Genomic DNA, 144179 nt, shown 5'->3' with positions numbered 1-144179 from the left:
GTCCTTAACAAGGAACTTTATCACCTCTGGAGTTGTAGCCACACCCCAGAGGCACAGGAATGCATCCTTTCACAGATACATGCTGTTGCTTGCCTGATATGAAAGAACAGATCACTGATGGGGCTTGATATGAAAATGATGCTAAGGAGACCCTTGGCTGGCAAAGTAGTGACTGCAAGGGAGCAGAGTTCAGAGAGGACAGGGTCTCTCTTGCCACTTGAAAGCAAAGCAGGTCTCCGTCCCATTATAGCAAATGAATTCAGTCACAATATTTAATTTATTTTGAACTGCAAATTATAGGAAAGCAGCACATGAGATTTTTGTCAGAAAGAGACACAGTGTTACAAAGGCTGAGAAACCACACACAAACCCTGCCACACAGCCTGCTATCTTTCTGGGTTTCTTTCCACTCAAGATTTTTAACATCAGTGGTTCTTCACAGAACACACGCATGCACATGTGCCCGTGCACGCACGCGCGCGCACACACACACGCACACAGAGTACAATAATGCCATTTATTTAGGTAGTGTTTGCCCTGTATAATATAAGACAGTCTATCCTCCTTTAATCTATATGGGATAACCACTCTCCTACATCCTATGAACTTAAGATAAAACAGAGTGTTTATGCAACAGAGTTGAGGGAAATTAAACAGAGCAAGCAGGGCTAGTAAAGAGTTAACAAAGTTCTAGCCAAGGTCGGCTTTGCTGGTTAGTGGTAGACCTGGAAATAAAAGTCAGGATTCCCCCCCTTCGTTTTTCCTGTCCTGTGCCCATTGGACCAAACTGCTCTCAATCAATAGGCAGCCAGTTATGACAGATTCACATTCTACCCAGTGTCAATAAAAACAAAAATCAAGTTTTAATCAAAACACATAACCAAGATCTACATTTCTCCTAGCCACAATAAATCTTCCCCAAAGGAAGCGGGCTAAAATTCTTTACATTTAAAAAATGAGCTCCGCTGGGACTCCAAATTCCAGTTCGATTTTTGAGCCATGGCATTTTTTTTCTTTATCATGCACTAGGTGCTGTACTGTGATAAGGGCCCCATACAGACCATAAAACTAATTTATCATCTGTAAGGTGTACAAAGAAAATGGTAGCTGCCTACTTGTCTGCTTGACATATGAGGTCATTTTTGCCGCTAGCTTTCTAATACTGAGCAATTTTATCAGCTATTTATATACATTAATTGTGGGTACCCATATGCTCAATGTTGTATTTAATAATGCATTGCATTGAATATGCATTCCTTAAGTTTTAGCATGCAGCAAGCATCTTGCATTTAACTATTTGGTTTGCCTATTAAAGCCCATAATTCAGCTATGCCATGTTACCTACTCTCTCAACTGAACTTATGTTTCTTTAAATCTGGCTCACCCTGCTGAAACCCACTGAGCTGGACAAGGCCACCTCACATGTCCCAAGGGCTCCAAGCAAAAACAAGCAGAGGAAGTGCCATGGTCCACTTAATAATACTCAAGCAAAAGGATTATTTGATGAATCCCTTTCCCCAAAGGACAGTAGCATATTCACGCTTCACAGTGTAAATATAAATATAGTTCTCAGGCAACAGAGACACAGGATGCTAGATAAAGTGTGAAAAATACCACGGCAAACTGCTATGCTAGAGTGATTCCTTAACTATCAAGAGGGAATCAGTTCAAACATCCTAAGCAATCCCAACCCCCTACTCCCCAAGGCTTCCCCAATTTATCCCTCAGAAAAGAAAACAAAGTTAGTTTAGCTGGTTCTTTGACCAACTGATTACTCTAGCCATTTCTCCATGCTAGAAAACTCACTTCCTGATAAGAAGCCCAGCTCACCAAGACCCTAGGCTATATCTCCCCACAAGCTCACATACCTCAAGTGTTAACATTTGTATCAAAAAATTAACTGCTGTAGGACAAAAACTTAAATGGCCCTGATCAAAGACAAACAATATCTATGGGTATAATAATCTATAAAGTATTATTCCTTGAATGCCTTGGCTCAGAATACATTTTCAGAGGAGCTTTTGTTACCCAGCAGAAAAAAAGAATGGCAGATTTTTTATCCCGGGGGAGGGGTTGTCGGGGGCGGGGGGGTGGGGAGGTGGGATGAAGGCAGCCAGGCCCAAGTAAAACACAGCAAATGGTGGATCAGTATACTGATCCACTATAGGAAAAGCCAGCCTAATGGCCCAGGTGGTGACGTGGGCAGATGACCAAAGAGAAAGGAAGGCACTGAGCTTTAGTCTAGGCAGGAAGACAATCACATTTCTTTTCTTGTTGGAGTCCATTACCTATGTGGTTTGGGTCACATAATCTGGCATTTAAATGTGTTCACAAGTCTTGGTACAACTGGATAACTTGAAACCATACAGAAAATAAATAACGTGGTACCCCCTCCCCCAAATTCCTCACTCTGGTTCAAGGTTATGTGTACTGACTATTTGCCTGATACAACTGCTGTCGCTATGAATGGAAAAATCCACATATAAATGCTGACATTCCCTTGGTTTTTCTGTAGAACTCTGAACCTCTAGCTTCCATGTAGGGTAAGCAGGATATTAAAAAGTAAGCTGTGATGAATACGCCCGTGAATCCTTCTAGTCATCAAGCCACTAAGCAGGGCTATCTGAGTTTGCTCAGCCCTACCAGACATTTCAATGCTAAATCTTTTTATTTGATTTGATAATTAGCTAAAGCTCCTTTGGCCTAGGCCCTATAACATTAGTCAAGGCAGCCTGGGTCAAAAGATACTCTGTGTCATTGCACCTGATCCTTTCAATGTCCCCTCATCGCATCTCTAAGCTCTTATATCACACAGCCTTCTACCGTAATTGTTTCTTTTTCTTCAAGAGAACCACTTAGAGCCATTAGTCCCATGTCTGCCCAGTCCTTTGCTTGCTTTCTCCTTATAAAATTTCCCTGAAAACCCAGATACGCCTGGATTAGCACTAATAACAGATGAGGCCCCACTATGAAAATATCCTCTAGTATTGACATTTAACAATGTTCTATTAGAAAATCATCTCCTCAATCAATCTGAAATGGCTCCATGCTAAGGATGAGGAACCTAACCACACAATCATGTATAGTTTGGAACTCCTATCCTAGCCCCCTACCCGGTATGTTAGAATCATTGCCAAATTTATCAGGAGCAAAAAAATGTTTGATGTCATAGGAGTTTATTTAATGCATTTAAAATTAATGCAAGGCAGGGCCCCTGGGTGGCTCAGCTGTTAAGCGTCAGCCTTTGGCTCAGGTTGTGATCCCAGGATCCTGGGATCAAGTCCCACATCAGGCTCCCTGCTCCGTGGGAAGCCTGCTTCTCCCTCTCCCACTCCCCCTGCTTGTGTTCCTGCTCTCGCTCTCTCTCTGTCAAATAAATAAATAAAATCTTAAAAAAATAATAAATAAAAAATAATAAAATAAAATTAATGCAAGGCAATCCCACAGACTTTGGTTAAAATACATAATCAAGCAGGTAACTATTCCAGAAAGAAAATTCCTCAATAATTTCAGGAGCTCTCTCTGGTAACTCAAAAAATAAAAGTAAAAATTAAAAAACTATTAAATATAAGAAAATATTTTCTTAGACCTAACATAAACTCTCTTTTGCCCAAGTTATGCCTGTTTAGCTTTGATACTTTTATGAGCTTTTACAATTTTAAACCTTCGCTTCATTTTTCATAATTTTTAAACTACAGGATGCCAAATTTGGTAATTAAGTTCATGAAATCATTGAGGTTAGGAAAATGCATTAGATTACTTACAAGCAACTGCTAAGTAGAAGAGAAAGGACTGCAGAACATGGTTAGAGGAGCCTAAGAAGGAGATTGGGAAGGAGCAGCTAAAGATAACAGGAAGAAATCTGAGAATGCAGTTTCTAAGGAGCCAAAGAAAGAATATTTTAAGACTTGAGAAGTGGTTAACGTTCTCAAATGCTGCTAATAAGACAGGCAAGGTAAGTATCCCCAAAATATAGAAACAGAAAGATCTTTTTTTTTCCAGTTTTATTGAAAAATAATTGATACACATCACTGTGTAAGGTTAAGGTATACAGCATCATGATTTGATTTACATATGTTGTGAAATGACTATCACAATAGGTTCAGCTAACATCCATCTTCTCATATAGAGACAGTAGAAAAAGCAGGGGGCAAAAAGAAAAAAATATTCTCCTTGTGGTGAGAACTCATAGAGGAAAGTTAAGAAAGCAAATCCTATATCATGTGGCAGCATTAGCTATAGTCATCATGTTGTACATCACATCCCTAGTACTTATTTATCTTATAACTGAAAGTTTCTACCTTTGACAAGATTAGCTGTACTGTGTGATAAGGGTGAGAGCCAGGGGGGAATGGGTTAAGAAGGGGAAAACTGGGAAATACAGTGAATGAGGAGAAAAACTCTGTCAAGATGTTGATTGTAATGGGCATAAGGCAAATAAAAAACTGGAAGTTTGGATTTTGTTGTTGTTGTTTTTGTTGTTGTTTTAAGATAAGGCAGAATATGTAATCCCAAGGAACCCTGAAGACCCAAAACAATCTTGAAAAAGAACAAATTTGGAAGTCTCTCCATTCCTGACTTCAAAACTTACAACAAAGCTATAATAATCAAAACAGTGTGGTACTACCATACAGACACATAGACTAATGAAACAAAACAGAAAGCCCACAATTAAACCCATGCATATATGGTCAAATAATTTTCAACAAGTTTGCCAAGACATTTCAATGGGAAAAGGACAGTCTTTTTGATAATGGTGCTGGGAAAACTAGATATCCATATGCAAAATATTTAAACTGAACCCTTCCCTACACTACATACCAAAATTAGCTCAAAATAGATTAAAATTAAGAGAGAAAATTATGAAACTCTTAGAAAAAAACACAGGGAGAAATCTTCATAACACTGGATTTGGCAATGATTTCTGGGATAGGACACCAAAAGCATAAGCAACAACAACAAAAAAAAATAGAAAAATTGGATGTCAACAAAATTTTAAAACTGTCTGCAAAAGGACATTATCAATAGAGAGAAAAGGCAACTGACAGAATGGGAGAAAATATGTGCAAATCAAATATGTAATAAGGCATTAATATTAAGAATTTATAAAGAACTCCTACAACTCAGTAACAACAGAAAATAACCCGATTTAAAAATGGGCAAAGGAGGGTCACCTGGGTGGCTCAGCTGTTAAGCATCTGCCTTCGGCTCAGTCATGATCCCAAGGTCCTGGGATCGAGCTCTGCATCAGGCTCTCTGCTCAGCGGGAGCCTGCTTCTCCCTCTCCCACTTCTGCTTGTGTTCCCTCTCTCACTGTCTCTCTCTGTCAAATAAATAAAATCTTTAAAAAAAAATGTGCAAAGGATTTAGAAGACATACAGATGTATAAGAGACACAAGAAAAGATGCTCAACATCACTAATTATCAGGGAAATGCAAATCAAAACCAGAACGAGATAACGCCTTATGCTGTCAGATGGATAGAATCAAAAAGACAAGAAATAAGAAGTGTTCCTGTACTGTTGGTAGGAATGTAAAATGGTGCAGCATCTGTGGAAAACAGTATGACAATTCCTCAAGCATAGAATAACTGTATGATCCAGCAATTCTTCTACTGGGTATATGCCCAAAAGAACTGAAAGCACAGACTCAAAGAGACTTTTGTACATCCAAGTTCATTGCAGCATTATTCACAATAACAAAAAGGTGAAAGCAACCCAGTGTCTAACAACAAATGCAAAGATAAACAAAATGTGATATATTCATATCACGGAGTATTATTCCAGTCTCAAAAGGAAGGAAATCTGACACAAGCTACAACATGGATGAACCAGAAGACATTATGCTAGGTGAAATAAGTCAAACACACACACACACACACACACACACACACACACAATACTGTATGATTCCACTTATATGAGGTGCCTAGAGTAGTCAAATCCATAGAGACAGAAAAAAGAATGGTGGTTGCCAGGAGATAGGGAGAGAACAAAATGGGGAGTTAGTGTTTAATGAATACATTTCAGTTTGGAAAGATAAAAAATTTCTGAAGATGGATGGTGGTGATGATTGCAGAACAATGTGAGTGTACTTAATACCACGGAACTGTACATTAATAAGTGGTTAAAATGGTAAATTTCATATTATGTTTATTTTACCACAGAAACAACAAAAAAATAACAGGGAGGGTGCCTGGGTGGCTCAGTTGGTTAAGTGTCTGCCTTCAGCTCAGGTCATGATCCCAGCGTCCTGGGCCCACACTGGGCTCTGTGCTCAGCGGGAAGCCTGCTTCTCCCTCTGCCCTCTGCCTGCCTCTCTGCCTACTTGTGATTTCTGTGTAAAATAAATAAATAAAATCTTAAAAAAAAATGAGGGAGATTATTTAGGAAGGAGACTCACAGAAGACCCTAGCTATGAATCAATTCCTGTATCTCAATAGGACGTGTGAAGATAAAAATAATAATCAGGGGCACCTGGGTGGCTCAGTTCATTAGGCATTGGACTCTTGACTTCAGCTCAGGGTCGTGGGATCAAGCCCCACATCAGGCTCTGCACTGACTGTAGAGCCTGCTTGAAATTCTTTCTCCCTCTACCCCTCCCCCCGCAGCCCCCTTCTCTCTCTAAAAGAAAAAATTTTTCAAATAAATAATAATAATTTACCATGTGAATAGTGTGCATCATTTCCTTATGATTGGCAAATACTATCATTCCCATTTTTCAGATAAAAATACTGAATCGCAGACAGGATAAGTAACGTGTCTAAGGTTTTCCGTAGTTTGCAAATTCTTATGCCAGCACCTTTCTCAAGAAACCTACAGAACCACTGCCAATGATACAGTGCACACCCTGCAGTTTTCCTTGTGTGTCTTACCATGAAACCTTCCACAATGGCCTGATCCCTTCCTAATTCCAACTTCCAATTCCTTACTCCCTTCCCTCTTTTCTACTGAGCAAAACCACTCAGATGTATAATCCCCTATCTAATTGGCTTGCCTTTGCCCCATAGCTCTCTTTAGACTTAATTGGAGAACTGCGCCTTCAGGGCTGTTTTCTATGATTATGGTATCTAAGGGCTGAGGAGAATTGTTGCTCTGTGAATGCCTGTGATTGAGTTGATTCTGATCCATGGTGCCCTCAGCCAATGTGCTCCTGGAAGGGATGGAGAAATAGATGTGCACTTGCCTCAGAAATGCTACCCAATTCTCCAGCTTGTTGCCTTTACATCCATCCAGTGCCACGCAGAGCTCTAAGTGGAGCCTGAGGTAAAACTAAGAATCAGTAATACTAATCCTGTCTTATTTTAAAATTTTGATATGTTGCTCATCATGGATTTTTGCACTGATTTTAATTTTTTTAACATTACATTAAAATATTACTTATCTTGATTACTGGGTTCTTTAGTGCCCCCTTAAATGTGTCTGAGACAAATGTCCCTCACTCATCTCACCCTAGTTCTGACCCAAACCTATCTATCCCCATGACTAAGAAGGAAAGAAGAAAAAAAGGAAAAACAGAAAACAGCCTTCCCTATATCACTTACTACAACAAAATAGTGAAGTCAGGTGCCAGTCAAGTGTTCTGGGGATAAGAGACGTGAGGAGGATCATCTATAACCCTAAGTAGAAAAGAGCCCAGCGTAAATGTCTTTCATGTACCTTTTTGACAAGATCGTTTCAACCTAAAATCAAAAGCTTATATTTAAACACCATAAATTGCATATCTATGAAAAATGAAGTCCCTACAGGCTAACTTTCTGCATTTTTGTTCTCTTTAAAGAAGGTATTAGAGCAATTTGGACTGTCTTCTTAAAAGATTTTTCTTGTTTTGTGATAGGGAGCAGGAAGCTATCAACTGAATATGTAGCCAACAGGTCAGAAAGAAAGCAATGTGGCTTGACTGCTAAGTATGTCAATTCTGTCTTCAACTGACCGCAGGCCCTTGTGTGTATGTGTGTGCGCACACACATGTTTTGCATTTCTCACCCCAGGCCTTGTTTATCAGCTCACAGCCAAGCAACCTGAAAGAGCTTTGTTTTCTAAGCACTACAGACCTTTTCTCTTTGACTAAGAAATCTGTCAGGAGACCTGGCAGAACGTTCTCCCACTCAGTGACAATGGGGATGAGCGAGTCTGCTCTCCCCTTTCCAGGGAATGCATTTGGAATCAGCTTGAGAATGCTCTGGTCAGATCTCAAAATGCAGGATTGTTGAGAGAGGAAAAACTGTCTCTTCATTCCTCAGGCAAGGCAAATGCCATCACATTGAAGGCTCTGTGGGAGAGTGGAGATAATGAGGTATTTTGAAACAGCGGACATTGTCAGAAAGACAGAAATTGGGAAAAGGGCTGAAGTAGTGAGTGATTATTTCTCAAAGGAGCAATGGAACACAAAATGGGTCTCAGATTGGGTTAAGCAAGGGAGATGAGAAAAGGAAGTGTGTTATGAATTATTTACCACTGGATATAGTTTAGCTTTGATCTTAGTCCTAATTGTGCTTTGTCTTGGTGTGGATGAACTAAAATGAGTTGCCAACTCTTCTGACTGTGTATTCCCATGGACACACACATACCCTAATGTTCCTTAAAGGATATTCAAAGGCCAAGTTTAAATTCACTTGTGAAGTGTACAATTCAACAGGTAATGGGAATATGATCTACCAATATATATCTTCCTCATCATGGGCTTGAGTGTCTAAAATCCTATCATTAGAGATGCATTAATATGGGTTAATTGCTATTTTTCTCACTTGATCTTTTTAAGTAAAAAGTGCCTAAAGCAAGAGGCGGCATTTATTAGGTCACAATGAAGTGTCTCCAAAAACCTAATACAGAAAGTCTTTAACACTTAAGATGACTATACATCCTCCTCTGCCCAAGACAGTCTTGGGTTATGCCTATTATGCCTATTATCCTGAAATAATAATTAGCAACCTCTTTCATATTAAAAGTCACATTAAATAATAAATTATACACTTACCCTATAGACACCATACTTTCTGTCAGTCTTAGTTTGCTGTCCTCAGAAAAAAACCCTAGAGAAACATGATAATAATGGGTCTTTGGTTACACAGCTGTGCTAGTAAGAGAGAAGTATTGAGCACTGAAGATAAATGTCACCTATTTCATAATTTTGCTTCAGCCCTGGACTCATCTGGGATTTTTATTCTATCCATACCTTGTTTCCAGCACTTCCCTCATGACATGTGAAATGTAATACAGGACCTCTCATACTTGGTTATAACCACTCTATCAATTAAAATCAAACAAGAAGGGGTGCCTGGGTGGATCAGTCGTTAAGCATCAGCTTTCGACTCAGGTCATGATCCCGGGGTCCTGGGATCGAGGCCCACATCAGGTTCCCTGCTCCGCGGGAAGCCTGCTTCTCCCTCTCCCACTCCCCCTGCTTGTGTTCCCTCTCTTGCTATATCTCTCTGTGTCAAATAAATAAATAAAATCTTTAAAAATAAATAAATAAATAAATAAATAAAATAAAATAAAATCAACCAAGAAAAGCATACAACAACTAAATAATACATTTGCAGGAGACCGTGCATATCATCTGCTAAGCAGAAACATCAGAAGGGTACAAAAGGCCAAAATGGCCACCACTGCTGCTAGCAGAAGAAGAATTAGAGAGGAAAATGGGGAAACCTGAATAACTCAAAAACTGAGTAATAGTCTCACAAGAAATGGAATGTTGCTTGGGTGTTCATTCAGCCAGCATTAATTGAGTAGATCTCAGACCAAACTTGGCTTCCTCCAGACACTTCCCCTTCCCTTTGGACTAGGCCAGATACCTCTGTGGGATTCTCCATAAATACTCCAGATTTCCTTTCTCATAACCCTTGCCCCACTTTCCTGTTATTATTTTTAAATCATCCATCCTTCAACTAGAATATAAACCCCATAATCATAAAAATAATTAACATGTGTCAGGCAGTTGTCAAAGAACTTTCTATTAACTCAGTGAATCCTCAAGGTCTCCCCACCAATGAGATTCCTCTTACTTCTGATTCAAAAATAAATGAAACTGAGGCACAAGCAGATTTCTCCAGGTCATGCATTTTCTAAGAGGTGTAACTAGTATAATATTCAAATTCAGATTGTACGCTATGTTGCCTGCCTTAGAATTAGGGTGTTGTGTTCTTTATTACTGTTTGCCCAAGCCTGCCACAACGCCTGCACCATAATTAAGGCCCAAAAATATTTATAAAATAGATGAATAATAAATACCTTTTGTATGCTGGCCACCATGGAAAGTACTATTCCAAAGAGTCAAATAAGTCACAGCTCCTGCCTTTGAGGACCTCACACTCCATCAATTCCCAATGAAACAGACAAAACCTAGTCAATAAGATGAAGACAGGGTGGATGCTTAAAGTTTTGACCTTGTTCCACATATTTTAAATTCAACAGCCTTGTTGTTAACTTTAAAATATGTTGTTATGATTGAGCTTAAATTTAAAGAGGTGTTTTGCAAAAGTAACACATTAGAGGGAAATAAAGGAGAATCTCAAGAAATGCGGTAAATTTACAAGTCAGGTACTATCTCATTGGTGTCACAACAGAAACACTGAGGAACTGTAATGCTGTTTTTCCTTTCCTCTTGAAGGTGCTGCATTGTCCTTCAGCAGCAGGTCAGTGAACAGAGAGAGTTGTGGACAACAATGGCTGGGGACAGCCCTGGGGAGAACTTAAGAATGCTAGATAGCTAGGAATGAATGATATACTATGATAGGACATGCTGTGATACTTTTACTTTTTATACCATGATTTAAAACACATGGTATAGTTTGTTTTGTTTGTTTGTTTTTAATTCTAAATTGTAATGAATAACCAGAAGGGAATTGTAAGAACATTTCAAAAACCAAAGAAACTACATTTAAGGACAAAATAGCCATCAGTCTAGAGAACTTTGAAAAGGCTGGCTATAGTCAATAGTAAAGAGTTGTGGGGGACACAACGAAAGGGTAGGACAATAACTCTGGATTAAATGAATTAGAAATAAGAAGCCTCAATTAGAGTTTGTCTGTGGGAAAGTGTTTGCTATCATGGTAAACAACGTTAATGTAGGATCTTTTCCAGCCATATACGTGCCTAGAATTATGTACTATGCCTAAAATCCTCTCTTGCTTGCCAGCCCTCTAAGATGAATTCTCAACATTTAAAGAGACCTTTCAGTTCCCCCAGTCTACAGCTACATGTCAACTCCATCTCCACCACACTGACACCATGATGACTGACGTTGGTTTTGATTTGACATTTCAACCGTTGAAATACACAGGCACACTCACTCACACTCACATACACAGAGCCTTCAACTTGAGACTTGATTGGCATCAGTCATTTCATAACCTGTCTCCTGGGGATTGGACCAATGGACCTTTTTAAAGCTTGCCTTATTGAACTAACCCTTCTGATCTGGACGCATGATTCATACTTGCTAATCTTCTTGGGAGCCTTCCTTGCTCTTAACAAGCCTGTCACTTCTTCCTTCCCTGAAATATTTTTCTCTAGGTACAAGGTGATTTAAAATGTTATTTTTTATGTCTCTTCTTGACTTTTGTGGAGAAAAAAATAATATAAATGCATAAAGAAGCAGCTATTCCACCTGATTAGTGAATTTCCCCAAAGGAATATAGACATCACCATAGCTGTGGATTACATTTTAAAGCCACACAAGCTTCACTTCAACTCAACAAATACAACACCGTGAAATGTTAGATCTGGAATGTTCCTTAGAGTTTTTGGTACAACCTTCAACCCAGTAAAAGAATCTCTATGTCACCTCTCTCAGATAATTAGCCTCTGTTTGAACATTTTCTGTTAATAAGTTATTTTGAAAACAAATCTCATCTGGTGTTCTTCTACCTCTTGAAAGTTCTTACTTAATATTGAAATCAACCTCCTTTAACTCCATTCTAAGTGCTAGTTTTGTCATCTGGAGCCACATAAAGTAAGTCTCATCTCCCCTCCACAAGACAACTCAGAGCTGAACTAAGCTGTATGTCTACATTTCTAAAGATTTATATCTTTCTTATACTCAACCTCAGGACAATCTCTCCCCACTGTCATTCTTTATTGCCTCTCACATTCTCTGCAGGCACCCAAAGATCCACACTGTGAGAGGTTCTGTGATCATGCTTATAGATTCTCTTAGAATATAGTTCACCTCTTGCTATCTTCCTATCTCACCTCCCCTTAATCACAATGTGGTCTTCTTTTTCCAGTTTGAAAACCAAAACATTCTCTGGACAGAAAAGAGAACTGTCATTCTTTAAGGGCTAGATATGTGTCAGGCACTGAACTAAATGCAAAGATGGGAAAGACACAAATACGGGATAAATACAATACTCTCAATTTTATAGTCTATTGGAGGAAAGAGACAGTTAAATATATAGATGAATATAGTGAAAATTAATGTGATAGGTGCTATTCCTTTTTTTCCTCATTTTTAAGTTTTTTATTTTAATTCTAGTGTTACATTAGCTTCAGGTGCACAATATAGTGATTTAACAATTCTATATGTTACTCAGTGCTCATCATGGTAAGTTCTATTCTTTCAAATGACTCAAGCAATTTATAATCATATAGGAGAACTATATGATTTCTGTCTGATGGAGGAGTGAAGGGGAGGGAGATATCCTCTACCATGGGAAACAAAAACAGGCAACATATAAAAAGCCACAACATGAGGAAATAAAAATCACATTTTATATAATAGCTATACTATCTATACATCTTTGATGTAGTAGTGATCTCCTCCTCTATGGTTTCAAACCTCTACCTTTCTCAGGATATAATTTATCCCATAAAACTCTCACAGGCTATTTTCTGCACACAATACTCCCAATTCTCATTATCTAAGACCTAAATTAAAATAATATTAATTTCCATACTATCTTTACCCTTAATTGATACTATTTCTCTACTTATGTCCTTCATTTCAGTATATTCAAGAAGATTATAATTTCAAAAGGTTCTAATTTTGGCTTTCATCCTTTTAATCTGGGTGTGCTAATATTTCCAAATTACTGCCTCTCCTACCACACCTCCTTCTCATGGAGGTTGCCATACCCTCAGAGCCTGGAAAGGGTGCTCACAGTTGAATCTCCACTCCACACTACGCAGTAAGACATCTTGTCAGGATTTAGACAACAGTCAACTGGAAGATTATTAGCTCTTATACTGTGTTGTCAGAGGTAGAGTAACCAGCAAGGCAAATGGAAGGTAAGGGCAGAGAAAAGTTAAGATGAATAAGTATGCCATGAGTTAGCAGTATAAGCCAACTGAGAGAAAGGAAGAATGGCTCAAGCATGCAAGTCATAGAAGCCAAAGCTCAATGTGCCTCAGGAGCAGTTGACGGAGGAGCCTCTGTTCAAAACTTGCCCATTCCAGTCCTTTCATGGGTGTCTGAGCAGGATTTAGTTTTATGAACTTTTCTAACTGCAATAGCACCTGTTATGTTCTTTCAATAAAATTCCTTTCTACTTGAGCCAGAGTTAGTGGGCTTCTGTTCTTTGCAGCAAAGCAATCCTTAACTAAGACATACCTACAAGCTCTACTCAGATTTCTCTTAGAGCCCAACTTGTTCGTGGCCACTCTATACCAGCACAGCTTCCAACACTCTGTGCAGGAAAATAATATATGGGACTATGATTAAACAAATGGTAATATGTTTTTAAATTTTTTATTCCATATTAAAGTTAAATGAACAAGGGAAGGATGTTTCATGTTATTTCCTTTGTATAATAAGAAAATGGAAGTATTTAAAACTAGAGCTTGATGAAAGGGGGTGAAAATGAAGTCGAAGGATTTGTGTACTATCTCTGAAGTAAAAAACACAAAATAATGTTTGAATGTTTTGATATGGGGTAGCATAAAGATGAGTCCAGAGCTACAAAAAGAAGTCCTATGGTACACCATAGCTAATTGAAAAAATAACTAATCCAAATGGACAAAAAAAGTACTTAATATTTATATATTTTAAATAGTAAAATAATATACAAGAGTCCTAAGCAGTCAATTCTTTTTCTTGTTGACTGTGCTATTCTCTTACTGCAAACTTCCCATTAGATTGCCAAGTTTAGAGTTGTCATGAACCAGACAACAGGACACAAGTGGAACAAATGGAGAAAAAATAGGACTCTCCCCCCAACACCAGAAAATATAAACTTATTAAGATCCTCTGATTAATTTGTCCACATGTCTGTCTTTTCAAGTAAAATTCCATATACTTACATATACTCATCAGGGAGGAAATATAGTCTAACTAAAAGTAGACAGCAGTAAGAGTCAGAGTTCATAGTAGTAGTCCCATTCCCCACCTGTTAGAACTGAGAAAAACACCTACATGGCTCTACTCAGGGGCTGAAATGAGAATCAAATGTGAATATGAATGTATCTTGCAAAATTAAAAAAAGCTCTATGAATGTAAGGTACTGTTAAATGTTGGTTACACATTTCCCTTTTTTGCAAACCTGGAAGGAATAGGGAATAAAATAATATGCTTCTCTTATCCTCTCCCTCCTCCACTTCCTTTAAAAGTTTGAAAAGTAGTTATTAAAACTTCAGATAAATACAAAGTTTTCTCATCCATAATGTCTTCATTGTTTCCTGGCTCTTTGAATGTCAATGAGTATATAGCTCAAAATTACTCCTGTCAATTATGAAGGTCCTTATCTTTGCATTGATTTTTACATGCACAGATCAATAGCAGGATATGGCCCAATAATTAATATTGGGAAACTGAATTGCTTTTTTTCCCAGGCATTTAGCTTTAGCCACAGAAGTATTTCTCTTTTACTAATACTGTGTTTTTATATTTATCCCATTTTGTTTATGTTTCTAAGACAAATTCTCCAAAATAACAATACTAATTATTTTTAACTCATCAAACAGAACTTTGTACCTGCTACATATTTTTAAATAAGGCCAATAACTAAGTAGTTATATACAAAATATTCCACGCACAAATATTTTAAATACAAATTCTTTAGCCCCTACTAGAGGTGCTCTTTCAACATGTGATGTAGCTGGCTCTTACTGACTTGAGATACCCTTTCCCAGCCCCAGACAGTCTTTTGTTAAATGTTTACACACACCATTGTCTTTAACCCTTCCTGGGAGATTACGGAATGGTGAGGGCTGAACCAGAGAAGCTGACCTTCAAATCCCTTTATTATCCTATGCAACATAACACAAGTGAAAGAAGGCTTTTATAAACTGTACTTGTGTTTTTACATAATCATTTAACAATTGCAGTATAAGGTCAATTGTTTGGAAGAATGGAACTGTGTTAACTTTTAATTCTTTGGACAGTTGATCAAAATGGCCAAGAATTAGTGTGAACTGGCCATTTAAGTGAACAAATAAATACAAAAAGTATGTAACAGCAAGGTAATTTTTGTCACTGATTTAATTTGTATTACAGCATTTTCAAAAGATGAGAATAATGTCTCCTAGTGCTTTTAAGGTTTTATGCTATCATAGAAGTTTAAAATGTATAGGGAATTTTCACAAAATAAACCTTACTGATATTACTTTGTCTTTGAATAGGCATGGTCAGGTAGTTAAATAACTGACTGAATGTTCAAATTCAGATGAAGTACCCATTAGGATAGAAAATCAAATACAGGTCAATATAGGATAAACCTCTGAGTTCACTATAGGTCAAAAGTCACTATTTTAGGTCATCCTAACAACCTGAATGAAAAGATTTATCATGGAGATCTTGTTCTCTCTCCTCAGGGAGCTTCAGCCTGTGAAGTTATCCATGCCACCACGTTCTTCTTATTTTTTTTTTTTATTATTATAGAATAAAGTGTCAGTAGAGAAAATCTCAAAAAGACAGGTCAAAGAAGTAAATAAAAGTATAAGCCTGTCATTCACAGATAATCCCTATTCAAGTTAAAATGTACTTCCATTCATGTGTATATTTATATACACATACGTATACCCATTTATATTTTATAGACAGAGACAAGAGAGTTAGATTTGAAATCTCTTTGGTAAATTGAATATATATTTCTGTATTATTACATATCATTATTACACAATTTAAATGCCAACAATGTAGTTCTTTATATAGATTCATCACTATCTAGTTAAAAAATTCCTTATATGTTAAGTTGTTTCCAGTTTTTTTCCTATAAATTATACAGTGATGACCATCCATGAAGTTAATCCTCACATATGCATTTATAATTAATTCCTTAGAATAAATCCTTTAAAATGGTAGTTTGGGATCAAAGGATAAAACAATTCTAAGAGTTCTGAAAAGTTGTTCTTCCACAGAAGTTGTACCAATTTTTACTTTTACCACAATGTATTAAAGTAACATTTCTCTATATCTTCACCAAAACCACATTTTTATTTTTTTCCCAGTGATGATTAAAAATTCCTTTCTTTAATGTATAGTCCTTTGAGTATAAATAAGTTAAACAAGCTTTTATAAGTTCATAAATTCCTAAATTTATCAGTCACTTGAACTTCTTTGTGAATTTCCCATCCATATCCTTTGTCCAATTTTTTTTTTTTTTTTTTTAGAAAATAGAAGCTTTTTATGTAGTAAGTACAGGAATTATTTTGTCTGTATGTTATAAATATTTCCTCAGAGTCACATGCTAATGAATTCCAGGGTCAATATTGCTTCAATGTTACTTTCCTTATGACATTTACCTATTGTAAAACAAATCCATTTGCTCTATCACCTACAGAATAAATCACCTCCTCAACTTACAAATGTCATTAACCATAATGATAATGGTGATGATTATTAAATAACTTATATTTGTACAACACATAGTTTTTAGTACATTTATAAAGTGCATTTATGAAGTACAAGTATAAAGCATGTAGCAGTGTTGTGTTCCCTATGTAAATTGCTATATATTATAGGAGTTACCTAAACCAAATTTTATTATACTTAAGAAAAAATTAAAATTATCTTACAATACTAATGCATGTTACAGATGAAGAAACTGAGAAACAGAAAAACTACATGACTTGGTCTAATCACAGAAAATTATTAAAAATAATTTCTTCTCACTCCAATTCAACAATATTTTATCCAAATAACAGTCCAAATAGACAAAATAGTCCACCAACTGTGGTCCAATCTGTGTTTCCAGTATTATTCTAATTTCTTCCAATAAACAAGCCTGATCTTCCATCAGCATACCTAACATTCAAAAGCCACTTTCATTTCTAACAACCTGAACTTGCACAGGCAACAGCCAACATGGCAGCCACGCCCTTTCACTACCTCTCCACACATACACAGCATTTTCCAAGACCAACTCAAGTTCAACTGCTTTCATAAAATCTTCCCCTACTTCTTAGCTCCAGAATGACCTAGAACATTTTTTATTTCTATTTCATACATAGTTAATAACAATAATAGCGAATACACATTGACCATTTTCAAGTAAAAAAACTGAAGCACACCACATATCATATGGTTATTTTAGTCTCTGTATGTTCACCGGTGTAAATTTGTCTTCCCCATTAGCTTGCAGGGACATATCTTAACTCATTTATATTTCTCTCAGCAACAAGCACAGTATTGTACAGACACCTTATAAACGCTCAGTGAGCAAACACTGTCTACACTGTTACCAGATTACTCACTTAGCAGCTCTTTTACCTGCATAATACATACATTATATGAATCAATTAATGATTATAATGCATCTTAGGTAATAATAGTTAAAAATCCTTTGTTAACCACTATTATCTTATTACCAAAGATTAGATTTAACTATGTTTAATACTGGGGCAATTTAGTTATATGATCAACATAAATTCTGTTCACCCCTGTCTTTGCTAGAACTACACTATGAAAATTGATCACTATAAGGAATTGTTTGCTCATATTTGTTTTTGTGACTCAGGAGCAAGATATTTCCCTTAGCTGATGATAACACATCATAACTGCCCCAGATATGTTGTTCAAAGAAAGTTATATCAGTTTAAGTTTCCACAGAGGATACGCTAATCATATAAATAAATTATACATGGGTACAGGAAATTGCATTAGAGCAAATTGGACAAATTGAGTTTAAGAGAAGAAAACATAATTGTGTAATTTTAGTAAGGAATAAATATTGACCAAAATGCACATTTTTACAAGGAATGTTATCTCTGATCAGCAACAAACATGTTTCTTGATCAATATTTGTAGTGTGATTCATTTCCTGCCATACAGAACTTGATGGGCTCGTCAATATACACAAAGGTTAAAAAAAAAAAGAGGGAAGGTTGTTTTTAAAATAAGCTTTTCTAAAAGTTCTTTTTTTCTCTTTCTTTTTCTTTCTTTCTTTCTTTCTTTCTTTCTTTCTTTCTTTTTCTTTCATAAGTTTCTTAAATGTCTGCAGGAACAACAGTGCAGCAGAAAGTGAGATCTGCTACAAGAAAGGAATTTGGTGATGAACCTGGTAAATTACTGATCCAAGAGGTATAGCGGGAAGTGATACTGGAGGAGCGGTCATGATTTGAGAGTCTTGAATGCAATACTCTGGCGATAAAACCCAATTTTTTACGAATTAGAGAGAAAAAAACAAAAAATAGTGAGCAGAGGATCACTGACATCACAACAACCTGTGTGGTATATAGATTTGTCTTTGTCTGCAAATGTGGAAAGTGCAGTAGGGGCAGGCACAAGCTAAAGGACAGCAAAAGAATGAAAATTACAGGCATCTGGATCAGTACCTTTCCTAAGCACAATGATTTTTAGTGATCTTTTCAGAATCCAGAATTTCAGTGTTGAGGATGAACGTGATGACAAAATACAAGCCTAATTAAGAAGCAATTACTTTCAGAAGCTGTCTTCAAGCATTGAACCAACATCCACTGAAGGGACTATCATCTCTACCTATGAGTCAAGATTAGAGTTGCTTTGGTAGTAGAGATTCCTTGATCAATACAATGTCTCTTCAAGAATGGGCCTCAGGGCCAACTAATTGGGATTCAAGGAGAGACTGACCACTATTGCCATCAACAGTCATGTGCTGACCTCTGGATCCCACAAGTGCAGATATTTCTGCTCACAACAAGGGACAGGAGTAGGGACACACTTAGAGTCAGACTGTAAAAAACCGTATCAATTCCTAGAGGGATACACAAGTCAACATCAGCAGAGACTATACAAAGAAGAAAACAGAATTATATAGGAATATTTTTTAAAAATAGTCTCAATACATCAAATTCAAGTGAAGTGGTCTCTGAGCACAGGCGATGAACTCTGGAGGCAGAGATGGTTCAGTAAGTGAGCAGTGGATTGAAGACTGACAAAGCCATGAGAGAAAATTCTATAACCAGTCTGTATCCAACTGAGTATGAACCCAAACCTGATTTGAGCAGCTGAAGAACTGCTCGCTAGATAGGACACTATTTTCTGCAGCAACATGTCTCTCATGATAGGATTATTGAAAATATCAGATATTTAGGTGCCCAATAGGGCAGCCTTGAGAGACAGATGTAAGAGGAAAGAATGAGAGGAAAAAGAAGAGCTGCCAGGCATTTACTTGAGGATTCTTGGCACATAAATATTTTCAAAATGAATGTTCTTTCTGTTGAGATGTGTTAGCTTTTCAGATTGTAAAAGCAATTACGTGAATAAAAAATTTGCAAGACACAAAATATTATGAAGATAACTGAGAAAATGGCTTATGATTTCATCACCTAGAAATAATCAGGGTTAATATTTTGAGATGTTTTCTTCCGTTCTTTCAGTGATACAAATATCTACAATTTCTAGAAGATTTGGAAACATGACTGTTCTATGTTCATTTCTGTTCATTTAAAAATATTATATTTTCCTACATCATTACATAAATCTCAAAATGTGAAAATAATAATATAGCTACATCTAGGTTCATCCCTTGCAACAAATGTACCCCTTTGGTGGGGACACTGACAGTGGGGAAGCCATGCAAGTGTTGTAGGGATAGGGGTATATGGAAAATCTGTGTACTTTCCCTCACTTTTGCTGTTATCCTAAAGCTACTCTAAAAAAAAAAGTTTTGGGGCACCTGGGTGGCTCAGTCGTTAAGCGTCTGCCTTCTGCTAGGGTCGTGATCCCAGGGTCCTGGGATCAAGCCCCACGTTGGGCTCCCTGCTCAGCAGAAAGCCTGCTTCTCCCTCTCCCACTCCCCCCGCTTATGTTCCCTCTCTCGCTGTCTCTCTATCAAATAAAGAAATAAAATCTTAAAAAAAAGTTTTATTTTTAAAAAATTAACACAAAAATGGGAAGAAATTCGCCCTATCAAATATGAAGACATAGTCTCTACAGTAATTAAAACATTGTGATAGTATCAAATATATACAACAGTTGAAAAAAATAGACCCATACCTATTTGGAAACTTGATTTATCACAAAGTAGACATTATAAATCAATGGGAAAGGATGAACTATTAAATGCCTTTTCTAGGAATATTGGTTATCCAAGTGAGATCAAATCTTTACCTTATAGCGTACACAAAAATGAATTTCAGATGTGTTAAAAATGTATACATAAGTGGCAAAACTATAAATCTTAGAAGATGATATAGGAAATTAGCTGCATTACTTCCAGGTAAGGAAGAATTTCTTAAAGAAGATGCCAAAAGCAAAGCCAAAAAAAAAAACAAGATTATAAATTTGACTATATTAAAATCATGCATTAACAGATTTTTATTTTTATTTTTTTAAGATTTTATTTATTTATTTGACAGAGAGAGAGACACAGTGAGAGAGGAACACAAGCAGGGGGAGTGGGAGAGGGAGAAGCAGTTCTCCTGCCAAGCAGGGAGCCCGATGCAGAGCTCGATCCCAGGACCCTAGGATCATGACCTGAGCCAAAGGCAGACACTTAACGGCTGAGACACCCAGGTGCCCCACATTAACAGATTTTTAAAAAAACAAAAAATAAATAGTTGAGCTCGCTTTAGCACACCAGAACTGCTCTACCTCAAATGTCTTTTCCTCAAGTTAGTCTGATAAATTCCTGTAGTACCTTTAATACACCGTGAACCTTTTAATTCTCAGGACACTTGCCTGACAGCCACTCTCCACCTCACTTGGCTAAGCAGTCATTCATCTATCCTTTGTGCCATTTCTGTACCTTGCACATTCCAACAATTAGAGCAGCTCCTTCATGAGTCAGGTACTGTGAGAAGAGCTTTCTTACCATCTGCTATCTCATTTCTTCCTCACCACAGTATTTGTGTTGTGACGCATTAGTCTCTCAATTTTATAGATGGAGACAATGAAAATCAGTACATTTAACTTAATAAAGCCTCACACATCCAAGAGGCAGAGCTATAATCTGATCTCCAGTCTGATTGCTGCTAAGGCTCTATCATTCAGGGTTGCTATGCAATAGTGTACATATTAAACTGCATTGCTTAAATCAGTTTTTTTTTAAGCTATCTGGTTATCTATTGCACATAAAAAATTACCCTGAAATTTAATGGTTTAAAAAAACCTATTTTATTATATTTCATGATTTTGTGGGTCTGGAATCAGGAAGGCCTCAGCTGGATTATTCTCCTATTCCACATTGTGTTGACTGAACCCACTTGGTAGCACCCAACAGAGTACTCAGCCAAGACAGCATCACTAAAACATCTGGTGCCTAGGCGGAGATGACTGGTAGGCTGGGCTCCCATGAGATCACTGACCAGAGCACCTCTCTAGCTTATGCGTCTCTGCTTGGCAGTTTCAGAGTGATCAGACTTCTTACACAGAGACTCAGGACTCCTAGAGAGAGTGCTCCAAGAGACAGAAATTAGAAACTGACAGTTTATTACGTCTTTCACCCAGAAACTGGCACAGTATCACTTCTACCCTATTCTATTGGTCAAAAGAGTCCCAGATCAAGGGGAGGAAACATAGATTATATGTCTCATTAAGAGAAGTATGAAAGAATGTACAACTATCTTTAATCTGCCATATCACAGAAAACGTTGATGACAGATTTGAAGAAAATATTATTCATACCTAAAACCAACAAGAAACTAGAACAGCTCTCTCCTAAACAACTTTCTGGGATAATGGAAATATTCTCTGCATAATCCAATATGGGAGCCATATGGTAGAAACATGTGGTTATCCAGCATTTGAATTGCAGCTAGTGTGACCAAGGCACTGAATTTTAATTTTATTTACTTTTCAATTAATTTAAATTCAAATATTCATAAGTGGTTATTTGCTACCGTACTGGACAGCATAGCTCTACAATATAAAAGATATTCCTACAAATCAAGAAGAAAACGTCAGGAAACCAAAATAAAAATGGCCAAAAGGTACAAACAGATAACTCATGGAGCAAAAACTGACTCTCAAGTACATGGAAAGGTATTCAAGGTCAATAATAATCAGAGTAATAGAAATTAAAATGATGATATACTTTACATCTATCTGAATAACACAAATTAGAACACAGGAAATGTAAAATCTTGCTGGGAATATAGAAAAAGAATCAGCTTCTTCCCACTGCTAGTAGGAAGAGAGACTGGAATAGCTATTTCTGAAACAATCTAGGGACACTTGGTCCAATTAAGTAACCATATACTCTATCATTGAGAGCAAGCTCTACAAGACTTGTACAAGAATATTCACTGTAGCAGGGAGGGGGAGATAAGTTAGGCATCCATAACTGGAGGAAGGGTAAAAGTAAAATGTGGTCAATGAATACTGTGAAATATTACAGTCACTAGAAGCAATGGTTACAACAAAAGTACATATAGCAAAATGGATGGATCCTAAACATACAACACTGAGTTTCAAAATTAAGAAACATTATCAGTCTCATAGCACGTTTTTGAAAACTAAAACTGCGTATGCATACAAAGCAACAATACATATTCTTCAAGGATATATATATATATATAAGTTTAGGGACACTTAAACACATTGTTGGTTTGCAAACTTAGGAGCTTCAAGGGTCAAAGCTGAAACTGGTGCCCATACACAGAGTGCAATGAGACTGAAGAGTCAGGCCACTCCAGGTTGGTAGGTGATAATTTTAATAAGCAGGGGAACTTATCTACGAGGCTTGTCTTGGGCAGCAGCAAGATGAGTGGATCTCCCTACCCGCTCACCTGAATCTTAAAGAGTTGACAGAAAGGCCTTAACTGGGCTCAGTGACATATATTATCCAGATGATCTCAATAACACATTGCTCTCCTGAGGTTGGCACTCTAGAAATGGCTTTAACTATGGGAACAGTAGCCAGACAGGGGAGAGGGTGAGGAGCCTCCCAACTGTCTGGGGCCAGCTCTTGCATCAACCTGCAGTCAAACCCTCTCAATGACCTTCTCCAAGGAGGGAGGAGAATATTATGTATGGACGCCTGGCTTCCAGAATTGTGAAAAAAAATAAATTTTTATTGTGTCAGCCACCAAGTTTGGGCTAATCTTTGACAGCAGCCACAGGAAACTAATAACTAACGACTAAAGGGGAAGTGAAAGACACTGAGAGATTAATGGATTTGCTGAAGTCCAAATACACCTACCGCAGACTGGCCTAAGCCTTAATTTTATAAGGTAGGGTGGCATTCCCCAGTAAGTAGGAACAGTGAAGAGATATCACCCAGTGACCAGATTAGAAATCTGAGATGTCCAGTGTTCTGATATCCAGGACATTGTTAGATATCTTCACCCATCCCACTCTGGACCAAGAGAAACAGAGTCCCCTCTCCCATTTCTACAGTTCCCTCCCTTCCCAGTTCCTGATTACAGTCACAAGTATGACTCTTTCCCCAGCCTGAAGTACAAGAACTACACCACCTTTTAATGACTCTGCAGCCTCTCCACACAATTCCCTTTATCCCTCATAGACATCCAAAAGCCGGACATTAAGTGCAAAATAATCACACTATCACAGAGAGTTACAGGAGAGTTGTTCTTTCCCAAACTCTGCTTTTCTCTCTGCTCCAAAGTCCTCAACGTTGGCTCATCAGAATGGCCTGGGGTTTTCTAAAGTTTACTGATGTGTTAGTCCCATCATCCAAGATTCTAATTCAATGGGCCTGGGATGCAGCCTGGGAACAAGGAGTTTTAAACACCTCCTAGGTGATTCTCACTTGCAGCCAAGGCTGAGGACTTGCTGGTCTAGTCTGTCTTTTCTTTCTAACCTGCTCTGGGGAAAAGAAGGAATACGATCTCAAGTCAACACACCTAAAAGTAGACACAAATCGTCGTATTTATTTTTCTGTAAATGTTGATGATTTAATCTAACTCTTACTTGTGAAGTGAATATCGTTGAGTATTACCAAAGGATATACAAGCATTGTGTAGATACAGGGAGACAGGGCTGTCCTCAAGCTTCCTGGCCATGCCGTGACTGGAAAGAACCTAGGCTTCACCCAGTTATACCTTTACCCGCAAAACACATCAATGATGCTGAAAGCCTAAAACCCAACTGCTGCATCCAGCTGAGGTCACTTACTCAACAGGAAGCCAAGCTCCCTTTCTCTCCCAAGCCAGTCCCAGTCTTGGCACTGCAGCCTGAAATTTCTGAAAACAGCTTGCTACTCAGTTTGCAGCACCGATGACTTAAGTACATTTATAAGTGTTGTGGAGCTTAACATCCACATATTTCCTCCTATGTTCTAATTTCCTGCTTCTCCACACTATTTATGTTCACCTGTTACCCAATTAGCACCCCAGTAGCTGAACTCCTGTAGTCGTTTTACGCTAGCAATTAACCCTCTCTAGCACCCCCTCTGCAAAGAGCTTCTGATTAAAATAAACTGCTCGATTATTCACCTAACGACAGGAAGCATGCCACAGTAGACAAGAAGAACAATTTATTTTTTTTTCCTAGATCTCTAAATGTGTCCAGTATTGGCAGAGAAGAAAGATTTTCCTGAAATAATCTAGAGGACTTGGTCGAGGTTTATGGTGAGGGCACAAATTTATAAAATGTCAGCGCACCTGTCTAGTAGTTTTAAGATGGTCAGCACCTCCAGTCTGAAGAAAATGCTAAGATGAAGAAGGAAATTCAGTCGCTTTTTTTTTTATTCTATAAACTGCTGACATGAATTTCTCATTAACGAACCACAGTGACGTACAGGAAAGATGTAAAGGGAGGGAGGAAGTGAAAGAGGAAAATAGAAGGAAAGGAATACTTAAATATGAAGTTACCCAACGCCTTGAAGGGATGTTCTGTTTAAGCAGTATTTCTTTATGACTGAAAACTATTGTGCACACGACACATTGCTTTCCTATTATTAAGAATGTAACATAACATATTTGGGGCGCCTGGGTGGCTCAGTCGTTAAGCGTCTGTCTTCGGCTCAGGTCATGCCCAGGGTCCTGGAATGGAGCCACGCATAGGGCTCCCTGCTCCACAGGAAGCCTGCTTCTCCCTCTCCCACTCCCCCTGCTTGTGTTCCCTCTCTCCCTGTCTCTTTCTCTGTCGAAAAATAAATAAAATCTTAAAAAAAAAAAAGAATATAACATAACATATTTAACAAAGAAACTCCAATTAAACATAACTTTTTCTGGAAAAAATTTCTGAAAATTTTGGAAGAACCTCAGAATTTTGAGTGTGTAAGATAATCTCCATGTACCACAACTTTGCAAGGCAATAAAGTAGGGATAATATCAAGTTGATAATACCTACATATGTCTGTGGTTCACATTGTAAAATTTACAATTAATGGTGACTCAGAGATGTGACAACAAAATTTTCCAGGAGGGTACACAGTATTATGTAAATATCAAAGTGGGTCATAACTGTATTTGTACATGGTATACAGAATTACATATAATTGCCTATGTATCTTATTTGTAATATTTTAAAGGAAAATCCCTTTTTAATCTAGACTGCAATTTATTGATCACCTTCTGTTCTATTTTTCTTTACCCACACATTATTCATAAGGCAATTACCCTACAGTCAAAAAGGAAGAAGGCATAGACAACCAACAGAAGCCCATGTGTGTAACTGGCCAGAAACAATCAAGAAAATGACTTTAGTTTTATCTGTAAAGAAAGATATTAAAAGTTACAATTTTTAATACAAGATTGCCTGCTAGGCAACTGAGGCAGACGGTATTTCCAAGAACCTAACTCTGAAAATGCAAACAGTCTTGGTCCTCTGCTTTTCTGTGAGTTTCCTGAAATCTTTCCACTGCAGACAACTGCAAAAGCCAGGCATTTTAAGGCTACTGGGGTCTGTTTTCTCTACCTTGGATAGATTCTCCTTTTTCCAGAAGCCTTTCATTAACTGAAATACTAATTCTACCTAAATTTGGAAGGAAAGAAAAAAAACCCTCTTGCATACTAACCTATGTAAACCCATGAACACTGTTTGTAAACAAGAAGTGGCCTTCTCATAGCTGTGACTTGCCTGCTCCAAAGGGAAGCAGCTTACCAGCTGCGGTGTCCAGAAGCAGAGAAGAGCACAGTCACCACTCCCTGTGAAATTTTAACAATTCATTAACAGGAAAAGGCTGCATGAAGGGATGCAGGATCAGAGGCAGCCTGGCAGCATCAAATTCTGAGAGAATGAAGGATGGAGAAAGGGGAGATGTGGAAATTCAGGCTGAGAAGGAAAGGAAAAAGAGGAGGGAGATTTGATAGAAATACGAACAAAGAGAGACAGGAAGCTAAAAGAGTAGAAGAGATTAGAGGATGCGGGAGAGGAGAGGGAAGAAGGGATTTGAATAAAATTCAAATCTCTAATCTGATTCTACTTTTAATCTTCTTGGGGGGTGGGGGCAGGTTGAATGTATGATGCTGATTGTTCTGCATTTTTTCTGAGCCACCCCTAACTGACCAAACCATGTGTTAAAAACAGTTTCCCTCCTGGAAGGGATTATGCCCTTTGACTTTCAAAGACATCTCTCCCCTTCCCAACATCAATAAGGCTAGATGTGATGTGTGCGCTGGTGTGGAGCACAGCGGGGCATCTGCAGAGCGAGGAAATTTCACAGAAGTCAGACAGCCTGGCGCAGGGGATGCATTGTTTCTTAAAAACCCTTACACCTCGGACAGTGTAGGCATATCTGTTTGTAAATATACACGTTCTGGATGTTCCCATGTAAATAAATAAGTTTAAATATAATTTCCAAACGAACAACACGAGAAAAATTGTCAATTTTTGAGTGTGTCAAATAATGACTGCACACAAAGTATTTTGCAGCCGCCGGCAGCCCAGCCCATCCCTGAGGCCACCCTGCCATCTAGTGGGACTCGGCCAGAACTCCTCCTGCAGCCACAGGCGGCCTCATTTACCCTCACAGCTGGAGACAGGGAAGTGTATTCTCCTAAATGTGTTAACTTAGCAGTGCTATACACTAGAAACAAATTAATATATAATTCTTCTGTGTCTTAAGGTCATTACTGTCGAGGCATAAATTAATAGAGCTATTCCAGTTAATTCATTTTGGCATTTGCTTCTGCATGTCTGAGCGCATATGTGAAAATAGGCCTCCCCTCAGTGCCATGGGGGGGGGTGGGGGGGTAGAAGAAAGGAGGCCTAAAAGTAGCTTAGCCAGATGAGCAGACTCTCTGACCTAAAAGCACGGCAAGGGCGATACCTTCCAGATGCAGCTGCTTTACCTTTCTCACTACTCTGAGCCCCATTTAATAAAATTATTACAAGGGCCAAGCTGAAATAAGGGATGGTGGATGGGTTTTGGGGGCAGGGTCCGGGGGGGTGCCGTCATCGGAAGGCAGCATTGCAAACATATCTGGTTCAGCTTTCTATGAGGCAGAACATCCTGTCACAGGCAAACCTGGGCTCCTCCTTAAGAATAGGAAGGAAGTGGCATGTCCATGTACAGTCTGACCACCCTGGCTACTGAAGAGGCTATAAGGATGGTCACCTGCCCTTACCCCAGAGGTGGCTATATCTTTATCTTATCGGTGAGTTTCCAGATCATATATAGTCTATAGCATGGCTCTCCTACTGTGGAAAAAACCTACAGCAACAGAAAGGGAAGACCAATGTGGGAGGGAGATGAAATTTTCCCCACCTGATTTCAACTCTTCCCAGGATGCATTAGGGCACAGGCATTTGAGGAATGGGCTACACAGACTTCTTTTTGCTTTGTTTTGTCTGTTTGGAGATTCTGATGAGATACTGGAGCTCTACCTTCTTCTCAAGTGAATTCCATAATAACCAGGGTAAATGCATACTGGAACATCAGATCATCACCATTTTCATTTTCATCGGGGCTACTGTCATTCACATAAATTCTGCACTCTAAAACAAAAATATCTAAAAATGCCTTCAGGCTTCTGTTCCTGGAAAAATAAACAGTGTTCTCTTGAAATGTGTTTGTCCTGTGAAGCCTCCCTGAGGCAGAGGAGGGGGGTCTTTGCATGTCGATCGTGACCAGAATTGTTTAATAACTGCCCTGGACAAGCAGGTCTGGAATCAGAACCACGTCTTCTCCCAACATCTCTGCAAAGTAAATTAACCAAAGCAATATACTATACTCTGGCAATGCAAATGCTGTAAGATAAAATACTCCAAAGAAATTTCAGCACCTAATAATTTAGTTATAAAGAAAAGATAAACTCAAAACAAAAACAGGTGATGCAAAACTACTGAATCGAAATTTCTGAACTTTAGCTATGCCTCTGAATCACCTGCAGGACTTTATACAAATGCAGAGGATCAGGCTATCCAAAGTCCCAATCTCTGGGTGCAGCCTTTTTGTCTTTGCAAATTTCCATAGATAATCCTGATGCAGAGCCAAGTTGAAAGCCAATGATTCAATATTAAAAAAGAAAGTAATCCTTGCATGGGTGATTCTGTTGAGCAACCAGAAATGAGAACAAGCATATGAAATGCAATTCCAGATGGTACAGCATGGACTTTAGCCACTGTGGGTGTTTAAAAGGTGAAATGAATGTGAGTGAGGGTTAGTTATAAACACAGAAGTGTCCTGGAGAGGGCAGATCTTCAAGAATGGGCAGAAGATAAACAGAGCAAGAACAAAAGAGCAAGTACTCCAGGTGAGTACATCAGCACTTCTACAGGAAAACAGACTGCAAGTTCTAAGGATCACGGAGAGCTGCCGAGGGGAAACAGCATGTTTGAGAGCAGCGAGCCCAGTCCACTTCTGGGGCAGAAAATGGCCAGAGTACAGCCATCAGAGTAAAAAGAAGAAAGTACTGAACAGTCCAAAATATGGTCTATGCCCTATCCTAAGGGCATACATCTCACTTTTATCAAAGGCCTCCCTGACTGCCTCACTTTGGGGTATTTTGAATCCCTTAGAAGTAAATGGTTGGTTTCTCCCATTATGCTGCTACGTGGGAGCTAAAGATTTCCACTTCTGGTGAGATAATGCACTCAGCTGCATTAAGCAGACAATTAATTTATCCCGTTGGCTGCCCACTACCCATCCTTAATGTACTTAAAAAAAAGAAATAATGCTTACCTAGCTTTAACTTGCTGTGTCTGGAAGTAAGACGGAATGCAGAACATGATGCTAAAATTGCTGCACTGAGAACCACCCTGATCCTCACTGGATCAGCATGTCATACATAACTTCATAATATTGTTACAGAGACATTAGAACAGATGGGTAAGAAGGATCTTCATGTGGGGGAGTGGAATATTATTACTTCATTTCATTTTTACATATCACAATTATAAAAGTGCTGAAATTCAGCAGGGTGACCAGTATATCACCTTCTGACAAATGCCAGGCTGTCAAATATCTGAGATAATCAAGATATCCCATAAATGTGTCTGAGATGAACAAGACTAGGCCCTGATTTGTGAAAATCTGGTTTGTCTGAGTTGGACAGCAAAAAGAGCCAACATCTTAACTGAAAGAACATAGTGATCTACTGGACTAGGGAGTCAGAATGTTCCAGAAGTACTTCCTGACCGGGTTGGTGTAATACTTTGTTATATGAGAACATGGGCTAGAAGTTGATCTCACAAGATGCCTGCCAACTCTCAGATACGTAATTCTGAAGCATTTGATTTTACTTTACTCAAAAAACTTTCAGCGGACTCCTATGGCCTTTATGGCTTAAATTCCTTTACAGGCTACTCAAACTTCACCAAACCCAGTCAAAGCTTTCTCACCTTGTCTTCCCATATACATTCTGTCCTAGTCACGTTGATCCGAACAATGCCTGTTGGATATGCCTTCCTCAAACTTGTCCCCACACACTGCACCTCATTGTTCCCCACTTGTCAGCCACTATAAACCTCTCTCCACCAATCAAAATCTCCCCTTGAATTCCAGTCAGTCCCTTCCTCTATCCAGGAGTCTTCCTTCAAAGTCTCAATGTGAAATATCTTTGTCTGAGTATTGGTAGTGCTTGAAATATCTCCACCACCTTTATCACAAATTACATCATATGGTTAATTACCTATTTACATATATAAGCCTAATCTCCCTTTCTAAATGTAAATTCCTTGAGATCAAGATCTATTTTAAATATTCTAACCTCTTTCAGTTTGTATAGTACCTGCTCTAGACTTTGTGTACAGTGGGTCCAGAATCAGTCATTTGTTCACCTCTATATAACTAGAATTTAGCAAAGAGCCTGGGGAGCTACCCAACGGATAGTGACACTTTTCTTTTTGGGTTTCTCAAAAAACAAATACCCCTGGCTCTTTTTTTACCCTGTAGAATTACAGACCACATTAGACAAATGTCAGAAAAATTGAAGTGTCTACAAGATATTTTCAGTATGTTAAAAAAGAAAACCTCATTCATCCTTTAAAGAGAAAAAAAACAAACATTATACACTCTTTTAAAGTGAATTCCTATTTGGTCAATAATCTCCAGTGCAATAATGGAAATGAAAATGATATAGAAGAACAGAATAAAAATTAGTTCACTTTATGGGATTCATTAATTGTTCTTGATCTTTGGATGATTATTTAAAAAATAAAAAGAAACAGTAGTTCATGCCCATTAAAAATTACTTCATTGACAAGCATTTGCTCTGCCCAGGGCTGATAAAAAACAATCCTATTCTTTGTAGGATACACTGAGAACAGCCTCAGGAAAAAAAATAGGAGACAAAGATTTTCTAGGAAAAAGCTGAAAAAAAACACTATGAAACTGGATTCAGTCTTGGCCCAGTTATCAGTCATGATGGATACCTATACATTTTTTATAAAGCATATCATCATGGATTTAGTTGCATCATTAGTAACTATGTAAATGGAAAATTTTATGTAACCCACAATAAAAACAAAGCCATGGCATGGTAATGTGCTTTCTATGGAATCCATCAAGACCTTTCATTCCTAGAAATTTCACAAAGAAGACATACATGTGATCAGCAGGTCTATAAACTAAGGGCAGCAAAGCATTACAGGTGCAAACAATGCTAAAATCTGAAGTTGAGAGGTTCCCAATATATTTTGGATTTCCAAAACCAAAAGAGAACACCTGCCTTTTATCCCCTCTTCCTACCACTCTCTCCCAGCCTCTACACATGGATAAAGAATTTGTAATGTTGCCAACCTTACCACTTAATGATCTGGATGCATCTACATAATGGCCTCCCGACACCGGCCATTATGGATGAGATTCACGTTATTTATAAATTAGCTCTCTTGTTCCTGCATATTCCTGAGTTTATCATCATTAAGGAGAAGAAATGTTTCTCAACAAAAGGCCCAGGCACTATGGTAATAGACACAATAGTAACTGTTAGATACACAGATAGGCATGTTTCCATTTTGGTCTTTTGTATCCATCTTCACTTGTCCCAGATATGCCATTTTCTGATTCTCAGGGTGAAGAATGTTTTGAAATACATTTGCGTATTCATGGATTGTTGGCTGTGTTCACATTTTTATATTCAGCTAATATTTAAATGTATTTAGGAAACAGGCCTCAATTTAGATTTGCAATGTGGTATGAAATATCATAAAGGGAAATCACTTTCAGGCTGTTAGATGTGGTGCAGCTGGAGAGACAGAGAGGTTCAAAACATCTGTCAGCCCACAACGCTTTCACAAACCCTTTCCATACTCAACAATACTGAGTGATGTGGCTGCTAACCCAGAAAATGTAAATACCTGTAGAAACATGAGAACAAGGGAATGAACCTAATTTTCAAAATATTTTATTTAGATTCTTACCAGTTCACAGGCTGAATTCCTTTGGGCAGACTAATATCTTCCAGATGTGGGCCTGTGTCTATGCCAATTTTAAGACTGGTTTAGTGTATGGCTGGAAAAGACAAGGAAGGACTTCCCATTAGGAGAAAAAAATATGAAAAAAAGGTTTTGAGGGAAGCAGCTATTTTGAGAAGACATCAGTGCCTTCATCAGCACCTGAAACAATAACTCTCAGTTCCATATTTGCCTGTAGGCAATTAGCCCTGTGGATTCTGTACAGAGCATCGTGAGATCTAACCCATATATAAAAGTATAGGTCCTAACTTTACACATGTTATATCCTGTGGCCTCAGGCTAAGCTCCACATCCCCGTTAGTCATCTTACAAAGTTACCTGGGCAAGAGCACAATTTGATTCTACTGCCTGACAGAACAGTTCATTGATATGGACATAACAGTGGCATCTCTTGTCCATAAAGGATTCTAAATGCATCTCTTTCATGGCGAACAAAATAGCCAACAGAACCCAACTCACAGACAATACTTTGTAAAGTTTTGATGATGAGATCTGACAATGTTGTCATGATGACAGGGGTGAGGATGGCAATGTTGACAAAGACAAAGATCTTCTCCAAGATTTCTACCAGCAAAGAGAAATTTTCTTGTGCCTCACCCCGGAATAAAAAAATAAATAAAGCAAGCAAAACACAAATCAAAAACAAAAACAAAACTCATTTTATGCTGTCTATATTATCGATTGTGTGTGTGTGCGCGCGCATGCGCGCGCACACACACACGTGCACACGCCTAACCGACAAGGAAATAAGCCAGAATTAATAGCTGAGGCTGGTGCAAACATCCAGATTCCAATTGTGGCCTGAGATAAATGACACCCTATGGTGGTATGTCCTTCTTTCCAGATGTAGCAATGGCTCAAAGTCAGACAATGAAGAAGTCGAGGCCTGTCTCTGGCAAAATTTACACTGACTAGAGAAAAGATCACTCAGCAAACATCCCTGGCCCACTCACATGATCCTGGAGACACATAATCTATATTCATAAAGCATTTTAGGATAATTAAATATCAGGTTCTAGGACAGTGCAAGATACAATTAATCACTGAGACAAAGAATCTCCATTCAGCTAAATGCACTTCACAGCTGGGGGGAGGAGGGGGCTTAGGAAGATTTTCTTTACAAATCTGCTCAGGGTAGTGGGTTTGCAGCACTCAAATTTGCTATGTAATTTCCCTTCTACAAGCAGCAGTTTAGAACCAACTAACAGATTACAAACTGAGAACAATGAGACAACCTTGTAACAATTTCAACATGGAAGATTCCAGGTTATGCTCAGTGGAAACCAGAATAGTGTTACAAGTATCACTATTTATCCAATATGACTGTAAAATAACTCAATAATTAGTCATCTTTCTTTGAACATGTCATTTATTTCCTTACTCAGAGTGCAAAACCTTTGGATCAAGGATCATGTGATATATTTCTTTTGCATTCTCATCAACATTTGGCATAGTACCTAACTGTTGATTGATAACTGAATTAATATTTCTGACACACAATTCTGGCTATAACATTACCATCATAGACAAAAAATTGTGACTGGCTCCTTGTTGGCCGTGGAATAAAGTATGAGACTTACAGCTTTTAAGTCATTCTGTACTTTATAACCGAGCCCAGAATGACCTTTCCAACTTTAATTTCCCCCTATCGCCCTCACAAAGCTCACTGTTTCCTATTTATGCGCCTCATTTTCCTTCAATTTCCTGGTTCAATTTGTTTCTTTCATAGGAAACATTCATTTTCTCATCATCTCATAACTTTCCTGGTCAAACCTTACTTCCTCATGTGCCCTTCCTAATTCTCCCTGAGATTCTCAACTGAAGTGATCATTGCTTTCTTTGAACTCCCACAGATTATTAGACATAGCTTTTTCATGGCTTCTCACGTTCTGCAGTCATTCTTGTGTATGTCACATTTGCTCTGTCAGTCTGTAAATTCCCCGAAGGCAATATATGTCCCAAGACTTTGATTCATCTTGAAAAAACCCCAAATCTTATCTCTGAACCCCAAAGCTCCTACACAGAGAAATTCCCAGTATTTGTTGATTTAACTTGCTATTGATTAACCTATTTATGGAAGAGATAAAAATCTGGGTAGAAACTCAGATAAAGTAACTGAAAATGTTTTCCTTTTGGTAAAGATATTAGACTCAGATTCTGAGTTCTTCTGAATGGTGTGATTTGGCTCAGGAAGCATTTACTAAACATCATGTTTGGTGTCTTTTAAGAGTCACCACAGCTATAGCAGATTCATCCATATCCTAACACATGCTCCTCTCCCTGATTTCCTAAACTCCCTGCCTCACCTGCTACTGTAGGATTTTTCCTTCCTCACTCCATTCACCCATATCCCTTCCTGGCCGACTTTATACTTATTCCATCCTTGCATTCTTGCTTTGCCCATGTAATTAGGTTGCTCCTAACCTGGCTAGCTTTCTGGCAACAGTTTTGTCTCTCCAGTCTGGCCCAACACAGTGGCTGTTCGACTTCCAAAGACAGTAAGAAAAACCATGGGTTCACTCCCTACGTGAATGAATTCTCAGTATTTTGCTTCCATGAGAGAAAGAGGCAATAAATACAAAACTTACTCCCAACATATACAGTCACTTTTACATTTGGTGAGGGAAAGTCTATTCCTCCAAAACAACACACATACTCTGCTTAGAAGATACCTACATAGTCTAGCAAATTTCTGGACTTTTAGAAAATATACGAATTTTTCCAGGAAGACCTCCAAGAAAGTACTAGACTGTGACATTCTCAAGAGTATGACTATGCATTATTCATTGCCACATCCTAAGTGTCTAGTGCAGTGCCTGTGATACAGTGGACCCTCTGCAAATACATGATGAATGATTAAGTTCATATATTAATAAGTGAATGGATTTCCTCTTTCCTCTTTACTCAAAGAAGGTGGTCCAAATTGTCCTCTCATTTTCTTCTCCCGATGAGCATGCCATGTGTAAGAGCTCTGCTATCTATCTGCCAAACACTGACTCCTCAAATCAGATAACCATAGTCCTTAGATAAAGGGATAAAATACAGAAAGCAGAAGAGAGGGCATAGGACTAATGCACTTAGAAGAGAGTCCAAGAATGAAAAGGGAATTTATAAAATTATAAAAATGCCTTTATTTGCACAGCAGTTTACTGTATTTTCAAATGTGCTTTTGAATGTATTTTCTCTATTTAGTCTCATGATGATTGCAAGGCAGCCAGACAGGTATCATTCCTTTCGCACAGCTGTAGCTCTACACACACATTACACATGACATTACAGATGGGAAAGCTGACATCTCCAAAGTAACCCCAGCTAGGGGGTTACAGAGCTCCTAATTCCAGAACGCAAACTCAGTGTTTGTAATGACTATTTTTTAGCTGTTAATCTGACCTCAATTCATTGTGCTAAACAGACACTATGAAGAATGCTCATGGTTTGTTCCTTGCCAGCTTCCCTTCCTTCCATCTCCCCAATCACTGGTCTCTTCCTTATTTTTCACTTTAGATAGAATAAGGGATCCAAAACAAGGACCACTCATCATTCCCTGAAAAACTCTTGTTTTTCCTTATATTCAAGAAGGCTTTCATGCTATTTTCTTGCCTGTCAGAGCTGAGGCGATGACCCCCCATTTCTACCCCATGTACTCCCAGTTACTCGGCTCATTTATTGGGAACGAATAATTGATTCCAATTACTACATCCATGGCTAAGCAAGTTCTGAGGAATCCCAGGGAAGCGAGTCAAGTGCTGTCTTTAGCACGGTGTGGCTGAAAAGTGTTTGGTTAAATCAGGCACAGAAAATGCCTGCTCTCCACAAGATTGCTATATTCTTCTCTAAAAGAAATTTCTGAGGTTGTCCTCTCAAACCATTTTGAAAAGAAAAGCTTACGACTTCATTTTTTTTTTTGCATTTCATCCTTTTTGCAATTATAATACACAGTGCTATCCAGTGGACAGCAGCAGGTGGAAGAAACACAGGAAGTCAGTCCAAATATCAAGGATCCCAATTCCTGGTCTTGGGCCCACTTTTACATACTAGGGAACCCTAACTGTCAAGTAAGTTACCTGAGTTCAAGGTGCAATGTCTGATTAGGTAAGCCTAAATGACCTTTCTGCTAAGACAAAAGGCCCTTCTCCCTCTATAACTATAGCCCACCTTGGAGAGCTGAGAGTGGCTTGAGCTCAGCCTTATTCAGCCCCTTGTCAAGCATCTGTTCAGGACACACATGATCCCACCCCAGGAGGTGGTCTGTGGTCTTGCATGGTTGTCCTTTGCTAATCTGCCCCCTTACATATTCAGGCACACAGGAGGCTCTAGGAGCCTCCAGCATTGTGACATTAATATGAGAAAATTCCTCCTGACCTCTTCTTTCTCCTCCTGCCCGCCCCCCTTCCTTGAGCAGCATGTTCCAAACACCCTCAGCTTTGCCCTCCGTCAACTCATTTCGCCCCATTTGGATTTGGCATCCAAAAGGACACTATTCCAGATTGCTGATGTTTACCCTAGTTCCCAGGCTCTGCAATATATAGCACTGCTCTCCTAACAGCTGAAGATTCATCCTACCAATGCTTAGACCACTGACCTAATCTGGGAAATGGGCATATAGTACATAGAGAGGTCACTGTGACGATAAATGGTCAGATTGTAGCTATGAAGTTATTTCGGCAAATACATAAAAAAGTGTTATACCACTGCAGTGGCTGGTATTCCAGGCAGATAGATGTCTAGAAAGGACTTTTGGAAAACAGATGCCTAATTGCAGTTAGATGCTCCTATGCTGGGGAGGTAGGAACACCCAGATAACTGCTGACCTCCTCACCCCCATTTCTCACCTGGATAGTAAAACAGGCAAAGTTCATGTTCTTTCTATTTGTTTCTGTAAAATTCCCAAGGAAAGTGCTTGGCAGAGAAAGAAAGAGAAATGAAATTAAACCTCATTTTTTTTTCCCTCTTTCCTTTCAGATGGCTGATTTATTCACTCCACAAGATGAGTGGCATCTGGAATTAAAACCTCCAAACCCAGAGGAATAAAGACTCAGAAGATGAGAAGATAAGCTAACCAAAACAGAGTAAGTTAGAAAAGGCAAAAGAGGGGGAAGCAAGGGCAGAAAGAGAACAGAAAATGAATGAGGTGAAAGAAGGAGGGGTGGAGAGGTGGACAGGAATAGGGAGGGAGCTCAGGGAGGAGTTAGGATCTAGGGCAAGAGAAAGGGGAAGGGAAAGGGGAATGAAGGAAAGAGAAGAAAGGAAGAAAGGAAGAAAAGAAGAGAAAGCAGGAGGGTCAAATGGCAAGAGGGAAGAAGGGAGAAAGAGAAAATATAGGTTGGGTGATTAATGTTTAATTTTGATACAAAGGTAAATTGTCATTTAAAGCACCAGATGTCTTCATTTGCCACAGCTAAGATTTAGAAGACAGAAACTCAATTCAGTTGCTCTTTTCTCTGATAGAAAATATGTTTTATCCCAATGGAAAAACGTGTTTCTTTCTGCCAATAAATGTCAGCAGCTAATCTGAAGCTTTCAATGAAACAATGCCATTAAATAATTTAACCTGGAAAAAAGCCACTGATGTTTGTGAAATAATGTATAGATTTCAGATGGATCAAACTTGAAAACGGGGGAAAAAAAGTGTAAGAAATGGGCTTTGGGAAACAAAGGGGCATCTGCCACTAAACAGAAAGGAAATACATTAGGCCCAGGGAATCAAAAATAGCCATGGCAAACATCTACGCTGACACAGTGTTGTGTTTAAGTACATAACAGGCTTCTCTCACTGCTGTAAGAAAATTGTTCAGAACAGAGCTCCTGCAAAATGAAATTTGGGGACCAAATCAGATCAATTTTCTTCCCCCCAGAATACAAATCTGTGCATTCCACGAAATCTCCTAGGGGTGTTCATAAAGAGTGATTCCACCAGTGGGGAGTTCTCCAAGATCTCCAGAAAAAGAAAAATCTGGACTAAGTCTTAGCAGATTAAAAATTCTAACTAAAGTTTTCCCACACACTAAAACTATAGTCTCTTTAATTTATTTATCCTAAAAGATCTTAGGTTTTTCACTGGTAAATCTGATGATGATGGTGATATTAAAAAACTATAAAAGCATCATGGAAACACACAATGAAGTTACCCTCTACATATAACTTCTCTCTCGTTAGTCATTTACTTATCCTTTCACTTATTGGTATCTCATCAAAAGCCAGGCAATTATCTCTACTAATTCTAAAGAGACCCATTTCTTACAACACCCCCATAAAATGGTCCACGGACCAAAAGGTTTGAGGACCACTCACTCTGGGGCTTTCTCTTCCCTCTCCTCCATTAGTACCTCTATTAATCATCTAGGTCAGTGGTGTCTTCCTCAAGCTGAGCATTAGAATCATCTGTGGAACTAAAAACAAAACAAAACACAACACAACAACAAATATCATAATAAATACTGATGCCTGGACTTCACACCATTTAAATCAGAATCTCTGGAGGATGGTGCAGGCCCTTATATGTTTTCAGGTTCCCCAGGTAATTCTAACATGTGTGTTGACCACTGTTCCAGACACATCATGGAACCTCACTGACAGAAATATTTGACCAGTCCCTTTCAAGCAAGACCCAAATCCAAAGCTCTTGATGGAGACTCTCATCAAGAAGAAAACTGTACCTTCAAAATGTAGCAGTTAGAAACAGGACAGGGAGAGATTAATGTTATTAAAAACCTAATCATTATCTTCTAATAATTGAAGCAAGACTTATCTCTACAATAGCTGATTTTTGCAACTCTTGGAGTTGGTCCTTTATATTCTGACTCCAGGTAATCAGTACCCAAGGTCGAGTTCGTGTAAGAAAAATTATCCCTGAATTCATAATTATAGTTTTAACCCAGATGGGATCTGGGAAACAGATAACCGCAAACTCCCTCAAATGGAACAGGGAAGTCAGCACAACCTTCTGAAAGCAAACATACCAAAACAAAAAAACAAAATGAAACAGGTTTTGGAATGGAAAGAATTAGCTTTCAATTCATTCTGCCACCTTCCAATCATTTGCCCTTGAGTAACTCACTTTACTTTTATCTAAGCTTCACTTTCCATATTTTTATATAAAATAGGAATAACAACTACTTTGAAGTATCATGAAAATGAGAATTACAAATAAAAAGACCTTGCATGCAATGGCACAATAAATGTTGACAAGGAGGAAGATGACCATGATCGTGACTTAAAGCAGAAACCTGTTGGACAGTATGGTACTGGCACAAAAACAGACACATCGATCAATGGAACAGAATCGAGAGCCCAGAAATGGACCCTCAACTCTATGGTCAACTTATCTTTGACAAAGCAGGAAAGAATGTCCAATGGAAAAGAGAGTCTCTTCAACAAATGGTGTTGGGAAAATTGGACAGCCACATGCAGAAGAATGAAACTGGACCATTTCCTTACACCACACACAAAAATAGACTCCAAATGGTTGAAAGACCTAAACGTGAGACAGGAGTCCATCAAAATCCTAAAGGAGAACACAGGTAGCAACCTTTTCGACCTTAGCCGCAGCAACTTCTTCCTAGAAACATCGCCAAAGGCACGGGAAGCCAGGGCAAAAATGAACTATTGGGATTTCATCAAGATCAAAAGCTTTTGCACAGCAAAAGAAACAGTCCACAAAACCAAAAGACAACCGACAGAATGGGAGAAAATATTTGCAAATGACATATCAGATAAAGGGCTAGTATCCAAAATCTATAAAGAACTTATCAAACTCAAAACCCAAAGAACAAATAATCCAATCAAGAAATGGGCAGAAGACATGAACAGACATTTTTCCAAAGAAGACATCCAAATGGCCAACAGGCACATGAAAAAGTGCTCAACATCGCTCGGCATCAGGGAAATCCAAATCAAAACCTCAATGAGATACCACCTCACACCCGTCAGAATAGCTAAAATTAACAAGTCAGGGAACGACAGATGTTGGCGGGGATGTGGAGAAAGGGGAACCCTCCTACACTGTTGGTGGGAATGCACGCTGGTGCAACCCCTCTGGAAAACAGTATGGAGGTTCCTCAAACAGTTGAAATTAGAGCTACCGTTCGATCCAGCAATTGCACTACTGGGTATTTACCACAAAGATACAAATGTAGGGACCCGAAGGGGTACGTGTACCCCAATGTTTATAGCAGCAATGTCCACCATAGCCAAACTGTGGAAAGAGCCAAGATGCCCATCGACAGATGAATGGATAAAGAAGATGTGGTATATATACACAATGGAATATTATGCAGCCATCAAAAGGAATGAGATCTTGCCATTTGCAACGACGTGGATGGAACTGGAGGGTGTTATGCTGAGTGAAATAAGTCAATCAGAGAAAGACATGTATCACATGACCTCACTGATATGAGGAATTCTTAATCTCAGGAAAGAAACTGAGTGTTACTGGAGTGGTTGGGGGTGGGAGGGATGGGGTGGCTGGGTGATAGACATTGGGGAGCGTATGTGCTACGGTGAGTGCTGTGAATTGTGCAAGACTGTTGAATCACAGTTCTGTACTTCTGAAACAAATAACGCAACATATTTTAAGAAAAAAGAAAAAGAAGAAGATAACAGGAGAGGAAGAAAAGGGGAGTATGTCAGAGGGGGAGATGAACCATGAGAGATGATGGACTCTGAAAAACAAACTGAGGGTTCTAGAGGGGAGGGGGGTAGGGGGATGGGTTAGCCTGGTGATGGGTATTGAGGAGGGCACGTTCTGCATGGACCACTGGGTGTTATGAACAAACAATGAATCATGGAACACTGCACCAAAAACTAATGATGTAATATATGGTGATTAACATAACAATAAAAAAATTAAAAAAAAAAAAAGAAACCTGTTGGAAAACTGGTTAGCATTTTGGAAGAAATCTTACATTTGGCATGGAAATTGTTTACCAGAAAATAGGGAGAAACGTGAATAATATTTATAAAGCTATTAGAAATGATGACTCTTATATGAAAGTTGAAAAATCCAGTTGTTTGCTACACAATATTAATATCTGTGCATGGGGGCATGATTTCACTCATATGTGGAATTTCAGAAACAAAACTGATGAACATAAGGGAAGGGAGAAAAAAACAGAAGCAAATCGTAAGAGACTCTTCACTACAGAGAACAGACTTGAGGGTTGTTGGAGGGGAGGTGGACAGGGGACGGGCTAAATGGGTGATGGGTATTAAGGAGGGCAGTCATGATGAGCACAAGGTGTTAAAAAATGAAACACTAAATTCTACTTCTGAAGCCAATATGACACCATATGTTAACTAACCAGAATTTAAATAAAAACCTGAAACAAACAAAAAATATCTGAACATTGAGAGCCACCATAGGCTTTTTTGTGCAGGTGTTTTCATATTCAAAAGATACAACAAAACATTTAATCACTAGATAAATACCCAGATGGTCATGGTAGGTGTTTGTGGCAATGAAAAAACTATCCCAATCTCTCTTCTTCATTTCTGCACCTCACTGAGTTGTCTGCAAAGCCAAGAACCACCTTTCTCAGCTTTCTCTTTGACTAAGAGAGTTTGTGTGATCCAATTTAGGCCTTCTGTTTTCTCTTTTCTTCCTGACCTGATTGTGCATGTAATGGCTAGAACCATCTTCAGACAATAAGAGAAAAGCCAGAAGACTCAGAGAATTGAGCCGTGACATCACCAAACCACAGACCCAATCAAGTAACTGCTGACCTTGAGATCCTTTGTTATGCGAGAAAAAATATAACTGTTTGCATAGTAAGAATTTGTAATCAGGGGTACCTGGGTGGCTCAGCTGGTTGAGCATCTGACCATGATTTCCACTCAGGTCAGGTCATGATCTACCGGTGGGGAGATGAAGCCCCACACCTAGCCCTACATAGGGCTCCACACTCAGTGGGGAGTCTGTTTCTCCTTTCCCTCTGCCCCTCACCCTGCGCACACTCTCTCTCTGAAATAAATAAATCTCAAAAAAAAAAAAAAAAAAGAATCTGTAATCAGGTTTGTATTACTTGCAGGTGAATACAATCCTCACTGATACAATATAATTAACTGAATCATAAAAATTCACAACAATTTGGAGTCTGAGTTGCCATCACCTACAGATCTCAAAATCAATATAATGGTAATCTGTACATCCAAAAAATGGACTTTTTTCTATACCCAGAAATGAATTAAAAACTGTGTAAAATGCAAAGCAAACTGTACTAAGAGAGAAAATACAGGCTCTATAGCTTTTAACCTACTGTCAAATCAAAGGCTGCTTTTATCCTGTTTGCTTAGGATGCCACATATTATCCTGATATTTAAGTTCTTTCCTCATGAGAACCTATTTACTCTATTTTGATATAAGCAGGGTTTCTTAATTGTCATCTGTACATGCCATGTCTTTGGGGGTGTCCTCATCTTTCTCACCAAGAGGAATGCTCCACCTCATGCCTCTCCCTTTATTCCAAATTGTCCATATTCTTCTCATGTTCCATCTCCTCTCCGAAAATGACTCTGATTTCTCAAGTTCATAACTGTCTCTTTAGTTTTTAAGCCACCAAATTAAAAAAGCATTTATGTGTGCACATGTGCCCACGCACGCACAAACACACATACACACCCTTCTACCACCTTTATCCTATGTCTATGTTTGCCTTCCCCTGACTATAACTCTGCAAAGGCAAGGCACGTCACCCAACGGCCCTCCACCCTCACTGTGCCAGGCTTATTATTGGAGTGGCACCAGAGTGTTAATAGGAAAATTCTGTGGATTCTCAGATAAGTAGTCTGGATTTTTGTGGACTCTTCAGGAGATACTGCTCCTGCCCTTATCTAATACCCCTATTCAGAAAATCAGACCTTCCAGGAGACCATGGGAAGACATCTTTAAAAGGCAGAATTAGCCTAACATTCACTCACATCTTACCCTGCAGAACCCAGGCACTAGAAGAAGTGGCCTTGTCTGTGTATGGCACATTGGCCAGGCTGCCACTTTGTGCCCCAGAGGGGTCCCATGGTCCCAGGAAGCTTCAAAAGCTCCTCCTGAAGAAAATTTTGCTTTTCATCCCTCTCCTCAACTCTTGTACCCATTCTCCTTTCTACCGACTTGCTCTCTTTCTCCTTTGTCTCAATGCATCTTCTGTTTCCTTCTCTATTTCCACAGCACGTCCTATTTTGCCTCTTCTTTTGCTTTTCTCTGTGGACTATTACTGATCATGGCCTTGCATATAATTTTCTCATGCTATGTCTCCTCATCCATTCATTATTCTCCAAGTTTGATTTCTCAATCTCCTTTCTACCTGGGAGGTTAAGTGGCTTAGGAACAAAACCAGTTTTGTTTTGTTTTGTTTTCAGGATAAAGAGAACTAACACCCTGGCAGAAAAGGTATTTGTCCAAGGCCACAGCAAGTTAGTACCAATGAGGACAGAGGACACTCAGCCCCCATGAAGGCCATGTCACTGACTGGTCCCATGTACCACGTCAGATATAAAAATCAATTCCCTGGCAGCAACCAGGCACCACAAATTTCAGAATAGTGACAGCTGATCTGATTAATTCATTCTACAGAGAAATGACAATAAAAAGAGAAGAAAGAGAGTTAAGAAACTTAGAAAGGATACAGAAATGAAGAACAAGCCCCTCCTTTCTTAAAAATCATGTTAGCAGGGTATTAGATTTACTAGTGAATTTGAACTCCCTTTTCCACCCCACCCTACCATGCCTCTCTTTTAGCTGCGGATTTATTTCAAGGCCTTACCAATCATATGCTAAAGCTGGTACATCACTAAAACATCTTCTGGGAGGACAGGGAGAAATCCAATCTAGGATTGAAAGCTACAACTGTCATAGATAAAATATACCCTTCCAAAGGTTGCTATTGAGTCAGACAGTTGGAAGAGTTATTGCAAAGTTGACTAAGCTTCATGTAAGTTACTGGCTACTACTCTGCCCAATGCCAAGGATACCCATTCTTACGGACCCCCAAGAGGAATGCAATCAGCCTCCTCCCATAACCACGCCCCTGTGACTCAATATTCTTATTAGCAGAGACCACCAGGAAGGAACTGACTAAATGATTTCTACTAGAAAAGACACAGCTTTAAAAGCCAGATTTCCTTACTCTGAACTGTGCCTTAACTTGCAGCACTATTGAGAGAAGCTCTAGCAGACAAAAAACACTTTTTTCCCAAAAAATACCTTTGAAGAAGAAAGCTATCCTATATCCTGCCATGAAAAGGTGTGTATTGAATGTGTGACACCACTGTCATCAATAAGCTATTAAAAAAGCCCCTGGTTCAATACATTCATTTGTACATTTACATCCTGCCCACAAAAACTCCTAGTTTCTAGTCAGAAAATCTCAACTTTCCTAATTAGAATCCTATATGCCAATTGATAGCCCCAATGCCACCAGTACTACCCTGAGTCTTCAGCCTTAAGATCTCACTATCTCATTCATGTACTCACACACACGCATATGTACGTATGCACACACACCCCAAAAGCACACAGACACATACTTCTAGTTTTATGGCCTATGTCAAATTATCCAGGCCTAACTCTTGCCTAGGATCATAGATAAATCAATATTTGTGTCATTAATTTATGTAGCACAGGCTTATTTTTTTGTCAGTAAAAATCATAATTTTATAAATTAAACAAGAGACTAAATGGATCTTCACTTCCTGGGATAGCTGTGTGGTGAGTCAGACTGCTCATTCAGTGACATAGTCTTTGGATCAAATGACTCAATATGTAAATACAAAACTCCTCTTTTGGGAATTCCATTATAAAAGGACAACTCACTGGGAATAAAGACTCGTCCATATGCCTTCTTTCATAGTCAGGATTATAGTTTTTATTGCAAATGGGAAAAGCAAAGTGGCTTGCCTCTTCAGGTAAGGGGTGACTTAACCAATTATTAGAAAGAGCTGTTTTGCTATCTTTAAAACCTGAAGGAATATGCAATGGACTACATTTAAGACTTTAAACTGACAGCTCCAACTTGAAACTTTAGTATGCCCCCAAGATGTTAAATACAAAAGGACCTTTATGTACTTTCAACTGCAAAGTCTTTCTAAACATACCTATATACCTTAACTTCCTCCCTCTTTTTTACTAACCTACAAATGCCACAACCTTTCCTTTTCCTGTACAAAAGGATATCAAACAAATTGCATTTCTTGATATATGTCGGTCCCTTCACTCAGGAAAAACGACATGGCTATTTTATTAGACGGGAGGTCTCAAGAGCTCCTGAACCCCACAGACAGTCTCGTAAATTACCAAGAGCCACACCACCGGAACAACAATAAACTTGAAATGGGTTAAGTGGTTTTGTTTCTGGCTCTCCCCCACATCTCTCCATGGATAGTCCTGGAACCATACAGCTCCTTGGATATGTAATCACTGATACTTGCGTACTTGGGGCCCAAATGCAAGAACACCGTTATACCTGACCTTGATTTATAATCAGCAAATTGATTGCATCTTTGGATAACATTCTCTAGAAGGAGCTGATATTAACTATCTAAGAGTTTATGTATCTCTAAATATATTTCACTCCTTGAAATTCTTCATATTTTTCAACTCTGCGATGATGTAATTGTTTCTAAAAATCTGTAAGTTCTCCATTTTTATGTGTAATAATGTTTCTTTTATTTGACCTAAACTTGCAGCTTTAAGGAATGACCTCTGATATGAGCATTCTGTATTGATCTAGTTGGGATCGATCAAGAAGACAGCTGGAAACAGATCAGCCCAGTGTGCCTGCTGGGTAAAATTGCAGCTCCAGCTTAAAAAGCAGGCAGAGGATTTGAAGAAGAAAAGCTCACCTGTGAATGCCAAGGACTTCTAGCTCCTCTCCTTGGTTCACCACCTGAGGATGAGAGATGTCACTGCATTCAGACTTTAACTGCACATACAGCACAAGTCTATGAAATGGGGCGCCTGGGTGGCTCAGTCGTTAAGCGTCTGCCTTCAGCTCGGGTCATGATCCCAGAGTCCTGGGATTGAGCCCCGCGTCGGGCTCCCTGTTCGGCGGGAAGCCTGCTTCTCCCTCTCCCACTCCCCCTGCTTGTGTTCCCTCTCTCACTGTGTCTCTCTCTGTCAAATGGGTAAATAAAGTCTTTAAAAAAAAAAAAGTCTATGAAATGGGCAGCAATAATAAAGCCTCTAAGTAATAATCTAGTCCTCAAATCTGTGGCTCTCTCCGCTGCTTTAACATGTCTTCAGAAAAGTCCAGAAGTCTGACTCCCTGTACAGAGCCACAGGTAGGCACAGGAAGGTGAATCCTATTCCCTTCCTCTGCAGTCAAAGGCCTTCCCTGTGCTTGCATCAGGTGTTACCCCACCTGCAGTATTCTCTCTCCCCCCATCTATTCTCCTCTAAGAGACGGAAAAACACATCCATTTGTGTCTCTGGATCCTTATAGCTATGGTCACCTACATCACAGACAGATTTCTCAGCTACTGTGCTTGAGCACTGCTTCCATGTTTAGATGAAAAGCTTCAAAAACAACTATTCTGCTTTTTATGGGAAAAAAAAAAGTGCGTAATGACCAAGATATCAGGTCTTAAAATAACCCTGCCTGGGTTCCCAGTCAGCCTCCAACAATACCTTTTCTATAACTTTGGCAAGTCTCACCTCTCCAGTGCCTCAGTTTTCACATCTGTAAAATGGGAATGGTAGAACAGCCCCTGCTTTAGAGAGCTGTTATGAGATTCTATGTGTAAAAAGCTTAGCACAGTACTGGGCATATACTATCTGTTCAAAAAAAATGTAAAAGAATATAATTATTCACTGTAGTGAATGGGAATAACACAAGAAAGAAAAAGACATGTCTTCTCTCAACAAAAAGCTTATACATATCCTATTATTTCATATTTGCCACAGTAGCTCACCACCTGTCTGTGCCACAAGGGCCACGAAACTCAAAGCTGAAAATATACATATGCGCAGTTGTGTTCAAAATTTCAAATATCACACATTTTGTGAAGTATTTATATAAAACTTTACCAATATCAACCTCATCTCAGATTTCACTCTTACAGAAAGACATATAAAATTCCAGCTTATGTCAGACTAATGAATCCATTAATTTGTTCCTGATTTTTGGTCTAGTAAGCCTGAACTTTGAGGGAAATTAAATGATTATAACTATATTCAAGTTGGGATTTTAGGAAAACAGACAAAAGAGTGAGGAGGGAGCTTTGAGGCGGTCAGGAACCTAATGAGGAGCAAATTCCAAATAACAGTCACCGAATACGAAGAAAATGGACTTTTATCGATACCACAAAGGAATCATTTGGGTTTGAAATATCTTTTTTTAAATGCAATAATTTGGTGAAGATGAAGTCACAGGGCTTCGAGAGGAGCATGAGGTAGCCTGCAGGAAGGCACAGATGGCTGGAAGCAAACTAAGCAAAGACCCAGCCCCACGCAGCCACTTCTCTGAAAGGCTGTGATCGCCTGGCACAAAGGCCGACCAGACATGTCAGGGAGGAGGGCAGGAGGCAGCTGGAGGAGCTGAGATTAATGAGGAAGCGCAAAATGAGAAAGAGCAACAACTGGAAACCCTTGTGGTGACATCAGGAACAGAGCCAGAGAAGACAACCTTGTTATCACATCTGTTCCATCATTATAATTAAATGGTAATGCGTGTCTCTTGTTGGGTTACCAGGGTGGAATTCCAAGTGGGGGAGCCCCTCACCACTCACTCAGGCCCCCAGCCTCTGCCCTTCTTGTTGAAGTTGAGGAATCGTTCTGGGTGCTAATAGGCTGGGTGTCTGGAGCAAGTGTTAATTTTGGATTACATCTGAGTGGAAATAAGATGAAGGTCTAGGGAATGCTTTGCCTTCACTCAGATGTTTCATTTCCAATTACTAGCACTGCAGAATACCCAGGGAGATGTTTTCATTCCAATTTGGAAGATTTCATAAACTTCTAAACTTTTAGGTATTGATCCAACTCTTGAGCTTTGGAAGCATGCACACGCACTCTGTAGGGAGGATCTGAAAGCTTCTGAGGAGACAGGGTGGAGGGAGAAAGAAGGTGGTGTAAGTCCCACCTGAGGAGATATGCCCACTCTCAAATGGGCATCCATCTCTGCTCTTGCCAAAATTGGCTCTGCCCAACCCCGAGGCCCATTAGAGGCACTCAGAACCATTAGCTCCGACTGGTTCTGTGCTGAGTAAATACTCTCGTGTCCAACTAGAAACTAGGGCAGCTGCCTTGGTTTTTTTTTTTTTTTTCCTTTCTTTCAAAATCAGCAACACAAAGTTCTCAACCCCAAATGGCTCAAATGCACCTCTTAATAAGTATACCGTTTTATATATTCTGTTAGTGGAGGTCAGCATTAATTGGAATTTTGCTAGTCTTTTCTTACTTGGTTTTAAATATCTCAGATTTTTGTTTGATTTTGGACAGGGTCATTTGCAGGGAGGGTGCAATAATCAGATTTCTACCATCAGAAGGTAAGCTGCAGGGAAAGGCCTCTGCCTATCATCTTTGGAATCTAGGAGCTAAATAGCAGTTGTTTGTGAAGCCTTCCAAAGGAGGTTTTTTTAAAAACAAAGCACTTCACTCGATGAGAGTGGGGAGGGTATGGCATGATGCTGTGCTAATGCATTATTCAGCTCGGCTTCAACCAGTGAGTATCTGGTTATCATAATGCCCCAATACCTGGACATTATGTGGCTATGTTGCAGAACAAGAAATAGATATCACTGAGCCTAAAGGGGATTTAATTTATAAATAATATTTGTTTCTTCTCTTACATTTTGGGTTAATAGCCAAATGAGTTAGAGAATAAAGAATCAATGGACAAATTTCCTTTGTGATAAAAAAAATTACCCTAACACCTTAGTAAGATTTATTTCTACACCCAAAAAAACAAAAGAACACCAAGTGGCACAATCATGAAGTGCCTTGCATGTTTAGTCTTTAGCTGATATTTAGAGATGCTGTACTAGAAGTGACTCAGTAAAATCAAAGCTACCCAGACAAGAGTTAGGGAAAAAGTATAAATACTGAATTGTGTGGGTCGTTCTGATTTAGGTTCTTTTTATCTGGTCAACACTACTCACTCTTCTTTTTTTTCCTGATGTTGCCTTCTCCAGAAATAACCTAGGACACAGCTACTTTTTAAAACAGTGAAATAAACAATTAGATCACTGGCAGACACCATTCTAGATGCTCACTAAATGCATTTCCCTTTTTCTGGATACATAGCAAAACTACCCTTCCCAGCTCCCTGTGTCTCAATGGAGCCAGAGAATGGAAGGAAAACTGACTGGTGACTTATAGCCTGTGATGGTTAAGAGCAGGTGGGTCTTCTCTCTTCCCTCAGTGGGGAGCTTGAAATGCCACATGCTGAAGACGGCAGTAACTAAAGACGAAAGGATCTTGAGTTCCTGACTAACCACGTGAAGCAGAACCCCATACCTTCCCTTCCCTGCCAGTCAGAGTAAGGAATAAACGTTTAATATGTTAATTCACTGAGAATTGGAAAGGGTTATTATTTGGTTTGTTTTTTTTCCCCCCCACAAAAGGTAGCATTAGTTACTTTAGTATGGAAATGGATACTTTGAAATGGAGTGCTATTATAACAAAGACCAAAAATACATAGCACTGACTTGGAAGTAAGGTGGCAAATAACAGGAAAGATGACATTACAATCTGGAAAGATGGTGATTTGCATTATGCAAAGGCCACACGTGCAATAACCTGACAGGAAGATTTCACACCTACTGAGCCTGTGGCTCTAGGTAAAGCAGTTGGAAGGAAAGTAGGGTGTTAGTATGTGTTTACAATTAATGCTGAATTTGGGTAGAAATTATAATAAAGTGATAAGTTCAATAGAAAATTGATCAGCTTGCAAAAAGAAAAGGGAATAGAGAGAGTCCAGTAATATTGGACCTTGGATTACAAATATTGACTGTTTCATGGGTTCCAAGGAGCAGGAAAAAAAGATCAAATAAGGTTTTAAGCAACAGAGTCCTACTAGGACCCAGCTTTTGGAAAAAAATTAGATTAAAAATAACCCAATAGCCTCAAAGTAGCTGCCATTAAGCTGAAAGAGGAAAACGTGACTGAAAGGAAGCAAAGAAGTAACACAGATCTGGATCTCTTCCTAGGGAAAGAAACTTGGGTGCCTCAGTAACATGTGAGATTGACTTTAAGCAGCCTATTTAGTTTTTCAAGGGAAGTGTGTTACTAGAGAAACCAGAACCAAAATAGTACAACCCCTTTACCATTCAGGATTTTTAAAAAATCCTTGTGACCTCAGCCTTCTAAATGACCTAAAAGCCTTCTAAACACTCTACAGCCCCGAGAAGGGCACACAGGTGATAGTTACGGTGATAGTTAATTTTATCTGTCAGTTTGACTGAATCAGGAGATGCCCAGATATGGTTACAGTTGATCTCTGGGTGTGTCTGGGAGGGTGTTTCTGGAAGAGATTAGCATTTGAATTAGAGGACTCAGTAAGGCTGACTGCCCTCCCCAATGTGGGTTAGCATCACCTAAATTGCGGAGAGCCTACACAGAACAAAAAGGCTGAAGCAGGGGGAATTTGTCCCCTTTGTTCTGCCTCATGGCTTGGGCTGGGACACACTGCCCCTCCAAATGGAATTTACACCAACACCCTTGGTTCTCAGGCCTAAAGGCTCCAACTGAAATACAGCACCAACTTTTCTGGGTTTTCAGTTTACAGACAGCAGATCATAGGACTTCTCAGCTTCGTAACTGCAGCCCTCCACCAATCCCTGGTAAGTCTCCTCTATATCCTATTGGTTCTGTTTCTCTGGAGAACTCTGACCCCCCCAAATGTTGCAGGGAGGATAGTGAACAGAAAGAAACCCTTGTCCCATGGAATGGTGCCAGTAGCCAAGGAGATAAAAGGAAATACTCCCAGGGGATAAGCCAGTCTCATCGGGAATTTCCCCACTGAACTTCACAACACTTGACCTACAACATTTCAATTTACTATGGACCAATGATATCTATGTGTTTCCTAGCCTTCTTTTTCCAAATGGGAGTTTTAATTCACATAACTCTGTCCTTACACAACCACTGTGTATCAATTTGATGTGGGAAGTGCATGGATAGTTGTTTCTTCTCATGTACAGCCAAAAAAGAGTCACATCAATACTCAATGGGCAGAACCGGGCAGTCAGTTCTGGTCGCAGTGACTGAACAGGATTTTGAGTTGCTTCTTTTAAGAAAAGGTGTCATGCAAACAGGAATCATGCCCAAACAGTTGCCACAGCTGCACCCTCAAACAGTACTAATTGGCAACAGCTCCCAGGGACAAAGTCAATAGTAGATGTGTAGGTCCCCTGTAGATCCTTCATTATAAGACAGAGCACAGAGATTTAGCAGAACCATCAACCAGACCATGGGAAACACAAGATCTTCCCCCAGCATGATCAGGGGAGAGCAAACAATTATAAAATGACATGGCAGAAACCTGTCCCCAGGCTTTTCCTGCTGTCCTGATTTTCATAGTTGAGGGAATTCTAGTCCCTCCCTTGGGGTGACTGTGGTTCTAGGTTCTAAGCCTTAGCATTTACTAAGATTGATTGCATTAGGTCTATAAAGATTTGCAAAAGTCCAACTTCTTTCGGGGAAAAGTCAGTGTTACAGGTTGAATTATGTCCCCCAAAATTATATGTTCAAGTCCTAACCCCTGATACTTGTAAATGTGAACTTTTCCCAAAATAGTCTTTGTAGGTGTAACCAAGTTAAAGTAAGGTCATATTAAAATAGAGTAGGTGCTAATCCAATTACTGGTGCCCTTATAAGAGAGGGGAATTTGGACACAGGGAAACAGACAGAGGAGAAGGAATGTACAGAAGGAGGCAGAGGTTGAAATGATGCATCTATAAGCTAGGTGATGCCAAGGATTATCAACAACCACCAGAAGCTGGAAAAGACCAAGTATTCTTCCCTAAAACCTTCAGAGGGAGCACAGTCCTACCAATGATTTGATTTTGAACTATAAGAAAAATATCTCTTATTTAAGGCAACCCAGTCTGTGAAACTTTGTTATGGAAGATACAGTCAGCTAGCAGTGGACTAGTCTTAGGCAGATTATACCTACCTCTTAAGACAAAGGTATGCTTTAGTCTAGGAAAAAAGTGAGACATGTGGGCAGGCTGGTTCCAGAGGCCAGTCTCTGTCATGGACAATGCTATATTTCTTTACTTCTAGGCACACAGCGAGACTACCTTTCCCAGTCTTCCCTGCAGTTACGTGGTTCTATGATTGACTCTAGTCAAAGGAAAATGGGAGAAGTATTGTTGCCACTTCTAGATTTGGTAGCCAAAGGTGCCATGATCCTCTCTTGTCCTCTGCCATGCAGCCACATGTCGACACCCTACATGACCTAAGCAGCAGCACAATGAACATAGCAGAGCCACTGTCAACAGGGACCCTCAAATGATTGTAAGTAGCAAAGCCTGAGAGTGCATCCCCACTGATCACACTGAATTGACACAAAAGTGAAAAATAAACCTTACTGACTTAAGTGTGTGTTGGTGATGGCTCATACTAGCTCAGAGGAGCCAACAAGCATATCTTCCCAACTCCATATATAGTGATGTGTCATTGTTAACTTAAATCTTAATTAACATCAGCCATGGTGGGTATACTCACCCCATGAAAATAGCAAATGCTACAAATCAAGGGGTTTTTTTCTCCCTTTTGTTTGGATAGTCAGTTATTAAATTTTACTACCACACCGCTAGTTAAGCCTCTAGGGAATGAAGGTGGTTGTTACAGCAGCTAGAATTATTCACACTTACTAATAAAAATCTGGTAGTTTTAGTACTGGTGGGGTGACTGATACTAGAAACAATCAGAGTGGAATTCTAAAATCTTGGAAGTGAACATCCTGGGAGATTACCTGGGCCACTTTATTTATTTTACAAATGAAAAAGTAACATTCAGTGTAGGGAAGTACCTCCCATTAGAATCCAGATCTCCAAGAGTAACAGGCACCTGAAGACAAGGTCTTCAGCAAGGAAATGACAAAGTCTGACTTAAATTTAAAAGGAATGCTCTGACCACTTGTGGGGAACATATTGGAGAGAACTGAAGTGCAAGTGGGAGACCAGCTGGGAGGCTACTGGAGAAGTGGCAAAATAATAAATAACATTATTAACATGAGCTTACAAATACACCTTTAAGATTTCATTAATCCTTCTGATTTCTTTTACAATAAATGTAATACACATAAATTGTAATAATGGACAACAATACAAAAATTAGGGAACACTAACTGGAAACACTGACCAGTCAAGATGTTTAGCAACTAACAAAATACCTCCCTTTCTTCTTTTCTCATTCCACTCAAAAACACATCATCCAAAAAAAATGTAACTGTCTAGGCAGTCTGCTGGAGCAGGTCCAGATTCATTAACAGATGCACATGCATGCAGTAGCCTCTCACCCTGAAGTAATGAGCCATGGAGCATCTAGATGTAAATGTAAACACATCTGTGACTATCCAACCTGCGAACTGTCCAGTGCGGCTCTAGCTCCTTTCTTAGCTAGGATGCTTTTCTTCTCCTAGCAGAGCAAGGATGTAGCAGACAGACTGGCTTGACACTGGATTAAAATCCAAGATTTCTCAAACTTTGAGGAATGCTTCTTTCTTCTTCAAAGTTCTGAGAGCCACAGACCACCTTCTGAGTGTTTACACATATGGTGTTTGAAATGTATACATGGTTTGGTAAAGCAGAATTCTCCTGGGCTTTAGAGAACTGATGCCAGCTAATTTTCTGAGTGTTCACAATAGGATAGGCACCCTTTTAAGTGTGTCATTTGGATTATTTCATTTAATTATCACATCAACTCAACTCAGTGGGTACTTTAACTTTCTTTTACAAAGGAAGAAACTGAGGATTAGACAGATGGGTCACTTTTCCGAGGGTCCACAGCTAGTGACAGATTAAGACAGGATTAGGGTCCAGGCATTCATGGGCGAGGGGGGGAGACATGACACCTCCCTCAGCTTAAACCTAGTTGGCGCAGGCTCCATTCCCTCCCTGTCATATTCCCACTTCTGCAGCCTATTTATCAAGAGGCTAACCAAGATGGTTTGTGGATGCACCACATCACCCACAGTCCCCCTCCTCATATAGGCCTTAGAAGCTCCATGTATTCCATCTCCTGCTTCCTTCCTCCTCCTCTCAGGCTACCCGCATTTGTTTCCAGTGTCTAGAAGTTTCTGAGCTCTTCACGACTAGATAGAACGGGGTCTATGAAATGATTTTAGTACCATCTTTAGATTACTATATGGAAGTAGGCTTTATCAGCCCTCCTTCTGCTAACTGACTATACATTTCTGGCTGAGAATCTTTCTTAGAAGGATAACAATAGTACGCAATGCCCACCATGTTAATCATAAACCCACAATGTTAGCATCAATCAGGCAGTGTTTACTATATATGACCCATGTCAAACGCTACCCATAGAAACAGAATCTACAAGGAAAATAAACATCAAAACACAAAGTACCATACATAAAAATACAAAGTAAATAGCAACAGAAAACAATACATAATCAGGTTTATGTTTAACAGTGTTTTGAGATATTAGCATTCTATGCAAATAATTTGAAAAAATATATAATAAGCCAGTATTGTACTAATAATAAATTCAAGAGGATGGGGCTTAAGGATGGGGAATGAAAGGTGGAAAGAATATTTAGTCAGTCAAAAGCACTTTCTATACCTTCTTCCAGTCACACCACAAACACAGTATGTCTTCTCAAATGTACAGCAGTCCTCACTCTTTACTATATTGGAGAAGATAATTGGATACACTTTCAAGCTACCCTAAAATTTATTATTTATTTAAATCCCAGGTGCCTTTGAAGAACATCCAGGTAAAGAAGGATTTTATGTGTAGTTACTCACAAATTCCTTTGATGATTCCTTCCAAAAGCAAGATATTTTCTAAAACATCTTTCAAACCCAAACATGTCCCAGTTTCCCAAATTACCTAGCAATGATTCTTTTGTTGGCTCTTTCTTGATCATGTGCATTAAAGGCAAAAAGATAAAACATGCTCTCAAGCATTGCATAGTGGATAATTATATTTTTAAGGAGCTTCAGTTACATTATTTTAGCATCTGTGTAATTAAACCAAAGTGCGATTCTCAATTAGCAGGTTTTCCTTTTGTCTCTTGGATGTAATATCTTCATGGATAGGAAAGTGTTTCCCCTCTTTGAGTAGCTATATTTATGCCCATTAAACCGGGAGAAGTGTGGTGCCGGCTTTAATGAAGAAGTCCATCCGTGAGGCAGTGAAGCCGAGGGGAAACGTGAGGGTTGCCCATCAACCCCTGTTGAGCACTGCAAAGTAATAACGCCGTCTGCAGAGAGACTGACAGCAAATAGCAAAGGTGTGAAATGAGAGATGAGATTTTCTTTGGAGCTTGTCCAGATTGTGATAGTCTTCTAACCTGCCTATGCCCCACCCCCCACTCGCTTTTCCCCATCTGTAGACACTGGCCTGCCAGCTATCAGTGCTATTCCCCCAGAGCATCCCTGATGATTAAACACCTGTGGCAAGCTGAGCCTCCTGAGTTTCTGCCACATTTGGCCGAAATTTTCTTTTGGTCATGGCAGAAAATTAAAGTTTAAATTTCAACACTAACCAAATAATCCCCCATGATTATGGGAAACATAACATTATATTTTGATCAGCCTGCATCCATTCAGTTGGATACATGTGATTTTCACTGGGAAATTACTGCATTCAGGATACACTTCATTAATTAATGGTTTTGAAGCAGATGAAAAACTTGGGAGATATGGCTTAGGAGAATGTCACAGCATAGATTTCAGAGTTATTTTCCCCAGCCTTATCAATAACTAAACCAGTCTTTATGCGGGGCAGGTGATTTTACTGCAAAATTTCTTGCACACACCTATATTATATTTTTCTTGTTTCGGTGAAAGGTAAGTAGTGCTCAACATTCTTGTACTTGAGATGAATAATGCTGTGTGAATTCCGAAATGGAAAAAAATGAATCAGAAAATTATTCCATTTCAGTTTGTTTTCAGATTGAAGCTTAAAGCCCTTACTCTGTGAATGAGGTGACTTATTATAAATTTTTATGAAGAATTCTGCATAGAATCCTAATATCTCAAAACACTCTATTAAAAAAAAAAAAACTCCATGAAAAAATAACTTTGAGAAATGTGGAGATTCACATGGGCTTTTGTATATTAAAGACAGAAAACTGGGAAGTCCAATCTGTTTAACTGTGTTTAAGCCATCCTTTTCAAATTTATCTGGGCCTCAGAAAGAATACATGCATGAATATTTTTTAAATTATTGATTAATTATCTTTGGTAAATCTTATCTTGAATTCTATTAGACATGAGATCCTTGGTATCAGAATTTGTTTCCTGGTAAAGCCAAGTATCTGTGAAAACCTAAACAATTTGCATTCAATTATTAGCACTTCCATGGCAATTATTTCTTTAAATTCTCTCCACAAGAGAGCTGAGTTCATGGGAAGTGAGAAGGTTGGTGTGGAGTGAGGTGTACAGTCCCTTTCTGAATTGCAAACACAAGGAATTAGAGCCAGGGCCTGGCAGAGATATGAAATAAAAATGGCAGCAATAAAAAATTTACTCCCTTCTCTTTCCAACTCCCATGTGGAAGTATATCTGGAAAAAGAGAGGCAGAAACACAGATAAAATGTTCTCCATTAGGCTATCAAAGTCCATCCACCTAGCCTACACTTCATAATTATTGAACACCTACCATATTCTAGACATTGTGCTTGGCACTTGAATGCAAAAGCAAATTAAGACAAGACCTCTCCGCTCAGGCAAGAAAGAAAATAATTAAAATTTATAACTAAACTCTAGTCCATGTTTCCTAGGGTTCTCTCACCTTCCACAAAATAAATACTACTGGAGTAACATTAATAAACATTTCCTCTCTCTGCTTCTATTTCTGATCCCTAATTTTCAAAATCCCTAATTTTCTCTTTTAAAGTATTCACTCCTTCAAAAAAAATTAAAAATTATTTCTCACAACAATTGAGCATAAATCTGTTGAATTATGTAACAGATTAAAAGGACACTAAGCATTATCCCCATGATTATAGAAGATCTAAAGGGGATTAAGCAAATTGGGAAAAAATGCTGAATTTGTTTATTAATTCATTAGCGCATTCATTTATTAAAAAGAGATTTATGAAGTTCCACTTTGTACAATCGTGAGTACTCTGTGTTCTCAGTACTAAGGAAGACCACACAGTTGCCTTCACCATCAGCTGGTCCTGAAGAGGCTTAGAGTTGAGAATCATGGGTAGATGGGCCAGGTCAGCTTAGTCCTCAGTGTTCTATGAACCCTAGTTTGCTTGATCTAAATTGTCAGCTTAAGTTTATTTAAAGCACTAATATAATGAATCTGAAACCATTTGGAAGCTTCATGTGGGTAGAATCCCCTAACAGGCAAAACACACAAGAGAAGGAGTCCAAAAAGTAAACTGACATCGTCATATAAACTGTGGATTTGGAGATCACCTTAAGTAAAAATTAGCAAACAGACTATTATTGTTTCAAGTACCTCCTCTTTGAAATGTGCCATGCAGGAGTCTTGAGTGACCCCAAAAAGTATAACTCTGAACTCACAAAATTAAAATTTAGTTGCAGAGCTAAGGAAATAAACACAGATACAGAAACAAGCAAGCAAACAAATGCCCTAGTTCAGCACTCAAAGTACAGACCTGGAGTCAGGTTAACCAAAACCACAGAAACCAAAAGGGAGAAGAGACTCCAGAAGTGAGAGGCATCAGAAGGAGTGGTGGTGGGATTTAAGCCGGAACTTGAAAAATGAAGCCTACGTAGAAAAGAAAGAGCACTTGGTTAAGAATATTTGACCAGCTGTAACAAAATTGCCATATACAAGGTGATTTGCATTTCTTGACTGTAAATCACTGTGGGACTTCCAAGGAGCATTGAGCAAAACTTGGGACCTTCTTCATAGCCACCCTTACCCCCGTTCCTGAAGCAGCCAAGCGAATCTCCAGAAAAAACAGTTTTATTTCATCCCTGTATCGATCAGGACTGGTCCTGCTGGAATAAAACCAGGGTGACCACCTCCTCTGCTTCCCTGCAGTCTCCACTAAACTACTTGACCAGGTGTCCAGCAAACAGCGAAAGGATACAGAGAGAAAGGACAGAAGACTGAATGTAGTCCCCCCACCTCCTTCTCCTCTGTTCAGTGTCAGCATTTTTTTTTTTATCTCCAAAGAAACTTTATTCCTTTTTAAGAGTAGCTTCAAAATAACTGCTAATTTTCTACAAGGAAACTGTTCTTTGAAATACATCATATACCATTTTCTACCCACCCCACCCCACCCCCGCCTCCCCACTTTTGTAATGCTGGCAATGCATTGGCTGTGAACATGTAAGTATAGTTGCTTTTGAATGCTACAAAGTAAATGCAGAAAATGACAGCTTAAATGGAATCATTAAAGCAGATGTAGGTAATATCTGAATGTTACCAAGCCTTCTTTGCAAGGCAATAAAGTCTTTATTTTCAGTTCTGATGCCTTGCACCTTTTCAGGGTAGCTGACAACCTATCATTTCTTACTCCCCCCACCCCCATTTCTGCATGAACTCAGGGGCCTCATTTCTATCTTAAGTTACAACCTGTTGATTGGTGGAAAAGGGAAGAAATGTATACAGTTCCACCCTAAGCAGTTATTTCTGGTAGTGCAGCAATGAGCTCTGTCAGCTCATTCAAAGACATTAGGGTGAGAAAGTCACAACAAAATTGCTACCTGTCCATGTACTGGGTGCACCACAAAGTACAAGTTTCAGAGTAGCGCCAGGACAGATCCAAGAGATCACATCCTGGTTTTAAAGAGGCCAGACTTTCATAGTACTATTTTGCATTTCTTTAAGTTTATACTTCTCCATACAGTTTTCATTATACTTTCCTAGTCTTCTTATGAAGAAAGCAGTTGGATGTTGTTACCTACAATAAGGATAGGAAAATGGAAACTTATATTGATGTTTAGAAATACCGTAAAAATAGTTTATTGCAATGTTAGGTATTCAGAACATGGTATTGGGGTTTGTTTTTGTTTCTGTTTTTTATTTCATCAAACACTTATATCGCACTTTGTATCCGGCACTTTCTAAATTCTTTTTGAATATTAACTCATTTAATTCTTATAACAACTCCCTAAGATCAATACTATTATTATCTCCCATTTATAAATGAGGAAACTGAGGCCCAGTGTCACGGGGGTAGATATAATGGTGGAGTTAGAACTCAAATCCAAACCTTATGTCTCCAAAGTCCACACTCTGAACTCTTTCACTATAGTCTTTCAACACACTGGGAGGTATACTACAAAAGAATGAGAAATAAACCTAGGTCTTTGATTCTGGGGCTGTTGACTCCCTCACTCGCCTAACCCATCACTGAACAAACCTTTATTGAGCAATCACTACCAGCAAAGGGCTATATTCAGTGTTTGGGGCATCCAAAGAAATATGACAAATACAATCAACCTTCATTATTCATGGATTCCGCATTTGCAAATTCACCTACTGCTAAAATTGATGTGTAATCCCAAAATCAATACTCACTGGCTTTCCAGTAATTTGCAGACATGCATGGACATGCCCAGAGCGGTGAAAAATTCAAGACTCCAAGCTGCATTTCCCAGCTGAGGGCAAATAAAACAGAGTTCTGCCATCTTGTTCTAGCTCTCACACAGAAATGACCAGAGGATGGAAAGAGTAGGAAGCAGTAAGTGTAGTGCAAGAAGCTCCAGCTCTGAGGTCAGTGGAAGGGGTCCGAATCACAACTCTGGCACCTATTAATGGTGGTCTCAAGCAAGTCACTTAACATTTCTGATCAATTTCCCCTAGGAACTGTGGTTCAGTATTTGCTAAATCACAGTTTGGGTGACTTTATAGAATAAAAAGAATCATCATAATCTCCTGCATTCAAGTTACTTACATCCTAAGTGAGAGGAAAAGGCAAAGATACATCAGAAATTATTTAGGTAACTAGGAATATGTGCAGTATGTAAGAAGGGCAAAATCACTGAGTGGCAGTACATGCTTTTAAAGCCTACAGTAGGCAAGTTGAAATGGTCAGTGTAGGCATTAGGGAGAAGATAGAATTTGGGACCTCAAGTAACAAAAATACAGCCGGAAGAAAATCTCTCTGGCCTTGGATTTTTTCCATGCTCTTGGCTTTTATTAACTATATAATAAGGCCCCTTTGGATGGTGGCTACCATCCCATTGACTAAATCAATTGAAGACTTAATTGCAGAAATTTCAGATTTTCTCTAATGTCTTTATAATGATACAAGGTGAACCTGAATCTTTAATTAGAATGATTCAATTGTCAAAGAAGTGAACCACCTGGGCACATCTGCTGGTAACTTGTAAAAATCACAGATACACCCTCAAAAACTTCATGAAAAGGCAGATGCTGCATCTCCTCTTCAGGGCATCTTGACAAAGTGGTAACTACGGGCCTGACAACTGCAAGCATGGGGACACACAAGGAGAAATGGTGCCTGCCCCCTGCCCACAGGAAGATGAACCACAGTCTTGAGAGAATCTGGAGATGGCAGGAGAGGCCCTTGGTCCCCATGCATTGTTTTGACTGGTTACAGCTACCATCGGAGGGTTGAAATTGTGGAGTATGTTTTTCAACTAGCTTCCTCCCTTCTATCACCTTAGAGACAGTAGAAATTTTTAAAACGTGTACTTTTGACACAAAAATGTTATACAATATTTGGTTGTCCTTGTTGCTAGGTATAATCAATCATAAAAGAGACACATGGGAGAACTGTCACTGGATCTATAAGCTATGCAATAGTCCTCGGGCATTACAGACATAGAAAAATAGGAAGGGACTAGATTAGAGGACTAGACTGAGTAGGCTTGGAAGAATCAGCATATTGGAATCAAGTGTGATGTAACTAGAAAAACTTGAAATTGACATGTCATGTTCTGAGCTTGATAAGGAATAAGGTAAAGCGGGGATGAAATTAGAGTATAAAGTTATATGGTTTTATGAAAAGTGTGTAGGACCTGTACCAATTCTAAGGATGGATGTAATTATTGTGCCAAGTTGAAATGAATTGAGAAGTTACTATAGGTGTCCCTTTCTTTTCTTGATCCTTCTAATCTGCCCCACATAGGATATTAACTTAGAAGACATTAACTTCTCTGTCTATAAAAACTTATTACTCTTTATCTTTCTTTTCAAAGCATATGAAATTCTTGGGTGTGACGATTCCACTGAAGAAAGAGTCATCATACTGGCTCATGATATTGATAATTCAAAGTACTCCCTAAATCACTTTGACCACAATGTGATGAATATTTCAAGCAAGAAACACACACACACAGAAAAAGTGGGGGAAAGGAGTGAGAGATGGGGTGCGTGTGTGTACACGCACATGAATGCATGGAGGTCATGTAATTGTTTTAATTCTTTAGTCAGTTGGTTAACATCGATCTTTTTTTGGCATACTGCTAGTGAGTACATAAAATAAAGTATGTGCACTGGGATATGGTCTTGACAGAGTAATCATAATAGAAAATGAGGTGATCTACTGGTAAAACAACATTATGCCCAAAACAACAAATCAGAGTCACAGTGCAATTACTGTTTTCAGACCATGTACAGTGGGCCCATTCCCGAGCAGCCAACCAACAGTATCACATCATTATCTCCCCTGCTCACCTGGATACCAGATATTAGCATCACATCTTAAAATTCTGGAGACTAAACCAATTAAGGTACAATTTATTTTTTTAAGTACAATTTAAATAAGGCATTTATAAATATTGTACCAGGGTGGTATTGACACATCTAAATATTAAAAAATAATAGAATATGGTTTCCAAAAATAGTTAATTCATCTTAGGAGAAGAGGTTCCATAGAGCAACTTCTGCATTATGAATAAATATGCATAATCAAAACAGTAGCCCAGCTCAAATCTCTCTCCTACTCATCTGATATACCTCTCCATGTCATATCCATTTTCATATAAACAACCCAGTAATATAACATATGCATTGCTAAATAACACTACTATATTCTAATTTCTTTGGAATGGCATGAATAAAACCTTTCTACTCCTGTTTATTAGAATTTATTGATGACAATCCTTCGCAAAGTAGAAGATATAATTAATTCTGGTACAACCCTAAGCTGGATATAGAAACTCAGCAGGGTTTACTTTTGACTTCAAATGATCTATCACTTGATCATGTGGAAGGGAGGCAGCAGGAGGAGGGCATGAGCCTCCATAACTCCACTGAACTGCTGCGGTGCTACCCCACGCACTTAATGTTAGACATACACACTGTCAGCTATATAATACAATTGTACTTTGCTTTATTTCATGTAGATGTTTGGATACAATGTTCTGTAGGGGGGAAAAAAACAGTGTTTCAAGGTTTGGGCAGGAATTTTACTAAAACAAATATTTAGAAATCTCTCTAACTCATCATAGGGCTCCCACCATTCCTCTTACTACATTCAATTCTCTTTGCTCAGGACATCTGCTAGACTGGAATACGGATGATTTCACAGTTGTACGAAATGAAAATTAATGCAGCATTTCAGTAATTCCCCCACATAGGCTGCTTATCTATGCACAATCCTCATCAACAAAAGAAATGATATAATTATGTTAAAGGTACAGTATCTGATACACCTTCAGCTGCTCTTACTGATGAACATGGTTGCTCTGAAGGAGGAAGAAGCAAAGAGGGAAGTTGTTATTTTGGATTTAATTCTGACCAATAAAGAAAAATAAATTAATAGTTTAGAAATAAGGCAGGAGAGAAAGTGATCATGTCAACCTGGAATTCATGACATTAAAGAGAGGAGCACTTGGATATGTATATTTGGGGAGAAAATGTGATGTCAAGGAAAATAGAGATATAGTGCCCTGGTGAGTGCTTTTTAACGGGAATAAGACTCACAAGAGGTGGAAGTGTCTTTAAGTTGCAATTTATTATGTCTTTGAAAATTATCTCAATTTTCAAGGCAGGCGAGAGGTAACATGCAAGAAAAAGGTGTAGCAATAATGATGCCTCTGATAAGGGCAGATTACAAAGACGGAAGGAGGGGTACATTTCAACTCTCTAAAAACTGAGTTATCAAAGATTAAAATGGGCTGTCTCACAAAGTGTGGAAGGAAGAAAAGAGAAGTGGTCTGTATTATCTGTAAGGTTTCTTTCCACTTGAAGATTCTGTTATTCCACGTTATGTGGAAATAGATTTTCATTCATTAAAAAAGTGTTTTTAGCCAGTGATGCTAGACAATAATAATTTACATATGGGAATGGTGCCCTGGGATTTACAAAGTGCTATGATGTGTATATCAATTCTCACCACAGCCACCAAAGATCATGGTCTCTAGGTTATAAACACCAGACTGAGCCCTACAGAGATTAATCTGTGGTCCTAAGGGTATCACATTTGCAGGACTCAGGGCAAGAATGCAACTGAAGGTCCACATACCTTATGCCTAAAAAATATTTAAAAGTTATAAATCAAGCAACAAATAGTTAAAGCTCTGTATTTAACTCCCTCTTCCCTTGGAAAATGTATCTTCAAACCACAATGTCAAAAACATATATACTTTTTTATGACTAAAATTTGGCAAAATATAAAAGATGCCCAAATTTAATTATTATTAATAATTATAATTACAGGTCTGAATGTTCTATGGATGGACCTGTGATATTCAAAAATATGTTAATAATTCATAAGTTATATATTTATTCCACCAAATGTATTTTCTTGACTTCATTTTAATAAAATTACTAATTATGCTCTTACCAATATTTTCACATAATTTGGATTTTATTGAACATAATGATCTATATATTTTAAATGTAAATGTATTCAAAGTATATTTTAATATATTTTGACCAAAGGTAAATATAAAAATATTTTCATGTATACTTTTAAAAATTTTCTCCTAAACTATTAAAAATTAAAAAATACAATATCAGTAATAATTAGTGAATAAAATTTTTGGAACTATTATCTTCATAAGCTGAATGATTTAATAATTTGAAAATATAGTAAGATACATTACACATTTTTTAAAAATTAGAAATATTCACTATACTAGCTTTCAATGTCCATCTAACTGTCAAGGTAAAGAATCAGTATTACTCTTCATGTACATTACATATAACTAAAACTTTATACATACTAATTTGAAAATAATATAAATTGTTTAATATGGCAAAATTTCCCTAGCCACCATGGCACTTTGTGCGTACCTCCAGAATCACGATGTGGAACATGAAGAGCAGTAAAAAATGGATCCCAGCTCTACTGCAGAAATTGATTGTCTCCATGCCTTCTGAGAGAAGACTCGACAAGCTAATTAATTTGTCTTTTATCTTAACTATATGCTTTCTCTGCTCAAATCCTTCCCATACTCCAAAGCAATGTTTGCCCCTGGCTTCCACAGTGTTCAATCTACAAGCCTCTATGACACTCAGACACAGGTGCTTGGTATTTTGAGGACTTAGAGAAAGAGGTGAGGAGAAGACTTTCCCTGGGGCCTGAATAGTGTTAGTTATGAGAGCAGATGTTTAGAGTCATGAGCCATGCTGCATCAGACCCCAAGAGATGGAGCCACACATGCACTTTTAAAGCAACTGATCAATTTTGCATGTGTTTATTTTAGGGCCCTCTCAGCACATGGCCTAGGCCAGAAACCCTTCTTTCCCCAAGAGTGGTAGGAATTGGGTGATCCACAAGTTACTCTATGCAAATGCCCTTTTAATGGACCAGTACAATCATCAGAGGTGGTGAGATCCCCGTGACACGTGAAAAAATGCTCAACATCATTTGGCATCAGGGAAATACAAATCAAAACCACAATGAGATACCACCTCATACCAGCCAGAATGGCTAAAATTAACCAGTCAAGAAACAACAGATGTTGGCAAGGATGCAAAGAAAGGGGAACCCTCTTACACTGTTGGTAGGAATGCAAAATTGTGCAGCCCCTCTGGAAAAGTGTGGAGGTTCCTCAAAAAGTTAAAAATTGAACTACCCCTACGACCCAGCAATTGTACTTCTAGGTATTTATCCAAAGGATACAAAAAAAAAAACAGTGATTTGAAGGGGCACATACACCCCAATGTTTATAGCAGCAATGTCTACAATAGCCAAACTATGGGAAGAGCCCAGATGTCCATCAACAGATTAATGGATAAAGAAGATGTGGTATACACACACACACACACACACACACACACACACACACACAAAATGGAGTATTACTCAGCCATCAAAAAGAATGAAATCTTGCCATTTGTAACAATGTGGATGGAACTAGAGGGTATTAGGTTAAGCGAAATAAATTAGAGAAAGACAAATACCATATGATTTCATACGGAAATTAAGAAACAAAACAGATAAACATAGGGGAAGGGAAGGAAAAATAAAATAAAAACAGAGAGGGAAGCAAACCATAAGAGACTCTTAACTATAGGAAATGAAGAGGGTAGCTGGAGGGGAAGGGGGTGGGGTAACTGGGTGATGGGCATTAAGGAAGGCACTTGATGTAATGAGCACTAGGTGTTATACACAATTGATGAATCACTAAATTCTACCCCTGAAACTGGTAATACACTATGTGTTAACTAAACTGAATTTAAATAATTTTTTTAAATGCACATAAGTAGTAAAGTGATTTCTAATTTAAGTTAAAATATAGGACATCTAAGGTACCCTGCAGTACTATAATCAAGGAATGGTTTTTTAAAAAATGTTTCTATCCCATCATTGGAGTATATACACTTATTTAATTCATATTGAAAGGTAATTTGGAGTAAAAGTTCTATCAAATCAACTCCGTGGTCAGCTACAAACTAGCCTAACAGTCAAAATAAGGAAATCTATTATTTTAGTGGGCCCAGTAAAGTTTGTATATGGAAATAAGGAATTAATTTTTAAAGTCAAATGTCTAAATTAGGTCCAGTTTTATGGGGAAACTCTTCTAATCTCCTATACTTTCTCCATCTACATGGAAATTCCTCTGACCTATAAGTAGAGTTTCAGAATGAACCTATGCACCTGCAGGACCCTCACTTACACAGATAAAAATACAGTTTACTGAGGACTTAACTCATTAGAGCAGAGAGTCAAATGGGTCATTTTAGAAAGATTTTCAAGGATGTTTATTAAAGTAAAAAAGCATTTTATTATTTTCAGTTACCCAGAATATGTCACCAAACAAAATCTTTTATTTCCTAGGTTCTAGTGACACAGAGAGTAAAAGAATCAGTACAATGAGGAAAGCAGGTGGACTCTGGAGCCAGGCTGCCCGAGTCTGAACCCCAGCATGCACTACCCATAGCAGTGTGAGGCAGCACATTACTGAACTTCTCTGCTTCCCCATTTCCCCATCTTTAAAATGGAGATAATAATAGTGCCCGAGAGTGGCCACTACAAAGATCCAGGGATAGTGCTCACATTGCATATATGTTAATGGTACCCCAGAGGGGTGCAGTACATGTCCAGAGAGGTTCTATTCAGCTGCCTTGAATAGCTCCTACCACGCAGGGCTGGAACGAGGATTAGATGAGTTGATCTGCGTAAGGCTCTTCGACCAAAGCCTGGTACCTCTGAAACACTCAATGAGCATAAATTATTGTTACAACAGATTTGGCAAAAGAGTGGTGATGAGGAGGAAACAGAGAATAGCAAGAAAAATAAACAAGCAGAAACAGGGTCTCTTTTCCAACGTGATATCTAGAGAGAAGAAAGCTGTTAATTGCTTTTCTAATCTGATGACTGTCAATTCATGATAAGCATAGAAAGGAATATGTGCTCCATCATGAATGATCCACGTTTTCCTCTTAGAATACAGAAATGCAAATCAGTAGGAAATCAGAGTGAAAAACAAATGACCAAGTAGCAAAGGGTTTTTTTAAAGCCTAAGTGTAGGACGTGGCTCATCTGGAACTCCACAACTTGGGGAGGTGAGTTTGACCATGACAGCTAATGGGGAACGATTTATGATCAGTGCCCATCACCAGCATATTATTCACCAACTGCTGACAGGCCCAACCCTTGACAGTGAAATGAGTGGGGATGATATCAGTCACTCTCTGTCACTCGAGTTGCAAATCTTCTAGTCAGCAGGGGAAACCTAGAAGCTGAAACAGGAGAGGGAGAAGTCGACAGGTTCAGCCATGGCTGGAGGTGCCCCTGATAGGAGGTCAGAAAAGCAAAATAAAGACGGCAACATTAATTGAGCCAGCAGTGAATGTAGGAATCAGTAGAGCCTGTGAACTCTACCACAGGATCTGAAGGACAACACCAGGAGAAAAGCAAGGGCTGAAGTGTCAGAGAAAACTGGTTTCAAATCCCAGCTCTACCACTTAATAAATGGCCTTGGGCAAGCTACTTAATATTTCTAAGCCACCATTTACCCATCCATAAAATAAAGATAATAAAATCCACCTCACAGGGCAGGGTGTAGAGATTTATTAAGATAATGGATAGGACATGTCTGGCACAATGTCTGGCAAGTTGAAGGTACTCCGCAAACCTTAATCCCCATTCCAGGAGCTGCTAGCAGGCTCACAGCCAAGGGAGGTTGGGGTCGGGGGAATGCAATTAAATAAGCAGTTACAAGCTGGAGATGAGAACAGGACCTCAGATGGACACAGCAGGAGTTCCCTAGTCCAGCCTGGAGAAGTTAGGAAGCAGCAGAAAAAGAGATGCTCAGGGAAGACTCAAGAGGGGAATGTGGGCTATTGAGTTCAAGACAGCCAGCAGGAGGGACAGAGAACACAAGGCAAATGGCACATGCCAAGGCCTGGATACAAGAGAAATCAAGGAGGGAGTGGCTGTCCTGGATCTCAGACCTGCCTCAAATTCTTGAAGTCACAGCTCCAAATCTACATAGCCATCTCTCCTTGACTTCTATCTGGCTGATTTCTCTAGTCACCTGTTTAACCCACTGTTGAAGAATAATATCCACCTATAATACAGTATTATAATGACACATATAAACAAGGATTAACCTTCTGGGCTTTGCTAAAGGACAGCAGACTAGGATGACCTGGCCATTGTTAAAAAGGAAAATCCCCACGGTTACAGCTCACGGTGCTGCCACACCTGAAGGATCAGTGCATAACTGCTGCTCTCTCCATTCCCCTACTCAAAAAGCAAACAGATAAAAACAAATGCAGTTTGCTCTAGAAGTTAACAGAGAAAAGGCAGCTGTCCTCTAAAATGCCCAACTCTTGAAGAATCTCCAACAAGCATAGAGAGAACATTGGGAATTAGTGCTTACTGTAAAGGAAACTTTCACTCAGGACTCTTACTATCATCCTCACTAATCTCTTTTTTTTTTCATCCTCACTAATTTCTAACAAGGAAGAACAGCTCTCAGTCTTATTGCTAAGAGTCTGAAACATAAAGCCATTTTTTTCTTACTAGTGATCAAGGTCACTGTGTGTTATACATCAATGCCCAAGTATGGGGACAGAGCTCCCACTTCCTGCCCCACATGCTAAACCTCCAGGGCAGGGTCTGTTTCCTTGGACCTACTCAGCCATCCTGCACCTTGTCTGCCTTTCTGACTCTCTACATGGCTAATATGCTAACCAGGAGTATTTAGGGCCTTCTTCCTAGAAACAGCCACTCTACTCTTCTCTAACTTCCTTCACTGCATCTGCTACAACCAGGGCAAGGAAGGAACAGATTGGGAAACATTCTGCATCCAAAACCACTCTGGCGATGTCTGACTATCTGAGATTGAGAGGAGAGGATGGGAGTAGCAACTTGGACTCTGGCCCAAGTCATGTGCAGCTTTCCTTAGAGCACTGCACTGGAAATTTGGAAATAGTAGCACAGGTATCAGCAGAATAATATTCTGTCCTGCATTTTTACTATGGTTAGCTGTGTTTATCTATGTCCTGCAGTAACTCCAGAGGGAGGAGAGTTTAGAGGTATAATGAGGCACAAACAAGCCCGCCATCCCTAATAGTGATAAGGACTGAAATGAGATTTATAAAACACAAGATCAAAGTTAAAAACACAGAAATGGGGAAAGTAAATATAAGGTACCTATTTAAGGAGATTATCTGAAACCCAGAAAGAGGCATGATGACAAACAATATTTTTGTGATAAATAATAGGTAGGCTATGTTGATTTTATGGATAGTCAGTACGTGTATCTTAAAAATTTATGATATCTGGGAATATTTAAAGGTTATGCCAAAAAATCAATCAATGGATTAATTAATCAATATTTATTTGGGGAGGGCACCTATTTTGAGACTACTGGGATATTGGAGAATGCAGAAGTAGTTACAATAATGTTTGGACACTTCGTAAATAAATGTGCTATGCTAGATATAAGTAATTCAAAAGAAAAAGTCTATGTCCTCAGGTAACATGGCTGGAAACAAACTTGTTTAGAAACACAAGCATTTCCTTTGAAGTCAATAAACCCTAGTTCAAGTCCAAAGAGCAATATCCAAATGTTTCAAATCGTACTGAACTTTAGTTTTCTCAACTTAGAAAGGGGATTATGAAACCCACTTTATTGGGTTGTTGTTCACATTAAAGGAGGTAACTTATGTACATGACCATTTCTGACACTGCCTGGCTTACAAGAGAAGTTCAAAACCATGAGCTACCTTCCTCTTCATTCCCTAGGTAGAATAAACTTTATCCATGAGGAAGCTGATGAATAACAGTGGAGAACATGGCAAGAACCAGCTAAGCAAGCAGCACATTCAGGGCTGCAGAATTTGAGAAGGCCAGTCCATTTGTAACAGTAAGGAAAAATTCTGCAAAATGGAAGAAGTGAACGAGGATTAAATCAGGAGGGAGGGTGGGAAACTCTTCCCCTTTGGTCCCAACCTTCCTGTGGGAAGGAACTAATACCATAGCTCTTAGGGAAAGCTTACCCAAATTCAGACTATTAGAAGAAACAGGGAATTCACATAATTTACGACACCTTATGAATTAAAGACAGTTTTCAGCAAGGATGTAATGCCTGCCTGCTTTGTGCTGTGGCACAGAGGGAGGAAGAAGAGAAAAAGGAGAACGTAGGAAGAAGGAAGAGGAGGATGAAGAAGAGAAAGGTATACAGGAGGAAGGGGAAAGAGTGGAAGGGGAAAATGATTAGTGTCCCAGACATCACAGCCGCAGTTTGAAAGGGCACATCTGAAATAGGCCTGTTAAATTCAATAGTTTCATCATCACCGCCACCAGATTGAGCTGCTCTGAGAAACACTTTGCTATGATATATGAGCTGGGTGAGGCTGATTAGCTAAGCCTATACTACACAACGCATGAGAACTCAACAAAGGTTTAGTCATTTAAAAGGACAACATTGAGTTTTGGCCAAGGATTTTAAAAATGAATATTCCATGTGGGGGAAAAAATGTTAAATACGATAATGACAGAGGAAAATCTTGCCATAATTATTCCTCCATATGTTACCACCTTCAAGGGAAAATATATACATACAAAGTGAGAATAATCCACCATATGGGTTTTCAGATCCATTTTTTAAAAGTGAGCAATCCTAGGTTCAGAGCGAAGGGGCATTATTAAATGATTGTCAATTGCAAGCCTTGCAGGGGAACAGCCGTAGCTCCAGTGTAACACAGAGAAGACCAGGGAAAGATGATCAGCCCTCCAGATTTATGGCTCATGAAGAGCTGGAGAGCATCATGGATTGCTCAAGCTAGATGGGACATTCAGAGGTTTATTAGGCCCATTACCCTTCCCCTAGGCCACTTCACTTGCTCTTTCACGACAAAATAACATTTTACATGCAAGGTAGAGCTGGAGGCAGAATGAGCATTATAAATAGGCAATAGGAGCAGGGGGAAATGTGGATGCTTCTTCCACTTAGAATCGTGAAAAGTCCCAACTGCATTCTGTCTGGTCCATTTCTTCCTCCCCAATAATTAGGATAGCATCTGACACATCACAGATACTCAGTGAATATTTGTGACAGGGATGAATGAATGAATCCCACGCTGCCTGGGATTTCTCTTCACTATTGTTCTTTGAGCTCTCCCAGGAAATTTAGGATTCAACCACCATTGCTCTGGACCACAGTTCTAGCCACAGTTTCTCAATTTCCTTCTTTATGATCTAGATTTTCTAATATCTTTTATAAAAAGAGGATTTGTGTGTGTGTGATTGTCACACACTCCAGGCCCAGCTGAAAACTTAACAGCTTACTCGGCTATAACTCAGACAAACTTTAAATCACAACATTGGCAGGACTTCCTGAACAATAATTCTCTTTGTGGTAAATACAGCACAAATATCAAAGCTGCCTATAAATAATTAGTAATTTTACCTCTTCCATTAAACCTTCTTTTATAACACTTGCCCACATGAATCCTTATTTCGTAAACTTCTGTAGCAAGTTTTATCTATAACACCCATGGAGTACTTGGATAATCAGTGTCCTGTAATTTCTCTAAACATTTACAAAGATTTATTTTGATTCCTCAATAAGCACGGGAGCCCTTAGAAAAGGACTGCATACCAGGCCTCACTTAAGCCACACAAAATTCTTTGTGTAAATCTGGCAAAGTGTGTCATACCTGTCTGTTTGGATTTCATCAATACATTCATAATAAAACTTTTGAAAATCAGTCAGTCATCCAGATGATCCAATGCCACTTGCTGCTAAACATCTGAATAACACTGGAGGAGTATCTAGCCTGCCTTCAGAAGGCCAGAGTGGGCAGGCTGCTCAGAGCTACCAAGAGGTAAGCAGAATTCTGAAGGCCAAGGACAGAAGGGTCAGAGAAAGGTGGGGTAGAAGTAGACACAGAAGCAGAAGTAGAAGGTGCGACATTCTCAGAGATCCAGGGACAAGATCTAAGAGTTTGGGTTGGGGCAAGATGAGAAAACAAGGACCTATCATGAAAGACCTAAAAATAAACTAGATTAAACCAATTAGTTGTCTACAATTTAAAAAGATGGAGGCTAAATGGAGAGAGAAACTCAAATCTGCCCTTAAATTATATGCAATATAAGCTGGTAAAATATTATTTGATATGGACTTTTTAAGAAAATACAGAAAACCCAATGGCATCGCTGGCATATCATTACACAAACTTTTGAGTACTAGGGGGAAGCTCACCAACTCCATTTCAACTTGCACCATTTTAGTTGATAGATCTTTTTTTCTTATTTTGAAATAAAATTACCTCCTCGGTCTGAATGTTCCCAATTCTGTCTGCAGGGATAGCTAAACATAAATTCACAAAGTAATAATTACCATGAGCCTTGTGTAAGAAAGACTATCTCTATCTCTTCATCAGAACTGGAGGTGCTTCTAGGTGAGGTAGAATGCTACCATTTTAACCCCATCATTTGACTCCACCATATAATGCCTTTCATCTATCATGGATTTTTGCTCCAAAAATAAATACTAAAAAAAAAAACCTCAACAAAGTTAAAATTGAAAAAGGCTAACATTGCACACAACAAAAGGCATTGCACACACAGAACAATTAAAAGAAAATCAACTGAAAAATCCCACCATGTTAATAAGTTCCAATGGGGTGCCGGGGTGGCTCAGTCATTAAGCGTCTGCCTTTGGCTCAGGTCATGATCCCGGGATCCTGGGATTGAGCCCCACATCTGGCTCCCTGCTCCATTGGAGGCCTGGTTCTCCCTCTCCCACTCCCCCTGCCTATGTTCCCTCTCTCACTGTCTCTCTGTCAAATAAATAAATAAAATCTTTTTAAAAAAAAATAAGTTCCAGACTGCTAAAATTGACCAAGAAAAATATGACTTAGTAGAAACAATCACTGCAAAATAAAACTGACAATGGCCATAACTGCATTACAGAAAAGTGTGTTATTGACTAAAAATTGACAGAAGAATCTAATATTCTTTCCCAAATTTTGATCTGGAGAATCTTATCCAGGAAAATTGGATATGGTAGAAATAACTGCCATAAAAGAAAATTCAGACTGGCAGAAGCATTATTGCAAGATTTTTTATAGATAACTGATGAAGTAAATCATTATTATAAATTTCATGCATGGAGAATTGTTCCTGAAGAAAATAATTATAAAGAATTAGAAAAATAAGGAAAAAGTAAATGGCTTAACTGTACTCTATAGAAAACTGACCAAGGCATTAAGTTGGTTTTGAGTTCACTCTCAAAAATCTTTCTCAATGAAAATTCATTGATTAGAATATATCAGCTGGTACAATCCTCATTTATTTACACAGAGTTCAAATAACATCACTGTCAAAATGCTGGGGTAAAAACAGCACTGGTTAATCGGCATTGCTTTCCAAACAATAAACACTAAAAATTCTTACCCCTATAAATAGGCTTCTGGCAAAGTTTAGACAAATAAGGAATAAATACAACATCCATGTAAAGGGAATGTTAGGGTCTTTGAAGTCAAATTCTTGTTCAGAAACAAAAAGTTGTATTAAAAGGGCATTAATACTGCTCCAGGGTGACTTCTCTAATGTTCTTATATTTGAGTACCACAAATTCAATAAACAAATATTTCCTGTGCTTCTACTTTATGGTAGATCCTGTGTTAAATGCTGAGGATACAGACTGAGCCAGACAGACTTGCTCCTGTCCTTGGAGTTTATACAGAAGTCTGCTCCACAGAGAAACTAAAAGAGAGAACCCTAGTACCATCTGAACTCAGAGTTGTCCTTTAAAAGTCACACTGGGAGCTCCCTCCCACCAACTCTTTTCTAAGGACAAAAACCTGTGCAAATGAACATAAAAAATCTTGACAAATGAGATTGACATCTGACAGACACCACTTGGGTCAGACCAGATTTACTTAATGTGATAGTTAATTTTATGTGTCAATTTGACTGAGCTAAGGGATGCCCAGATAGCTGGTAAAACAGTATTTCTGGGTGTGTTTGTGAGAGTTTCCAGGAGAAATTAGCACTTAAGTGGGTAGGCTTAGTAAAGAAGAAACCCTCAAAATGCAAGTAGGCACCATCCAATCGTTTGAACCTAGCTAAAACAAAAAGGCAGAGAAAGGGCAAATTTGTTCTCTGCTTGAGCTGGGCTATCCATCTTTTCCTGCCTTAGGACATCTGTACTCATGGCTCTTGGGGCCTCTAGACTCAGACGAGGACATACACCATTGGTTCCCCTGGTTCTAAAGCCGTTATGTTTGGACTTGAACTAGATCACCCACTTTCTCGAGCCTCCGGCTTGCAGATGGCAGGACTTGTCCTCATCTCTCTCTATACATCTATCTATACACCTAATCTCTTTCTATATATCTATATCGATATCCCATTGGTTCTGTTTCTCTGGAGAATCCTGGGTAATACACTTAACCAAAGGACACAGGAGGAAGTAACCATGTTCAGTACCCAGGGCAGAAAGCTCAGCAACAGACATGAAGTATAAGGTTTCAGACCCTCAACTAACAGGGTACACAACCATGAGTAGTAACACCTAAGTCAGTAAGGGAGTCCCACCAGACTCTCAGTAGGAGCAGATGGATACAAAGAGACCACATCATCTGAGTCAGATACACTCAGCAATCATGGGTCATGCCTACACACCATGACTACAGGGTTCATGCAGGACAATACAGACCCTCAAGCATAGTTTTTCATGTATTTCTCTCAGCCTCTAGGATAGTATAGTCTTCCAAGTACATTTTGAATTCAATGCCATGGAACCAGAACAAGGGCTAGTTGCACAGATCTCTCTATTATGCTAACAGACAGCTATATGGCCTATACTCAGAAGCTGTCAGTGACATGAAGAAAGAAGTAAAACCCATAACTCTTATTTAATAGAGTATCATGGGGAAGGCCGCCAATCATCTCTCATTATCTTTTCTCTCTTACATGACAGTTGAATTTTCAGCAGGGCAACTGGCCATCTAGCTAGGACTACCTTTCCCAACCACGTGGCAAAGTTCTCATCAATGGAATATTAATGCAACTGCTGTTGGCAACTTCTAGGTTGTGCCCTCAAGAAAAGGGTAAAGTCTATTCCTGTGGAAGTAATGAAAATATAGACAGCTGGCTTGAAATATGTGGATGAAGGAGACATGTTGTAGGTGAGAGGGGCAAAGAATCTTTCCCAATAATATTGCTCTAGCATAAGGACTTTTCTCAACCTTTCTAGACACCTTATAGTTTTTTGGGCATTTAAAACCTCCAGACCAGCTTGGCTCTTCATGCACAGGAGAAATGGATTCCTATATACTTTTAGCCAATTTTATTTTGGACCATTGTTAGAACGAAATTTGTATCAAAACCAATTAGCCATATGTATTATTTTTTTAACATCAATGGTTATACGTGAAGGTCTCTTTGTAAGAAAGAATATGGTACAAGGTGTCCAGATTTGTTCCATCTTGTTCATATGTCATCTAACAGAGGATCCCAAATGTAGCTTTAGAATTTAACCAACTTCACTGTTTGCACAATTTGCTTGGAATGGACTGTTTTAGTTCATCAGACTTTGATTAACTGAATTATTTTATGCTCTATAGGGATTACAAATCTTCAGAAAAATAATACATTTTGACCCAGAGATTTTGCTGGATATAATTTAATCTTTTAACAAATCAGATAATACTTCACAGTCTTGTTATTTCACAGGGCCATGATTTTAAATACCAGTACTTGTTAGGTTATAATTAGCAGGGTTCACATTTTTTAAACAATGGAAGAATGATGGAGAACAGAGTTGATCCTACAGGAAGCTTTTATTAAAATTGGTAGTTCATCAAGTACTTATTGAGCACCTGCTGGGCCCCTTGTCCAGTTTTACCACTTAATTCCTATACAAACTTGTGCAGATTGGTTTTTTTGTTTGTTTGTTTGTTTGTTTTTTAACTTCTGATTTTTCAGAACCTCTCCTCCTCCTCAGGTGGAGATTTCTGGACAATAGCCATTTTGGCTTTGAAAGGCTATGATTCTAAGAATGTGGGGCTGAGGCCACAGAACAATGGCTCCAGTCACTGCCTCAACTCACTGCTCTTCTTCTATGGGCACTCATTCTGGAACCAGATGTCAGCAGTTGGAGATATTTCCCCAGAAGCAACATCCTGTAGCTGCTCCTCCACAGCTTCTTTCACAACTTGAGTCGACAGCAGCAGTGTTGCCTCAGGGCCCTTCCCATGCTGAGGTATAAGTGGGGTATCTGAAACATCAGCCCTGACTAGACATTACCTCCTTGAAATGTGTGCTCTCTTAGAATGGAGAAACTTTTGAATTCCAAATTCCCTCCCTCTGTTAGAGAAATTGCTTGCCAATAATTCTGCTGACCTCCAAAACAAGTCCTTTCCAGGGTGCCCTGTCTCTTTTCCCACATTCCAAGAGGCCGGAGGTGGTTCTCTGCTCTGCCAAGGCTGTGTTCATCTGGCCACAGTGAGAAGACTGGGCAGATTAATTAGATGCTTCAGAAGGGGTGAGAATCCTGCTGCTCAAGATGAAGCAGATTTGTGGGTGAGTTACCCAGACTCCTCTGTTCAGGTTTATGATTAACTTTAGAACTGAATAATGCACATGTTGACATACTGGATCCATCCAGGCCAGAACTCTGCCTCCAAGAGCAGCACCGTGGGGCATTTGGAGGGGCACTATAACAGTTATACAGTGTAACAGCATAGCCTCAAGATCAACATCCCTGTAATAATAGTTTACAGAGCTATAATTCATGAATTAACCCACTCTATTAGATATGTTTACATTTTTGAACCATATTATCTTGGAATCCCACTCTACTACTTATTAGCTAAGAAAATTAGGCTAGCTGCTTAATTTCTGGCTCCACATCTGCAAATGAAGATAATAACAACCTCATGTGGTTATCTTATAAAAACTGACTGAGTTATTGTATGTAAAAAGTTTAAAATGTGTGTTCAGTAGATATTTCATATCATTTTCATTTTTATAGGTATAACAATTTCCAAGTCTATGAGTAGGAGAGGCAATATGTAATGCAGTGAGCTTTGGAGTCAGACCTGACTTGGAGTTTTACCTCTGATATTTTCTCACTACATGACTTAGGTCACATTACTTAACCTTCAGAGCCTTAGTCGTTGGAACTGAAAATGAGGATATTAATGGCAACTTTAGAAAGGTGGTGGAGGTATATGTGAAACATCAGCATATACTAAGAGATCCATAGCTACGTTAGACCTCTACCTTCCCTCAGGAGAAGCAGTCTGAGCCTTGTTAGGGAATGAGTATGGCTTATGAAGATGAAACCACCTTTCCAATGATGCAAGGGCAACAACATTGCTCAGAAGATGTTTGTTAAAATGACATTCACATTCAACAAAACAGAGTTCTTGTTTCCCTGATTGAAAACAATGTTAAAGGTCCTAGTTGTAAAGAGATTTTAGCCGTTATTAGAGATTTTTTGTGATTCTCTCAAGGGCCTATTGATGTTAACAAAAAAACTGAAAGGATAACTCAGAACAGTGAAATGGGACTCCAGAATAGAAATTAGGACATTCTATTTCTAGCGCAAACTGGTAAAAGATAATTCAGACCTAAAGCACATGGTTGATAGGCAGAGGTATTACTGCTGTGCTAGTGAGTGTCTTTCTTACTCAAATACCATGTCCTCTACCAGCCAGCTTCTTATAAAGATCTGCATGTTCTACAGACTACTGGTCACCAGAGGAGAGATGGATGGGGGGTGGGTGAAATAGGTGATGGGGATTAAAGAGTGCACTTGTGATGAGCACCAGGTGATGTATGCAAGTGCTGAATCACAACACGGAACACCTAAAACTAATATTACACTGTATATTAACTAACTGGAACTTACATAAAAACTTAAAAAAATAAAAAACAACAATCTGTATGTTCAAAATAAAAATGCCAACATCCCTAACCTTTAAAAAACATCACCAAAAGCACTTCCCATTCTAACTACTAAATTTAATTTCTGAGAAGAAAAGAAAAATAGGTATTAAATGGCCATGAACTTAGGTGTGAAGCTTTTAAGCATTTAAGACTTGAGAGAAAACATGTACCAGTAGGTACAAACTTGAAGTCTTTTCTGATTACTTACTTTCCCCACTTATATGTGATGCAAGTGGATTATGGGCCAAATATAAAAATATAAAAACAAAGCCATAAATAACATTGGAAGAATACACAGAAGAATACTGGGGTAGGAAAGATTTTCCTTTATAAGAGTAAACTCAGAAGGCACAGAGGAGAACTTCACAACTTATATGACTGCATATGACTGCATCATATAACTTATAAACTCCCTTAAGACATTAAGGGGAAGACCAGTAACAGACTTAAAGCCAAGTACAACACATACAACAAAGAAAGGATTAATATCTATAATATAAAAAATTATTTCCATCTATAAGATATATTAATAGACAGCTCACAAAATAAGCACAAAGTCAGAGGAAAATATTTAATCTCTCTAGTAAGCAGGAAAATGCAAATTAAAAAAATTAAAAACAACCACTAGAATCTGTTTTGTACTGTATATATGCAAAAATCAAAAATATTTGTCCTCATAAGGATGTAGGGGAACAGGCCATCTATACCCTGTGGGGACAAAGTTTAGAACAGCTTTTAAGGAGGGCAATTTCACACTATCTGATACGTACACCTTTTGGCCCCAAATTTCTATCTCTAGGATACAAATCTACAGAAATACACAGATACCCAAAATTACACTGACAAAGATATCTACTGCAGCATTTTTTATGTTAAGAAAAAAAGGAGGCCAGGGCACCTGGGCGGCTTGGTAATTAAGGGGCTGCCTTTGGCTCGGGTCATGATCCCAGGGTGCTGGGATCGAGCCCTGTGTCAGGGTCCCTGCATGGCGTGAGCCTGCTTCTCCCGCTCCTCTGCTGCTCCCCCTGCTCGTAGTCTCTTTCTCTCTCTCTCTTTCTGTCAAATAAATAAATAAAATCTTAAAAAAAAAAGAAGGCCATCTGGATGTCCACTAATAGGCAGAAGGTCAAATAAATTTTAGTACATGTATAACACAATACTATGCAGCCATTTAAAAACAATATACAGGGGGTGCCTGGGTGGCTCAGTCATTAAGCGTCTGCCTTTGGCTCGGGTCACAGTCCTGGGGTCGAGCCCCATGTCAGGCTCCCTGCTCCACAGGAAGCCTGCTTCTCCCTCTCCCACTCCCCCTGCTTGTGTTCCCTCTCTCACTATGTCTCTATCTGTCAAATAAATAATCTTTTAAAAAAATAAAAACACTATATAGGACTCCAGACTGATATGGAAACACGTCTAAGCTATTGTAGCAGATGGTTTGTTTTGTTGTTTTCTTCCTACATGAAGATAAGAACATCTCCCATCCCACATGTTTTTCTCACAATGTAACTCTTTCTTCCTACCTAGAAATGGGGCTATGTGCCCTCTCTTTCAATTTAGGTGGAATTATGACTACAGTGGTGAGTGGAAGTGATGCTGTGTGACCTCCCAGTCAAGGTCATAAAAAAAGATACAGCATGCTCCTGGTTCTCACTACTTTGGGATACACTTATTCTGGAGGAAGCCAACACAATTGTGTGGGGGAGCCTAGAGTACACCACACAGAGAGATCAGATGGAGAAGCCCAAGTGGAGAGGAACTAAGGCCCCCAACCAATAGCCATATCAACCTTCAGACACATGACTGAATAAACCTTCAGATGATTCCAGCTTCCAACTTTCAAGTCCTCTAGGCCCCAGACATTGGGAAGTACAGACACACCTTCCACACTATGTTCTTTCTAAATTTCTGACCCACAGAATCCATGAACATAATAAATGGTTGTTTTATGCCACTAAGTTCTGGGTTAATTTATTATGGAGCCAAATAGCTGGAACAGATACCTTACATAAAAGATAGCAGGGTTCATGACAATATATGCAGTATAATTCCGTTTACAGAAAAATATCAATCCAAGCTATAAATGTATGTGTGAATGTAGAAATATATATGCGTGTCACTATAAATATGTATGTATGCATATGTTTTTTTTATATGCCTAAGTATAAAGACAATTGTCTTGAGAGACACACAGTATGTTGCAAATGTTGCCTCAAGAGATGGGAAAAAGAATGGGACAAGGAGATAAAGAGACTTGAAACTTGCTCTCTGTATTTCTAGACTATTTGAATTTTGTGCCACTAGCATATAATTTAAAGGGAAAAGGGAGGAGGAAGGGAAGAAAGCATAAAAGGAGGAAGGGTAGACAAACAGCTTTGTCAAGGAACTGAAAATCTAGCTGAGTCTGTGAATAAATAAAACATAGATCCCAAAACAACAACAACAAAAAAAACATAGATCAGATTTAGAAAAAAAGACTGAGCCTTGATAGAGAATTGGAATCCTGATACTACCACTTATAAGCTATATAAATTTGGACAATTCATTCAATCCTTTCTAAGCCTCAAATTTCCTGAATATAAAATGAGGATAATACTGTATTTTTTTAGGGTTGCTGAAAGGATAAAATAAGATGCAGAATGTAAAGCCCCAAATATAATGCCTAAAATATACCATGTTTTCAATAAAGAGGAAAGTTTTCTTCACCTTTCTGCTTGAAAAAATGGAAAAAAGGACACTCAACTGAGCAGAAATATAGAAGAGGCAATTCAGGTGACAGAGACAACATACAGATCAAGCTAAGTAAAATTTGAGGCTAATTTAAGGTATAGTCAGAGGTTATAAAGGAAAAATCTTAGCTGATCATATGCAAATATGTACGTATCATTATAACTGATCCTTTGTTCCCATGCAGCTCAGATACATTCAACCATGGTACCCAGTTGTGCTATGTAAGGTGCAATTGTTAGTGCTGCAGGGTGTTGAGCACATGGCTTTCTTGATTAAAAAAAAAAAAAATTCTAATTTTTTTCTCCTCTTATATACAAATCAGTACTTATGTCATTCCTTGGTTTCTGACCACCTAGTGATAATACAGTAAATTTCAAATCTAGGTGTTCTGAAAGAGACATAGTCCAAGGGGAGAAGAATGCACTTGAAAACCCATTAGAAACATGTGCAGAGTGTCCTTTGAAGGCTCAGCTCCCCCACCCCCTATTCTGCCCTGAGTGTAAGACCTTATTCCAAAAGGTTGAATAAAAAGGGAAGATAGACTAATGATTAAAAAAAAAATCAGATACAGCCTTGCCCCGATAGCCCACCCATCATACTTTCAAATAAGCTGATCACTTACAGTAGAGGTTATTTAGAACAAAGTGGAGCTCCAGAGTCCATTTATTTGAATGTATTTCCATTTCAATCACCCTGCTTCAGAAGTCGCCTCTCCTTCCCGTCACATAAGGTGAACAGATGTGATTTTAAGGACTTACTTCACGAACTCCTGCTCTGAAAAAAAAAAAACAGAGCTGTCTGGATAGAGAATTTCTTTTTTTACCCCATCAGGAGCATAAGATTCAAAAATTAGTTCATTTCTGATCCTACCCTTGTGAGGGCATCATATTATTGAAGTTTCCTTTCAATACCCTTAGTCATAGGTTCTTAGATGAGTGAGTTTTCCTCCACTCTGGGCATAAATAGATTAAAGAGATCTGTTCAGGTGAGGAAGCAGAGATCAAGAAGACTTTCTGAAACTTTTCATTTCATTTGGCATAATCATTGGTATACAAAGGCATCCCTCTAACATGAGTGGAACATCAGTTGATGTTCCTTTTCCAGAAGATGGGAAAGGACAGATGGATCTGAAGAGAACCAACTACACAGTTTCTTGTGCAAGAGGTGCTTTTGTGACAAACAGCTCTTTATTTCAAATGATTAGGCAAGACCAGGTTGGTGTCTCCCCAAGACTAAATCTGGATAGAGATATGGTACATTATGAACATATAGCATTGTGTTTATATTTCTAGTGTATTATAAAAACAATATTAACATTGAAAAGCAAGATATAACAAAAGAAATATACCATAAATTTCTACCTTTTCTACGACTAAGGAAAAATAATGGCATTATCAACCAACATGCCATTTTTGAGCACTAGAAACACCCAGGACACTGCAAGAGAAGACAAGACTCCTACCCTCCCTAATGGGACAATGAAAGTTACATATATACAAAAAGCTATAAAATATATAAGAATGTTCTGAATAAATGAAAAATAAATGGGGTGCATGTGTAAAGGCAATGCGAATTCTCTGTACTTTCCATTCAATTTTGCTGTGAAACTAAAATTACTGTAAAAAAAAAGTTTATTTAACTGGTAAAGAGACAGATGATAGATAGATACAGGAAGCCATCTAGAATGACCTGTCAAAAACAGGCAAAGTCACAGAAAGCTTCTTAGAAGGGGTAGAGCTTGGGGTGCCTGGGTGGCTCAGTTAAGTGTTGGACTCTTGGTTTCTGCTCAGGTCAGGATCTCATGGGTCATGAATTAGATCCCCCAAGACGAGCTCCCCGCTCTGCAGGGAGTCTGCTTGAAGATTCTCTCCCTCTGCCCCTCCCCCCACTTACACTCACTCATGCCCTCTCTCTCTCTCTCTCTCAAACAAATAAATAAATCTTGGGGGGAAAAAAAGAAGAGGCAGACCTTGATTTGGTACTTCAGAGAGGGTAGAATTGGGATAAACCTAGTGAAAGCAGAGAACTACAGTGAGCAAAGGCCAGGAGCCCAAAATATTTGTACTTCACAGAAACCATCCTCATTCTATCAAAAGGAACATGTTGGAAGGTACTCAGAAATAAATCTGAAGACTTTAGAAATAAATCTAGACAGTAAGGTCCTTGTTTTAAAATTAAAACATCAATCATTCTTACTAATTTATGCTATAACATGCCTACTCAATAGGGTCAAAATGCATAACTAATTAATGATTAAGGTTGAAGCTCTTAAGAGTCAAAGCATATGATTTCAGAAATTTGGTAGTGGCCTTGCATGGTGTTCACCTTTGACACGAGGTGCCCTGGCCAGCCTGAGAAATCTCTAGCACAACAGAGTTGGAAATATTCAACAATCCAACTTCTGTTCAGCCAGATTAAGAAAACAAGGTAGTTTCTCAGGGGAAAAAAAATCCTGAATCCTATAGAAATTTTTCTCAGAGGAAGGAGTTCAAGGCGAGAGGTGCCAAGAGCAACTGAAGCAAACAGAAAAAAAAATAACCTCATGCAATGGTAATTTGAAGGGTAGGAGGGAGGTTTGTGAATTTAATTATGATAACACCAGTTTGTCAGGAAAGCTAAACTCAACAAGAAAGTCCTTAATCATTAACACTGTCATCCCAGAAAAGTGCCTTCTCGCAACTGCCTGTTTGATAGATTCCGGATGACAAGAGAGCCTGCAGAAAAGAACTGGTCAATCCTGCTTCACGAAACATCAGAGAACCTCCCTGAATGTGGGGTGTGTGCATGTGTGTATATGTGTGTGTGTGGTGTGTTTTCAGGATGTGTATTTGTTTCCCTTTTTGCTCTTCACCCTTTCTCCTTGAAAATTCTTCCCTCTTGTTCTCTAAAACAAATTGGCAATGCCTACTTTGCTCCTTTGCACTTTTTCCTCCTAGTACCTTCTGCTTGCTTTTTTCCCTGAAGGTTTTACTCATCTTCACAGTCTGCTTCCAAAGGGGGCCATGTTATTGAAAACCATTCTCAAGCCACGGTGTCTTTCCAGCATGCCCCTCCACCCCCACCTTCATCTAATCTGAGAATAGAAGCTTCTAAACCCGTTGCATAAGTTGAAAGGTAGTTAGAGGCCACCCCCTGGCCCAGATGCCCGCAGCCAGGACCCGTGCCGATGAAGAGGTCAGACTTTAATTGGTCTCTTGTTGACTACTGCCACTTCTCCTCTCTCCTCGCCAGCCGAGGAACATGGCAGGTAGTTCACCAAGACACACACAGTCATTCACCTCTATAGACTTGCAATCCACTCCTCTAAATCAACAGCCTTTTCTTGTTCCCTCCTCACTTCTCCCAGCACAGAGTCTTTAAAAATAACCTAGTGATTGAGCATTTAAATTGGGAACATTTATACTAGTATCAGAGCTAAGTTATCTAGATGGGGTGGTAGTGTTGGGGAGGGAACTGTGGGTAAATATTGAAAGATCACAAGTCCCAAAAGAGGTGAAAAATAATTCTACGTCACCCAAGAGGGTATTAGTCAGAACAACAAAATGAGATTGAAAGAAAGTAAATATATGCTCTACTGCAAGGGAAGAGCTCCTAACCAAGAGTCGATGAGACGGCAGGATGGTTTCTGTGGGGAATGGCAAGTGAAGCAGCAGCAGGGTCATTGAAGACAAACTCACAAAGTGCCTGAAATAAACTAGAAGTAACATTCTATTCAAAGGGCTCAATTTGGTCAGGACCCAATTTGGTCAGCATGTGGTAACAGCAGATTTCCCAATTTGGACATCTGTCATTCTCAGATTTTGAGCAGGGGGAAAACTGCTATTCATTTTTTGTACATTTTTTGGTGCCTATTTTAAATACAGTTTTATTTAAGACATTGCATTTTCCACTTACAGTGCTTGTAAAGAATGTACAAGATGAAGAATCCCTTGAAACTCATGAGGGGTAAAATCTGGCCTGCTGCCATCTTCCAAAAATATATTTCTATGATAGAGTCTTCATTTATTACATAATCACAGGTCTCTGCTCTGTCTTTGCTTTATTTGAACTCATAAGACAATTGAAGTTAATCACATTGTGTTTTGTACCATCTTTTACGACATATACACCATTTTTATTGTTAATGATTTGTATTTCTTTAAGATTTTCATTTATTTAAGAGATAGAGAAAGAGAGCATGAGCAGGGGGAGGGGCAGAGGGAGAAGCAGACTCCCCACTGAGCAGGGAGCCCACCACTGGGCTTTATCCCAGGACCCCAGGATTACAACCTGAGCTGAAGGCAGACCCTTAACTGACAGGCCCCTGATGATTTGCATTTCTTACCTCCCTAGCTAGCAAGTCAGTTCTTTGAGGACAGAGGATACTTTAATCCTCAAAACTATTAGCATTGGACCTTCTACATAGTAGCCAATCATGAATATGTCCAAAATTCACTATCATTAAATGTTACTGTAAATGGAAATGACTACAAATCATTGTTTATGTGTCAGAGAATATGCTAAGAAATTGGGTCTAATCTTCAGAGCAATGTAATACTTACTATTTCCCCCATTTTACAAAAGAGGCTGAGGTTTAGAGAAATAAGGTTAAAAAACTTACCTAAAGTTTCCCAGTTAGCAAGTTACAGAGCTAGAATTAAAACCCACCTAATGCCACTGTTATAGTTCCAAAAGTCAGAGAATCCAAAAAACTTTATTATTTTGTACCACATAGTAATAGCTAACTTTTTGGATATCATGCAATAGGCATTGGGCTAAGTGCTTAACACACATTAGCTAGCTTAGGATGCAAGCATGAATAACAGCCATTTACAGGTGAGGAAACCAACACACAGAGACAATCAAAGAACAAGGCCGTAGAGCTAGTGGGATTTGCATCCCACTGGTCTCATTCATCGGCACCGTGCTCTTCACCACTTTGTAATACCACCATTCAGATAAAAGAACTTAAAATTCAAGAAGAAAATTTAGGTCATCAAGCATCTAGCCCCATGCCATTTCCACCACAGCATAAGCTGTTGATTCAATAATTGTCTTCAAAGTGATTTTCCACTGAGTTTCATTTAATATCTGTCCCTGAGTCCTTAAAAGCTTCACCCAACCTCATCAAGACAATTCAACACTGCTCCTGTACTCTGTTTAAATTCCAACATACCAACATTAAAAGTGATCTTTGGTGAGGAAAAGAAGTAACACTACTGCCCAAGCACCCCTTACTGAAACTGGTGGTGAGCCAGAGCAAAGCTATCCCTGAAGTCTGAGGCAGGGCATTTGCACAGGAGGCAGACTAGAGAATGTGCAAACTGAAGTGCTGTGTATGAAGGTTCTGGTCACAAGCTAATAAATCCATGGTTCAACAAAATGCCTATTTTCCAATGTTTTTTGCCACTTATTGATCTACATCATTAATTAGTACTGAATCCTCATAGAGAAATTTTAAAGATAATATACTATAGAAAGGATACCCACTGAGCAGCAACACTCAAGCCACACACTCCTTGAGGGCAAGCATCTCATCTGCTGGCTCTCTTCCATGTGCATTAGAGCCCTGGCACAATACTAAGCACATGGGAAGTGTTTGATCAGTGAAAGTTGAATTTAACTGAATCTTTCTGGAGTCTTACCCTGACTGTACCACTAGCTAAGCAGGCAACGAGTCACTTACAAGACTCAGCAGAGGTGACAGGCCTAGAAGCCTGGGATATGGGAGGACACTTCTTCAAGTTATGCAAGGAGATCACAAATCTACTGGGCCCTAGCTTTGGCTATAGCCTGAATAAATAATATAGTTTATATATACACTTTTATGATCATTATTCTTCAACATAATATATATGCAAAGGTGAATAAGATTCAACTATATTTATAGTTGCTTTTTGTAATTATGGATTTTTTCATCATACAGCACAAGTATTATGTGGAGAATCTAAGAAATTTTATGGTATTCTTAAGGGATCCTCACATAAAAAAATGTCTAGCTATATTGGATCAGAGGCCATTTATGGTTCCTTTCTATTCCAAGCTTTTTTTTTTTTTAAGTAGCCTCTACACCCAACATGGGGCTTGAACTCACAACCTCAAGATCAAGAGTCGCATTCTACTGACTTGAGCCAGCCAGGCGACCCCCTATTCTAAGCTTTTATGATTCTTTGGCTTGAAGCAGAGACAGAGAACTTGACAATGCTTTTCAAAAGGTGTGTGCTTCATTCTTAGAAATTGCTTTTGGTGATCACAATTCCCATTGTTCACCATTGAAAAGTCAGGAATTTTCGTATTTCCATATCTGATTCTATAATGTTTTCTGAACATTTTCTGAATTGAAAAGATAATTATCATCTTTAGTTGTGGTCCGTGCCTTCTTCTAGGAAGGATGCAATGAGCTTTTCAATGGTGGGTGTAAATTTCTCAGTCCCATCTCTCCTTATATCCCCATACACGTTATTTGCTCTTTTCACACAAACCATTGTTGTTTCTTGAACTTGCCACACACCTTCACATTTATGCTGTTCCATTAGCTGGGGAGCCCTTTCACCAGTCCTCAGACATACCCTACTTCCCTTGAGCCTTTTCATCTTAGACCATCACTATTAGCTACTCCTTCCTACCATAGAGTGGCTGTGTGCCTAACCCAGGCATTTTACTCGGCCTGATGTTATAGTTCATTGTTTGTATGGCTCTGCACTCCCGTGGCCTGGAAGCTACTTGAGTTAATTATGACTATCCCTCATTTATCTTCTTTCCTCTAGACAACCTAGCTAGCTAAGGTGATCTCTAAGTGTTCATTAAATGCCCTAAATGAATGAAATGATAGATGAAGTAACCATAGAAGGCAAATATCCTTGATTATGAAAAACTACAGTTGAATTCAAAAAGTTTAAACTGGTTTCCAACTTGTATCTGACATGGTTTAAAATGAGTTTAAATTTTTAAAAAATCTTACCCTCCTACTCCTAATTACCTAATGTTCTTTACACTTTATCAAAAGGCAAGTGAAAGGAAATAAATTCTTTCTGCAAAGTTTCCTGGTCCTGCTTCTATACTCTACAGAAAGAATTAATAAACCAACACTATTCCTGAAACTGGGTTGATATAAATTGATGGTTCTAGTACCCAAACCAAGATGTGGTGGTAGGATAAGACTCTGAGAGCATAAATTTTTGTTAAAGGGAGAAACTACATTAATTCTATCACCGTATAAAACAAACCTAAAATTAAAAAAAAAATAGAAAGGAGAAAATTACAACATTTCCTTTGTGGAGGTGAGTACAGACAAGGGAGGAAAAATATATTTGTTCTTTTAAGTTATTTCTAAACCAAGGGGAAGAAATTAGAATGTACGTGTAAAAATGAAGACATTTGCTAAAACAGAGAATACTACATAGAGCTTGTTCTCATGACAAAATTGTTTCTTCTATAAACTGCAGAAGGACAGTATACCATTAAGCACAGGACCCAGGACAAAGACAACTGCTAACATGAACAGATTACTTCATCCTGGTCCGGTAATGTGCTAAACTCTTTACTTGCTTATAATATTTTATCCTTACAATAGCCCTCTGAACTGTGAATTGAGTGCTGTTATTATCTCCATTTTTCAGATGAGGTTTAATAAGATTAGGCTACCCAAGATGATGGAGTTAGTAAGCAGTGAGACCAGGACTCAGACCTGGGTAGTGTGATTTCAAAGTCTTAACCACTTCCTACTGAGAATAGGAAGTCCGGAATATAATCTGAATTCTATATTTGAGCTAGATTTGGAACATAGGCAGAATTTCAACAAATCCAGGCTGAGGGTAAGATTTTTCAGTTTGAGAAACCAACAACAACAAAGATGTCGAAGTGAGAAAATGAGAGGTATCCCAAAGGGACCCAGGGAGATAAGAGCACAACATCTATGGAGATGGTGGGATGGTAAAGTTAGGCCTCAGGGGGCCAAATCTGATCCACCACATGTTTTTGTACAGCCAGTGACTGAAGAATGGTTTTTACATTTGTAAGTGATTGAAAAATACTTCTAGAAGAATATTTCAGGATAAGTGAAAATGATATGAAATGTATAAACTTTGAATAAAATTTCAGTGCTCATTAATAAAGTTTTATTCGAACACAGTCATGCTCATTTTGTATTATCTGTAGACACTTTAAGAATGAGTTGTTACAATATAGACTGTGAGGCCTGAAAAGCCTAAATTGTTTACTAACTTGCCTTTTACAGAAAAAGCTTACTGACTCCTGATCTAGAGAAGTAATAGAAGAATGTTTAGAAGGGTATGTAAGTGACAGGCAGTTTTCAAAACAGGCTGATCAATCATAATTTGATAGGTACTGGATCCAAAACTCTTAAGGATTTTGAGACATAAAGTAACATAATCAGGATCCTAAGTGTTTAAGATTTAAGACATCTTCAGATGTCTTCTGTAATGATCATTTATTATAAGGTCACAAAGGGAAGCAGGCCAGCAAGGCAATTGCCTCAGGAGCAGTATAGCCATTCTGGGTCCTAGGGCTTCTAACTTCCAAGGAAAACAGTTCATCTACTTCAGGACTTTCCATGACCTCAGACAAGCCACCAGCCCTGTGTGCTCATAGCATTCATTCCCCCAAGAGAAACTATCTGGTTGGATTGATGCCTTATTCCACAAAGTACAGTGGCTAGCTTCCTATATGTTTAGGCTTTCCATGGCTGCCCTGGACTGAGACCATTCCTTGGTCCAGACAAAAGCAGGAGAGCAGTTTCTGAGGTGCTCAACACTCAGAGCAGAAACCCCAGCAACTACACAAGAACTGTCCTAAAAGCCTGGTTCATTTTACCGACTGCTTTAACCATTTATCTTACCTACTGCAGCATTCTGTGTTGTTTCCTGCAATTACCTTTGTTCTTTTCTGAAAGAAGGAAGGAAGAAAGGAAGGGCAGAGAGGGAGGAAAGGGGAAGGACTGAAGAGGAGGGAGGGAGGGAAGGACAGAAGGAAACTGAGAGAAAAATGCCCTTAAAAGCGTATCTCTCCATTAGTGATGACAAGTTAAGTCATTTATCCTCTTTTGAAGATCTTTGTGTCATACTTATTTGAATAAAATAGCAAAAGATTATCTGTATAACTAGCTCAGCAAATCCTAACAGTTTTCAAATCTGAGTTCTTAAAAGGCTTTTGTCCTCTCTTCTGAAGCATTTAAACTATTTGAACAGAACAGTCAAAACCCAGTTTTGCTGGAAACTGTATGGATGGAGAAAACCTAAGTTCTAATCTTCACTCTGTCACTCACTAGCTATGAGATCTTAAGGAAGCCAAAACCCTTTGGAGCCTCATATTGTTCAAATATGAAATATAAATAATAATACTTCTGTGACATATGTCACAGCTGGCTCAAGTGATCAAATGAGAAGATAACACATTTTAAGCTTCAGAAATTGTCAAATATAGGATACATATGAATAAAGGATATAAACGTTAGTATGCAGAATAAACACTACAGGGCTACAGAACAATGAGCCATCATGCCAAGCCAGATTGATAAGGGGTTGCTTTGTGAACGATTTAGAATTTCATCAGGATCTTAAAGAAAGAGAAAAGATTTCAGGCTGGAAGAATATATGGTATGGAAAAAAGCAGAGAAGACAAAATGCTTGAGGTATGTTTAAGGAGCAAGAAGTAACTAGCATGGCTGGAGCAGGCTAAGTATGTTAGCAAAGTCCTCTCTCTCTCTCTCATTCTCTCAAAAAAAAAAAAAAAAAAGTAAAAGGGGTGCCTGGGTGGCTCAGTCGGTTAAGTGTCCAACTCTTGATTTCGGCTCAGGTCATGATCTCAGGGTTGTGAAATGGAGCTCCAAGTCCAGTTGGGCTCCATGCTGGGCATGGAGTCTGTTTGGGATTCTCTCTCCCTCTCCCTCTAAAAAAAAAAAAAAAAAAAGTGTGTTAGCAAAGTCCAGGGAGATGAATGTGGAAAAGGTAAACTGAAGCCAAACTGGTTGAGTCCTTCAACGCCAGGGTTAGAAGTTTGGAGTTTATTCAGGAGACAAGGAGAGATATTTTTAGACTAATGATTTGACAATAGCATGCAGTATCAATGGGAGAGAGAATGGGGAGCAGACAGAATCTATTAGAAGCTATTGCTCTCACCCATCCAGAAATGAGGTAAGAGCCTACTGAAGCTATGGCCATTGGCTACCATGAAGGACTTATCAAATGATGAGGATGCTATTGTTGGAAAAAGTCATAAGTGGGAGCCATCCTAGAAGAAGAAATTAACCACTTTCAGCCTCAGTTTTTGAAGGGATGATATTTGGGGCTTGAAAAGATTCTAATATATCACAAAGAAAAGTCTTTGAGAAAGGAATGAGCATGAAAGGGGCTTGGAGCCCCATTGAAAAACAGGGGGCAATCATTTCCCCAGACTTATCAATTGAGCAGGTTCTCCAAAAAAGGCATGAGGAATGCAATGCAGCCAGAGGGAGGTAGCTCCCCAGGGAGGCTGAATAACAGAGAAATGTAGAAGTGTCATATTGGGGCCATTGATGGGCTAAACCTGACCTTCTCCGGAGATCTCCCACACAGAGGGAAACTGCAACACAAGCCAAATGTTTTTGAACCAGGCAAATGGGGAACCAAATACCAAGGAAGGCTGATTTATATTTAACTACAATATTTTTATTACTTTTCTGGAAATTTGATACCAATCCTCATTTTAAACTAGACAAAGTAGCATAATTTTTTCTTTCAAAATGATTGACACTCAAAAGGTAATACCCTTTAAATTCCTCCAATTAAAGCAAATTTAATTTTAAGTCTAATTAAAGGAAACTTTAATTAGAAAGAAGATTAAATTTTAATTAAATTTCTCTAAAATCTTCATACCGGCCTTTACAGCTAATATTTCTGTCAGAAACCAAATCCCTTCTTAATATTCTTAAATTCTATTCTAGCATTTTCCTTCGTATTAAAACAGCATCTCACCAGCTGAACCTGCCACTGTGAAAATTATTCCCATCTTAAAATACTGGAAATGTAACTGAGGAACCAAAGTCTCCCTGGGCAGAGAAGGGAAAACAACAGATTCTATTATTGATGAGATTTTTATTTTCAATCTCTTCCAGTCCTTTCTGAGGCGATTAGGTACGGTGGGCCTGCTGTGAGCCAGTTGTAGAGTCCACAGCATCAACAAATATTTATGGAACACCTACTGTGTGTGTGGCCCTGCACTAAGTTCTTGTCTAACAGGGAAATATTGTTAAAATACTAGCTCAGGCAGAGGTCCCAGCCAACAGAGCCTGGACCAGCTTTGCCTCCTGGATTCTTTGGCTATGTCTCCATTTCCAAAGACAGGAAGAGAAACATCATCTGACACCTGACTAGTGCAGGATGTTTGCACTGCCCCACCCTGCTCCAAGCCTGCCACAGCTCACTAGCAGAAAGAACCCTGGATTAAGAGACAAAAGTCAGATTCTAGACCTAAACTGCTGCTAGACTGCTATAAAGACATAGCAGTCTTTAAGGAAAACCTAAACTCTCCATTCTCATGTTCCTCATCTATAAAATGGGATAATAAAACTTGCCATGCCTACTTCTCAAAGATGTCAAAAGGATCAAACAAAATACTGTAGACAGAAAAAAAGTTTCTGAAAACCACAAAGTGCTGCATATTCCTACAGATAACCACCCCCTATTGCCCCACTGCACATTCTCATTATATTCTTCCCAGGACCCTGCTCTCTATCAATCCATACCCAAGCTCAGCCTGTATTTTATCTCCTCGCAGAAGCCAGCACTGAACAAAGCGCCCTGAAAAGAAACATTCTCTTGCTTACTCATTTATATACGAACCCTGGCCTAGACTGCTTTATACTTAGAGATACTGCTATATAGCAGAGCCCTCCCTCTGTTTCGACATACATGAAACAAGCTTCAAGATCCCAACCATTAGACTGAAGTTAAAATAAAATGAGAATAAACAATTTCATTAAGAGAAGGTTACCTTTAGTTTGCCTGATAGGAAGCAATTCTCCTTTTTGCAGGTTACTAGATTAAGTTTCCAACCACTATGAACAGGGCTGTGCTGAGCTCTGTAGCCACCACCACATGTTATCAGTCACATAGCCCATTTCCTTGAGTAGCTAACATGTTCAAGGGCCTATGCTGCATGCTACAGAAAAACTTAATTTTTCTGTTATCATCCCCTAACAACTCATTTCCCCAGCCTCCCAGGGCACTTTCTGGCCCTAGACCTGGAAAGCCTCTCCTAAATCTACTCACCCAATCTCCAAAATTGCCACCAAACCTAAGCTCCTCCAAGAAGCCTATCTGACTCCCCAGACCTTCCTTCTCAATTCCTGGATCCCTAGGATTCAGTAACCCACAATAAAGCCTTTGATGCAGGGCCTGGCTCCTTGCTATACCCTGAATCTCAGGTCTATCCCTTCACCTGCCTGAAATTGTCACAAGGTCAGATCTGTGTTTTATGCTCCTTTGGTAGCACCTGCTGTGCTCGGGCCAGTGCTGCAGACATAGGAGATAACCAAGAAACACTTATTCATTAACTGTTTTCTAAAAAGGAGTAGAAGCCCTATTCTAATTAACAAGTACAGGATACACCAGAGATATAATAATTCTCCCAAAGCAGCAGAGACAATGATTATTCAAGAAGCAAGCAAGAGAGGGACAATTAGAAACGAGAGATGGAGGAGAGGGGCTCATATCAGTGGGCTTGGCACAGGGTAAAAATGAGAATGTGGAGGTGGCTTTTCCTGGGGGGTTGAGAGGCCCTCAATGTGAGAGAGAAGTCAAGGGCAAAGGACTAAGAGACGACTGGGTTTCCGTGGCCAGCTCTGGGCCTGGGGTGATCCATTATTCAACTGTAAAATGGGTACAGTGTAATCTCATGTTCCTACTTTGAGGACTTTTGTTGAGATCTAATTATTTATTGCTTGTAAAGGGCTTTGAACTCTCCAGATGAAAGACACCATGAGCAGTTCAAAGGATGACTCTAGACCATTATTAGCTGTAGTTAGCCTCAAAGTGAGAGGAACGACATGACCATTTTCAGTGCACCTGTCAGCTCTGCCTTTTTTATCATTTGTTGGAGTTTCGTGGCTAAATTAGAATTGCTTTTCATTACATTTTCCCTGGCAATTAAAAAAAGATCAAAATGGGACTTGTAACAAGGAGGCTGAATGCTAATTTTTGCTCTCTATAGAAAGGCAAAACATCCATCTCAGGAATCCTTTCCTCTTTACATTTACAGTCTGCAAGAATTTTAGGGGAAATGGGACCTTCCTCTTCTGCCTCAGAAAAACTAGGGCTAAAAGAACTGAGGAGAGAAGGTAAAACACCACTTTTAAGTGTTGATTTTTCCTTCTTCATACTAGTTATCAAACTTCCCTACCACCAAATGACAGAACACCTGTTTTTTGGTTTATTTTGAAGTTGAACCTCTGAATAGAATCATCACTCATCATCAAAATGCTACCAGCAGTGAATTCTAACATTTTCTCTCCTCCACTTCCTCTTTCCCACACCACTCTTCCTTAAACAGTACAGTCTTCAGAAGATGAGTTTCTCAAGGATCCAATGGAACATGATGATATTCTTTTCCTGTTCCAGCAGAAGATTTCTTTGGGGTCCTTTCTCCAACCAAGGCTATTGCCTACAGGTCATGTCCACCTCATGCTGAGGTCCCCATATGCCTCAGGTTTTCTTTCTTGCCTTTTCCTTGACATTTTTGTTTCCAGGAATATCTTAACTGAGAATTGGTTTGCTCCAATCTTTTTTTCTTTCTAGCTTTACTGAAGTATACTTGACAAATAAAAGTTATATACACTTATACAGGTGTACAATGTGGTGTTTTGATATATGCATACATTGTGAAGTGAGCATCATGATCAAGCTAATTAATACATCCATCACCTGACAGTTATGATTTTTGTGTGTACCTGGTGAGAATATTTCATATCAACTCTCTTAGCAAATTTCAAGTATATAATGCAGTATTATTAACTACAGTCATCATGCTGTACATTAGATCTCCAAAACTTACTCATCTTATATAACTCAACCTTTATACCCTTTGACTTACATCTCCCCAACTCCCCCGTCTCCCAGCCCATTCTACTCCCTGTTTTTATATCTGACTTTTTTAGATTCCACATATAAGCGAGACCATGCAATAACTGTCTTTCTGTGCTGGCTTAATTCATTGAGCTTAATGTCCTCCATGTTCATCAATGTTTTCATAAATAGCAGGATTTCCTTCCTTTTTAAGACTGAATATTTAAGTGTGTGTGTGTGCGTATCACATTTTCTTTATCCATTCATCTCTCAATAGACACTTAGGTTGTTTGTATTTCACGGCCATTGTGAATAATGCTACAATGAACATGGGAGTGCAGGTGTCTCTTCAAGATACTACCTTCAGGGCACCTGGGCGGCTCAGATGGTTAAGCGTCTGCTTTCGGCTCAGGTCATGATCCCAGGGTCCTAGGATCAAGTCCTGCATCGGGCTCCCTGCTCCTTGGGAGCCTTCTTCTCCCTCTGCTTCTCTCTCTCTCTCTCTCTCCGTCTCTCATGGATAAATAAAATCTTAAAAAAAAAAAAAAAAAAGATACTACTTTCATTTCCTTTGTATATATACCAAGAAGTGGGACTACGGGATCATATGGTAGCTCTTTTTTTTTTTTTTTTTGTAGCTCTATTTTTAATTTTTTGAAAAACCTCCATACTATTGTCCTATGATATTGGAGAATTAGGGCTAACCATACTCATTGTTCTTGCTTTCTTCTAGTACTCCCCCTTTCTCTCTTACGTACAGAAGTTAATTCACCAAAATGGATATTGCATGTTGGAGTTACTGACAGAGATTAGGAAAAAGCAAAAGTGTCAACTGTTCCTTCTTCATCTTAGATTAATCCTCACAGGTAGCGTAAGAATCTAGATTTTTAAATAATGTTTGAAGATGACAGGTCTAACCTAGAACAAGGAGTTGAGAGTGAGTTGGCTGGAAAATAAACTTTTGAACTGAAATGCTTTCTGTTTTTCCTGCCAAAGCTGGGAGATGTGAGGGTTCCACATAACATTATACCTTCACAACAGCAGCTAACAACAAAAGGAGGTGAGGTAACCCACCCACGTGAGCTGCTAGGGCAAAAATCCAATTTGCCCCAATCCAGGAGAGTCATAACATCTCGAACTGTGCTGTAGGCATTTTAGAAATTTTCCTGGTCCCCCCCGCAAGAGTCTTGTGCCCATATTCAGGGTATTCACAAGTATTCTATAAGGGGCTTTTCATTCCATTGCAATATTTGTGTACCACAGGACTGCTCAATCTAAAATATCTTGAATGTGTGTTTTATGAGTCCACTCTTCATAATGTGTTTCTCTGAGGGGCGCCTGGGTGGCACAGCTGGCTGAGTGTCCAACTCTTGATTTCGGCTCAGGTCATGACCTCAGGGTGGTGAGACTGAGCCCCACGTCAGGCTCTGCGCTCAGTCTGCTTGTCCCTTTCCCTTTGCTCCTCCCCCGGCTCTTGTACTCTCTCTCAAATAAATAAAACTTGGAAAAAAAATTTCTCCAAGAATACAAGTGTCTTTTTTTTTTTTTTAAAGATTTGTATTTATTTTTTCAACAGAGAGAGACGCAGCGAGAGAGGGAACACAAGGAAGAAGCAGGCTCCCCGCCCAGCAGGGAGCCCGATGCGGGACTCGATCCCAGAACCCCAGGATCATGACCTGAGCCGAAGGCAGCCGCTTATGACTGAGCCACCCAGGCGCCCCTACAAGTTTATCTTTTTAATAATTGCTGCTCATTTTCTGTTGCTGGTGGGGTTCTGTAAACTAAAACCAAAAGCATCCATTTCAATAATAATTCCTTGAGCTATAATAATTCAACAGCAATGACAAAAAAAAAACTCTTAATGTTCATAAAGAGAGGCAATGACATGGAACTTTTAAAGACTCCACAACACTTAAAAAAAAAAAAAAAAAAGACTCCACAACATTTTTATTTCTTTACTCCCTTTCACAGAGTCCTATTTCCAAGAGAATTTCTACCTATATCTTCCTCTTTCCACACAAACACACACAGTACCCTCTCTGCTCTCATACCTCGTGCACACGTAAACATGGTACTTCTCATTAGCTTCATTGCCAAGACTGCTCATTATTTTCAAACGTCCTCAGGCTTCTTTTGTTCCCTTAAAAAACCCCACCTTCATCTCTGACTTATTACCCATCACCAAACATTTGAATAAAAACATGAAAAAAAAATTACTCAACCATTATATCAAGCATTGGGGCAGAAGATAGGTGACCCATATTCTGATCCTAGCTTTGCAAATAATTAGTTTTGTGACCCTGAATAAATCATGTACTCTAAGTCTAATTTCTTTATCAGTGACATAAGGAATATAACGGTCCTTCCTATTTCACAAGGTCGTTATGGGAAATAATTGAGAACTGAATATACACCTGAAGTTGAATGTTTATTGTTGCCCATATCTACCTCATACCGCTGTCTCTGGCATCCTCTCTGAGAGCTGCCTCTGATGATCACCATCCCACCTATATAAAATTTATCCTTTCATTCATTCAGCATACATTTATGATATACCAACTATATGTCAGGCCTCAGGAACTCACAAACTCATGAGGAGGGCAGAGATTTTGGCAGAATTGCACCCCCGTGTGAGAGGTGCCCAACATGCTGGGGAACACCTCACCCAGTCTGTGAAAACACAGAAAAACTTGAGGCAGTTCTTCTATGTATATGTGGAGTGGACATGTGTCTTATTTTGCTTTTCCATCTTAGTCACTCAGCATACATTCCTCTTTCCTAATAGGATCTTCTTTTGAGAAATCTATTCTTTCCCCAATGGGCCAAGGAGCAGACTCAACCTTATGCTAACTGGGTGCTCCTTCCCTGACACATGAAACTTGTTTATGGTGACAGAAGAGATTTTAAATAGTAGGAATTCACTGATTATAGCCACAGCCCCTGACCCAGCTCTCCCGGCTAGGAGACTGTTTCAGTCATTACTGTTTCTGCTCCTCCAGAGCTGGCTCAGTTCCTATCTTCCAAGACTGGTTCTTGGCCTTCTCTGTGAGTTAGCTATATCCATCCATTAAATTTCATTCTTGATTTAGTTAGCCAAAGTTGCCTGAGCAACAACAAAAACCAAATTAAAAAAAAAAAAAAAAAAACTAACAATAATATGCCTATATGCTATATGCAGTGTGTCTTTGTGAAAGTGTCTGAAACATACAGGCCTACCTAAGGGCTCAATCCATATTCATTCATCAACCAACAAACATCCATTGAACATAACCTATGTGTCAGGCACTGTACCCACATGCAGCTCACAGTAGAGCAGGGAGGACAGACAGTTAACAGGTAATTAGAAGTATAGCATGTGGCAAAGCAAGCCAGGGCCCTTCTAAAGAGTGTGGAAGGCAGCCTGGAACTAAGGGGGTGATTTCTACAAAAAAAAAGTCACATTTTACCTTAAACACAGGAAATGAGGAAGAGAGTCTGCTAGGTAGAGGTTGGGGGAATAGAGTTCCACAGGGAGGGAACAATATGTTCCCCTGGGAGAAGACCATGCACACAGGCCACTGCCTCTCTATTTCATGAGTCACCAGGGTACAGGGTAACAGGCTATAAAGGAGCCAGGAAGCTAAGTACTAGCTCTGGTCCTACAGTTAACTCACTATGAACTTAAAAAGGCACTTCCTTTTTTTAAATGCCTGTTTCCTTGTCTGAGAAACGAGGGTAGAAGGACACATAATATAGGGGATGCATGGGTGGCTCAGTGAGTTAAGCGTCTGCCTTCGGCTCAGGTCATGATCTTGGGGTCCTGGGATGGAGCCCCGCATCAGGCTCCCTGCTCAGTGGGGAGTCTGCTTCTGTCTCTCCGCTCTTCCCTCCACACATTCCCCCTACTCACACACGCTCACTCTCTCTCTCAAATATTTTTTTTAAAAAGGATACATAATATGCAAAGTTCTAACATTTTATGATTTTATGGGTTTCTGTCATGTCTATGATAAATAGATGAATAAAGGATGGGACATGAACCTCATCTAAAAGGACCACCCATCCTATCTCCTCACAGTCTTCTCTCTGCTGCTCTCACCACAGTGTGGATGCAGACAACTCGGGGAGGTAATAAAAGGGCACAAAGGCTCAGGTGGATGGAGTGTGTGTGGATGGCAGAAAATTGCCAAATGCAACTAGTTTTTATTCTGTCAAAAACTAACTCTACATTGTATCCATATTCCTCTTTCCTGCTATTTAACACAGCACCTCTTTCATGCAATGTTGACCACATTGTCGTGTCTGTACGTTTTCTTCTGTTTTTCTTATTACCAGTTTTAATAACGGAAAACAAATATGAGGCCCTGTCCAAAAATTGTCAGAGTCAGTGATTCAGCATAAATGATGTGATCCCACTGGATAAATTACTTACCAAAAATCCCACCTACCTGTTTGGAGAGGAATTCCCTGAGAAGCAGGCGCTCTGGGCCAAGAAAGCTACCAGTGGAGATGTGCATTTTCTCAATCCACAGTTCTTTACCCTGCCTGACATCTCCCTCCTCCGAAGAACTAAGGAGGTCTGAGCAAGGGGCAGCCCAGAGCTGGGAGATACGCACACCCCTGGGAAGACAGCCCTACAGTGGTCTGAAAAGAAACCGCTCTGAGCAAAACTGGACTCCTAAGATTTCTAAGACATGAGAAATCTTTACAAACATTTCCCCTATGATAAAATTTAAGCACAAGCTGGGAGCAGCTTCTATCCTTATATAAAATCTACTAAAAGCGCAATGAACATGAGGAAAATTCTGTTGATAGCTGATGGTTCACCACCTCAGGAGTTCCAGGGTGCACTTCAAAACTCGCCTAGTTTCACGGAGGGCCAGGAGGGACTGGAGAGAGGGCCAGCCCCGCAGACCTGGAGAAGGTGGTTTCAGGAGCAGGGCACTCACCGGGTAGGCCCGCTGGTGGAGGACCCGCGGAAGAAACCATCTGCTCCTTGCGAGCCCTGGAGGGCGCCCAGGAGGCCGGAAGTGGGCACCGAGGCGCATGCGCCCAGAGGGTCTCAGCGCCAAGTGCCCGCTCACGCCTGCGCACTGGAAGATGGCTCTCACGGAGGGCGGACTGGCGGATTGCACTTTCTAAGGTCAGGGAGCGGGCGAGGAGCCCTCTAACCTGCTGGGGTCCGGCTCCCGTGTAAGTCCGCTGTCCCGTTCTCTCACAGATTCTTCCAGCAATAGCTGTATGTTGTCCCTGAGCATGAGAAGAAAAACAGAACTGAAATCCAAGGTGAGCTCAGTCCCTAAGAAGAGGTTACGGTAACGTCAGCTCTGCTAAGAAAACCCCTCTGTTAAGACCGTGCAGGGAGCCAACCTTACCCAGGTCCAGCGACAGTGCCTTCCTTTCCAGGTCACAAAGCACGCTCAGGGCTGCGGAGCAGGATCTAGGGTGTGTGAATTACAGCATTATTCCCAGAGCTTTATTCTCCTTGCTCTTCTAATACAAAATATACATGGCCCTTGTTAAGTCTATGCCCACCCTGTTCCTATGTCCAGGAACTTCCTCCCCTCTTCTCTCCACTTGTCTATATCCTACCGTAGGGAAGGTCCAGCTAAAGTTTGGCTCTTAATCACTGGGAAGCTGTCCCAATTCAAACAAACCCTAAGTGATTTTTATCTCAACTCCTTTAGCAATCGCTGTATGAATCACTCACTCATTTGGCGCCTACAGTATCCTTATATTATTATTTTGAATTAAATCAGGCAATGAATATGAAAATTCATTAAAAGCTAAAAAGTGATGACCTAGCATTTTCAAAGTATATTTCACAATATGATAAATGTGTAATTTTTTTTTAAAGATTGTATTTATTTGACAGAGAGAGACACAGCGAGAGAAGGAACACACGCAGGGGGAGTGGGAGAGGGAGAAGCAGGCTTCCCGTGGAGCAGGGAGCCCTATACGGGGCTCTGTCCCAGGACCCTGGGATCATGACCTGAGTCGAAGGCAGACGCTTAATGACTGAGCCACCTAGGCGCCCCTAAATGTGTACTATTAATAAATATTACATTTAAAAAAAGGATCGCCTAGTAAGTGTGAAGAACGAGCAAAACCACTCTTTATAGGGGTAGATATCAGGATAGTGGTTGCCTAGGGGTGGGGCAGGTTAAGGGGGAGAGGATTGACTGGCAAGGATCATGAAAAAGCTTTCTAGAGTGATAGAAATATTCTAGATCTTCTTTAGGGTTTTGGTTACAAGGGTGTATCCATTGATCAAAACTTAAATTCTGTACCAAAAAACTTTATGTTGCTGTATGTAATCATATCTCAATCGAAAGAGATATTACAGAGATATTAAAAAAGATTAAATATATTTTTATCACAACACTTCAGAATGCTTCTATTATGTTACTGTACATTATAAACCTGCAGAAAGTGGATGTAGCACCCTTTAGCCAAAACACTCCTCATTTTTAAAGTGTTCTGAGATGGGGCGCCTGGGTGACTCAGTCGGTTAAGCGTCTGCCTTCCGCTCAGGTCATGATCCCAGGGTCCTGGGATCGAGCCCCGCATCGCGGGCTCTTCCTGCTGCGCGGGAAGCCTGCTTCTCCCTCTCCCACTCCCCCTGCTTGTGTTCCCTCTCTTGCTGTGTCTCCCTCTGTGAAATAAATAAATAAGTAAATAAATAAATAAATAAAATAAAGTGTTCTGAGATAGCTGTGTTACACGGAAAGGTCTGTGCTATTATATAACATTTGTTTCTGTTTTCTACTATTATATTAGATTCTCCAGGGCAAAGACGGGTTTTATGACTGTCTGTACCCACAATACCTGGCACAGGGCCCCACAGACATGTGCCTTGTTGTTGCTGTTGTTGAAAATGCTGCAGATAATGGCAATACAAGATACTATGATAAAAGTAAGGGTAAGTAATTTGCCCTAGGTCACTGGATCGGAACCACAGCAACCTTAGCCCCAAGGGTTATGCATGGATTCTCTTGCTACGGAGGCAGGATGAGGCGGGGATATTTTAATGTGAAGGTTCTGTTTAGTAGCTCTCAGATCTCATGAGGTGGCTGCATTCCCTACTCATTTAGGAGATCACGCTGTCACTTTCTGAGAATTTACTCACCCTTAAAACACCCATAAAACATTCTGGTGCTAGGCACTGGGGAATCCACAGTGAATAAAACACAGTATTTGCCCTCAAAAAGCTCATGGTCTAGTGGGGGAGAATGTTAAAGAGATGACTTAAAATGCAGTGAAGTAGAAGCAAGTGCTATTTGAGCTCAGGAGAAGAAATAATTCATTCAGCTGTGGGACGATTTGAGGCACTAATATTTGCCAGTCAGAGACAGTGGTGGAAGACATTCCAAGCTGAAGGAAGATAAAGGTAATAAGGTAATACATTTGGAAAGGACCTTACATGTCAAGTAACTATAACTAATATGCCTTATGATCTTATATGTTATTTATCTTTAGCTTCTTCATCCCTGAATAAATATAATAGTGGTTTAGATGTGTTTAGTGAAACTGGAACACAGAGTCTCTTAGCATAGAGACATTGTTGGGTGAGCTGGAGACAGGTTGCAGAGCTCTTATGGATCCAAGAACTGTAAGGGGGTCTGGACTTTATCCCTTGGGATTATTTTAAGGAGAGTGGTATGACCACATATGTATTTAGAATGTCACTTAAGTCCATACCACACAGGAAATTCTATACAGTCCTGTGTTTTTCAGTATTTTTTTTTCCTGAGTGTTAGTCTTGTTTCCCCAAACGCATGGCAAGCTACACGAGAAACTTATCTTACATGGCAAGAAGCAACATACTCAGGTCGTAGAGTGCCCTTAATATGTATTTCTTGATTAATTCTAATAGAATTATCTGACTTCCTCCTAGACATCTTAAATCAATAACATTTATAAAGTTTAATACGATCATATAAAGCAAGAAATCCTAGAGCATGGGATTTTATATTTTACATAAACCTTTTACAAAGAGAAGTTTGCTTTCATTTTCCAAAAGACTTACTTTCACCTTGTAGGTGCAAATAGATGGGGGAGTATCTCTCCATATGTATGGCAAAGTGTCTGAGTGGTAAATTAGGAGGCATCTGATTGTAGAGACCTAAGTAGAAGTGGGGAAAAGGAACTACTATGTGCAACAAATCCCAGCGAAATACATAAGAAGGCAGAGAAAGAGAGACGCAGTGAGAGATTGAAAGCAGAATGAAGTAAAAAAGTGGAATTGATAGAGGCAACCAGCTCACAGATCTGTTTACTGGTGGGTCCAAACTCTTCTTTGGAGACCACTGGATTTAGTGGTTCAAAGGGAAAAATGTATACAAATAAAGTGAGAAAAATCAATGAAGACTTGACTTGAGTGAGTTATTTTGTTTTCCTTTGTTAATCTTTGCCCATAAGTAGAAGCACACAACACAAACACTTGGACCCAGTGTATCTCAGCCCCTCTTAGGATTCACAAACCCTGGATACTGCCCTCTAGGCCACATACTCCCTCTTCTCCTTCACAAAGATAAATTTCACATCAGCCCAGCAGTCAGCCATCATCTGTTCTCAGGGGAAGAGTATATAGCATGACCTCCCTTGAAATATTAGCTCTATTTACACGGGTTTGTGTGGACCACGTTACTTATGAGTCACCAAGGGGAAACCGAGCCTCCAGTAGATAAAGCGATCAGCACAAACCTCTGTAAATAAATCTGAAATTTCAATGAAGGTCATGCCAAGCCTGATTTATTCCTCACCCTATGAAATAATGTTGACCAGGTAAGTGGTCAGGTTTTCATTTTTTTCCTCCATCCACATGGAGAACCTTTTCGCTCTAAGGAGCTTGTCATGCATGTAACAATGAGCATCTGGTAGAGAGATAATACACCCTAAAGGAAATAACTTTCTATTATTATATTAGATTCTCAATACTGAAAGGCCAGGTCATATAGCAAACATTTGGTGTTGTTTTTAAATCTAATCTGGTGGTACAAATGCTCATAACAAAACTTAATTGAGGAGCTATTGCTCAACAACAGAAACTATTTTTTATTCAGTAAACAGAAATGGAGCATCTACCTACAGGAAGCACTGAGCAGAGCATGAGGTTAACCAGTGTAAAGGAGATGAAGACAAATATGGCATGGTCCATAAAGGCCTCCCTCCCTGTCTCCATTGAAAACCCCTAAATATTCTGAGAAGTCAAACAATATCAATGGCATATTGACAAACCAGTCAATTGGTAAGTAAATAATCATTCAATCAATTTATATTTATTGAGCATTTTCTAAGGATAAGACTTTGTCCTAAATATTGAGGTGTGGGATAGAAATAAAATGAAAGCATAAGAAAATTTTCCTCAGAAGCTTACAATACAGTTGAATTTTATTATATAAATAGTCATTGCAGTGGGGAAAAAAATAGACAATCAAATTAGGTGGGTTTTGTTTCGTTTTTTGTTTTTAGCTCAAGAACCATGTATCTTTTCTAAACTGAATTTCCTACTTTTCCATCTGTCCTATTATACATAGCTCATATGTAGCAAAGAGACCTCAGGACCCCAAAGCATTGTCCTTTAAGCAGGAAAAAAAGAAATGTTATGACACTAGAAGATCTTAATAGAATTGTTGAAAAAGGTGAAGAGAAGAGTCGGGAAGACAAAGATAAGAACCGGACATTAATTAGTTCTGTAAAGAAGATAAGATGCCAATAATGCTAGAAGTATGCATCACAATATGATTCTGCCAGGTTTGGTTGGAATTTACAGAAGGAATGGTAACAGCTTCTGCTTTTACTTCTGTCTCAAATCATGATAAAAAATAATTTCAATGTGTATGGGTGCCATTAGAAACTACACCTTTGGAGAACAAGCTGTCCCTGGACCCAGTGTTAACAGAAACACCAATCTCACTCATTCTAAGAAAAATTTCTCTAGTTCTCATTTAAAAATCTCATTTATAGGCAAACAATTGATAAATTACTCATAAGATACTTCTGTTTATAAAACTTCTTTATCTTAAGGAGTCCACTGTGTACCTAAGACTGAAAAATCTGGATTTTGTTACACTGACTCATTTTTATTTAAACCAGTTTCCTTATCTTCACCCTCTTGTACAATCTTCTGAGTTTTTCTAGTTTCACTTTTCTTCTGACAAATATTTCTTCTTTGGGGGCATGGCCTCACACCCTGTTGGAGAGAACAGTTCAGGTCTTTCTATCTGTGGTAACTCTGATCTCCAGTAATGCATGAGCATGTATTTTGGATAAGATACATATATGGTAATTTTGTTGGATTTTCAGTCTTTGCTTACAAAGGTTTCAGAACATTTTAACTGGGTAGGGCATTAGCAAAAACCTGAGGGCCGCTCTTTGTCATGCTGAGGCGCTCGCCTGTATCTTGTGCCTTTTTTTCCATTCAATCAGGCTTTATGTGTGCTTTGATCCAGGCAAAACATAACAAAGATATTTTTCAGTTGCAAAACTCCAACTATATATTCACTGAGGGCAAAGCTAAAACCATCATTAGGCAACAATGATGCTTTGAAATTCTGGCTGTAGAATTTTGTGGCGCATATTCTCCTTCCCCTTTATGTGAATAAAACCCTTTATAATGCTTCATATTCACGATGCCTCCTGGTTTCCCTGTAATGCAGCCCCGCTTTGTTATTCCCTCCTTGCTGCTAAAGAAAAAGAGGACCAGAGTGGCTAAGTAACTTGCCCAAAGTTATTCACATGGATTAAAATGAGAATATTAAAACTATTGTAAAGAATGCAATGAATGTTCTCTGTAGTCGCCGGTTCTTCCTGTGGCAATGCTAACATGTATTGCCTGAAATGCACTCTCCCTCAACTACCACCTGCCAGTTCAAATCCTATCCTTTAGGGGTTAGCTCAGGTCCCACCTCCTCAAGGTCCACTTCTTCCAAATCAGCCTTCTATGAACTCTCAGACTTACCAGCTGAATGCAGGGTCAAGCTCTGGAGTCTATTTTGTATTTCTCCCAATGCAATCCAAATTGGTAAAGTCATAAAGATAATAATGTTTCCTACTTATGGACACAGTGATATTCATCCTACTTCATGGCAACAATATAACAATAATTATTTCACTAGTTGACAAAAAGCACTAGATTGGAGTCAAAAGAAAGCATGGATTTATGTTGCTGTTGATAAGTTCTTGAAACCCGAACAAGTCTAAGATTCAGTTTTTCAGTCTATAAAATAAAAATGTTAAATAACATGCTTTGTGATAGTATTTCTAAAGTACAATTCTATTATTCTGTTGTTTTACTTGCATACACCCTTTGGGTTGGTAGAAGAGGAACTTTTTCCACTCCTTTTCCTCCTGCTTCCAACTTTTATCTGCATGTTCCTTCAAACCTGACCCAATTAGCTCAGCATTTTCAGGAGTAGGATTTAGAGAGGTGTTACTGAATGAAGATATTACTAGACTATTTAACCAGTCTACACTTCAAAACACATATTTCGAAAGTCCTTAGTAATTAAAGGAGGAAAAGTTTGTCACTGGTATTATTCATCCTTTGATGGACATGGACAATGCACTGGACTTGACATTATGATATCTGAGTTTTAGTTCACCCCCTGTCGTCAAATTAGGCATTTGATTAATTGAAAATGGTCTCTAATGTCCCTTCCAGTACCAACATTTTAGTAGCTGGGGGTCAGATTGGGGCCTCCTATAAGTAACTCTATACCTTTCCAACACCCGCCTTCCCCCCATAGTAGTGTTCTCTTCCTCCCTGACATGACCTCCTAAAACAGCTTCTCATGGGCGACCTATTCTACTAGTTTCCACCTCTTTCAGTCTTACCCCTATTTGTCCCAGCTCTTTAGAAACCTGCTACTGCTTTAAGTACTTGAGGCATGAGGCAAGCTCCTGTTGTCCATTAACATGCATATATGAGAATACAGGATCTCTATGGAATCCGTCCAACATGGCAAAAGAAGCTACTGTTGGATCAGAGGAAAAAGTGACCCATATTCCCTTGTCTGTTGACCAGTCTCCTCAATTTTCAGCAGATACCTGATTTTCATTATGATTTGATCTTTTACAAATACCAACTGATACACGAGCATTAAGAAAACCAGCCTCACAGGATTTTTTGCCAATAATTTTGAATCAGCTAAAACTCTCATCTTCTATGTGAAAGTGACAACATGGTGTGAAAAAAATACAGAGACCCAGAGCATGAAGCACCTTAACAGGCCTCAGTTTCTCTATCTATAAAGTGGTGGAATTTTTTAGTAACTTAAGGTAGATCAAGACAATAGACTATCAGGCAGCCATTCTAGTGAAAATTATGCAAACCATAATAATATGGAAAAAATCTAATTCAATGTTAAATAGTAGTAGAAAAATATTTTATTGTATTTTAACTTCAGTAACCATACAAATACATATGTGTATAAGTAGAAAACACTACACAATAAGTGAAATAACCATTTTAGAGTAGGTTGGTAAGGGCTGATTTATTATGGTTGGTAACAGTTTGAATAATGACAGACTCTTTTCAATTAACAGTACAGAGGTTAGAATGACTGCTCAGGTCTCATCCAGCTATGGATTTCTGTGATCCTTTGATAAACACATTCATGCCAACATGCTTAGCAAGTGTACATGGGGTAAGGAGTTCCTCATGGAGGTAAAAAATATATAGGTATTTTTAAGTATGGGAAAAGAGCCTTTATGGAAAAGCATGACTGAAATAGACTCATTTATTTCTATGGTTTCAAAATAAGGGGAAGATCTTTTGCCTCGCATCGAATTTTTTCCTTAGCCCAGGAATGATTAGGCACCCATGGTTCCCTCTATAAATCTTTTTTACAGACAGCAGTTACCACATTGCAAAGGGACTATCTTTAGTTCTGACTTTCCCCAGAAACTGTGACCCCATGAAAATAAGAATGGGGCTATATTAATTTTTGAGTCCTTAGAATCCAACACAATGCAGACAGGGGCCAAATTAAATGTTGGCTTGAACAAATAAATGAGGGAAAAGTAGTAGATTAGCACTCTTCTCTTAAAAATAGAGATATTACAGCTGCTCAGGAGTTGGTGTTCCATCTCAGGGCCTGTGGGATTTTTTGTTGTTGTTTTTCTTTTATTTGTTTTCCCCCCAAGCCATCTTTACATCACAGCCCACTGGACTATCTTCTTGTTGCCAAAGAAACACAATTTACGCTTTTTTTTTTTTTTGAAACACAATTTACGCTTTACCTCACAGACCCAAGGTTTGCCTGAACAGACTCATTAAACTTGACAGTTTTACACATCCCCTTTCCTTGTTTATTGTTTTAGTCAGCATTGCTAATAAACCAGCTTTGCTTATATCGATTTATTTTTTTAAGATTCTTATTTATTCATTTGAGAGAGTGAGAGAGAGACAGAGAAAGCACAAGTTGTGGGAAGGGGCAGAAGGAGAGGGAGAAGCAGACTCCCCATTGAGCAGGGAGCCCAACATGGGGCTGGATCCCAGGATCCCTAGATCACATCCTGAGCTGAAGTCAGACACTTAACCGACTGAGCCACCCAGGCACCCCTGCTCATAGTGATTTCTTTCTTACCTGCACTCATCTTTGTAGAATATGCTGGAAGTTTTCTCCCAACCCCCTTCACTTCCACAGAGAAGACCATAAATATATTGGGGGACTGGTTTTCTGATATTCTTCAGAGGGAGAAACTGTATTCCCTAAAGCATGCTGAGGTACCATTCCTACAAGTCCTTCTGGGGCACCCAGGGAAGCAGTCCAGGACAGAAGTCTCCCTGGGTGTTGATGTCTGGATACAGAGGCATATATAAAAATAACTTGTTTTTTACTTGTCAATGTTATTTATTTCACAACTATTTTCTCATTATTCAGAATACTCCCCTGTGTTCTCCTTAAAAGTTCCCTTGTTACTGGCTCTTCTAATCAGCATTAAATATGCCCAAGTCTGTTTCATCTAGATACCTCCCTTATTTCACCTTATTTCACCACTCAGTACCTTGAAGTGTTATCCACAACCATTGTCTTCACTTCCTCTCAACTTCCAGCCTCTTCTTACCCCACTGCTCCAGTTAATCTATTAGCCCAAAGGTCAGCAGTGGTCTCTGCAGCTAAATCCAGTGGACATTTTACTCAGTCGATAGTAAGTATGTGCCCTCTCTGCAGCGACAAACATTGTTCCCACTCCTCCACTGGAACACTTGTGCTCACTTTCCTTGGCTTCTTGGAAACCTCATTCTTTGGTTTTTCTTCTACCTCTCTAGCCATTTCTTCAAGGACTTAAATTCTTTTGCTTAAATATTTGGGTTCTGTTTTCATTTCCCTTCTCATTTTACTTTCTCTACCTGAGAAAATTAATCTACTTCCATGACTCCAGAAGTTCCTGTGTGCTGATGATTTTCACAATCTCCAGCTCAGCTCAGCTCTCCTGAGCTCCAGAATCATATGGTGAACACTTCCATTTGAACATCCTAGAGGCACCTCAAATTCAACATGTCAAAAAATGAACTCATTATTCCACTTCCCCAAACATATACCTCTTTTGTGCTTATCTCTGTGAAACATAAGACCATCTATCCCCTTACCTGAAGCAGAAACCTGGTAGTGATCCCCAATTCTTTCTTCTTTTTCTCCTTTTACCCTCCTCCCACCTCACTAATCACCAAATCCTGTTGCTTTTCCTTCCTCTGTAACTCAAACCCATCCACTTCTATCCCCACTGCTGATGCCTTAATTCGGGTTACCCTCTTCCTTCACCTGGACTATTTCCTTCAGTCTACCCTTAACCCTTAGAAGATAGAGTAGAATGAGATATAAAATGCAGTCATAACTTTCTTCCTGTAGCCAAATTATTTTCATCAGCTTAAGCGTGTTACAGTTCTATGTAGTTACTTTACCTTGATCTTCAGATTGCTTACAGATTACAAATGAAGCTAGATGCTCAAGAACATCACAACAGTGTCTGCCTCACTCTGCTATTCTTAATTTTGCAATGGGGATTTATCTTCTATCCCATTCACAGTCTTACTTCCTTCATGGTATTAGTCAACCAGGGCTAGGGCTCATGGTGCAGAAAAAAATGTTACAAATACTTAGGTTATGGGGTGCCTGGGTGGCTCAGACGGTTAAGCGTCTGCCTTTGGCTCACGTCATGATCCCAGGGTCCTGGGATCGAGCCCCACATTGGGCTCCCTGCTCAGCGGGAAGCCTGCTTCTCCCTCTCCCTCTGCCGCTCCCCCTGCTCATGCTCTCTCTCTCTCTCTGTATCTCTGTGTCTCAAATGAATAAATAAAATCTTTAAAAAAAAATGCTTAGGTTACAATACTTAGCAGCCCATATGCTTAAGTTACGATACTTACTGTGTGACTTGGCGTAAGATATTTAATATCCCTGGGTCTCAGTTTCTCATCTGAGATATGAATAGCATCTACCACAAAAGATTATTGTGAAGACAAAATTTGTTAATATAAGTAAAGAGTTTAGATAAATACCTGGCATGTGATAAACTCTGTTGGCCTTTTCTATTATTATTTTAGTTGGCTTATTTCTTCTTCTTGCAGTTTTCCTGCTCATACTCACACCCAGTTGAACCTCTTTCTGTCACTAGGAACACCACTTTTGGCATGCCCTCCTCTTCTTCGTGTCAGCCTCACACCTGCACCTGAGTGCCGGCTTAATGGTCTTCCCTTTAGAAGTGAGGGAAGAAGAACCTAAGAACAGAAGTAACCACCACCATTACAGAGTAAGTGAGTGGCAGAGATGGGACCAAATCCTTGTAGCTCATAACTTTGTATTCAGGGCTCTCCTTATCTCTGAGAGTTCTTTCTCTCTTTGTTGAGGGAAAATGTTTCCATATGCCCTGCACAAAGCATTATTTGTAGAACAGAGAAAAAGATGCTGTCAAATCATGGCTCCATCCTGCCATGGTGTCTACAATTCCCATCATTAAAAAGACTTCCTAAGATACCCTGGAGAAACTTTCTCTTGGGAAGCCATTCCCACTATTTCTCTTCCATTCCACTTCTTTCTCTTTCATTCCTCAGAGCACCTTATATTTATATCAGAACTTAGCACAATTCCCTAAAATTAGTTTTTTTCTGTGTCTCCTCTCACCCCACCCCCCACCTAGTAGCTTGTGAGCTCTGTGAAGGGAAGGACATCTCATTAATCTTTAAATTTCCAGTGCCCAGCATGGGGCCTATCTCACAGAAGATAATTCAATAAAAGTATATTTTATGAATTAGTAAATATATGCTCTAACTGGGTCAAAGAACAAAGTATTTGAAAAATGGCAACATCCCAAGAGAATGTTTTATATGATTCTACACAAGCCAGAGTACATCAGAATGCTCATGAGATTAAATCTAGAATAGCTGATTTTCATGGCAGAACACTTCCATCTGCAAATATCAGACTACCCAACTAAAAGTGACTCAGATTTTAAGGGTACTATTTAGTGCTTATTTCACAAGAAGTTCAGAGGTAAGTAATCCCTCAGCATCAGTGAAGCAAGGGCGAGATGGCAGGGGTGTAGAAAAAAATCCACTTTCTCTTCTGTGAGGCATAGCTCAAATTGCCTTACCAGGTTTTTCCTCTCCTGTTTTTAAACTTCCATGAGACTTCCTCCCAATACTATTTTAATTTGCTTGTATGCCCATAGCTCATCTTCCCAAGTAGATGTTAAACAGGTCAAAGGGAAGAATAGTGTCTTATACATGTTTTTATCTGCCACTGAGATGTCTATTATGTCCTGATAGGCACTGACAACTTAGTCATTGTTTGAGTAATTAATTGATTCAAAGTTCTACTCATGTCCCACACACAAGGGATTTCCACAGAGAAACTGTGCATGTTCCCTATTATGGAACGCAGGTTTAAGGTGGAGAGGGGAGTGTATTCACTTGCTTTTCCAGAAAACTAACCCAGGCTCGCTTGCATTTTCTTGGTTCTCCGAGATGTTACTGCATGAGTCTCTGATAAGGATTCATTTCAGATGAGTTCCTCAGAATCATGCCCTTATGCTGTCAACATTGCCACAATTTTATCCAGATTGAGTTGAAGCTCTGTTGATTTAATCCAGAAATTTATTTCTGACAGACAGCTCGGGTAGCATTTGTCACTGTGTTCCGAATCCAAAGTCAAAGAGATTGAGAGTCAGTGTCATCGCTGTTTGGGTGGTAGTGAACCACAAACGTGCTTTATTCCCATCATAAATTGTTATTTGTTGTTTTTACAATGTGCATAAAACCATAGGCTAAACAACAGGAATACTTTATACATTTTACAAATAAAGACATGAACACTCTGGAATGAGTACTATGTTTTGGTATCGAAGTTTGGGTATTTTATTCAGAGGGTCTGTTCTCTTTAATCTAGACTTTTTCCTCACTTATATCAGTCAATGGAGCAAATATATGTGCCATCAAAACTCTCTCCCTTCCTATGGCACATATTTAGCAGAGGACACCATTCTTGGCCTCACATCTCACAGATTTCCCTGAGAGACTCAGCAGGGGAGATATGTGAAACAATCCATAAAAAATGTGGGGTTAGTGTAGACATTCTGTCAATGAACAGAAAAGTAATTCAGAGCCCCTGCTAGAATTCAGCTTTCTATAATATTCACCAACTGAAGTCAATTTGGAAATAAAGTACCCATGTGGAGAAGCCAGAAACTCTAATTACATTCCCACACAATTTTTCAAACAATTGGGCTGTTTCCTAAACCATCACCATCACCACACATTATTTAGGGGGAAGGCTAACCACACATTTCTATTTTACCTCATTTTAAAGATGAATGAACTTGCATGAATCAAAGAGGGGGATTGCAGCTTCCTGACTTCCAAGAACTCTGTGAGGTTGATGTCCACAGGTAGGGTTAAACAAGTGTTATGGCAAATGAATCCTGGATCAATCAACTTGAGATAAATTCACTATGTGATTATTTGTTTTGTACCTGGTTGTCCCTAGAAGGATTTAAAGTAGAATTCAAAAGTGTACATAGTATAATACAGTGCACTTACTGGAAATGGAACACAAATTTGTCTCCAAGCTTCCAAGAGAACTACAACAAAAAAGGGAAGCTAGCAGTCACATCACTTAATGTTTGGAAGATAAAATCCAAGCCAGGTACACAGGAGAAATTGATTCTTCTAAGAGCAGAGTTCTCACAGAAAAACACTCTCATGCAGTGAACATCTTAAAAAAATTCACATTATGAAAGCATTAATGATTTTCATAGGACTGTTTCCTAGAAAGTCTTTCAGTGTGCTAATTGACACAGCACTAAAGTTCAACACAGGGATAGCATTTTCTGTGGTACTACCATTACTTGTGTGGATACATTAGGCAATAGAACAGGAAATTAGCAGGTAACATTTGTTTATCATCTACCAGGGTAGCCTGCTGAATCATTGGCATTACAGTTTAGAGGTGGTCATAAAACTGAAAGAGATGTTTCTTTTTAAAAAAAATACTCTAAAATTAGGGGACAGATGGGCTGTTACTTACAGTGCTCTGGCTTTTTGAAAATCTTCCTAAGATTTCTTGGACCCAGAAGCTATACCTATCTAAGTACCCTGAAGTAGAGTTATAATTATTTAGAAACTTTGGCAGGGGGTGAAAAAAAACCCAAAACCTGTTTTCACTAAAATGGCAGTTGTGTCTAAATTTATATAGTCCGGCTGTGTCATCGACCAAATCACTACATAGTTTTCTTAAATTCCTATTCCCTCTGCCAATACATTAGCTTCTCCCAGGGTATCAATTACTGCAAGCAATTTTTCGGAAGGTATTCAGAGATGGCTACCCTAGCAGTTCAGTGAACTGTAGCCATCCCCCAATGCAATCTGTTATTTCTACAACCCCTACATGTGTACTAAATTTCACTGAAACCTATCAAATATACAGAAGATATTCCTATTTGATCAGTTTGCTCATCTTCCATTTTGTCTCAAGATGAATGACTGTGTTAAAAATAAAAAATAGAGAGACATCTTGATATCCTATCATAAGGTACAAAATTGCAGCAAAATATTTCAATGTAGAACAAACCCATATTAAAACAAAAAGGTTCAAGAGGGTTGAAAGAGAGAAACTACTCCAGCAGAATGAAAAACCCCATGAACTGCCTACTGATAGAACGGGCACACCTTTTATTAAAACTTTAATGAGACTGTGCATGCAAAGCTCTCTGGGCTCAGGCTAACTTTTCTTCCTGTGCAAGAGCCCATATTCCCCTTTCTGTGACCTATGCATAACCCTTACTATTCTCAGAAAAAAAGGTCTCTGGTAGAGTGTATTTTCTAAGAGGGCTGCAGCAATATCTCCTATCTCATGTATTCTTCTGCATTGTGATCTTGCCCCTCCCCAGTGAGAGGTAGAGTCTATTTCTCCACCCCCTTGAATGTGGTTGGACCCTATGGCAATTTGGATTGATCGAATAGGACAAAGTGATGTTGTGACCCCTCCTGGCATAATCCTTAACTGGAGTGGCATCTTCCAACTCTTGCCTTTTGCAGCCTGTGTAAGAAGTCTATGCTACTCTGATAGATAGGCACTTGAAAGGTATTGAGGCTCTACACATGTGAGTGAAATGCCACCCATTTGAACCTCCGGTTCAGTTAAGCCTTCAGATGATCTGGCCCCAGCTATTCTCTAAAGACAACTGCCTTAGATATCCCAGAGAAAACTCCTTAGGAGAGCCTGGTTAACCCACAGAACCATGATAGAAAACAATAAATTATTTTTTAAACCATTGAGTTTGGGAATGATTCAGAATAAGTCAAATTCCTTAAATAAGCTTACTCTCCTTTCTGTTTCAACTGCTTAGAATTCTATTCCTCCCTATTTATGCCTTTTAAAATCTCACTCATTCATCAGAAGTTAACCGACTCAATCCCTCTAGCCAACACTAACCCCTCTCTTCATTCTAGTCTCATAATAACTTTTCCATACCTGTATTCTGTTAGGTTTCTACTGTCAAACAACATAGAATACACATTCTTCATTCATGGATTCATTCATTCCAGAATATTTATTGAGTGCTTCCTATGTACCATGAAAAAGTGAATACAATACAGTGCCCAACCTGAAAGAAATTACTGACGGAAGGGTGTGACAGATACAGGCAAGATGAGGCTCAGTGATTATCGATCTTCACGGAAACACTGAGAAGGGATGGCAGGAAGGGAAGGAGTTAGGAAATAAGTGAGCCGAGCATGGAAAGAAAAGGAAGGATGTTCCCTGTAAAGGGGATCACATGCACAGACAAATTTCCCAGAAGCGAAAGGCAAAATGGCTCTTCTGGGAAACTCTAAGTATGTCAGTATTACCCAGATATAAACCAGAAATTTTAGAGGACTAGAAGACTGAAGAAGGGCAGAGATTATAGGGAGCCTCCTGTACCATGCTAAAGTACTGGGATTTTGCCCCACAGAGACACTAAAGAAAGACTTAGGAGTGGTTAAGGAGAATGCCATGGTCATATTAGAGCTATAATTTATTTTCATGCCAAATATACGGGACGTAGAGAAGAGGAGAGCAAGTCTGGAGAACAGGGAGTTCAATTAGGCATCCATGGTAATAGTCCATCCTAAAGATGGCAAAGAAACTGCCCAAGAGCAGTGGCCATGATGATGGGAAGGAAAATTAATCTAACCCAACTCCTGCACTTGTAAGAGGGAAAACTAAAACCTCAGAAAGATAAGAGCTTTTCCCCATGTTCTAACAACAAATCAGGGAAAATTTTGAGATAAAATTCAGGATAACTGATCCCTCACTTTCTCCATTATTATTGAAATAATATTTCCAACCTCTTAGATTATTAGTTTTTTAATAAAATGATCAAGCATTCTATTGGTGTATTTATAACTTTATATTTCTCATAACATGTAGTGCTGACCTTTATATATAGTGAGTGCTTGAAAGTATTTGTTGACTTTAACTGATGCTTAATTCATGTTCTGGTGGCAGTAGATTCATATATACCCTACTACTGTTATTAATATTCTTTCCAAAAAATTTATGAATGTGCAGCAATTTGGGAAGACATGGGGTTTTTTTTATTTTTATTTAATTTTATTTATTTGTCAGAGAGTGAGAGAATGCATAAGCAGGGGGAGTGGCAGGCAGAGCAGGCAGAGGGAGAAACAAGCTCCCTGCTAAGCAGGGAGCCCGACGCAGGGCTCGATCCCAGGACCCTGGGATCATGACCTGAGCCAGAGGCAGACGCTTAACCGACTGAGCCACCCAGGCATCCCGGGAAGACATGGTTCTTATGTAAAGAGTGGACATTTGGGTAACAACAATGGGTCATGGTATTTTTAAGAAAAGAATTTCCTCATGCATGCTTCCCACATCTGTAAATATGTATCCTATTCCTCTGCTAAAGACTAGCTCAGCGCCAACTTCAGAGGGGTCTCCCCTGATCCATCCCCCAAGTTTACAGCTATCTCTAAGTCATTATGTCTTCTCAAGTTTCCATGATACCAAATATTCAGGGTACTTTAGAACTTTATCAATTATTTCTCATGTTTTTCTAAGATGGTTTCATATATGTTGATCTTGTTTTCTCAATTAAATGTATCATTGTGTGTTAGAAGGGCAGTGAACACACTTCCTTCCCTTGTGCATACAACGAGAACACAGAAATACTTGACCAGGCAGTTTATAGTAGTCTTGCGCTTGCCCTTGCCTTTACTATATTTTTAAACAAAGACACATGAAATAATTAAAAAACAATGGGGTGCCTGGGTGGCTCAGGTTAAGCAGCCAACTCTTGATTTCCACTCAGGTCATGATCTCAGGGTCCTGGGATCAAGCCCAGAGGCAGGCAGGCTCCGTGCACAGCAGGGAATTTGCTTGTCCCTCTGCCCCTTCCCCTCCTTGTGTGCGCGCGTGTCCATGCATGCGCGCACATGCTCTCTCTCTCAAATAAATAAAATCTTTAAGAAAAAAAGTTTAAAAAAATAATTACAAAATAACAAAGAAAGGAAATAGGCATGATGGCAAAATGAGGAAAAAAATATTGAACAAATTAATATGGTATTTTATTATATTTATATTCTAATTAACTAAATGATAATAATAATGAAGTCTTATGTCTGTAACGTGTCATATGGTTTGCAAAGCCCTTTCATAACTATTATGTCATTTACCTTAGAAAAAGATATATTAAGGAACACAGAGTAATTGGAAAATGCTGGAGCTATATATTAAGGAATGAATTACCAACTTTATTCCAATAAGTCAAGGAAGGCTTCAGAAGTAATTGTGTGCTAAAGTTTTGTAGAGTGAAAATGATACCATTTTACTTTGTCTTTGTCTATGAGATCTATAAAGACCAATGTCTCTCCAAGGGAATAAGTAGGATCTTGAAGGTGTCAGAAGATGATTGCAAACCTGACATGGAATTCTGAAATGCAACGAAAAGTAAAATAAATACAAAAAAGATTTTCTTCACTGCCCTGAATCTAGAAGAAAACTATTGCATCTTTTCAACAAATAACTAAATTTGATTTCTTAGAAAGAGACTGCTATTGACCATGTAGGAGTCAGCAGTTCCATTGTCTTCCTCTTTTTCCTCACACACTCACCCATGGTGACAAATGAAATAGGCAAATACTTATTTTTCTCCTTCCAGGTCCTCTCTGCGTAGAATTGGGGAGCTCATATAGTGAGCATTGTGAATTGTGCAAGACTGTTGAATCACAGATCTGTACTTCTGAAACAAATAATGCAACATATGTTAAGAAAAAAGAAAAAGAAGAAGATACCAGGAGGGGAAGAATGAAGGGGAGTAAGTCGGAGGGGGAGACGAACCATGAGAGACGATGGACTCTGAAAAACAAACTGAGGGTTCTAGAGGGGAGGAGGGTGGGGGGATGGGTTAGCCTGGTGATGGGTATTAAGGAGGGCACGTTCTGCGTGAAGCACTGGGTGTTATGCACAAACAATGAATCATGGAACACTACATCAAGAACTAATGATGTAATGTATGGTGATTAACATAACAATAAAAAATTTAAAAAAAATAAAAAAAATAAAAGAATTGGGGAGCTCATCTAGCTAACCACTGGGGATGGCCAAAAACAACAAATCAGATATAAGAGGCAGAGGACTGGATGGATCACAGAAATATGTCACAGGTCTTTTAATATAACAGTATTTTTAAATAATAGATCATGTTATAGTTCCTTGGGCTCCTTTGCTACCACAAAAACAAGGATTGCCTTTTGTGCACAGAGTCCAATAAAAATCAGGTAGTAGATTTCCAGTACATGAAATATACTCTACTACATTTTTCCATGTTTTTTAATTCAATTTTTATGAGCCTCTGTGGCTGAGGGAACTATGGCTAAAGGAACAGGGAGTTCTGGGTATTTTAACTGCAGGCTGATATATGCTCACAGAATTATAGGGATGGAATGGACCATGGGAATCAATTTGTCCAATCCCCCACTCATTTCATTGGAAACTAAGGTCTAGAGCAGCACTTCACAACTATGTATATGTAATGACAACATAGAAAGTGGATACATTTTTATGAAATGATGGGATTATCTGGAAAAGCCGATCAGAGCTAAAGGCAACCATCTGGGGCCACCTCAGGCCTGCTTGGCCCCCAAGAAGGCTGTGTGATCAGTGTCTTGGCATTCACAGTATTTCAGTGTTGCCAAGGTCCACATCAAGGGGGAGCTCTGGTCTAGGGTACACACACTTAAACAGCAGATTTATACGACTAACATCTGAATGTCTGACTCTCCATAAGGTACTGTATTGTCTTGGCCAATTGGTCAGGGGCAGTGGTTAGAAGTAGGATGGTCCACAGTAGAGTTGATGAGATGTAAATGGTGGTTGCCTAAGAAATTTCTAGCTGTCTTATGTATAACTACTTAATGTCTATACTTTTCAGATCCTTCTAAAATAGAAATTTAAATCATTGCTCTAGCCCACTTCCCCCTCCATCCACTAAATTTTCTAATAACTAAACTGAATTATGATTTTTAGAATAGAAAAAATATTAATGTGAATAACTGCTGCAAATTCCATACATGCACACACACACACACACACACACACAAAAGCAATCATAGATGTCCATTCTGAAATAATTAAAATCCTGAGATGTTGCCTGGCTTTCACTTAACTATAATAATTTTTAAAAATTTATTTCAGTATACCATATTCTTTAGCCCTTAGGCAGAGGCACGGTCCTTGCTGAGTCTGTGGGTGGTCAAATCTCCACCTCAGTAGCCTTTCCTTGCTAGTCTCAGAAAACTTAAAGGCATCTAAACTATTTATGAACTTTGTGCTTCGTCTGATTAAAACCTATGTGAACCATACTTTATTTTTTATGGTGCTCGTGGCAGTGCCAAAATCAGAAACACCAAGGCAACTAGGCAGTGGAGTTATTGGCATTCTGTTCATTAGCCTTTCTTCTCCATTGTAACTGTTTCCACATTGAGTTCTTAGCTCTGAAAGAGAGAGAATAGATGCCTGCTTATGAAATGTTTTCTTGTATACTGCATACTTGAGAATGTAACAAGATCCTTTTCATTCCATTAAAAATTATTACTTTAGTAAATTCCAGGTTGAAAACAAATGACTACAGAATGATTTTTTTAAACATTTGGAAAGCTTGCTTTTTAAACAATTCCACTTCTATTGCACAGAAAAAGCCTCAACTATTTATTCATTTCATTTGACTACTTTTTAATCTCAGTTTTTATGAGGACACTAATGACCCTCACAGATTGTTACCCTCCAGTGAAATAACAGAGCTTTGGCAGCGGCTGGATTCCAGTTGAAGAGTTCTGAAACTCACTGTAAATCTTCCTGTTTTGTTGTTCTTCAAACTAGGCTTTGCCATCTGCCTTATGAATTGAATTTTTGTTGCAGTATTTCACATGATCTAAAATATGGTTATTGCCATCCATAAACTGAGGTTCCTGGAGAGTATTAATTAAGTCCAAAATATTGCACCAATGTGCACAGTGAAATACAACACAAATGTCATGGCGTGACCATTATTATAACCCTCTCTGCATTCCATGATGGCTGCTCTTTCAAAAACCCAGAGACAATTTGGTTGTAACAGCCAACGAAGTTAAACCTGAAGGCTTAAATTCAGGTGGATGAGATAAATTGAAACAGATCTTATTGCTCCCAAACACTCTCTTGGAAATAATGGCATCTTGACATTTTATCAGTCACTCAAGCGGTCATTCTCAGCAGTATCAGCCGGAGCTTGAAGGATAGAGCTGTAAAGAAAGGACTGTCAGCCATAAACATTCCTCAAAACCATGAAAACCACAAATGAGAGCTTAAGTAATGGAGGACGCAATACCCTTGATATTTCAACAATTACCTGCAACAACAGGCTTTGTTCAGAACCATGGTCATTTTTTCAAGAGCTTTACTTGTCAGCCCCAGACTAGGGTAACTGGAGAGAGAAAAGAGGAGAGGGAGGAGGGAAATGGTGGAACTGACATTCTTAGGTTAAAAAGTGAACTTAAGTTGGCTGCATATTTAAGCTTATGGGAATTTTTCAACAGCAGCAAACTAGAAAAATAAATAAAAAAATAAAACCACTAAAGATTGAACCGAGGACATTAATATTATTAAGCTTGTGGTGAAGCTTGGAGATCATTAGAAAGGCATTTACACTGCTCAGCTGTTTCCTGTGTGGCCATTCCTGATGTCAAATTACAGAGGAGAAAAATAGGGAATGCATTGCAGGGAAGAAAAGGTAGTAATGGGTAAGAATGTAAGTATGGGAAGGCAAAATAAATTTAACTTCATTACACCTCAGGAACATATCGCTGTGTTATGGAAGAAGAAAGACTAATTTTAAATGGAGTTGGTGCTATTATCTTGGCAATTGGGACCCAAGAAAACTAAATGAAATTGAGTATACACCACAACCGAGTCACCCAAACTCAAGAGACAGCAAACGTGGAAAAGGTTAAATGCCCTAGAAATTGCCTTTGTGGAGTTTCTCAACACAAGAGATTAATGGTTACTCAAAGCAATGGATAAATATTAGCTGAAGACCATTAGCTGAGGAAAACACATCAGTGCATCATGGTTCTCAGGGCTTATCAGATCAATTTTAAATAAGTTTATCTTGGACTTTTCTAACATTTAATGAGGAACAAATTGTTTTTTTTTTTTCTGTTTCCTCTACCCATGTTGACTTTTTGATATTACCTAGGAGAGAACAATTAAAATAAATGTGTCTGTGACAAAGTGTTACTTTGCTTGTCTCTGAAGCAATTGGAAAAGGGTCACTTTATGATTGTTTCCTCCTATTCCACAGTTTATCTTAATATTTAGGTTGGCTAGTAGACTCTTTAGATGACGAGAGTTTGAATGGTCACTTGGCTCTTTCCACAGACTTCATATAGCACCCACCTAAACAATCTCAGATTAATGTGAATCTGCCTACTTTTCAGTAGCTCTCACTCCATGTTAATCAAATGGTCAGTCAATCTTCTTTATGTTTAACAACAGCAAATGAAAACAAACCCAAAATATATATTATTTTCCATCTGGTGCCCATCACTGTGCTAAGTGTGAGGGGCATTTTAAAAAATGAATAAATAAAGCCCAAGTCCTTATCTCAAGAAGCTTAGTACCTGGTAAACCTAATTCACTCATATGATATAAGCCCATTTCTTTTGTCTCTAGGAAGGATGGAGATAAAGTGCAATTATTTTATCCATAGTTTCTTGATTTCATACAAATCCAAAGCTTCCCAATTAGGCATCAACAAACCACTTGGAGGAAAGCAGGGAGTAGTACATGAAGATTATAGAGATTGAGTAACAGCTTTATGGCTTGGGGTTCTGTGACATCAGCTCTTCTTTGTCTCTTAGTCCAGGTTTACTTGGTTCCCCCACCAACTATGTTGCCTGCTTGACCATTCTTGAAATCACAAAGGCTTCTAGATATAAATTTGTCTCAAGTTTTATTTTGTTTTTTTGTTTGTTTGTTTTAACTTTCTTTTTCTATGGTTACACTCCCAAATTCAGTAAGGATTTTGCAAGACCTTTCTAAATCTTTTGATAAGCAGCAAATAAAGCAACACAAATGTTTAACCAAATGGTCCAATTTTGAAAGTAGCAAGTGACATTTCTGCTTCCTTCAATGAACCATGCATTTCATCTTCATTAAAAGAATCACTTCTTTTATTCTATGTCAGTAGCTCATAATAAAGCATCAGTAAAGTAGTGCTTATATGCTATGGCTTGGCTGACCTGTAAAACAACTTCCCATGACCCCAATATTTCCCTTTGTGAACAGTACAGCATGAAATAGCCTGATCCTACCCATATAGAACCTGCAGTGTCACAACAAACAAAATAGCACAGAAGACCATGCACACTTTTCATATATTGAGGACTGCCCAAAGATGTGAATCTGAGTACATTTGTTGTCTGAAAACACAGGTCATGAGTAAAGGAAACTTTGAGAAGATTATTTTATGGAAGAACAAAAGACAAGTCCCCTCTAGTGATCAGAAAAGAAAAATGTGTCCCTTCGAAGGCATCAAACAAATGGAATATTCGGAGTCTTAGCAATAGTGACATTGTTGTTCACAGTGGAGGCTCTACATAGGGGAAACTGATTGGGATAGAAGAGTACTTCGATAAAGAACTTTTTACTTCATATTTCTGTTGTGCTCGCTTTGGCAGCACATATACTTCATATTTCTGTTGTGCATGTGTGTGTGCATGTGCATGCACATATAATCTGTATGATCTGTTTAAACTTTTTAAATAAGTATGCATAATATTTTGTGTTAAAAAGAGCAAAAATCTCACATAACTTCTAAGACATAGTTTGTTTTTAATAAACATTGTTCATCTATATTCTTCAAAAGAAAGGGTGACCAATATCTATCCTACCCTGTACCCTTTCAGCTAGAACATAAATATCTTTTGTCCTGCTCACAACCAAAAACAAAGCAAAACAAACCTATGAAAAACAATAGTTATTCTAAAAATTGCTTGGAGCCCATAACGTCGACCTCTCCCTTGCACCCAGATTATCCCTTTCCATTTCCTTGTTTATCTCATTTTGGGGAAATTCTCAGCTATATATCCTGACTTCAAAACTTAACTTGTGGTCCACTTTGATTCAAATGACTCTCTGGCCTCCCACTCTGGATCTTTAGATTTCCCCTTTCCCATAGAAGAAAAGAAATTCATATCTAAAAGGCAAAGCATTTAGCAGGAAAGGTGACAGAAACTAACCTGAAAAGATAGGAATCCAACAGGAAAGGTAGACAGCAAGAAGCATTTTGAGCAGAAAAGGAATTAAGCTATTGTCTGTCAACCCTCACCCAAACGTGAAGGACACTATTGGTATAGGGCCTCCAGCCTCAGCCAAGTAACAGGTGAAGGGATGAGACCATATTGTTTCTCTTTCTGTTCCCTTCCCCACTTCATGTCTGTACCTATTTCTCTTGTCTATCTATTCAGCCAAACACGAGTAAGCAAACTAACTTCTAAATTTTCTCTAGGAGTAGCAAAGAAGGAAAATTCTGTCCTCACACTTAAGGAAATTTGCCTGTAAATAGGGAGTGAAAATTTGTATTTGTATTAATAAGTAACTAAAAATAAATAAAAAAATAACTGAAAATAGAAGTCCCTACTTTCTCCAAAAGAATCTGATAATTAAGAAGCTCTCTAGAGAGTGCTTGGCTTTACAAAGAAGAGCCAAGACCTGAATCTGGAAATATAGACAGACAAGAGCTGATTTTTTTCTTACATAAGAAAATAGGGGGGAGGTGGGAAATACCAGATTTTGTTGGGATAGGGGCAGAGAGAAGAAAGAAGGAAGAAGAGAGAAATGGCCCAGCAACTTACAGAAGTGTGAGAAGGACTTGTGATGTAAAACAGCCTAATATTTGATTCTAAGATTTTGCTTTGCTAGGATATAGACTCCCTTTTTCTCCCTAAACTTTCAGTAAAGTCTGAAAAATGCAAAAGACAAACAAACAAAAAAAAACTGTTATTTTTGTAGAAATGAGAAAAATGGACTAAGATCCATGCTTGGATAGAGGCCACAGTGGAAATAAACAGGGAGAAAATACAAGATGGAAAATCTGGAATTCAGAGAAGGCAAGAAGCTAAAGCTAGACACTGACCTCGATAACATAACCTACCCTTGAACTCTTCAAAATCTTGGTGGAGGGCAATGTATTTTATGCAGGGCATGGAACAGGAATAAAGGCCAACCTAGATTTAGGAAGAAAGGATACCAAAGCTGACATCTGGGTTCTCAGTGTAACTAGCCATAGTCTAGTGTGTATCTATGTCAAATATGTAATAAATACCAAAACATGCTAGAGAGAAAGAGATCTAAGCAGGGAGAGAATCAGGAAAGGATTTTAGAAAAAGGAGAGTTCAAAGCATGAACCTCAACCTGATCTCACTAGCTAATGTGAAATATGGCCACTTTGTTATAATGTTAATGCAATACCATTTGTAAGCTGTGTCTTGGCTTCAAAGGTTTTGTAAAGACACCCGGAGCCCATGGGGACTGGTCATATGTAACCCAAATTAAAAAAACTGAGGAAAATAAAATTTATTCAAAGGATCTCCCAGGAGAGTTCTAGTTTTCTTTGATCTTTTCAGCTAAGGTCTAATGCTAGTGGTGTCTTTCCTATGAATTCCCCACATAGGAAATAGAGAATGTGAACTTAGAATCCCACCTGCTTCTTATGTGAGAAGAGAAATAGCATACTTGTCCGATGTCTTTGAATCTCACTTTTGACGTGCCTAACAGTGTGACCCTGAGAAAGTCACTTGACTCTTCTGAGCTCCACTCTGTAAAGTAAGGGATGAAGGCAGCTACTTCATAATGTCATTAAGAGAATTATAAAACCTCATAAGTAAAGCACATCGCAGAATACCTAACAGTAAATATTCAATGAACTGAAATCCTTATTCCTATCAAGAGGAATTCCTATCATAAGCCACTCCAACATAAAATTATTTCCTTTTAGATGTATATTCATTCATTTCTACAAATATTTGAACTTAATATATATTTATAATATTATGTTAGATGTTAGAGGAACTACCAAAAATATAACTTTCCCACCTTCTCAGAGTTTGTCATCCACCTGGGGACACAAGATATACACAACCACATAAAATAATTAAAAAAAAATACAAACGAATGTCATTAAGTGCCAAAGGGTGTAAATAGCATATACCACAGTATGGAGATTTCACTGTTTCTCCGAAAAAAATGAAGGATTATCAGGAAAAAAAATACTTTCAGATTATCAGATAAAATGTATTGCTCATGCCAACTTAGTAGCTATTTAATTCAACATTCTGACCTTGGTTACCGGATCAGACAAAAGTCCATCAATAAATCAATAAATATTTGATGAACATCTACAATAATCAAACATTATTGATGCTCTCATATTAATGGTGGCTACTGCTGAGCAGAACGTAGAATACCATTGCCAGCACAGGGAAAGTTTCTGGGCCTGCCTCTTTCAGCTCACCACCAATGCCTGAAATTACCACCATGCAGACTGACCGACCCCAAGCGGAGAGGAAGGGGCAGAGGAGGTGGTGGTATCAACCAGTTTGGCAACAAGTCTATCCAGCTGACCAAGCCCCTTACCCTGGAGTGCACCATCAACCTGTACCCTCTTACTGATTATACTTTTGTTATAAAAAAATCCCTCTATAAGGACAGCTCTGTTGCAGCTAGATTTCATTGCATGAGTGAGCAATTTGATAAAATTGGAAAGGGGGGGTCATAGAAGGGTTCTGATGGTGCAATGAGTACTGGCTGGCCCATGCATACTGCTACAGCTGGGAACAACTTTAGGTTACCAAGTTAAGTGGTGAACTTAACCCAGGAGAAGAAACTGAAGGACTAAAATGCTTAATGACAGTGATACTGGGCTGTCAAGGTCATTGATGATTACATTGGTAACTGGCAGAGACCAAATTTTGAACCTCCTAAATATCCATGCATTTATGCACATATTACACAACCTAAGGAACATAAGTTGTTTTTGGTTCAACTTCAGGAAGAAGCCTTGTTTGCAGACCCTAAAAATTGTAAGCTGGTAGCTACACCATTGTTTGACTTGTATGATGATGCCCCAGGGTAAGGACCCATCATTTCTAGTCTCTCTCAGCTTTTGGGCAGGTTCAGTTTTATATACAACTGAATTCCTGAGCAGTGGAGAAATAAAAGAAGCTGTCTCTGTGAGCACAGCTATGCACAGTGTAGAATTAATATGGTAGAAGAAATGTTTGGGGGTATTTTTTGTTTTATCTTTTTCCCAATCCCCAAAATGTCAGCTACTGTCCATTGTTTGAATAGTAAAGTTAATACAAAAAACTAGACAGTGGTGTAACCAAATATGAAAATGTTTAATTCACTTTTTGTTCTACTTATATATATTTTTTTAACATGTTAAAGAAAGTAAACTTCAAAAAAATTTTCTAGCTAGCCCATATCCTCTTTAGGCCTCAAGGTACCATATCAACCTTAACCAAATCTCATCATAACTACACTGCAGTCATGACTCTGCTTGTTTACATCTCATCCTTATCCTATAGCTTTTTACTCGTGTTTTGTTTCAATGTATTGGGACCAATCAACAGTCTCAAAGTGCTCACGAGCATATGACTTCTCTTTCCTTTCCTTTTCTTTCCCTTTCCTTTTCCCTTTCCCCCTTCCTTCCTCCCCCCTCCCTCCCCTCCTCCTTCCTTCCTTTCTTTCTCCCTCCCTCCCTTCCTCTCTTCCCCTCTCTCTGTCTCTTTCTTCCCAAAAGCCCCGTTGGTGTCATTGCTCTAGGTGGTACTTTACGTTTCAATCAAGACAAGAATCACCAGGGCCCTTGTTTAAAATGCAGATTCTGATTTCAGTAGGTCTGGGTGAGGCTAAAATTCTGCATTTCTAATGAGCTCCCAGGAGATGCCAAAGTTACTGGTCTGTGGAGCATACTTTGAGTAGCAAGGCACTAGTCTTCCATATCCCTTACAGCATGGTGACTATAGTTAAAAATACTAAATTGTATAGTTGAAAGTTGCTATGAGAGTAGAGTTTTAATGTTCTCACTGTAACAACAAAATGGTAATTATGCAAGATAAAGGGTTTGTTAACAAACCTTATTTTGGTAAACATTTCACAATATAAACATGTATCAAATCATTACATTGTATACCTTAAACTTAAACAATGTTATATGTCAGTTTTAGCTCAATAAAACTAGAAAAGAAACCCTTACAACACTTCAATTATAAGCATTTCTTTAAAGGGCTAGACATAGCTGGGGAGGCAGGAAATACAAGAAGAGACTTTGCCTGCTTCTGTTATTCTATTATTATAATCTATTAAACATCCAGTAATAATGGTTAACAATTCCTGAGGACTCTCTTTTTGCCATTCATTGTGCAACACGCAGTGACTGCATTTATTATTTCCTTTAGTCTTTACCCTGTGAAGTAGGAATTATTATTTCTTTTTTTAAAAGATTTATTTATTTTAGAGAAGAGAGAGAGAGTGCGCATGCATGTAAGCAGGGGGAGGGCATAGGGAGAGGGAGAATTATACTCCCCCCTGAGCAGAGAGCCCCATGAAAGGCTTCATCCCAGGATGCCAAGATCATGACCTGAGCTAAAACCAAGAGTCAGATGCTTAACTGACTGAACCACCCAGGCACCCCGGAATTGTTATTTCTGTTTTGCAGATGAGAAAACTGAGGCCTAGAGAGGCTGAATAACTTGTTCAAGGTCACATCAACTAGTTAATCCATGGCAGAGACAGGAATTGAACACAAGCAGTCTAGCTTAGGGTCTAAACTCTTCACACTCACTATCCTATCTCTTTCATACTATATTTACTAAGCCAAAATATAACAACATTTGGTTCTAGGGCAATAGATTATTCTATTGTTTATTCAATGTCCTTACAACTAGAATCCTTAAAAGCTCTTTCCCAACCATTGAGAAAGGGTGAGATACGGGTGATTTATAAAAGTACTCCCTACTTTTTGCCTCAGGGAATGTCTACCAGTTAAATTGCCAGACCTTTAGGTAGCTCACTACCACCCACTAGCCATGAGCCATCACCTATGCTTGTTTCCCCGTCTCCTGCCACTTGGAACTTCCACTGGCTCTGAAACTGGTCCCTTGGCTCCGTGATGAGCAACTAAAGGCCGGCTCTGGCCACTTCGCAGACCACACTCCCAGAGCCATCCAGGTAAATTCTACCTTCCTCCATCAATCAAGAAGGAAAATTTAGACACTGAGCCAGTTGTGAGCCACAAAAATGAATTCAGGCTTATTAATTTCTAGTCAGGAAAGGCTTTAACAAATCAGGGAGCATTTTGCTTAAGTGACCTCATCTCCTATTTGTGCCCTTAATGGAGAAACTGAAATTGTTAAATCAGTGGAATATGTTGCCTCCCTTTGCACACAAATAATTTATTTTAAGACTTTTCATGCCTTCAGGGTTCTCTTTTCTGGGTCACAAATGATAAAGTGCAAAAAATTTTATTCATTTCTATCATGGTCCTGGAGATTTTAAAAATCATATTCCGCTTTTAATAGCTTCTCTATCAATACGGGTAGTAACCTCTTAGCCAGCCTCCTGTCTCTAACTGCTATTCCTGCCAGTCTGTCTTCACTATGGAACAATTTGCTTGTGTGAGCTCTCATTTATTAAGTGCAGACTACAGCTAAGTGCTTGGCAGAATATATACAACATTAGCACTTTGTGGGATTCTTTGTGGTTTTGTATATTGATGACAATAATATGTCTTACATTCATGTAGTTCTTTATATTTTTCAAAGGGCTTTTTGTGTTCTTTACCTCATTTGATCCAAAACTACCTTGCAATAGAAGTAGAATAAATATTAATCTATCTATTTTATAAATTAAAAAAAAACTTGAGTGTCATAGAGTTTAAGGGACTTGTTCTGGGTTAGACAACAAGTTTTGTCAGTGTGAGTTTGGAACAGGGAGTTCCCTAACTCACTGTACACTTTTTTTTTTCAATACAGAAAAATGCAAAACAAAACAAAACTTGTGCCAACCACCGATACTTAATAAATGTTATCATTTTGTCATGGAAGGAAGGAGGGGAAGAAGGAGGGAATAGTATTTCTGGCTGGTTGGTTCACAAAGGAGATAGAATTTTATCTCACTCTTGAAGGATAGCTGAAATGTTAATGACCAGTAGGAGAAGGAATTGGTATAAGCAACAGTGTGGGTATATGACCATCTATGGATATGCAAGTTGGGTTTATGAGGCATTTGTCCAAAAATATGACTAGAGCAGGAGACTTAAGTAGGAAGTTAGTAAGAAGTAAGCGGAGATCAGATGGTAGAGAATCTTGAATGCCAGCCTAAGTAGTTTAAGACTATTCATATTTGCGTAGTTGAATACTACATATACATGGCACATATTGCTTTTTAAGTCAGTCCATTTTATCTCAACAATAACCACCAGGCTTAATGCTGGGCAAAGTACAAAGAGTATTTGACCTTGTGATCTTTCCACCTGAGGTCCTGCCCCCACCGCTAAACACCCCTTGCTCAACCTTTGGTCTGAGTCACCATACTGGTACACATACAGTGCAAGGGTAAGGCCATAAGTCTCAATGCTTGACCATTCTTTGTTGAGAAGTATTTTCAAGAAGTCTATCACGGTAAGAAGTAACTGAAATCATAGAGGGGAGGGGGGTGGGGGGATGGGTTAGCCTGGTGATGGGTATTAAAGAGGGCACATTCTGCGTGGAGCACGGGGTGTTATGCACAAACAATGAATCATGGAACACTACATCAAAAGCTAATGATGTAATGTATGGTGATTAACATAACAATAAAAAAATTTTTAAAAAAGAAGTAACTGAAATCCATTTTACTAGTTAACATCAATTAGCCATAATTTCTTTATTGCCATCAAGCAATTGAACTTAAATATTAAGGAAATGCAAAACAATAATTGTATACTATATGTGGTCATATATGTCTTTAAAAAAAGAAAAAGAGGGGTGCCTGGGTGGCTCAGTCAGTTAAGCATCCAACTCTTGATCTCAGTTCCGTTCTTGATGTCATGGTCGTGAGTTCAAGCCCCACATTGGGCACCATGCTGGGCATGGAGCCTACTTAAAAAAAAAAATAAACAAAAGAAAAAGCACCTGATCTCTATATACTGTGGGGCGCATTACATTTAGCTCAGATCCAGCATCTTCTTATTACCTATCTCCATCCTTGGTGATGAGAATTCCAGTTGAGAAAAGGAATAGCGGGATTCTGTAGAAATTCCTTGGTAAAAAGAATACTGAATTATGTTCCCTAGAGCCTACTCACATTAGAATTTCAGCCTTGACACTATTAGCGTTGTGGGCCTAATAATTCTTTGTTGGGATGGGGGGCTGTTCTGTGCATAAGAGGATGTATAGCAGCATCCGTGGCCTCTACCTACCAGATGTCACTATTAACCCCCTAGTTGTGAAACCCAAAAATGTCTCCAGATAGTGCCAAATATCCTCCGGATGACAAAATTGCCCCTGGTTGAGAAGCACTGGACCATAGCGCAGAATCTCAGAAGGATCTTAACAATAAGTTCGAAAAAAAACTAAGAAAATAAATGAACTAGCCTCTTTATTTCCCTAAGCTTCCAGTTCATCAAGACTTTGCTATATAATCTCATTTGCCCAGGTAAACCTATCCAAACCAATAATGAGAAGGAAAAAAAAGCAAAAGGATGACAGAAAATAAATCCCAGCTATGAACCAGTTAACTAACATTCCACACGAAGTTATAGACAATTTCCCCCAAGAAATTAAATTCCTTTACAAAAGTACCCTGAGGACTTTAACACAAATCACTCTTCTTACTTGAGACTATTTATCATTTTTTAGAGCTTATAAATTATACACACCAGCAGCAATTTTATACACCAACAACCACAATAATCCAGACACAAAACAGAGCAGTTGAAGGGTACACTCTAACAAAAAGAGAAAGAGATGGAGGGAGGGGGCAAGAAAGGAACGAACCGTGCTCTCCTTTAGAGCTCTCCTCTCAGGGACATCGTTTTTCCTTTCTGTCTTCACTGTCTTAATAGATTTCATCTTCCTTTAAAAGACAAGTCACAATCTGTCCCTGAAGACAGCCGTTATCATTAAAACGCTCTGCTGGGGGCAGAGGGGCAACATTACTCAGTGTGAGACAGGACATGAGAGAGGATGTATGACACTTTTCCTTCAGGGCCAGCATTTTGGAGAATGGAGGGACTAAGACAGGACTCCCAGAGGTCAACCCTTCCATCGTCTGGTTGAGGCTCCCGCCTAAGCCATTTAAGAAGGAAAGTAGTCAACTCTCTTAATTTACATTTCCAGAGTGGAGTTGTTTTCACATTTCACACAATTAAAAGAGTGAAGATAGATCCCAGAGCAATAACATTCCTTTTCCAGTGATATCCGGTGCTCCCCTTAGTGCTCCTGATCTGAACATCACTTAAAGCAGTCAAGGATCAGATACTAGATACTCATCTGTGAAGCACACAGAATATATCACTCCTGCCCTCTCATGTTGGGGGTGAAAAGAAACCAGAGGAAGGACACTCACACAGTGGTCAACTTCCATTGCGGCCCTTTTTCTCTCCCCATTATTTTGGGTAATAACCTACATATCACAATTAAGTGGCACACCATCTACACAACTCCATAGATAAAAAATAAAGCAATTACAGTATTTAGAGCTGGAAGGCACCTTGAGACATCTCTATTTCCAAACTTATTTAACAAAAAGGGGAAGCCAGACCTAGAGAGGTAAAATGACACTGCCCAAGGTCATTCGGCTCATCAATGACCTGGGAGAACCAGAGCCCCTGTCTTCTGATTCTGAAATGCTCTGACTTTAATGCTGCTTCTCAGGAGCAGTGACAGAAAACCCAGCTCACAATGGCACCAGAACGAAAAGAAAAATTGGGAGTTCTCAAAACCAAACAAATCAGAAATAGTATTTGGTTTTATGAGACTGCCCAGCACAGCCATTCTGCTTCTTAGTACCACCCCAATTCCCTTTGAGTCATTGCTGTGTCTCCTTTTCTCAGCCAGGTGGTTTGGGTGGATATGGCCTCACTGTCAGCCCCATACATCCTCCTTTTAGATTCACATTTAGCTGCAAACCCTGCACAGTAAATGAATGTATCAGATTGCTTTCTTCCCAGTGAAGAGACATAGGAATATCGGGAAGGCAGGCAAATTGAGGGTAGGATTGGAACTGGGGGCCCCAAATATACACCTTTCTTTTGTTTGAAGCTGATGCTAAGAAGCTTGTGAGAGCTCACAACTAGAGAGGCCCAAGACTTTCCACCAGATATCACAGGGCAATTGCTGTGGAATATAACTCCAGTTAACTAACTCAAAGGCCCCTGGATCCAACCAGGAATTAAGAGAGATCTCAGACAACTCTACCAAACAACAGAACATTGTGCTTACATTCCAAGCCACTTCAGGTAAACACTCTAATCTTAAATGAAATCCCACATGTGCTGAAAATCAATGACTCCATTTATTACTAGTTATGAGTTTATGCTGCTTGGGTTATTACCAGAAGGAGGAACAGTTCTCCCTTTATATCTTTATTTTTAAAAAATATTACCCAAGTAATAACAACAATTATGTTTTATATTTTTTAACCCAAAGATCATATTTGGCTAACATGTTTATACTTTCCAAAACCTAACATAACCAAAAAAGACGAATACCATATGATTTCATTTATATGTAGAACCTGAAAAGCAAAACAAATGAACAAACAAAACCAAACAAACAGACTCCTAAATAACAGAAAACAATACGATGGTTGCAAGAAGGGTGGGGGATGAGGGAATGGGTAAAAGTGGGGAAAGGGATTAAAAGGTGCAAACTTCCAGTTATAAAATAAATAAAACACAGGGATGCAATGTACAGCATGGGGAATATAGTCAATAATATTGTAACAACTTTGTATGGTGGCACGTGGCAGCTAGATTTATCATGGTGATCACTTCCTAATGTATATCAACATTGAATCACTATGTTGTACACCTAAAACTAATATTGTATGCCAACTACACTTCAATTTAAAAAAAAAAAAAGCCCTATTATATATAGTCTCATTTGATCCTCACGAGGCATTATTTATCCCCATTTTATAGATGAGGACAACTGAGCCACTGGTTCAAAGTGATTATCCAGTAATAGTAAAAGAATGATAGAACCAGGACTCATGACATAGGATTAAGTTAACATTTAAATTATCAGACTTTCGGGTGCCTGGGTGGCTCAGATGGTTAAGCGTCTGCCTTCGGCTCAGGTCATGATCCCAGGGTCCTGGGATCGAGACCCGCATCAAGCTCCCTGTTCCTTGGGAGCCTGCTTCTCCCTCTGCCTCTCTCTCTCTCTCTGTCTCTCATGAATAAATAAATAAAATCTTTAAAAATAAATAAATAAATTACTAGACTTTCAATAAAGTAAATTATTCTCTAAAAGAAAAAGACACATTAACTTAATATGATACAAAGTGTAGGGGTCCTTTATTTTTCTTGTAATGGCTCCAAATATATAATTCTCCTTCTCTGTCTCCAAAGCTTTGAAAGTTTATCTAATCTTCATAAAGACGTAGATAGATCCTAAAGCAGACACAAAGAAAATGCTTTTGAAGTAGTATGATGTTGCTGAGAACTTCTGATAAGTTCATTCGAATTTCATGAAACTCTGGCTTGGTGTTCCTGATCCTGCTAGAGGGCTTGCTGCAGCAACATGTGTATACATGCATGTGCGTGCATGCAAATACATGCACGCACATGCACATATCAGTGTAAAATAACAGAAGGGCAACATGTGATAGACCATGCTATGAAAATGAAAGACTGAAAATTGCATTTATTTTTTACGTGGCACTATTGACTTTCGATTGGGATTCGTCATTTACATAGCCACTTAGGTCAGCTGACATTAAAAGTGATTCCTTAGCTTGATATTTACACTGACTCTTACTTCTCTTTCTACTAAAAATAAATAAGCAGTTTGGACAATAACAATGATCTTGTGTCTGTGAATCTGGAGATGCTTTTTATTTTTTATTTTATTTTTTTTGTTAAAGATTTTATTTATTTATTGGACAGAGAGAGACAGCGAGAGCAGGAACACAAGCAGGGGGAGTGGGAGAGGGAGAAGCAGGCTTCCTGCTGAGCAGGGAGCCTGATGTGGGACTCGATCCCAGGACCCTGGGATCATGACCTGAGCCAAAGGCAGACGCTTAACGACTGAGCCACCCAGGCGCCCCTGGAGATGCTTTTTAAATCACATTCTCTGAGAAGCAGCGCTAGGTCGGTCAGAGGCATTTAACTCTGTCATCCAGATATTCCTTTACTGGATCTACTTTTTCCATTTGTTTTTACAGTCATTAATGATGAGGAAATTTGGCCACTCCACTGAAATTTCAGAAGACTTAGTGAGAGGTTTTGAATTACTTCCCAATTCATGCTGGAAAGATCCAGAAAGGCATCAGAGGCCAGCAGCAGCCAATTCCTAGAACAGGGGAATGGAAGAGCTGTTTCAGGCATTGTCATGGGAAGACACAGAAGAAGGAGATTGGGGTGTGGAGAAGACTAGACATCTCCTCCCAACCCACAAGTGCTTTAAATGGGCCAGCTCCACATCTGTTTTGTATGTTGGGATTTTGCTTAAGAATTATTATGCTAATCTCTGGTTCCAAAGACACACTGAAAAAGCTTTGAAAAAATTGAGAGCCATTCAGACAAAATGATTTGGCCCATATTACAAAGTCCCTGCAAAACAAGGATCCCAGCCCAAGTCATCCATGTCCCAGCACTGTTCTCATCAGCAATCCACATCCTGCTGATTTCTTACCTCTAATCTCATTTCACCCTCACAGCAACCAGGCAAAGTAGATAATATTAACCTTATTAGGTAGATCCAAAACTAAAGCCCAGAACTTCAGATTATCTTGGCTATCTAGACTAAGGTTGGAATACCTACATCTCCTGACTACAAACTCCCACATTGTTAGCACTATGTGCACCATGTCTCAATGCAAAAGACAGTGTTTTTTTTTTAAATATGAGTCATGCTATCTCCTTTCCCTATTTTAATTTAAATTGTCTTCTGCACATACCACCTTGTCTCTTCTGAAATGTTCTTTGTCTTTTATCTTTGTGTCCGTTTCTTCTCTATTAAACTGATTTTGTCTGTGGTGCCCTTCCAGGATGACCTCTGCCTGGCACAGAAAGCCATCCACAGGCCATTTGTCACACCTCATCTCTTCTCTTCTATGAAAGGGACAAAAGGCTGTCTTTGAGCCCCCTTTGGAAGTGTTTTCATGCCAATCCAAGAATTACTGTTGTGTTTGTTTTCTAGCCAGTGCAGTGTGAAGCCATTCATGGGGCCGCATGGACCTTGTCTAGTCACATTCCAGGCCATTCTTGGAACGTTTTGGGGAAACGCATCATCGCTCTGCTGGTGGGAGACAAGCCTGTGTCCCTGCCTGAGGCTGGCAGCCAGTGCATCTACGCCCTCGACTGCACATGAAAACATCTCCTGCCATCTCCACCGGGCAGTGCAGTACACACATAGGGAGAGGGGAGCAAAATTAAATGTTCATCCAAAAAAAAGGAAAAAAAAAAAAAGACAAGGAAGAAAACAACAACCTCCTAAATGTGTATCTCTCTGGAAAACAAGGAAAGAAAATGAGCTGAGCACTTTAGTTAAGGAAAGGCAAGTTTTTCCCACACAACCTGAGTTGTTATGAGGTAACAGAAATAGATCCAGACTGGGAATTGGGAGACATGAACACTAATTCTGATTCTGCCACTAACTAGCTGTGTGACTTTGAGCACATTCTTTTATTTTGTCCTTATAAAATGGGGCTAAATATTTCAAACCCCGTAAGGATTAAATGAAATATTATTCACTGATTAACTTGATAAATAAAGGAAACTAAACCAATAGCCATTGTTTTAGCTCTGCCTTCTGGGTTTCAATCCCTCAGTCTGTAGAATGAAGATAGAACTATGTCCCTCAAGCCAGCTGTGTATCTAAAATACCTAGGGAGCTTTTAAAAAATCTAAATTGGGGGCCTCATTACAATCTTGAGCATTAGGGCTCAAGAACATATTTTTGTTTTAATTCACCATGTTATTTGAATGCAGCCTGCCCAGAACTGGTTTTTGGACCTCCTGGACTACCCACTGAAGGTCACCAGCTCAGTATTTTTGTGATTCTCAAAGAAGACAAAACAGGGGCGCCTAGGTAGCTCAGTTGGTTAAGCATCTGCCTTCAGCTCAGGTCATGATCTCAGGGTCCTGGGATAGAGCTCTGCATAGGGCTCTCTGCTCAGCAAGGAGCCTGCTTCTCCCTCTCCTCCCCACTCATGCTCTTTCTTGTTATCTCTGTCTCTCTCTCAAATAAATAAATCTTAAAAAAAAAAAGACAAAACAGCTGATGTGAGCTAAAGTTGCCTATAATTTCACCATTAAAGATACAGTATTTTGAGCTATAAAAACTTTATTTTCAGAAGTCCCCTATTAAAAGGTAAATATCCTTCATAGGGGCAATATCCTATTCCAGTGCAGTTTATTTGTTGACCCTTGTCAACTATACTAACTGATTAAGAGCATACTTTACATAGTGGATGGAACACAAGAAATGCTTGTGTATGTGTGAGGGTAGAATTTTCTAGAATATCTTTATCTTCAAAAATGGTAACTGAGCCCCAAAGAGCTTATAAGTAGACATATCATATAATTTTCACCCAAAATGAGAGTAAAAGGGGGATTATTGATAGTCACATTAGACATAAATCAGGGCATACAGGAATATATGATCCCTCTAGTTAAAAGGAATTGTCCACATCACAAAGAAAGTTAACATTTGAGAGAAAGAGTCTAGAAATATCAAAGAATGGGACTAGAACTTCAGCCTCCAGACTTCTTCACTGACCCACATCACAGCCTATGTGATTCAAATTCATTTCACTTTGGGACCATGTTCACCCTTATTTCTCAGAAACAAGCTAGGAGTATATACTTTTCTACTTCTTTCCTATCTCCATATTCTAGTTGGCCTATTTGGGGGCTTGAACTCCATCACATCTGTGACACTTCATTGACTCAGAGAATTCACTGAGTTGAAGGTGCCTTTCCTTTGGATACGCAAAGATACCTGCTATGCAAGATCAGCAGAAGCCCATGTGAATATCAGGACTCTACCCAGATCCTTAGAAACATCCCCATCTGAAGACAAATGTTCTTGAGGCTGTTGCATGATTCTGACAGTCCTGTATTAACTGTCCAGAGACTCTGTGCTTTGCCCCTCTGATTCCCATCAGCAGTGCCTTAACTGAACCCAAGCAGCCAGTTTGTCAATACCCACCAGGCAGCAGGAAAAATGTCTCTTCCCAATATTAGATTTTCTAATATCACTTGTCTAACAAACGTTATTTCACTCTGGCTTTATTTCTGGGAGATGACCCCTAGGTTGGTAATGACCCTTTTCCTATACCCCTATTCCCAGTCAGCCATATTAACAGGTACCACACACCAGGCTTGGGGTTTAAAAATAAATAAATAAATAACCTGTTTTTCAGTTCCCCTTCATGCTTGAAAGGAAATTTGTAAATTGTCAACTTGACTTAATTTTTCCTCTGGACTCACACCTATTTGCTGTAATAAGAATTTCCCCCCCTGGGTTTCACTCATCTGCAGCATGTGGCAGGAAAAGGGGGGATTAGGGTTGTATTTGTCGACTTTTCCGAGAGGATTTTCTTTCAGCAAGTCTGCTATCAATTCTGTCTGCCGAAATAGCATTTTAATGTGTTACCTGCCGGTCAAGTATGTTCTGTTAAGTTAACTTCTGCCTCTGCTGTGTTTTCTGATGGTGTTTACCATTATTTTTTTTCCCATTGTTATCAAGCTTATTATTTTTAATACAAATGTGGATTATGCTATTTTGATCATGTCTCTATTTCTGCAATACATTAGTTGAAAAGAAAAAAGGGGAGGGTGTAGAGAAGGCAGCAAACTGGGCTTTCTCCTGCTGGAAAGACTCTTTTAATGAGTTTTATTCTGTAGATGGGGAGATGCTCTTAACCTCCCTGGCCCAGTAAGATGTGATTTCTTGACACTGAGTGTATTGCAAATGCATTTTTATCAGAGCCGTATAAGGTGGACACCGAGGGGATTTCTCCAGTATTTAACAAAGCCATCTATTTGCAACACAAAGTAATGCTTTGTTTACCCTTCGTCTTTGTCCTGGGCATGGTATTATTCTAGAGGCATTGCTTCTCCCTTGCAAACTGTCAGTGGCCAAGGGTACTTTTCAGTGTGTTTGGGATCATAATTGGCAAAAATGTCTGCTCAGTAGTGAAACAGAGGTAAAGGTCAGACACGACCCGGTGGGGGCCATCCTCCAGTTTGCATGACACAGACACCAAAGTACCTTGCCCATTCTCCAAAGTTCACAGACCCTTCTCCGTATTCCAGGGACACAGCCTTTCCTCCCTGCCAGATAATTAGCAGCAGCAGCGAGCCCAGCCAACTTGTCACTGGGCACTCAATGGTGCTCCTTTCCTCCAAGCTCATTTCCTCGGAAGGTGAGAGCCATTATCGTAAAGAGGGATATTGTAAATTCTGTTCCTTCTGCTACACCGTGGCTCTGAACAGAGAAATTTGTGTTTTCTGCCAGGAAGAAGAATAACATTTATTTAATGGATGCTGAGCAAAAGGTATTCACATTTCATGCTTCAGGGCTTAAGCCGATCCTAGATCAGTAGGGAACTTTTCCAGGCTCCGAATTATACAACTGGGTAAGTGCTTAGTGCTAACAACCCTTCTGTCCCCATCCAGGCATGGTCTGAGGTCACCATCTCAGGGGTGCCCCCACATCCCCTCAGCTTCTAAATTTGTTCACAAACCATGCTCTACATCCCTGCTCCTGCCAGCTTCCCCTACAAACTTAAACCTATTGGTATTTTTTATAGACAGCTCTGCTCCACTGAATTCCAGTTCTGCTTCACCAGCATCCCAGACCCTTCAAGGGAATCCTCTACAGTGTTAGGGCTGTTAATACACACGTGTTTCCTCCCTCAGCTTTGGGGACAGCTGAAAACCAAGAGGACAGGGGAAAGAGGGCAGCTTTCAAGCTAGAAAGATCAATACAGATTTAACTCATCTTTGCAAGTAGTTGGGTAATCATAAATTGCTTCATCTCATTGACAGTTTCCTCACCTGTAAAAAGGAATAGTAAATCTTGCCTTGCAGCACTGTTGCAGGGACCAAGTAAAGTCTCATGTAGATGTGTGGTCCGCAAGGACAGAAGTTGGATCACGTCTCCCTTCGCTCAGGGGACTGAATCTAGTCTGCCTCTCACACTAACTTGCTAAGTAACTTCTGGCAAGTCATTCAAATTCTCTGTGAGTTCATCTTCAAAATGAGGAAGAGAAAAACCTCTATCCTGCCTTCCCTACAGGATTATTATAAGGATTAAATGAAATATTCATTAAAACAGAAATTTCTACAATGTAAAAAGAAGTGTGGCCAAGAAATAAGGTGTTGTTATTATGCTCATGCTTACTCTTATTATCTTTAAGTTCTAGAAATTGTATGTTTTAAAATATTATCTACAATTAGCAAGACCCATCTAAAAATAGAATGATGCCTTTTAATCACATATAGATACAGACCACAATGCTCTGAGGGTGGAAAAGCTGACATAATCTTGTGTCTTGAGAATAGGTTTGCTCTCAGAGCTGGGACAAAAGATTCCTAGTGGCTTGGTCTCCACAGAAAATGAATAAGGACTGGGACATTTTATTGCATCATAATTAGGTGAAAGCCTTGCATGTAAACCTGTGAGGCACATAACAAACATTCACTAACTGTCAGATTTCAGCTGTTCATGGTGTGCCAGTCAGTCTTGGCCTTTCTCCTCACTCCCACTGCCGGCCTCCTGACCCTCTCCACCTCTCCTTCCCATACACTCTGCCCCTCCTCCCCCAGGTCCCAGGGCCATCTGGACTTGAGAAAGGCAATAACCAAGCACTTCCAGTTACACACTCAATCCTTGCTGCTAGTCTTCCCTGGGCATAAGTTCCCAGTCTCCTAGCTAAGGTTCTGGGAGATTCTACTTTGTTCTTGGTTCCTGAGCCCTTTCTCCCTGTCTCACTGATGTACAGGGAGCTTTCTTCTCCATCCTCAGGACTCCTCACTACTCCCTACTTGACCTCAGATCTTCCAAAATTTAAGACTCTTCTGTTTGCAAAAAAACAAAAACCATCTCAATCTACCTTGTGAAATGAAAATTAGAGGAATCTGCTAGGAGAACACAGAAGTGCCACAGAACGCAAGGCTTGAATCATGCTGAGCTCCTCTCCACCCACGTCTCTTCCTCATTGCTTGGTTTCTTTGCCGGGGACCGTTTCCTCGGTCCATGTGAGAACTGACAGCCTTGGAGAGTGAAATGTACAGATTGAGCTAGCCGAAAAGAATAAATCACTCCTAGAGCCCAACTGCAAATTCACAGATAATTGAGGACTAATTAGTCTGACCCCGGTCATGTGCTCACCACTGATTTAAACAACAATAGAAAGGGCGGGGGGTCATTGTTGACCAAAATTTGGGGAATAGCAGGACACTGTGAGCTGGATACTCCAAAAGTGTCCATTTCACATTGGAGGGTGGTCCTCAACATTGACCTCTACTCCTATTCCAGCCCTGTTAGGTGATACATTCCACCGAGCCCTCTGTAGCCTAAACACCACCAGCAGCCCACGCCAGTGGCATGGCCCCTTCCCATGGCGTTGCATGCCATAGAAGACAATTGCACATGGTGTTTGATACATGGTTCACTCTGGTATCTGCCTACACCGGGCAACGCTGCTACTCCCACTATGCCTCCCTATACCCACCAGAAGGTGTAGCCCTTCTGCAAGGTCTCACCACATCCAGGAGGCACTGAGGCAGCTTTGGCTGGGTTCCATTGCTCCTGCTATAGTGCCCACCTTTGTTGTACATTGTGGACAAGTCTAAGAAGTACCTTCCACAAGGCTGGGCCATTGTTCATCTCTACAGCTGCCCTTCCATTGCCTGCACTTCCTACCAGGTACCTTTAGTGGTCCAGGGATTATTTAGAGAGCCAAAAAAACTTGGGGGTGATAGAGAGAAGGGGACTAGAAGGAGAAAGAAGCTTCTAGAAGACTTCTATTTCATTCTCGTGTCAAAGTCTGTTAGTGGAGTTTCATACCATCTGTGTTACAGAGATTTAGATGGAACCACTCTTTCTGTCTTTTATTTGTGACCTTCAACGTCATTCCAAACACAAGGCTTTGCCAATGGGTCACATTTTAATGCCAGTTTCTTCATCCCTTAACATGAGTTTTCTGCTAAGAGACTGCTTAGCTTTCACAAAATTCATGCTGGCGTGTCTTCAAATCCAGTTGTTTAATAGGCATAGACATGTAGGAATCTCATCTTGAACTGGGATCTTACCGGGACCAGAATTAAAGAGAAATGTCTGTGAATTAGTTGTGAAGATAAAATTTAACTTAAAAGGATTTTCTTTCATTTGAGATGATCAGAATTACCATCCTTGATGAATCTCATTGTTTGGTCAACTAGGTTTTTTTTCTTTTTTAATCAAGAGCAGTCTCTTACAAGGAGGAAGTTGTCTCTAAACAACTTAGCATTCTTTGTATTAAAACTTGCTTTGTGTTAAAATTGTATGACACTAGATCTGCCAGACATTAGAGTAGTTTGAAACTGGTTATATCTGCAGTCAGGTCAAATGAAAAGCTGGTTCACTGATGGTCTCCAAGTGAGGGAATGTGATGGTGGGTTGGGTGAGGCTATGGCAGGGAAGGAAGCAGAGAGAGACAGCAGGTGGAAGCCGCTGTAAAATACTGTAAAATGTTGCTGAGGGCATCGTCCTGAGCTCCTTCTCCCTGAATCCCCTGGAAGAACTGACAACTGCCTGGCCTTTACAAAATGAAATTGACATTTGCAGGCTTAGGTTCAACAGAAACTGAAAAGGGAGGGGTGGAGGATGCTGTAGGCAAAGCCAGAGCCCAGTTCCCTGGATCCAGGGCAGCAGGCCCATAACTCTGCTGTGAGTGATGGGTCAATATCCAATAACTCCAAATCAAAAGCTGAAGTCTTCTTGAGTCAGCAGAGCTGAAGCCTCCTCCTTCAGGGGATAAGAATACAGCACTGGCCCTTCTGACAGAGCTAGAGTTGCCAGCAGCCTTTAATCTAAGGAAACCACAGGCAAAGCAAACTTGGCATATAACTTTTCCAACATTAATTAGCACCCTTAAGTTTAAAGGGGAAAAATAATAATACTCTTGAGAGGGCAGTTAGAGCTCAAACTCAACTCATTTGGATTCAGCACACAAAGTGTCTGGGGAGGGGACGAACGGGTGGAGAACAGAGCACAGGCTTGGAGTGGCAGAGAGATTATTTTCAGGTCAACGAACAGTGGTTCTCACAAGTAGGCCACTGTTGGACTTCTGTTTCATGATATTGATTACGAATCATCTTTAGTAGTTCTTCACCTTTTTGGTCAGGCTCTGCCTGTCCTATTGGAAATAGGATGCAATATGTCCTGGAGCTCTGCTAAAAGTGTTCTTTTTTTAAATGCAACGAGCCTTTTGGGGGGGCAGATGGGGGGCTGGTGGGACAGAAATCAGACACCGTTTTAAGATGTACTTTTAGTAGGTCATTATCTAGCTAAAGAAAATTAGCTAACTATTTTTATTTCCACTGGACTAGAAATCAAAAACAAATCAATGGGTGAAAAAAATTATAGAACAATATATACTGTTTGCTATTCATGTGGATGTTAAAGACATACAAACAAGTTCTTTTTAAAATGAACTGAGGATACACACATCAGATTCACAGTAGTGGTTCCATGTGGTGAGGAGGACAAAGGACCAGAACTGAAAAGGGTGGGCAAAGAAGCTTTATCTTACCATTCTAATTTTTCTCTTTGAAAAGAAGAATTAAAATTCATAAACCACTTGTATAATTACTTATAGAGAAAAAAAAGAAATCAATGTAGCTTTCTATGTATTTTTTTAATTCCTAAAGTTAAAACAAGGAGTTGACATCAGATGATTATTGTTTCTGTCTGCTTTGCATTGCAAGGTGACTTTTTAAGAACAGTTCTTGGACAAAAGATACTGGACTCCTGAAATTATATTGAAATGCTTCCTAAGTTCTGATATAGACACAGTTGTGAGCTTGGTTCCCTTAGTCAGGCAGCGAGGCAGCAGAAGTCAGGCTCTATGCAAGGAACCATTGCTACTTCTTTAAATCCACCCTCAGTCAGGAAACCCACTGGCTTGAATCTATCACAGAACTCTACCTCCTTTTATTTTTATATGTTTTGTTTATCATTATTGCATATGTAGCACATTTTTTAAAGATTTTATTTATTTATTCATTAGAGACAGAGAGAGGCAGAAGCACAGGGAGAAGCAGGCTCCCCAGGGAGTAGGGAACCCAATGTGGGACTCGATCCCAGGACCCCAGGATCATGATCTGAGCCGAAAGCAGACGCTTAACTGACTGAGCCACCCAGGCACCCCATGTAGCACATTTTAAAACAGTGATCTAAAATATTTTTGAATGTTTATGTAAACATTTAAAGTTGCAAACAACAATTTAGAATTGTATCTCATTCTCCAGTTACAAAGTACTGTTGCATATTATTTATCATCATATACTTTGTAAGGTGCCAGGATTGGCGTCATTTTACCATTTTGCAAATGAGAAAACTGAGGCTTCAAAGGAGGAAGTAACTTCTTCTAAATCACACCAATAACAATAAGGACCATAACTAGAGCTCAAGTCTAATTCTTAGCTGTCCATCTATTTATTCATTCAGCAAACATTTATTAAGCTCCTACTAAATAGACTCTTTTTTAGAATTATTTTCAGTGCCTCCGGTAACTGTGTTTCCCTGTTTATTCTGTCATTGTAAGATACCATTATAAACTACATTATTCATTGTAGTTCCATTTTACATGCCTTATCCTCTACCCCATCTGCCCGATAGATTATACAGTCCTAGGATGGTTCCCTAGTTCCGAGACCAAAACTTCTTTCATATCCCATGGGGCTTAGCACAGTTCTGGGTATAAGGAAACAATCAGTGTTGTTTAACAGATTTACTGATGATTATTCAATAGGTATAATAGCCTAGATGTTAAAGATTAACCCACAGAGCTCTAAGTATGTTAAGGAGATAGAACCATACCACATATGTCCCAGTCTGCTCCAGACATGTGTTGAAGATGGTAAAACGCAATAGCTGGGCAGAAACTTCAGAGAACATCCTC

General features: G+C 39.2%; 1 pseudogene; it reads left to right on the top strand.

The window, feature by feature from the left end:
* The first annotated feature begins 100011 nt into the window (after positions 1–100011).
* On the top strand, positions 100012–125985 carry LOC114204982 (uncharacterized; annotated as a pseudogene).
* Positions 125986–144179: the final 18194 nt, after the last annotated feature.

The sequence above is a fragment of the Eumetopias jubatus genome, unplaced genomic scaffold, assembly GCF_037043125.1.
Source record: "Eumetopias jubatus isolate StellerSeaLion01/CBP00866 unplaced genomic scaffold, mEumJub1_p1.0 scaffold_16, whole genome shotgun sequence".
In the NCBI taxonomy this organism is placed as follows: domain Eukaryota; kingdom Metazoa; phylum Chordata; class Mammalia; order Carnivora; family Otariidae; genus Eumetopias; species Eumetopias jubatus.
The sequence above is the reverse complement of the archived record's forward strand: the minus strand, read 5'-3'. Positions and strand labels throughout refer to the sequence as shown.